The sequence below is a fragment of the Thermobia domestica genome, chromosome 17 (genome assembly GCF_964235325.1).
Source record: "Thermobia domestica chromosome 17, izTheDome1.hap1.1, whole genome shotgun sequence".
NCBI lineage: Eukaryota > Metazoa > Arthropoda > Insecta > Zygentoma > Lepismatidae > Thermobia > Thermobia domestica.
In genome coordinates this window covers 11544685-11688863 of record NC_137470.1, presented here as the reverse complement: position 1 = coordinate 11688863, position 144179 = coordinate 11544685, and the positions used below count along the sequence as shown (strand labels likewise).

The window sequence follows — 144179 nt, the reverse complement described above, 5'->3', positions numbered from 1 at the left end:
TCAAGGCCAAAACCTAAGATTGAAAATTAAAAAAAAGATCAATAGCCCTAAAACTTGCCAAAAGGGAGAATACTTAATAATAATAATAATAATAATAATAATAATAATAATAATAATAATAATAATAATAATAATAATAATAATAGGTCAATATGTAAGTTGAAAATGCAGTAGATTTACTGTAATATCAGTAAGATTGACAACACTGTCAGAGAACACTCCATCAGTCAATTGTTTCTAGTTTTGAGAACAAAAGAATTTAGAGGGAAATTTTATAATAAAATACAAAAGCTCGAGCCAAAATCCAACATCACACTCATAACAAAATACTTTTATTATACATGATTCAAATTATCAGTTTTACTACATAGAAATTTTTTTTTGTTTCTTTATTTAAAGCGGGTGGGAGAACATCAAACAATTTGAAAGCGGGTGCGGGAACAATATGTATTTTCAACCAAGATTAGCTAATCTTTGTATTGAACAAACTTCCAATTATATATTGAGATTTTATTTTACTGATTTTAATATGTACTCTATAGAACAGAAACATGGACATTACGCCAAACCAATGAAAAAATGTTGGAGGCTTTCGAAAAAAGAAGAAAATTAGCTGGGTTGAACGGAAAACGAATGAGAAAGTGTTAGAAATTGTAGCAGTAGAGGAGAAAAGAAGAATTTTAGATGTAATTAAGGGGAGGAAAAGGAACTCTTTGAGACATTGGCTGAGGAGGAACTGTATTATGAGGGTCATGTTAGAAGATATGGTGGAAGGAAAGAGAGGGAAGGAACAAAGGAGACTGTAGTTTTAGAAAGGTATTAAAACAGAAAATTGCTACGTCAAGACGAAGAGACTAGCTGAGGACCACCGTATATCGAAGCTTCTCAGTTGCAACAAGTGACCTGTCAATAATGGCAGAATAGCTATGATGATATGTTAGTAATATTGGCCAAAACAGAGAGAGAAAAATTAAAATAATAACGATTATAATCAAACCTCTTAATATTTTAGTATAATTTGAGTAAAAACTGAAAACGACTCAACTGTCCATGTCTTTTGTGTAAACTCAATTTTGAGAAATACTTTTGACCTATATTAGAAATACAAAAACACAGCATCAAACTTCAAGTTATTTGAAATAACTACAAAATCACTCTCACTTGTGAATATGGGTTATTTATTGTTGTATAATGTTATATCGCTCAATCCTCGTGGGTCACATACCTAGGGTTGCCATATGCCCGTATTTTGTACGGAATGTTTGTATTTTTGGACCCGTGTCCGTGTCCGTATCGTACAAAGCAAGAAATAGGAAAATGTCTGTATTTGACAGCTTTTGGAGCTGCCCAAAATTTTTCGAGTTGGAAATCATTAAAATCTCAGGTGAAATGAATTGTGTTTGCATCATATAACTTAAAATGTAGTTACTATTAATAAAGTAGATTATATTTTTAAAAAGTGTCTCCTTTTTCCATTCCAGGGTTCTTTTGGTTAGATTTGATATACGTAATCTAATGGCATGATTTATTTTATTCGCGTTAATGAAAAAAATATAAAACAGTTTCCAATAGTGTTTTAAGAATTACAGTAACAGTTGTCTGATAACCTAAAAGCAGGGTTGGCTGGTTTAAACCAAGGTGGTTTAAGCCATGGTTTAAACCAAAAAAAAAAAAAAAAAAAAAAACGAAAAATGTTGGTAAAAGTGTTTGTAAAATGTGTTTGTAAAAGTGTTTGTAAAATCTTGATGAACACACATTTGTGGGTTATCACGTTTCACTCCCGTATGTTATTCATATTATATTCAGACCTAAATTCCCCATTCATTACTCAAAAACATTATACTACAAAAGCAACTTGTTTTAATGTAAATTTATAAGTGTTTGTTTTGTGATTTTTTTGTAGTTATTATTATTATGCAATTGCAAAGAAAAATTCTAAATATTGTTTCGTTTTCATGTTTACTATTGATAAAATACATCGAAATGCCGTACATTTTGTGTGTGGGGGGGAGGGTCATACAGACCCCACGAGAGGCATTTAGTAAAATGAGAAGTATCTTTGGTATCTATTTATGTATAAATGAGTCTGAGCCAAAGTGGACCCAAATAATTCGTATCTTTATTCACTTTTCTTACTAATATGCAAATTAAGTCGTTGTATTTCTTTAATTTGGACCTATGAAAGTCGCTGTTAACTAACTTGAACTAAATTAGTTCTTCTGTACTCCGTAGTACTTTGAAATTGTTCATATGTAATTCTGCATAATGGTTTCACTTGTGCAACTGTTTATCTTTTTGTCCTTCTGAAATGACTCGTGACAGTTATATTAAGAAGCATGTAAAGATCAGTACAACGTATTTTTATCAGGATTCCTTCGTGAGGGAGTCGGCAGACGTATCGCATTTGTGGCCAATTAGTCCTGGTTCCGAGTTCAAATGGAGGACAATTTCTCTCGGATGTAACTCGAGAAACGGTTTTTATTCCGATTTAAGCTTATGTGACCCCTTCCAGCATAACCCGGTTGTTGCATAATAACATCAAGGCGAAACAAACTTATTTCTGTCCATATATGATATGAATATATAGAGCATATTATTTAAACCAAAAAAAACTGGTTTAAACAAAAAAAAACTGTTTTTTTGTTTTTTTTTCAATAAAAACCATGGTTTTAGCCAATCCTGCCTAAAAGGGTGATTTTTAGGTAAGAAATTTCAAAATACAGTATTTATTCTTTGTTTGGGTACCTTATCTTTGATGGGTCGTCATTTTTAGACTTGTCCGTATTTTGGATCAAAAGATCATGGTAATCCTACATATACCTGAGGAGGCTAAAGTTATTTTGATAACCAATTATTCAACGTATAAGCACCCGCCCATGAAATCAAACTTACGGTCACATACACTAAGTTTTTGTCAATGTCATAGAAATGTTAATTCGATATTAATTTTTGAGCACACATTAAAAATTTCAAACGGTTACTTGGTCCTTGGAGCCAAGGTCACACTCATGTAGTCGGCATCTATGGTGTACGGAATTACAGATGTTCAATACTACATTTCCCTTTAGTTTTAGAAGAAGAACACCACTAATATGTTTTGAAATGATATAATATCTAGTTTAACGTGCCACGATTATACACCGAGGCTAAGGGAGAAGGTGATGATGAGAAATGAATGAAATGGTGGAATGAAGAAAGTAGGAGGAACGGGAAAACCCCGAGAAAACACACGGTCTCTATCCACCAAAAAGCTCATATGGTGCAAGCTGGGATCCAACCAGGGACCCCAGCTCAAGAGGTGAACGCTCTATCACTGAGCCGGTACTTGTGCAAGACTCTTGCGCAAGAGTCTTGGTCTTGGTCTTCGTCTTGCATCGGGATTCCTGGTCTTGGTCTTGTTCTTGCATGCAAGACTCTTGCAAAAACTGCAGGACCAAGACTCTTGCGCTCATCACTAATGGGTCGCCCTGGTTAATTCGCAGAAGATTCATATACTTTCTCATTATTATTCATTTTACTCAGATAACTTGACTCTTGACAATGTTCTTGTCATATTTATCTTAGGTGATATGCATCGTTTTTAAACCCTTCATTATGTCTTTGCAATAAGCTTTCAATTAGCCATCTCCTTACTATAGTTTTTGAGATGACGACTCCATTTTTTTTCAATGATTTTCCATTGACTTTAATGTCCATGTTTAGTTATGTTTTTACTATGTTCCATTCATTTTAGGATAATTTGCTTCTGGAATATATCATTTACATAATCTATTTTATATTTAAGCTGAACTTCAGCCATCTTCCTCTTTTGATTTCTGAGAAGTGGAGGAATCATTTGTTTTTCATTGATTTTCCACTGATATAAATGTTAATGTTCCGTACTTTTTGATTATGTTTCATCTATTTTAGTACAATGTGATTTCGAATATAAAATCTCCATAGTCCTTTCTATATTTAAGCTGGATTTCAGCCATCTCCCTTTTTTGGTTTCTGAGATAAATGGAGGAATCACTTGATTCTCATTTTTTCCCCATTGATATTAATGTTAATGTTTTGTGATTTTTGACTATGTTCCATCCATTTGCGGACAATTTGCTTTTGGAATCAGTTTATTCATGTCACTGCAACCAGATATGTTCTTTGGTTTAGTAGTTGAGAATTACTAAATAATAATAATAATAATAATAATAATAATAAATAATAATAATAATAATAATAATAATAATAATAATAATAATAATAACATATAAATAAAGTAGTCGAGGCAAACTGAAAGTAAGATTTATACGTTGTCAGAAAAATTACTAGTTATTTCAACTAATCAGCGACACAAAACTCAACCGATCTTATGCAGAGTCGTTTTAACGTATGATTAGCGACATATTAAGGGTTTGCCTAACGCATGGTTATCGGAAGTGTATACTGATTAGCATGTAGTAGTTGACAAAGTTAATCACATGTTTATTTGACTAATTATTTTAGAGCAGAGGGCACCCTGGTTTAGCCAAAATAAATTTGCATTATGAGTATACCAAGGCAATTAATTACGTGTCTATTTCCTTTCACCTCATCGGGTGAGTTAACAATGAAGCTGCTATTTAGCTGAGTCCTCTACAATAGCACAACTGTTTCTTAAAGTGAACAGTGAGAGATAAGCAGAAAATTTCCAGTTTTCTCAGGGACACATACAACTGATCGATAAATTATCTTCCCTTATAATTATAACATAATCCTTCTATTGTCCCTAATATTAATTGACTTCTATTCCTCCTGAAAATACATCCAACAGAAATGAATAAGTTAATTATAATTCCATTTCACAACTATTTATAAGTTGTCGTGATGTCAAACCATAAAGAAAATATTTCGAATTTCGTATTTCATATATTTTCATTTTTAACAGACTACTCATGTGCACGTCTATTTATCCGTAGTTGCCACATTTAATTTTCTCACCCGATGTATTGGGGTTATATTAGTTAATCATACCCAAATCAGCTTATTATCTGAACTCCATGCAGACCCTGAATACCACAAATACATCCTTCTTAGTACAGAGCTGATAGGACACTAACTAATCGCGTGACTAATGATTGATTAACGAATTCTCTCCGAATATCGCCCAACATGTCATATTTTGCACATTAGCCGTGCAAATGTCATGCAAATTATTCGTGATTGAGTTGGGATAGTTTGCAGTTCGTAAAAATATTGACGACGTATAGATCTATATGTCTTCTGGCATTTGCATGGTGCAATGTTTCAACGTCTTTTGTTGATTAATTTAAAAGCTACAAGGGCGTTCGAATATGACTGGTCCAACCTGTTTATTGCTAGCTAGCTAGACAGAGTGGATCAATTATCTTCTTTAGTCTTGGTGCACAATCGTGTACTTAAAACTAGAAATTTCATTTAATTTCAGTTAGAGGATGCTATCAAAGCAAAAAGATCGAGTGTACTCTCGAAAGGTATCTTGTTGCTTTAGGACAATGCGTTGGCACACCGAGGAGTAGAAATACTCTCTTGTGCGAGAATGTGGAGAATTCCTACCCTTCATATTTACTAGATCTGCCTCCGTCTGATTACTTCCTCTTCCCAAACATGAAACAACAATTATGGAAAACTTTTGCGAAATAGACTCCAGAAATTGTGAGGGCTTTTTGTTCTCCGATGGATTTAATTTCAGTAAAGTATGTTGTACCCAAATTTCTCAAAGAAGGAAAAAAGCGTATGAAAATTTTCCTTACTATACTGCAATATCATTCACGATTCAAATAGTTCCTGCAATGGCCGTTAGCACTTTTGTTTGGAAGTTGTATGAACGCATGCTTATGCTGCCATCTGTCGCAGTTTTTCAATATTACTGTTACAGTAAACTCAGTCATATCTTGTCTAACTTACATGTCGAAAGTGTTAATCACACAGTCTGCGGGACCGTTCACATATTACATAACGTTATTTTTGACAAAAATTTACCCCCTGCCTCCCGCTTGTCACATTTCGTAATGCAAGGCCGAACCTTCCCTCACGTAACGCTTATTTTTTTTTGTTTTTATACCAATTTTGCTTATTTTGTGAGTTACAATAAAATATTAATTTTAATGGGAGAACTTTCTGATACAACATGTTTATATTTTGAATAAATTTATAGTTTTTTCGTCAAAAAACCAAAGTTTAGAAACGATAGTACCGTAATAATATTTTAGCTCCACTCGGTTTTTCTGTGTTATTTCTTCAAAATTGTATGCTGTCGTCTTCCCAAGGAGATCGTACCCATTCTTTAGGATTGGCAAGAAGGAAGTACTACCGGAACTGAAATATAATCTAAAGAACTGATATCAACCTCTCTTTCCGGGACCCAGGATTCTTTCTGCATTAGAATTTTGCCAGTGTCGATGCTGCTAACAAGTTCTCCTCCTCTTCCACCACAGATTCGACGTGGCTGCCCACGTAGAGGAGCGGGGCATCTCGTTTTGGGAACATCTTTGGACTTCAATTTACCTCTTTTCAAATTATTCTTGTCCTAAATTAGTGTCAGAAGGCGAAGAAACTGGATTTCTGAAGAAAAATTCAAATTGAAAGAGCAAAAAATTCAGTACGACATGAACTTCCGACGAATTTGGTTTTTAATACCTTGTTTAATTCTGCAAATCGTGCATCGTTCTGTCGCGAAGAATATTATTTCACGAAAAAGAGTTTCTTCTGTTTCACATGCGAAACTCCTTAGGTGAATAGAGTGGGTAATGATTCAAATCAAAAGTTTTGAATTATATTCTCAGAAATGGCGATATGAGTGGGAACGCGAAGGCATCTTTAAGCAGTGGTTACGATCTCTAACTACTAACTCCAGAAAAGCTTCGTGTTTCGTAAATGCAATGCATTGATAGCCACAAAACGGAGTTTTATTGTATTGTAATACGCACAGGGTTACTCCTTCTGAATGATTCATTTTATATAAGTTATATGTTCACAATTTCCCAAAGCAATAGAAATATTTATCTATTTATAAAAAAGAAAAGGACTGAATAAAATTATTTGTTTAAAAAATGTATATAAACCTGAAAATAAAAATTAAAAAAATGACAAAATTATGTAACGAAGACGTAAACCCCCTCCTCTCCCTTGTAACACTTCGTACGCAATATGTGGACAACCCTTAATACTCCACTTGAAAAAGTTCTTCCTTAGTCCCACATTAAGCCTGCTAGTTAAGAGTGGTCTTTCCTTGTTGAATGCCTCTTTGGCTATGGGAATTATTGACGTGGTCTTTATGGTGCAGAGCGAGTCTCTCGTAAAATACTTCCCAGACATTTGAAATGATAGGCCTCGTCAATTCTCTTTGTTCTACTCTGATCCGTAAGGGCGCCTTTCCACGAGACATTCTCATGACTTTCGAGATTTTCGATGTTAATTTCCATTCCATATGTATATTGTCATATATCCAAAGCTAAATGTTTCTGTCCTCCATAGAAATCCACAACGTTGGCTTGATATAAGCCTACTTATAGGTATATATATTTCTAACATTAAAAAGTGTAAGTAACCTAAGAGAAGAGACCTTAGGCCATTAAACAGTCTTAGAAATATAAATAGGCTGTTAATGAAATATACCGACAAACCGTGAGAGGTGATTCCTTACATCAAAATAAAAGAAAAATTCATATGGACCTGTGCGGAAAAGTGCATAGTTTCAGAGCTAGGACTGCCCAAAATCGCGAAAAAACCAAATTTCAAGAGGACCTATTTCGAATTCGAGAGACAAGAGAGGGCACCATATCTTGGCGGCCATTTTGAAAAACGGTGACTGGTATGAAAAATATTTTGCTACAGTGCTCTTTAATTTTTAAAGATATATCGAATTAGATATCACTCGCCCCAAGTTTCCATTCAAACTGTAACGGTGACGGTAACGGTGGAGGGTATTAATGGGTAAAATATGAAATAAATTTTTAATAACCTCCCGTTATCCGGAATCTTGGTAGCAGGAGCGCATGCTCCGAAAACAGTGTATTAAGAAATAGTGAATTTAAATAAGAATATTAATATTAATATTACAACACTTTTGGGTTGTAATTGCCAACTTATTTTTTGAGCCTTTAATATAAATTTTTATAATGTTGTGATTTATGAAGTTGTTAGACGTAGCGTGGACGTAGAGAGATGATATAATTTAGACTTAGAATTTTTAGAATATAGTTGCATAAATTTGCTATTAAAACAATATGTGTTTATTTACTATATTTGTTTTTATAATACCATATTTTATTATAAAATAGTATTTATATATATAACAAATAATGCTTGCCACAAATAAACAATATTTTGACGTAAATAGTTGCTTTAATAATGACTTGGTAACGTCACTTACTTTAATTATTAATACCGTTTAACATAAAACTGAGATTGACAAGTAATTAAAAGAAGCATAATATTTAAAACAATGAAACACACAAAATACTATATACAACAAAAATAATAATAATACATGCAATAAAGTTTTTTAATTATATTTTTAAGTTTTTTTCAGAATAAATGAAAGTCCAGACGACAGTAACAAATTATGTTATTTTATAAGTTTAGAAAGAATTGTTTTAGAAAAGCTTGATCTTTCATTTATTTTTATATTTATTATTTATTTATTATTTTTAATTATTTTTTTATGAATGCACTAAACTATTATATTAAACTTGCTACTTTAGTATAATTGTTTCTATCTTCAGTTTTGTCTTTGCTCAAACAAATAATTCACTAATGTAATATTAATTTAAATGCAAAGAAACTAACTAACTAACACTTAATAGTCGCAACTGCGAACTTTTATTTAAATTAAATTTAACTTATTATTGATATTTTAAACATTTTTTTACAAAAAAATATGTTAGTTAGCACAGTTTTTAAAAATAATGCAGTTATGTAACAATGTTATAATACTACTATGATTGCTGAATATTTTTATAGCTATAAATTAAAGTAATATTTCGCTATTATATAGGTCTATATCAAATATAAATTAATTTTGTTTTAAGCGCTTTTTATGTATATATGTTTTAAACTTAAGCTTACAACTAAAAAAATTTAATACAAAAAAATGCGTTCATATTGTGCGCTCATTATATGCACAACGTTTTATATTTACTAATTTTTTAAAATGTTTACAAATTATTAACTTTTATTAATATTAACTGGCGCAAAAAATTTTATATTTACTTTTTGTAGGACTAATATGCAGTATTTAATAAAATAAATTAAGTTATGAGTAAGGTATTTAAAATAAATAATATTATATTGACTTACATAAATAATGTATTAATATTGTAAATTTACCTTTTATATACGCATATGTTTTTACGGTAATATTAAAAAAATTATAAGGTTACAAGTGCAAAGCATACTTTAATGTGTTGTATACTGTATATACATATCACTTGTTTTAATTTTTTTGTTGTTATTAGTACGTAACATGCGACGTTTACTTGCAGTGGCTAGCTTCTTTACATATATGGCTTACTTGTTAGTTTCTTACCTTAACTAATAGGTTAACACAAAATAAGTTCTTAAACAATTTTTGTTTTATTAATTCATTTACAAATAATTCTTCATAGTTGCATTTTTATTTTTTTTTATGCTTTTTCACTTGTTTTTATTACATTGCTTTTTTTTGTTTACTTGCAATTTGCTCCTCCTGCTGTCGATTCACCCTACTGTTCTTTAATTATATGTTGTCACTGTTGCCAGTCAAGTTTAAACAGCTAAGGTAAAGTTTAAAAGGTTACTGAACAAAGCGCTTAGTTACACCGCTCAAAGTGAGCGAAACGCAAAATTCAGAAAAATAATGAATGCACAAATGCTAATGGGGCAGCATGTCCTGTTACAAAACTTTTGAAGTTGGGCCTTGATCCCCATATAGGGCGGCCCTGAGGGACACAGCGACAATACCATTGGACTTGCCCCGTGACATTTCCTATTTGAGTTAATTTTTGGTGCGTTTATCTTCAACCGTTTTCGAGATACTTCTGTGGAAAAATTAAAATGGGCCACCCTGTATATATATATATATATATATCGAAGTTTGATAGATGAAGATGTTTGGTTCCTTAAGTTATAAAATTAATTTTCATGAAAGTTTGAGAAGATATCTTCCGGTCTGACAAGTAACACTTTTCTCTTTTGAGTCCTGAATGGCGGAATGTTACACATATCCTAAAAGAACCAGTCCTAATTACGACTCATGGGGATTCCCAGCGGTAGTCAGTGGATTCGGGAGTTAAGGGGCTGTGGACATATGAATCCATAGGAAATACATCTAGGAATTTTCTTGACGTCTCTTTCTGCTAGAACCTGTCTATTCCACCTGTGCCCTCGGAAACTATGCGAAATATACTTCGGCCCCACCGCCGCCACCCTCTGACGGAGGAACCCCTCCCTTTGCGTAGGGGAAAGAAGTGAATGACGTCAGCTGTGTTGCCAATTTGTCATTCAGTCTTTTGGTCTTGACGAGTGAAGATCGTAGGCTACTTACAATAGCTAACAAGACAGAGCACAGCGAAGTCCGTGAAATAATTCATTGTGGCAACCAAGGATGTTATAAAATACAGGATCTGCCCATACAACAAAATCTTGAAGCCATACGTCACAGCTTTGCCACACCTACTCTGCCCACTCCACGCCACTAAGATCGCAATGTTTCGAGCCAACAATCATGGCGGAAACGAAAGTAGCCAATCAGACGTGCCGACTCAGACGATGCTCAGTTGTTTTTTTGGCTTCATTGAGTTCATATGATGAAGATAAGTATGGGCAGATCCTCTATTTTATAACATCCTTGGTGGCAACGCTTCCGCATCCAACAATTGAAAGATCTCGGCCGCAGCAATTTGTTCCTCCTTTTTCGAGAAAGGTACGGGGAAACATACATCGATAATAGCGCCAAGAGGGGCACACTTGAAATAGAAATGCTCTAACCATATTTAATATATTACATTGAAATCATACTATCTATAAATCACGAGAGGCAAGTGGAAGGTAGCATTCAAGCAGACAAGACTGAATTGGGTTTAAATCGAAGGATTGTTATCGAAGGCACCTTGGAAGCATTTACAGGGAACAATCAATCTACAGATCGAGAAACAGCATAAGAAACATAAAGTTTGTTCACAGTGTGCACACGTGACAAACGCTAACTCATTTTGGAGCACGTGTTACTGTCGATTAAGTCAAAACTCGACCATGTAGTTAAATCCACATTCCCGGTTCTTCGTCCAAGTAACTGGTACTGATGAGCGCAAGAGTCTTGGTCTTTCAGTTTTTGCAAGAGTCTTGCATGCAAGACCAAGACCAAGAGGTGCAAGACCAAGACCAAGACCAAAAGTCTTGCACAAGTACCGGTACTACTTATTTTTTATAGAATGTAAAAAGGGAGGGGAAAGTCATTACATCTTTCACTTGAATTTCTTGGTTTCAGTAAAAATGTCGCTAAAGTGAATGTGTTCCCAGTAGCTATGCTATCCACATGAGTCGATCTGCTTCTGTAGCATATAGCTACAGTATATCGTTTTCTGAATCGGTTGTTCTCGTTTCCTGTACTTATTACTCGTTTTGAAGCCGCTCAGTGGTAGAGCGTTCACCTCCGGTGCTTGGGGTCCCTGGTTCGATCCCAGCTTGCGCCGTGTGGACTTTGTGGTGGACAAACACCGTGCTCTTTGGTTTTCTCGGGGTTCTCCCGTTTCCTCCCAGTTTCTTCATTCCACCATTTCACTCATCTCTCATCATCACCGTCTCCTTTAGCCTAACCGACATAACCGTAAGACATAAAACTTAAATATTTCATTTCATTTTTTTCGTTTTGAAGCCACACAGGTGTCATTCAAATCAAAGCTGTACACAAAGAAATGTGTCATTGGTGCTGAATTACGATGCATTCCTGCGTTTAGAAAACGACCGAGCGCAAAATATGAATTGTTACAAGGTATAAGAACTTCAATTCTGATTTACTTTGGTCATCATTTGATTAATTTACGGCAGCCCATGATTGGATTTTGGGAAATCATACGAAGAATAGTTGTGTCCACAACAAGCGGATAAGCGAAAAGTAAATTAAAAAATGTTATGGCCACGGCGGGGTTGCACGTCCACCTTTGGAGCACGGAGTCCCGGGTTCGATTCCCGGTGGGAGAGCATTTGACATTTTAACTGTCTTGGATATGTAGTGTTCGTGCTCCTGTCGAATTTAGTAAATAGGTTAAAGAAACCGTGTATACGAGGAAACTCGGGTGCTCAGAAAACTGAGGTATGATCGGATGATTTTTTTAAAGATCTGCGGTAGAGCGTTTATCTCTGGTGCACGGGGTCCCTGGCTCGATCCCAGATTGTGCCATGTGAGTTTTTTTGGTGGATAAACACCGTGCGCGTTGGTTTTCTCGGCTTTTTTTCCCGTTTCATCCTATTTTCTTCATTCCACCATTTCATTCATTTCTCATCATCACCGTCTCACTTAGCCTCGTTACATAATCGTGGGACTTTAAGCTAGATATTTTGTTTAATTTCAAAACTATTAGTGGTGTTCTTCTTCCAAAACTATAGAGAAATGTAATACTGAACATGGGTAATTCCGTACACCATAGGTGCCGACTACATGGGTAGGGCTTTGGTTCCGAGGCTTAAGCATCCGTTGGAAATTTGTAATGTGTGCTCGTATCGAATTGTGCTTAATATCGAAATAACATTTTCATGACATTGGCAAAAACTTAGTGCATGTGCCGCAAGTTTGATTTCATGGACGGATGCTTATACGTTGAATAATTGTTTATCCGTATAACTTTTAGCCTGTTTAGGTGTACGGCACATACAGGATTGAGCGATATAACATTATACAACACTAAATAATTTATATTCCCAAGTAAGAGTGATTTTGTACAATTATTTCAAAAAACTTGGAGTTTGATGCCTTTATTTTGTATTTCTAATAGGGTCTATAGGTCAAAAGTAATTATATAAATTGAGTTTACACAAAAGACATAGGCAGCTGAGTCCGTTTTTAGGTTTCACTCAAATTTTTTTAATAATCACCGTGTTCGTGGGTTTTCTCGGGGTTCTCCCGTTTTTTCCCACTTTCTCCATTCCACCATTTCATTCATTATTCATCATCATCGTCTCCTTTAGCCTAACCAGCATAATCGTGGGACGTAAAACTCAAAGATTTCATTTCGTTTCATTTCAAATTATTTTAAAATATTAAGAGGTTTGATTACAATCATTATTACTTTAATTTTTTTCTCTATTTTTGGCCAATATTGCTAAAAATAATATCATTATCATAGCTATTCTGTCAGTGGCGTCGCACACTTTTGCGGGGCGCCCCGCAAAGTATAGAGAAGGGGCCCTAGTTGTAAAGCCGATATAAGTAAGATTGAAGTTCTACTTCTTTAAATCTTTATTCATAGCAAGACTTTGGGGCCCCCTATACCTCTCCCCCCCGCACTGCGGGGGTTGCGGAGGCAGCTGCTATGCCACTGTATTCTGTTATTATTGGCAGATCACTTGCTGCAACTGAGAAGCTTCAATGTACTGTGGTCCTAAGCTAATCTCTTCGTCTTACGTAGCAATTTTCTGTTTTAATACTGTATAGTGCATACATATACCTATTTTACATATCAACTTTTTGCCCTATTTGCATATGGGATATTTAAATTTTCGTGTTATATTTACATTTAATTTTTAAAATAAAGGATTAGGTGTGGAATCATTAATCAGATTTAAATTTGTTTATATATATTATTATGTTATTTATCGTGAGGTGAAGCATATAATTATGTATATTCAGTGTTCATTTAAATATTAATCGTATGTATCATGTATTTTGAAGAGAATCCAAGCTTCAGTATCTCGTTCTGGAAGAACGTAGAGTAAAAAAAAATAGTTTCAAAGCAGAGTCTTTGTGTGGACGCAGAAGCTAGGTGGTCTGGAAGAGAACAGTGAAGAATAGTATCCATCTAACTTTTTTTTGTTTATAGACGTTCCTAGGCACATGGAGTATATGTCAAGATATGGATTCTTATATTTAGTCTTTTATACGTGAGGAAGTAACATTTCCGCTCGGTGCCGGAGTGCCCGAAAAATCTATTGTTACATGAAGGAGCTGGAACCTAGCATGTACATGTCGAAATGGCGAATACAAAGACGTGTGACTTTTGCAAACCACGCCTACAAGTCACACATATTAGTATGCAGGCGTCGGTATACCAACGGACGTCTCTTGCTGGCGCAGTGATCCTCCAATTTCAAAATATACTTGAGAAACTATGATTCGGTGCTATTCCTGTTAACAGCCTTCACCCCCTTTGTGTAGAGATGTTCCACACATAATTCTTTATTAATATGTTTAAAGTTCTCTTGATGTATTCGATACTAGCAGCGTTCACCCCGCTTCGCTGCGGTCACCCCGCTTCGCTGCGGTCACCCCGGAACGCAATAAACTTTGTTACTTAGATAATTTTTACTTTTTCGCTTTCAAGTGATATGATAAAAACCATAGAAGATTGCAGTAAATCTTAACATTATATCGCCTGTCATTTATGTTAACCCGCCCCGCTTCGCTGCGGTCATCCCGGTGCTGGCGTATTGTAAAAGTGTCTGTAAAAATAAGCAAATCAATTAAAAAATTTTAAACAGAAGATTCAAGCTATTTTCCGCTGTATATCGCCTGTCATTTATGTTAACCCGCCGAGTGACACGGTCATGCGGGTTGCATATAAATACGTTTATTTTTACCTATGATGAACTAACAAAGGATTTGTGGACACCTGAATGGTCAATTATCTCAAGACACTGGTAATTGAAAATTAAAGTGATATGATAAAAACCATCTAGGGTCCAAATCCTAATAACCCCCCAAAAATGAAAGAAATTGGTTCAGCCGTATTAGCGTGATGAGCGGACAAAGGATTTTGTACGTTCTCTTTTATATATATAGATGATTTTTGTTTACTAATCTAGGTCGTAGCTAGGTTTAGCATTAGTAGCAATGAAATCAAGGCTTATATCGAAAAGGGTGGCAACTCTCACAGTACTTGAATGGGAAATTGGATACAAGGAAGAGCCATGCCGCCATTTTTATAGCAGAAGCTTTCCTTCTGGGGACCAGGATGATTGATAGGGGGAATTTTCATATATAATATATTAAATATCACATGACAGCACAAGGTGTTTAAAACATAGGTATATTGTAACATATAGATGTATGTAGTATTGGATTTTAAGAAGTATTATGCTGCAAAACTTCTTCAACAAGAAAAAAAAACATAGCTAGGAGAACCTCCCTCACCCCTCTCATACAGGTGGAAACTTTTCGAATTCACTCACCAGGTGTCTCCCTGGGATGGACGCAAGACAGGGTGAGAGAGGCAATTTTTTTAAAATGTTTAATGTTTACACAATGTTTTTATATTAAAATCTCACAGCAAATACAAAGTGTAACATATCATTGGAAAGCCGCATTTTCATACTGTTTAGTGATAGCAGCAGGGCATTAATCAGACATTGCAGTGAACTATAACTAAAGTAAAAAGGAGCAAAAATGTAATTTTGCTATAGTAAATAGGGGTAGGTAACACACCGGACCGATCCCCTCACACTGCACTCTTCCCCGCCATAAGAAAACATGCTATATGTAGCGCGAGCCTATAATTTGGGCTAGAAATGGCAAAGAATAAAAACAATTCCAAGGGGGAGTGAGAGAGAGTTGACATTGGGACGCGAAGCAAGAAGGTAGTGCTCTTGCTCGGATCAGTTTGTTTTACTGTGCTAACTTCAAGTGTTGGTTACTTTGATAATCATGAAGTGCCTTACTTGTGACAGTTAAGATTCAAGGCAACGTTATGACTCTCACATAGTTTTTTTTTTTTAATTCAAACATTCAAAATTATTAGGCTCTGTTTGCGAGTACTTGCCTACGAGAAAAAAAAAATTAAATTTTTGAAATCTTAGATGTGTCTGAGAAGTAGTATTTTCTGCGTTCGATCAGACAACCGAATTGTCTTCGTTAGATCGACCATGGGCACAGTCTTTCGCTCCATCGTGTAAATACTTATATATATTCATATCTACGTTTAATTTGAAGTGTTATATCTTTTTAGTGATTTGTAATATGTGTGTGAGACGCAGTGCATAAACCTTTCGTCCAACCAAGCGCAACAGCGGACTCATCAACGCACAAAATCATGGTGCAACTATAGTATTAGTGTTGTAAAGCAATGCAAGAGCCGGTCAACAGCCAGGCCGTTTATGACTGTAACCTAGAGACATCCAGACTCGGCAACAACGAAGGCATCTAAATCTTCGAGACTCGCAGACACCATCCCAAACACGAAGCTGCAGGTCCAGTGAGGGATTGGAGTATCAATTAGAGGACTTCTTCAATCAACCCGGCATACCATAAGGGAAGAGGTATGTCTACGTGGGATGCTACTCTTCAGGAACGCCCAAGGATGATGATGGCGGACTGCACGGAACTCTAGAAATATGTGCACAAACTTGAACAATCTCTTATAAAAAACGTAAAAGGCCTAAAGAAAGTTAAATTCAAAAAGGTTCAAAATTGATATATCTTATCGTCATCATATCATTAGTGTCAGTGCATCAATTGTACAGTGTCTATTTTCGTGTGCTGCTGAAATTAAATGATTTCACCAAGGAACCCTGTCGTCTTTCTTGGACTTCTTCATCAGGAGAACGTAAGGTATGTGCAAAAGATTGTTAAATGTATCATGTTTCTCTTTCAGCTGCTGGGAGTACGCGAAGCCCATAAGACATGAAAACCAGTAACTTTCATGTTGTGTGGGTAATCCGTTTGGAAATTCACCTGGAGTTAAAACTGCAGGAAGCCCTGAAAGCTAGAGTCTCCTGTTCACCAAAATTTAACTTATATTTTTTTGTTTGGCTAATCACTTTATCCTTTTTGTTTACTTTTAATTTTTTTTTGCTCTACCGAATCATTTGAATGTGAGAAGTATATAAATTTGGGCCTTCAGTCATCTCATTAATATTAATTAGTCATTATTATCTCCACCCTTACTCCTCATATTCATTCTCACCTACCCGCACTCTACAATACCTTTCTTCAACTAGTCTCCTTCGCTCTCTCCCTTTCTTTCATTTCACCATACCTTCTAGTACGTCCCTCATAATACAGTTCCTCCTCAACCAATGTCCCAAGCAGCTCCTCTTTCTCCTCTTAATTACATCTAAAATTCTTCTTTTCTTCCTTACTGCTACTATTTCTAACACCTTCTCGTTCGTTTTCCATTCAACCCAGCTAATTCTCTCCTTTTTTTTCTCCATGCTTACGTTTCGAAAGGCTCCATTTTTCATCACTTTTGCGTAATATACGTACATGTTTCTGCCCCATAGAGTACATATTGGAATCAGTAAAACAAAGTTTGTTTAATACAAAGATCATTAATCGTGGTTGAAAAGAAAAAATCTGACGCCTTTAGAATGTAAAAATAATTTTGCAATTCATTGTATTTCCGTAATCTGTTCCGTCTCGATTTTCTTTCATGCGTCTGAGGGGTAGCCTCCCCAGTTTGGGAACCAGTGGAGTTTTGGATCTGTTAAAAATATAAACAGATTACTAAACGTTGTGATTTATCTTATAAATAGTGAAGCGTGAGCATCTATTGAAGAAAAATAAGGGTCGTCGCCTATGTTGTACACTATCATCATACTTACACGAAGGTAAACTATGTTACATATAGAAACATACATTGTATTTCCGTTACTATTAGCGCATTATAGAATTTATTATCCCTTATATTATAACGACTCACCAAGGGTAGTCGTCAACCTGGTTCGATCGTTGATATATGAATTTCGAGTGGTAGCAATTGTTTGCATGTAAAAATACCTTTAATAATTATACATATTATTATTCTCACCTTTTCTATAAGAATTATAAAGTCGATGAACGGTACTAAATGGTTTATTAGTTGATACACTTTATAATATATTTTCGTTCAAACTGTCATGCACACAGACATGATGATTAGGTATCCATAAACAATTACATAGCAACTAATTACATAACACTATCTATATCTCTTACAGATATTAAAAACATTCTTCTTTTGTTAATATTAAATTAACATCCTATTAAGTATAGTGCACATGTATGAGCACTTTCTGCCCAAGGTACAGGTAATTATTAAACTATCAAAAGTATTTCGTTATATAAAATGTCGCCCGACAATTGGACTGAATATAAAAGTCATAAGCGAGCTTGGCTTTTATCTTCAAGAACCACTGGTCCGTTTACAATAATGGTCTTACATTACTTATGCCTTTCACATTTTGATCGCCCCTCGTATGTATCTTCATTTCATATATATATACATTTATAACAAATCTTTCATTTCATTAATACTTATTTTTAACAAAAAAGTTTCAACACAAATTAATATAATGAAAACAATTTTTGTGTTTAATCAATCATGAATTAAATTATAATCCTTCACGTTAATAAGAGAGAATTAAAATCATTGGAAACTTATCGTTGGTTAATGAAAATCAAAGAAAATAAAATTGACTAAAAACCAAAAATTAAACATAACCTACGTTCGAATGACCAAAAGGAAGAAAATAAATCTATTTTTACATAAACAGCAGACACCCTTTTGTTATTACTTTTTTTTCAGTCTTCTTCATTCCTATTTATTTGAGCAAGAATGTCAGGCGCAACTAACTCTTTCACTAGATGCATCCATTTTTCTTTTGTATACTGAGTAGGTTTCCAAACCTTTAACTCATCTATATTACGAAGTCCAATTGACGTACCCGTTTTAGCGTTCAACAATTCAAAAACTTTAGGATTTATTTCCTTAAAACATAAATAAGGACCTGAGAAAATGTCACAAAATTTATAAATCTTCTTTAACAACATATTACTTTGTGGATGTTGTTTAACAAAAACTAAGTCATTGACCTTGATCCGATATTTTCCTTCTTGCAAAGATTCTACTTGAGAATTACGTTTCAAAAATTTGTTATGTCTTCGGATTTTTACCATATTCACTAAACTGGAAGAATCTATAATTGTTGAATCTTCTAACTTGACATCAAAATGTTGTTCCACAGGAAAAATCAAATCAGAACCATTATGTACATTAGCAGGAGACACGCCTAAAGTATCTGATATAGAATGATTCAAAAGGTACGTGATTTGATTGACATGCTTGATCCATTCGGCATGTTTGTCTTTACAAAAGTGTCGAAACAACATACCAAAATTGCGATGTACATTTTCTACAACAGAGCTACTAGGATGGTACGGAGTTACAAAATGAATTTTAATGTTAGCCTTGTTCATGGCTTTGATGAACACATCACTTTTGAACTGTGAACCATTATCACATAATATGTGTTCGATAGGGCCACAATGTGGAATATATATATTCAAGATTTTATTTATGATAGCAGCGGAAGTTGCTCTACGCAGAGGATAAGCTACTACATAACGTGAAAAGATATCCATGGTTGTTAGTAAATAAGTTTCTCCAGTAGCTGCTCTTGGTAAAGGTCCATATAAATCGATTGACAGAAACGAATGTGGTCTTTCAGGCGTTATTGAGAGCATTGGTTTTTGTACAGCCTGGTAATTATGTTTAATTCGCATGCACTCAATACAGTCCTTGATATAATTTTTGATTTGAGTTCTCATTCCCTTCCAATAAAAGGATTTATTAATCAAGGCACATACTTTTAAATAACCAAAATGACCGAAATCGTCATGATAGGCCTTTAATATGCGTGTTGTTAGCGTAGGTGGAATACAAATTTTGTTTCTAGATTTGAATTTAAAATCTTTAATAAGTAGAATTCCGTTGGTCAATTTAAATCTGGAATTCCAATGTTTGTGACAATTACATTCCTCACTGCATGAAGATAAATGTTCCATAATTTGTTTATATTCATGATAATTCATTTGATGTTCTCGTAGATCTTCTATTGAAATGGTTGCTATTTCATCCTGTAAGATCTTAAATTCGTTGATGGACAAGATATGTTGTTCTTCTCCAGGAAACAGACGTGATAAGGTATCTACGGGTCCATTATCTACCCCTTTAATGTGTCGTACTTCGAAATCATAAGCTTGAAGATCTAACGACCAGCGAAGTAGTCTGTTATTATATCCCTGTACGCTGTTAAGGTATCGCAATGAATTATGATCGGTAAGTACTATGAAATGACATCCGCTAAGATATGGAGCAAATTTTTGTATCGCAAAACGTACAGCCAAAAGTTCGATTTCTGTCGTGGTGTATCCTTTTTCAGCTTTCTTTAAAGTACGGCTAGCGCAGTGAATAACAGCTGGTTCTTGAATAGTTGGATTAGGTTGCCAGAGTACTGCAGAGAATCCAAGTTGGGAACCGTCACACTGAACATAGAAAGGAACGTCATATCTGGGGTGATTCAAATGGATGTTTCGTTTTACGCACTCCTTCAACTTATTAAAACTGTGTTCTTGAATCGGACCCCATTGCCATTGTACTCCTTTCTTTATAATCATAAATAAAGGCTGGGCTATCTCAGCGAATCGTGGGATGGCTTTGCGAAACCAATTGAAGAGCCCTAATATTTGCCGTGTCTGTTTCACATTTAATGGGGCAGGCAGATCTTCTATGGCTTGTACTTTAGATTGACTGAATTGTAAACCAGAGGTATCAATTTGGTATCCAAGAAATTCTATGGAATTCTGCAGAAATTTCGATTTCTGTATATTGATAGTAAGGCCCGAACTTTCCAATCTGTCTAAAACTATATCTAAGTATTTCAAATATTCATGTGGATTTTTTCCCATTATTAAGATGTCATCAGCGTAAGTTATCACGTTGCTACGTAAGTCTTGACCCAAGACTTTATTCAAGCAGGATGCTAACGCCGCACTACCATTGATAAGCCCAAAGACTACACGGTTGTATTCGTATAAGTGACCTTCAAAACTAAATGCTGTGTACGGTTTCGAATCTTCATGTAGTTCGACCTGGTTATATGCCATTACTAGATCTAAATTTCCGAAGACTGCATTTCCTTGTAAAGAGGCTAGTATTTCTTCCACTGGAGGATACCTCACTTGTTCCAGATCAATGTGACAATTCGTGCGTCTCAAATCTAATACCACACGTAGAGAACCATTTTTCTTTGGAACAACATGTAATGGATTAAGATGCACGCTTCGTGAAGGCCTAATGATCCCATCTCTTAACATATCTGTAATTTGCTGACGTACATTTTCCCTGTATCTATATGGAATTATATAAGGCTTGGTTACTATGGGTTTGTCTGTTTTAACTTTAAAAGAATAAACAAAATCCTTGCAACGCCCAGGACGTTCTGAAAATACATTTTTATGTTTATATAGGATATTCTTAAAGTTAGCTTTTACTGTATTATCTGTAAAATCAAGATTGCTTTCGAGTGATTTAACACGTTCAGAAAACAATACATCGTCTTTTAAATCCGCCAAATTTTGTGTGTCTCTCGTTCGTTGATCATTTAATTTACCACTTTCTGAACTAACAGAAACCTTATTCACTGCATGAGGAATATTATTATATTGACAAGCAATATTATCTAATTTTGGAAGCAGTTTCTGAACGATTTCCTGAGGTATACCAGGTATAGTCAACGTTTGGTTTTTAAAATCAAGCATGACACGTAATTGAGATAATAAATCTAAACCCATAATTAATTTCTCGTTCAGTTCCTTTATTACCAGAATAGGGATTGATATTTCAAAATCTTGAATAGTTATGGTCACACGAGTAATTCCAGCTACTCTCTTTTTATGTTTACCGGTAAAATCAACTATAATAAGGTTCTCAGCCTTTTGTAGCTTAGGATTCGAATAATTACTAGTAATTGCTTTCCACAATGAATACGATAATAGAGAGGCATTTGCTCCTGTATCAAGTAAAGCTTCAGTACTTAACCCATTGACTTTAATAGGTATTTTAGCTGTACTATATGATTTTAAAAATACAAAATTTTCTTCAATATTAAAACCATCATTGACAGTATCATCTTCGAACCAACAACGATTTACAACAGGTATAAATTGGTACTGACATCTATTAATTGCTATTTCCGAATAATTATTTACAGAGACGTCATGTGAAAGATCATTTTCATCATTAACATGAACATATAAATTGGAAGATAAATGTTCATAAGAATTATCGCTTAAATTTGTAGATAAATGTTCATGAGAATTTACAGCTGATATGGGTTTAACCCCTACCACATCAGCCGCAATTAGTTTAAATTCATACTCGTGTATGGTTCCAATAAAGTACACTGTATAGCACAATCATGATTATGTCCCGTATTACTGTTCTGTACAGGAATTACTTCGATACCTGGATCTTGATGTGAAGTGCCATCTCTTGTTCTCCAATTACGTCTATCCACTTAGTTTGTTGTATTCCTGGAATTTCGCCATACATTCCGTCTATTTTTAAACCTGTTTTGATTATATGATCTAACATAAGGATTGCTACGATTAATTAGGTTAGGCGTATTCCCTACGTAACTTTGCCTATTTTGCTTGTTTTGATTGCTAGAATTTACTCGGCTTAGGTTGTGTTCCGTATCGTTCACACTTCTGATATTTAGATTCCGAACAGGTACAAAATGATCTGAATTATTCTTATTTTTACCTACTCCTGCTTGTTGACTCATAGCATGGTATTGAGTTTCATAGCATTGGACAAGCATTAATAAATGGTTGAAACTCATACACTGTGTAGAAAACAAGATCTGTTGTAACTTAAATGGGAGCAAATTTCGAATCGATGCTATTATTCTAGATTCCGATTGCAAGGGATTAACGACTTTTAATTCGTTGTATGTATTTACAACAAATTCAACAACAGATTTGTGCAAACGAGGATTGAAATGTTGATTTCTAATGGTGGCATCTCGATTTGCAAGCAAAAAGTCATTTTCATAATTCGCAATTAGCGCTGCTTTGAATTCCTCATAAGTATTGATGTGATCACGTACGGCTTTAAACCATAAAGAACATGGTGGGAGTAATACATGAGGGATTAATTTCATATATTGTGATCTATCTATACACATTATATTGCATTCGTCCTGAAATTTTTCCAGGAAAGAAGTAGCGTTCTCATTACATTTACCACTGAATTTACTCATAGCCCGTATTTCACTCATCTTAACGCTTAACTTTACCTTCCTTTTATCATTCCATGTACTTATTGGGTGACAATTCCTATCCATGACGTGATGTGTCGTTGCACCATCCCTTTTCCGCCCATCTGTCCTCTTCGGATGAATTTCTTCCAAAATAATATCCTCATCAGACACGGGTGAAGGCGAAGTCATCTCTGGTGAGTGGGGAAAATCCAAGCGATCACTACCCATATTATTGTGGTATGTGTTGTCCTTAACCTGTAGCGTTCTAATTTCTTCCTGTAGAGTAGCTATCAATTGCGTATTTGCACGTATGTTGTTAGAATTATTGATGACCTGAATCTTTTGCTGTTGAACAGAAGATTCTATTACTTCTAAATCGTTTTTTACATCACTGATTTCTTGGATTTGGTGGTTGTGCTTATCCTGACAATCCTCAGATATCCTTTTTAACTTTTCCTCGAACTGCGAGGTGATGTGATTCATCGCCTGGACAATTGACTGTTTCGTTTCATCTGACTTCTGTTCCATTCGTCTACTTAATTCCTCGTATTGCTTGTTGGATTCTTCAGACTTTTGTTCTATCTTCTGTTCTATCGTCTGCTTCAATTCCTCGTATTGCTTATTGGATTCTTCTGACTTCTGTTCTATCTTCTGTTCTATCGTCTGCTTCAATTCCTCGTATTGCTTATTGGATTCTTCAGACTTATGTTCTATCGTCTGCTTTAATTCGACCAAATTTTGTTTCATGGCTTCAAAATCGTCCTTTCGACATTGTTCTTGCCGCTGTAAGGCTAGCAAGATTCGTTCTTCGAATGTCATTCCTGGTGCTACACTATGTTCACCGTTACCACCATCATTGGATTCATTTCCTATTGCCTCACCGTTCATTTTTCTTATAATTATTTTACCACTTCTCAGTCTTGTGAAATTTGTATTCATTAACTTTATTACAAAAGTAAATTCACCCTTACTTTGCTTCGGGATATGAATTTACAGCAATTCCCGGGTTCCGGCACCAAAATTTTTATAACGACTCACCAAGGGTAGTCGTCAACCTGGTTCGATCGTTGATATATGAATTTCGAGTGGTAGCAATTGTTTGCATGTAAAAATACCTTTAATAATTATACATATTATTATTCTCACCTTTTCTATAAGAATTATAAAGTCGATGAACGGTACTAAATGGTTTATTAGTTGATACACTTTATAATATATTTTCGTTCAAACTGTCATGCACACAGACATGATGATTAGGTATCCATAAACAATTACATAGCAACTAATTACATAACACTATCTATATCTCTTACAGATATTAAAAACATTCTTCTTTTGTTAATATTAAATTAACATCCTATTAAGTATAGTGCACATGTATGAGCACTTTCTGCCCAAGGTACAGGTAATTATTAAACTATCAAAAGTATTTCGTTATAATATTCAGAGTATAATTTGCCTGTGAAAAGCATAAGATTTGTTAAAAGCAAGGCTTGCAAGACTCTTGCAAGCAAGACAAGACCAAGACTGAGTGTGCAAGACCAAGACCAAGATCAAGACTGAATGTGCAAGACCAAGACCAATACCACCCAGGTCTTGGTCTTGTATTTGCTCATCACTAGTAACTGGCTTTGTAGAAAGCGTACCGAATCAAGTTCCTGAACATGGAAGCGCTGAACTGACAGACCGTGAACGACTGCAATGCAAGGAATCGGTCACTGTGCCATGTGTTCACATCACTCATAACTCCAGTGTGTCAGTTACTTAGCGGATGAATGACTTGTACTGCACCTCCATTGGTGGAATATTCCTTTACATCCTCCAGGAATCAGTCTCTTCTTGTAATAAACATCTACTGGTTTAAGATCCTTTTTATATCCTCTTTTTTTTCGTTTTGTAACTGCTATAGATATTCCAGTCAAACTTTTGGGATCACCCTGGGATATTCAAACTACTGTGACGCGTCTTCCACAGCGTCACACCATATTTAGGTTAGCAGAAAGAAGTGTCAAGGAAATGCCTAGACGTTGTATTCCTTATGGATTCCTATGTTAACTTTACAGATCCATAACTCCCGAACCCATTTCTGACTGTCACTGGGAATCCATATGAATCTTAATTAGGGCTGGCTCCTGCAGGATATGTGTCGCATTGCGCCGTTCGGGATTGGAAGGAGTGAAGTGTTACTTGTGAGAAATTTTATGCAGGGTAAGTTCCATCTATAAAAATAATTCAATCCCTGTGCTACAAAAGATAGAGCGACAAGTCATCAGCATATAGTAAGGATGCTGCTAGAAGCCAATTGGCATCGAGTAATAGATAATATGTTGCACAAAAACAACGTAAATTTCGTAAGTTTGATTGGAGTTTGTCACCAAGCCCTTTACAGTATAATCACTATCGTATTTGGAACTATGGATCATCGGTTCAACATAGAATATATTCGCAGAGATCGAGTTCAGAACTATGCGCTAGATACAGCTACTCGAATATTCATGTTTATTCTAAGTGGTGTATAAATCAAACAATCATATTTTCTAAAGGTAAATTTTATTTACAAGTTTAAAGTATACAAATTTTAAATGAAAGTACCAAGGGAACATACAGACTTGTTTTAACATTGGAAATACATTGATACAACACTGAATATGCGCAGATATAGATATTTTAAAATTGAGGTGAACTTATACTAAATCTAATTCGTAAAGTCCTAATCGTTTATGGAAAAGGATTTCATTGTAAATAACATCAATGCTACACAATCAAATTTACCAAAACATTTTTTGCTTCCTTCCTTCTTCCTGTGAACTGAAGAACTGCTAATACAAATAATCAGTTACTAATGTGTTATTTCCACCGTAAACTTGTTAGAACAGGTTTGCCTCAGCACCTGCTTTGAATCATGTTTGCGTTAGCACACAAACTGGATTTTATACGTTTGATAACAGTGATAACAATTGATAACGATGGTAGCGATTGATTTGAAGAAAGGGTGGGGGAAATTAGTGTATATTTCGATTCGATCTTTTAGTAGAGTTGGAAATAGTAAAGAAAGACAGTGATTCAATACGAAGAAGATTTGGAAAGTTGGAAACAAACAACAGGAGCTTGTAATAAAAAGATTCCAGATAAGCTGAAAAGAAGAATGCACAAGACTGTAGCGAAACGAGCAATGTTGTGTCATAAGTCAGTACACCACAATGGGACATTTTTTTTAATAGAATGGGGGCCAAATAAATGAGAATGCTATAATGTGCTAAAGCACCAAGACGGATAGAATCAGCAATAAGCAAACACAAAGAACTATCATAAAACCATCAGACTTAAAGGACAAGATACAGAAGAGGCAACTGAGATAGTTTAGTTATGCTTATGGGAAAGTACCAGAAAAATAATGATTGAAATCACTGGGAGGCAAAGGCAATAAAGACCTAGGGAAAGATGGAGAAAGGTGGTCGACAGAAGAACATGGATGTAGTAGAATCTTCTGGAAGACTAACTGATCTGGAGGAAGTAGTTGAAAGCAGCGACTCGATATGAAGTATAAAGAATGCTAACAAAGGAAGGATGAATTGCGTAGAAGAAAACAACATGAGACAAAACGATAATTAGGCAACTTGCACCTTCATAACTAACTTTGTCTGTATTCTCAATGTGGATAAAACGAGATGATGATATAAGTTAATGGGATGACAAAACAAATCAATGCTAATCAACTTACTACACAGTACACATGTTTTCCAACTCAATTATTCATAATTCTAAGGTAAGTTGGAACGTCAAATTCTATTTACTAACTAAATTATGCAGCACCAAATAGAGCTTTCTTGAGGAGTCTTAATCTTCACAAATTAAGTTCACACCTCCAATTGTAATTTTAAAAAAGATGGAATTTACTGTCCTAAGGGAAGTAAACAAAATTGGAGTCCAAAGTATTAACTCAATAGCAGGGTAAATAATTGTATATTTCTGTATTCATTATATACAAACTATTTTTCCATGATTAACTTAAGAACTTTTGTATGTGTATATACTTAGTCCAATCATTCATAAAATGTAATAGAAAAAAGCCCAGCGTTTCCTCACACAGATAGTCACTGCAACATATGATAAAGGTATTTTTAGTCGTAGTAGACTTGTCTAAAACTAGTAACACATGGCACTAGAAACAAGTAAGAAAACTAGAAAATAATCTGCAATGGAAATAACACACATCTCTCAAATGTAGATAGATCCAGAAAAACAAAATTAGGCATGGTAGAAGAGTTGCCTTTAGAAAACCACCAAGATTTTGATCTTATCTTATACAGTATTAATACATATTAGGAAAATAACAAAATTGCAATGTAACTGACTTCGTCCTACATTAATCCTTTGAAAACAATATATTGGTTACTCAAGTTTGCTCAATGAATGAATTTTGTACGTAAAAGCATAGGTTTGCTATAAGTTTATACAATATGACTGAATTGTTAATCATATCTTATTCAAATCTGGTTTAAACTAGAAAAAAAAACATCTGTGGTTCAAATTTGTTGTGACTTAAAGTCCCCAAATTTTCCCATGAAGTCCTAGAACTTTTATGGTACGGGAACAGTGTTTTGTACAGATCATTTTTGAATATACTGATAACCGTATAATCAGTTTTTAATTTTGCAATATTTTGTTCTTCAGGATAAGATGACCACATTCTACAACTTTCATCCTTTCCCTATCTGTTGTAATATTCACCGTTCTTTTCATGATTTTTTCCCTCATTAACGCTATTATCTGCTGAATATTTGCGATAGATGTACTTCCATTTTTAAGATCTCACGTTCTAAAGGAATGTTATTCTTGTGGAACATTCCAGTTTTCTATAATTCATGGACCGAATTTGGTTCATGGAAACTTCTTATCATACCTGGAGAGTTGGGGAGCCTCTACATTGATAACAACTATTAAGTCTCTAAATAGACAACAGTTGGCAAGGCTCTTCGTTGATAACATATAACAAGTCTCTAAATACACAACAGTTGGCAAGCCTCTAACATTGATAACAGGTAGCAAGTCTCTAAATAGACAACAGTTGGCAAGCCTCTAAACATATAATAGTTGGCAAGGCTCTTCGTTGATAACAGTAAGCAAGCCTTTAAACAGATAACAGTTGGCAAGCCTCTAACATTGATAACAGATAGCAAGTCTCTAAATAGACAAAAGTTGGCAAGCCTCTAAACAGATAACAGTTTGCAAGCTTGTACACAGATTACACGACTTTACAAATTGGATTTAATACATATCAGCTGAAGAAGCGTTGTATTAATGTTTGATCACCTACTGATCAAATGTTTCAAATCTAATGTTGAACATTCATTATTGAACGACTGGAAAAAGTTTTAAGACAAACATATGCTTTACAGAGGTACTTTCTTTTTACAAAAATTTACAATATAAATCATTTTACAGAACATTAATTACAATGGAAGACATTTGATCACAGTCTCTCTCTTACTTACACACAAAAGAATTATATTTACAAAAGAGTGATATACCCATTAAAAATCTCACATTCATTTGGATAATATCTATTCCAACATATTAATTTCAGACACATAACTTTCCACATCAATTAAATTTTAATACTGTATCCATGTTAAATAGCAACAAATGAACACAGTTTATTAGCATCAAAATATATGGTACACCTATAAATTGTTCGAAGTTTTACTTACATATAACCTTGTAGAGAACTGGCTTTTCCCTACTTGCAATAAGATTAAATACTATAATCGATTAAAACATTAATGACTTAGTTTCACAGGATCGGCAATGTCTGTATCACGTAACATAAATGTAATAATGCTTTGTTTGTGGTTTAATTAGTTTTATTTTAATTTATACAGTAATATCATTTAATTCATATAATGTGCTTATAGATTTTGAGCGGCAAACATTTAAGCGTGGGACACTCAATGAATTCGGACTGAATGTTCAGTACATTAAGTTTTTTCCAGCGTTTGTCGCCAGGTATAAGGTAAGGAACTGTCGATGTATGGTCCAGTAGAGCTTTCCAATTTCAAGTGTGCCTCTGCTGGCGCTGCTGTCCATGTGTGTTTTCCTGTACCTCCCCCGAAAGAGGACAGACAATTTTCTGTGACCGAGATCCTCCAATACCTGGATGCGGACAGGGTTGTCACATTGAATTATTTCACGGGCTTTGCTGTGTACTGTCTTGTTAGCCAATCCTCCCTAAGAGGACAATCGGATGGGGTCAAAGTGTGTTTCAGATATTTTCCGAGGGCACACTTGAAGCAGAAAGGCTCTAATATGCTGAAATCTTGCATCTTTTGTATATGACTACATATCTGAGAGAAATTTTCTTTCTAGTCATGGACAACCATATATCCTGTTACCTTTGACATTATGATTTCAGTTGTTTACGACCTCTAGTTTAGTGCCCGATCCCACTACACGTCACGTTGATTGGCTATGAGAAGAAACAGACCAATAGTTCTCCGTATGTCAAAATTCTCAGACAGTAAAAGTTTATAACATATAATGTGACCAACGTCTATAATCTTGCAATCTTATGTACTTTGTAAAGAGTATCAAATATTACCAATGATTTGTAGTGTTGATAATATTACTGAGTGTCATAAACTCCAATATCAACACCGCTGTTTGGTTGGCCTTGAACCATAGAGAACTGTTTTTTTGTACACAGCTCATAACCAAGAAACTTCTTTAAGATTTCATATTTTACTGGTTTCTTCTACTTCAAAAAGAAAGAAAAAACACTGACGAACAGTCCCTGATCACAGTTGTCGGCAGTGGCGTGGATAAGAAAGTGCAGAACAGCGCATGGTGTTCAGAAAATGCCTAATCCACGTATATTAAGAATCAAATCTCGAGACTATTACATTCTTCATCTGTGGGAAATAAGTTTGGATTCGACCTCATTTCGGTACTGGAAAACTAATACGAAAATGCAATAACTGGTCCGCGGTGTATAATGCACTTGATAATTATTTATTTGTTTTAATTTTAAGATATATACAGGGTGTAACAATAAACACTCCCACATTTTAAAAGCTAAAAAAACAAAAGTATTGCAAGTAGAAAGTTATTCATTGAAGAGTAAAAAAATGGTATTGAAAACGGTTTGTAATTGCTGCAGGTCTTCTTTGATTTTTTTTGGTACTCTCTCTAGGAAGCCCAACAACTGCAGCATGCCTTCTTGCAGAACCTTTCAAGAACCGCAAAACGGATTGCTTCAAATTCTCAATATTTTCGGGTGTACGAGAACTTTCAAGTTGGCCAGATGATTTTTGTTCAATGCTGAACTTGTTGTTCCAAAATTCTCGACCCACTGCAAGATAGTGTTTGGATCAAGAACATTTTTCTCACGTGGAACTGCAAACTTTAAGCAAAAAGCTGTTTGCACAATAATTACAGAACTGCTTCTTTTGAAAAACATTATAATTGCGTACGAGCGACGAGCTCCTGACCAAATCATATTGACTACTGAGAACGGTAGGGGAGTGGTAAGTGAAAACGACGACCCCCAGTCACCTCGTTCCTCCGCTGACAGAACTAGAACCGATTGGGCACTATTGAAGATACTTGTTCTCTCAATTTTTATGTCAATACCCAGCAGAGTAGAGTAATTCAAATCAAGAACAAAATAATTACGAACTGTTTCCAAAACCATTTTTTAAAATTTTTAAATAAACAACTTTCTACCTGCGATACTTTTTGTTTTATTATTAGAGACTGAATGTTAGGCAAAATACCTATTCTTTAATGTTAAAGATATTAAAAATAACGTTTTAAAGTTTATATGGGGGTTTATAGTTTCAATTTAAGCCAATTTTATTTTGCCTATTTCGTCCATTCCTGCCTAAATAATTGCTTTAGCGACTAATTTTGCCTGTTCTATGCATTTTCTTCAAAATAAGACTTTGTTGGTGATAGTTCAAGAAAGGATTCTGCCTCTCCCGAGAAATGTAAGTGTTGTTTGTAGCAATAAGATTACTAATAAAACTCCAACTGACCAAAGCAGTATAGATATTTTAAGATTATATACTGTTTTGGTCAGTTGGAGTTTTATTAATAATCTTGAATTTTGCAAAGCTACAATGAATAATTTACAAGCAATAAGATGTTGTAAAACATTGGACTGCCTGTACTGACAAAGTGCTGTTAAATTTTGGACTGTTGTGTACTGATAAATGTATAAAATTTGGACTGTTGTGTGTAGTGATAAAGCGCTGTAGCAAATGTATTTACCAATTATACACGGAATACATGTCAAGCTTAGTTTTATATATATAGTAAAAGACGATATTAACAAACAAAGAAGCTTAAGAATATTAGAAGATATTAGATGTTTCTATATTCTTTGAACATTATCTATGACTTGAATTTATTTTTTAATTGTATTGAGTAGTTATTTTAATTATTTCGAGTTGCTTGTTAGTGCCTTCTTTACTGCCTATTTTTTAAATTTTAAGTGCCTATTTGCCTGCCTATTTTCCCGGTTTTTAATGCCTAAACATCCGGTCTCTATTTATCATCCATTAAAATGTTAGAGTTTTAATTAGATCACCCTGTATAAGGTAGGGAACTAGACTTGATTTGAACGTTCATGATTTAAGTTAGCTACCCGCGTTTAGCAGTGAACAAATTGTCACTTTCGTATTTCTTTTGATTAAAAAATAGTTTTCTTATAATATGTAATGTAATGTAAATACACTTTAAAACGAACAAAACATAATTAAAGACAGAATTACAATATCCACAAACAAGACAATTTACAAATTCACTTGGCACAAGTTCTAAAATTGTTTTAATACTTATATTTCAAATCACTGTTTTGTGTACCAAAAATATTTGAGACAGAATTTATTTTCATTTTTAAACATAAATTAGAAATCTGTAATTTTTAAAATCTCACATAGACTTAAACAACTATGTAATACTATCAGAATTTTCAATACTTTTTCAATTACGGAATGTTCTAAAATCTTTTAAACAAGCATGTTTACTGAACATTATACTTGCTATAATGTATTCTGTGGTCATACATACTAGAGTGTGGATATAATATTCATGAATATAAATTAATAGGATGTACGTAGTTGAAAAGTTACATTTGGGAAACTTCACTTTATATACTATTTTAGACATCTTATTATCATAGAATCTTACTAAAGACCGTATGTGAAAAATTTAGTTATTTTTCTTCATTACTAACATTCAACCTTTATATGTGTCTCGTCATGACTTTTCGAATACAACAAGCACTGACCCTCACTTCCAAACTGACCACCCTTGTTCATCCCTTTTGTCCTACAACCAGAGGTATGAGTGTCAACCGCACCACTGTTTTGAGGTCGACAGTCTATGATAAGGACACCTAGTTGGTGCTCAGTCAATAACCATGCATATCCAATCCATACGTATGTAGTGATATAGTCATACCCCATGAAGTAAATTAGATCTCCATCGGAAATACTATCCCTTTATCAAAAACCATAGTCATAGACTTTTTCATGAACTTTCCCTGATGAAATTATCTTTAAAAAGTTTTTTCTTACTAAATATTACTTGTATCTTGTAATATTTTGCAAAGTTGTAATATTTTTCTTTGATTACTTATGGATTATAGAACAATATAGTTACTAATGTCAGGGATGTAGCTTTTGAATGAACAATACAAAGGGATTTGTAGTAATAATAAACATCAGTGCTAGCGTAAATTCAGGAAAGAGACCACGTGAGGAGAGATACCGCATTCTTTGAAACTGCTAGTAAAAGTGGAGGTAAGTGAGATCCCACAGTAAGAACACACAGTGTTAGTCTGCTATTATTTTTGTGAGAAATATCTCACGGTTTCACAAGATTTATGTTTGTTTTAATAAAATAAATTTTGTAACTTACTTGCGTTCGTATCTTCTCTAGTTCTGAATGACTTGTTGGAAATCGGAGAAAAATTTTTTGGCTCTTTATACCTGGCTTATGGCTCCTCTCGATGAGTGTTTCTTACAGGCATTTTCCGGCAGTTTTTAGCCCCTTTCTGGAGTTGACCAACTACATCTTTGGAAATAAAATAAGTCGCAATTGCATGTCACTTTTGTGGAGGATACGTCATTTAGCAAATAATGTCTCAGTTTTGCCCCCTCACGTTTTAATTGCTCCCCCACACAAACTTTTCTGAAAGAATGCCAGCTTTCCAGGTCTCATTCACTGTTACACGATTAAAGTGTTTCGGTAATTTAGCGTTACAAATGGGTATCTTTACACTCATGTGATGTCTGGCCTTGTAAATTGTATCATCTCTCACTGTTAGGGATAGCCACCAAAGCAAGGATTTATTTATAAGGGTTTCAGAATTATGCACAATACATCTACTTTCTGCTTTTACTAAGTAATTCCTAACATCACTAGTTTTCTAATACTGGACATTTGTATTTAGAAACACGTTCAGTCTTCCAAAACAAATCGACTTCTATCCAAAAATTATTGCATCTCCCACATTCACTCAATGCAGAAAATGAAAGAATTAGTCCTCATAGTTAGGACCTTGAGGATAATAATCCTTAGTAATACAGCTATGGCACAAATACGATTAAAGTTCTGAAAAAGTTCTTTGCTATCTCTACACAGAAAAATAATTATGAAACTTTAATGGAATTTACAGAACTCGATTTTACTTTTCGTTTTCTACGGAATTCGAGAATTTCAATTGTGTAGTACCCTGTCATACCACATATAAGGAAACTTAATACTACCCACAGCTTTGCATTTAAGCATAGAGCATAGCTGTAGGCATATGCTATAATAAAACCAATAGATTCCCACAGTCTGTAGTTACTGAAGGCCGCTTCTTCATTTCCGGAGAACATGACTCCATAAAATGCTAGAAAAAAGGAAATACATTATTAGAATTATTCTTACAGTATAATGAAATTTTTGTGTATAAAACACGAGACACGTCATAAAAGTAAATGTACACTTATTTAAAAATAAGATCATTTCAGCAAAGTACTGATTTTTCCGCATGTGAAGAATACATTGAAACTATCAAACTATGCAATTTTATTGAGATAGATTGCATAGTTTGATAGATTTGATCTTTGAAGATTGCAAAGTAATAAAACAGACCCGTTCTGTCCTCTTTAAGTTTCCTCATCTCTACTATAAAACCCTTTCAAGGAGCTCGTTCGAACATCATCTTGGTTAGTGCCCACGGAGCTCAATTTGAAGCCCTGTCATCGGAAAGAAGTGTGTCAAACTAATGTGAAATGGTGCGTTCATTTGGCATTCCTGGCTAAAATGCACTGTCAGGGCCGGCCGTAGGCAATTCGCCGCCTCGTGCAATGGTATCATTTGCCGCCCCTCCCTTTCTCCAGAAAGTACAAATCTTAAAAGCCTCGATTTTAAGAATGCTAGCCGCATCATGAACAACGAAGAAGGAACAATCCAATGAATTTTCAATGTCAAAATCTGAAAAGAAACGGCACGGATGAAGCACGGTATGGGAACGGCACACTATGTGTGAACTAACCTTAAGGGTCAAACGTAACAGCCTAAACTGGCAACTTTGCTTTTTCATTTAAACATAGCGTGTTTTACCAATGTGGAACCCAAATTGCTTTTGAGTTTGAAACAAAATCCACCATTTTAGATTGAAGATCATGTAATTCACACTACTTTTCTCTTTCCATTTTTTCGTATCTTTTCTGATCACAGATTAGGGCTGTAGCTCAGAACTTTTCATACATCATCTGTTTTATTTAACTCTCTGTACTCCACTACAATTATTTCCAAAAAACCGCTGTACGATGTAGAGTCCCGCTTCTTTCATTAAAAGAGACGATAAGGATAGATAGCTAGAGCAGAAGAAGGTAGGGACAAGAGAGGAATGGAATAAAACAGTATTGCCCACCCAACACAAGTACATACTGATCATGTGTAAAGAATGTTCCTCGAGGTACATTGGAATGTACATGATAGGTACGTGAATAGAGCAATCATGTGAAATACACATGTAAGGAATAAGGTTACTTCCGCCCAAAAGTACGTGCATGACACATACCGAGGAATGTATCTATTATGTGTATATCACGTACCGTGTATGTACTTGACACATTTACTTGGCATTGGCATGTGCCAGGAATGTACTAGGCATGTCAGTAATGTTCCTTAGGGCAGTGCTATGCAACTGGGGGTGCGAGTACTTAAATACTAAAACCTTAACGCTTCATTTTTACGTTCGAATTTAGAAGCTTGTACTTTTAAAAAAACCCAAGCAACTAACTCTGAAAATATATGCCCTCCTCCGGCATCTGTGTGGCAATGTAACTATCTATTAAAATACTACAGTAACATTTACGAGCGACCGAGCTCTAACCTATAATCTTAGCATTCAAACCTTTGATTTACGGTTATTTGTGATTTCACGTGTATAACAAAGACAAATATTTTTAAAAGAGTGTAGTTTAAATAAATTACTGAAATAAATATTTTTCACAAAGTTTATCCTTTTAAATTATTGTTCAAAGGCCTTTGCCTTTAGTAAGCCTTCTCCGAAATACATGCAAATGAATTGTGCTGCCATCTTTGGAGCTCTTTTAAAATACACATATATGTTTCTCGACAATGAGATCTCAGAAACTACAGGCTCTAGAAAGATGACGTTTTCACTGATCGATTGCAAATTTCATGTAGATTGTCCAGTTCTAATTGAATATTTAAAAAACATGGGCACTATTTCTTTAGTACATTTTTACGGGTACATTGGAAGTGTTGAACTTTCAAAAAAATAAAATAAAACATCACATCCTAATCATTACACATTCCAACACCACACTGTTGTATATAGCGGTTGTATATGTCTCCGGCATTTGTTTCATAGCCAAATAATAATGGAAAAGGAAGGATAACCATTTCTCCAGTCTAAGATGAACTTTTTTGGGGAGTGTTTTTCCCAATAAGCACCATATATAACTGACAATATATTAATTTTGTATGTATATTACAATGTGGCTAAACTCAGAAAGTGGCTATAGAAGTGAAAAGCATATGGCTAAAAAGCCACTATTGGCTCTTTGGAAATTATGTGACTAACGACGTTCTCAAAATGGCCAGATCTCGTCACAAAGTGGCTAAATTGGCAACCCTAGTCGCAATACGAAGCAACTTACGCACAACCATGCCATGGTACATGGGGTATGTGCCATTCACATTCCTCACATTCCAGTGAAGCATGTAAAAGTACCTTGCAAGTGTCAGAAATTCCTCGAAAGGCACGTACCTAGCGACACGTGCTATGCATATGAAATGTACATGTTTCAAGTACCAGGTACGTAAACGGTACATATGGAACTTAAATGGCACGTTCCTAGAATGTACCTGGTTGGGTGGGTGGCAGTAGTCATGGATACACGAGTAGCGTACCTACAATACTATCGACCACGCCATCAATGTTACTTGCCTATCAAAAGTACATCTTCCGCCTTCTTCCTCTCTCCGCATGGTTTACTAAGAATAGGAGCATCATACTGCGACGTCACAGAGCATGTATTTGGTAATGACTGCTTTACTATCTTACAGATATTCTACCAAACACACTAATGTATGACCTTTTATGACTGACTAGTATCTATTACCCGCTTCGCTGGGTTAAAATTAGAAAAAATAGTGATATGTTCCGTTAGTCAACTAACATCGGTCATTTTAGTTCATTTATATATATCACTCCCCTAAGTTGCATCATTAAGTGAAATGACCAAAAACATCCCCGGCCTTAACCTCATCTATGTTGAAAATTTTGATCGAGATTTTTCAAAGGTAATTAAGTCACAAACATAGTCACTTTCATTTTTATTTACATAGATAGATTTAATCATTCAACCCACTAACAGATTTTAAATACTTACAATTTATTTGTGTCTGCCAAACGGCATCTGCAACTCCCCACAGTCCTGCGATAACAAAGAAAATCACTGGTTCCGTTGGAGTAGGACGCCAACAAAACATGGTGATGATCATTGCCAAATTGATGCAGGCGCTGAATGTAAAAACTGGTACGCGTCCGACGTATTTCACCACTGGACTCAAAGACACGGAGAAAATGGCGTTCGTCACACCGAAACATATCATTACGTATCCCACGTTGCGTACACCATAACCACAGGTTACAAAAGCCTGAAACAGAAAACAAATGTTAGACACAGGAAGTAACAGCTGATGAGAGGATTTCAAAGTTCGAATGTGTAAGACTGCAAAGGAAACGCTAAAATATTGTGAAAAGAGGAAGACATAGCCATGGATTGCAGAATAAATGGTGGAAAAAAGTGTATTTTTTACATTTTGAAACACATTAAAACCGGAAGTATATATATATATATATATATCACTTCTCTCTTGAATAGACAGATAAAGTCGAACCTGAAACATGTTCTTGGGACACTGAATCCATTTCCCCTTTCTCTTACCATTCTTACTCAATGGGAATCAATAATAAAACCAGAAGTCGGAGATCTATCACCCTTGGTTTCAGTAGAGAGATAAGGTTGGAAATGAAATTTGTTCTCGGGACACTGAATCAATATCACAATCAATGTATTCCTATCTCTTAACATTCTTGCTCAAGGTAATCAATAATAAAACCAGAAGTAGGAGGTATATCACTGTTTCAGTACGGAGATAAGGTGAGAAATGAAACTTGATTTCGGGACGCTGAATTTATATCACAAACCATTTTCCCTATCTCTTACTATTCTTGCTCAATGGCAATCAATAGTCAAAAACAGAAGTAGATATATCACTGTTTCAGTACGGAGATAAGGTGAGAAATGAAACTTGTTTTCGGGACGCTGAACCCATATCACAAACCATTTCCCCTTTCTCTTACCATTCTTGCTCAATGGGAATCAATAATAAAACCAGAAGTCGGAGATCTATCACCCTTGGTTTCAGTAGAGAGATAAGGTTGGAAATGAAATTTGTTCTCGGGACACTGAATCAATATCACAAACAATGTATTCCTATCTCTTAACATTCTTGCTCAAGGTAATCAATAATAAAACCAGAAGTAGGAGGTATATCACTGTTTCAGTACGGAGATAAGGTGAGAAATGAAACTTGATTTCGGGACGCTGAATCTATTCCCTATCTCTTACTATTCTTGCTCAATATCAATCAATAGTCAAAAACAGAAGTAGATATATCACTGTTCGAGCACGGAGATAAGGTGAGAAATGAAACTTGTTTTCGGGACGCTGAATCCATATCACAAACCATTTCTCCTTATCTCTTACCGTTCTTTCTCAGGCAATCAGTAATGAAGGCAACATTAGGTACACCTTGTCTCAAAAAGGTTGAGCGCATTCTTTATTGGTGTTTTGAGGCAAAAAATTTCTAAGTCCAGCTTCGGGTATCTTCGGGAAAAAGTAAGCCAGGTTCGAACCTCCAAGCCAGCCTTTGCAATCGGGAAAAAGTTTGCAGATGTGTTTTTCTTCTTTTAAATATAATAGGACTTGTTACCAAGTGTTTAAAAAAGCAACATTGATTGAAATACTTAATGATACAATATTTCGAAACTTTTTTTTTTTAATGTCAGCACATGCTTGTTTGTCATTTAGCTCTCCATACGTAATGGAACATTTAAATACGTTAAAGAATCTTTCCATATGTAAAAGAATGCTCAAAGTTAAGAAATAGAATATAATTATCGCCTGAGTACTAAAATAAAAGTCAAAGTAGAATAGAAACAGCGTTTGTAATGGATATGAATGTCATAATTATCTTGAGATCCGTTATACATCGCTAGAAGCATAGTTCTAGAAGTCCTTGTGCTAGCTCATTGGTAAGCTGTCGGATTTTAAATCATAAGGTTGTGAGTTCAAATCTCGTCTAGGTTAATCCTTCTTTCAAAATTATATTTTCCGCAATGCATGAAAAATTATATAAAATAATTACATTAGAATACATAAGTTGTGTATATATAACATAATCATTGCAGAACATAGTAATTATTATGTTTAAAATATAACATCTGAGATAATTTTCACAGTAGGTCGGTATTATATATGAGGATGTAAATACAAGTTAGGAAAATCATTTAATAGCAATAAATAAGTTATGTAGTGTATTTATTTGCATCTATTTGTCATACAGATGTAACTCCTCAATATTCTCATTTCAGCATGTCATTTACATTCGTGAAATACAATATATTCCTACGGATATAGAAAGTGTATAAACAGAGTATCCAAAGTCGTATCCTGCTTCAAGACACATAACTTTTCCCGATCCCCTTAACGTCACGGGAAGAAACACGAATTCTCTTTAGAACGGAATGTCGTTACTTAGAGTCTCATTCCAATACGTTGAATATGCTTTTGTATATTCATCTCTCTCTCTCTCTCTCTCTCTCTCTCTCTCTCTTTCGCTTTGTTTATGTGTGTGTGTGTGTGTGTGTGTTGCGAAATATCCCAAGTTGAATACAACATTTGCCAAGTATATGAGCATCATTGTCATCGAATACCAGAAATTGAAAGTCGTGTTTCTTCAGGTTGGGTTTGCGTGTTCATGTTAGCTCACTGGTAGAGTACTGACTTGCCAATAAAGAGGTCTTGAGTTCAAAGCCTACACCTAATTATCATTCTTTTGTTAGTAGGATTGCACAGAAATCGGATACAAGGAGTGGTTTACTTCTAGAAATATTTTCAGAAGCGTTTAGGTAGCCCTGAAAAGGGCTGTTTTCGGGAGTTAAGGCGGGGACATTAATATTGTGTCCAAGACCCTTCTGAATTTATTACACGCTCCATTCTTCTGGGCATGGAATCTATTACATGGGTGACAAATCTATCTCCTTCCCCTACCTCCAGCCATGCTTCGGAAACAAGATGCCACAGGTCATCCTGAGTTCTTGGTGGATCTGCCTCAGGCCAACTTTCCCTTAGAGTACGCTTCACTTCTGCCCACATATTTTCCATGAGATTGAGGTCTGCTCCACGAGAGGCCAGTCGATTAAATCAATCTCAGGGTGCCCTGCGAACCATTCCTGAATCACACGGGAAGTATGTATTGGCGACTGGTATTGCCGGAACTGAATTACACCATCAGGCTGAAATACCCGTACAGATAGCACCATGATATTACTGATAATGTCTAAGTACTGAGCATTGTCCAGATGTCCTTCAATTCTATGAAGCTGTCCTGCTCCGCGACTGGAAATCCAACCCCAACATAAAATAGATACATGGCCACTGCGATTGCAAGCAGCCACATATCCATGGTCATATCGGGTGCCTCTCGGACGATACACAAAACGGCGTCCCTCCTTTGATGTTGTGAATATGGATTCATCTGAGAAAACTACGTTTTCCCAATTGAGACCCACATTCGCCTGTGCAAACGCGAGACGGTAAATTTTGTGGTCGTCTGAGAGTTTTTCCTTCACGGCAGCAACACGGCCACGTAACCCAGCATGACGAAGTCTTCGCAGAGCTGTATGCTTACTACCAGGAAAGAGAGAAACTTCCCTTAGCTGTCTAGACGTCCTTAGTGGTTCTAACCGGGCTTCGTTTACTAATCTCGCATCTTGGGCTTCGGTTGACACATGCGGACGACCAGGAGATCGTAAATTATCAGTCTGACCTGTAGCGCCATATTTCCGAATCCATCGTCTTCCTGTAGAGGCCGGGACACCTACTCGCCTGCTAGCTGCAGTTGCAGAATAACCTTCCAACTCCCATAAAGTAATTACTGCTGTACGTCTATCCATAGTTACCAATGTTCTGAGCTGTGAGAAGGAAGCAATAGGTAAAAGCTAGTACCTGACGTGTGATTGGTTACTTGCACGACACGCCTATTGTGGGGAACAGCGTTGCCAGATCTAGCATAATGATGCTAGATCTAGCATAATTTGCATGTCTCTAGCATCTAGCATCTTGCTTTTAGCATCCTGCCCAAATCTAGCACAATTTCAGCAAGTTTATCAAAAAGCCGTAAAACCTGGAGATGAGAAAGAAGTTGGTCGTGGTAAGAAAAAGAACGGCAGAAATGTATCCTCTTCCATTGATTCATACAGTCGGTAAACCATACAGGCAGTCTTATTTTCCGAAGTAAGTTCGAAACGTCTTTGGGCTATTTTGTGGCTCCACCCAGGGTTTTCTAATCCTTTAACTCCGAGGCATGGGCGGAGCTATGGGGGCCATTCTCCCCCCAACTTTTTGACAACTTCACCATCTTTATTTCTGACTTCATGATCATATTTATTCCTGAAATGACAGCTCCGAGACCGACCAAAAATCTGCCCCCCCCCCCAGCAGACGATTCCCAACTCCGCTTATGCTGCGAAGTAATTTTCTTTCAAAATATGCAAACAAAAACTTTGCATTCATTTATACGATATATACGCCATTGAGTCTGGCAACGACTGCATTAATTTAGTTGAGTTAAAATTTTGGTGCGTGAAGTATTGAGTTCTATCCATGCATTCTTGCTCTCTGTGTATTTTAAGTTACGTTATCGTATCTCAACTTCGTTTTTTTTAAACTCCTGAATTAGTAATTATGAGGATCTAGCATAATTTGACCGAATCTAGCATAAGTTCGATCAGGTTTTGGAATAATTCCGAGCTGTGAGTCTGGCAACGCTAGTGGGGAACGACTTGGTCAACGACTCGCGAAAGAAATCTGAAAATGGTGCGCCGTAATAATGATATCAAAAACAGTTTTTATAAAGGAATATTAATACATACGAAAAGCTGTTTAAAGAATGAATTGTTATACTGACTTTACACGTATAAAAACATATACCATATACCAAACAGATTGAGCGATATGATGATAGCTGTTTTGATACAAACTCTTTCGAAGTCCAACTTCGGGTATCTTCGGAAAACAGTAAACTAAAGCTGCTGGTTCGAACCTCCAAAGCCAACCTTAGTAATCGGGAAACGATGTACAGATATGTTTTTCCTTCTGTTAAATATAATAAGACATGTTGAAATGGTATTAAGTGTAGAAAAAAGTAACATTGAAATACTTAATGATACAATATTTCGAGACTGTATTCCCACTCTCGTTTCGTCATTGTGATTTCCATACGGAAAAGAGCATTTACGTATGAGCTCAGTTATATTTCAGAAGCAACTTCCGAAAAGCGGTCATGTTAGCTCAGTGGTACACCACCGAGCGTTTAAATCGTGAGTTCGATACCCGTTCAGGTGAAATTCTTTTATGATATTCTACTTTCCTCAATGCATGAAAATTATGTAAAATAGTTACATTACAATTCATCAGTTGTATATATCAGTTGAATATATATATTCATATCATCAGTTTTATATATCAGTTGAATATATATATTCATATCATTTCACGACATAAGTAATTCTTATCTTTAAAATACAACATATGAGGTATTGACAGAACGTCGGTGTGTTATGTGTGAATATTAAATACAAATTTAAAAAATCGTGTAATAGCAATAAATAAGTTATGTAATGTATTTATTTGCAGCTACTTTCATCGCAGATAACTTCTCAATATTCGCATTACAGCATTTAGGTAGAGCATATCGAAAATCGGATCGTGGTCCAAGACAAAAAAAAAACTAGCTAGCCCCAAACTGTCACGTAAGAAATTCGCGAATCGCAAAAGTAAAGTGAAGAGATTGAGAGCGGTAATTCCTTAATCGCTCTCTCTCAACTCTCTCTTATCTGCATTTATACACATAAAAGTGTATGTATGTATGTTCCAACATAACTCATGTATGCCTAGAGCAGGGTTTCTCAACCTGGAAGTCGCGGCCCCTAGGGGATCGCGAAGATAGGCGGAAGAGATAAATATAGTTAGAATCTAATACCAGAAATTATTTTTAAATATTAGTTTTAATTTTGTTCTGATATACTGAACATTATCAAAGGGTGTAGAATTCGTGTTACTATTCGGTTCAAAGTATCTTGTCGTCGCGAATTCTGTCGAGAAATTTGAAGCTTAAAATATACAAAACGATAATCATGCCTGTTGTTCTGTATGGTTGCGAAACATGGTCGCTTAATCTGAGGGAAGAACATAGACTGAAAGTATTTGAGAACAAGATCCTTAGACGAATATTCGGACCCAAGAGGAACGGGAATGGGGAACGGAAACTTCATAACGAGGAACTACATAATTTATACGGTTTACTCAACATTGTTAGGGTCGTCAAGTCTAGAAGGCTTAGGTGGGCAGGTCATGTAGCTAGAATGGAAGCAAGTAGAAATGCTTTCAAAATCTTGACTGGAAGATCAATCGGAAAACGACCATTAGGAAGACCTAGGCGCAGATGGGAGGACAATATTAAGATGGATCTCGCTGAGATAAGAATACAAAGTAGAAACTGGATCCAATTGGCTAAGGATAGAAGTCAGTGTAGAGCTTTTGTGAACGCGGCATTAAACCTCCGGGTTCCATAGGCCATAGAGTTAGTTAGTTAGTAGAGTTGTTTAAAAATGAATTTAAATCAAAGAGGTATAATATAAAACTAATAAGAACTGTATATAGAAATACTAGAAAAATACACATGCAACAAAACCTGCACATTGAAATACAATTAAAATTAAAACCTAATGAGATACCTACGCATGGTGTAATTTCACTAGTGCAGCAATGTCCGGTTCAATCTTCATGACGAACATTATCAAGCCATTTTCAACTGATAAACGATTTCTTATCTTTGTTTTAATGTTTACCCTAAAAAAAAACACTTTCGCACAAGTACGATATAGCAAATGGAATTATTACTTTTAAAGCAGCAATGCCCAGACCAGGATATTCTTCTCTCCTCATCAGGCAGAACTTGTCCAAGTCTTCGTTACAAAAAACCAGTTGCAAAGACTTGTCGCATGATCATTCTATTATTTGGTCAAGAAGTTGTGGGCTTAGATCGGATACGTTAATGGCCTCTTCAATGAAGGAGTTTAACATCCATCTTGAACCAGCACCTTCGTCGTTGGGAATATAGATATTACAGTTACTGTATCCACTGTCAGTGCCGGGCGCCGAAAAAAGGGGCCACAAATTTCGGAGGAAGTGTGTTACTCATGTTAGGAAAGTGCATGTGCACATGTATAAAATAGAAGGAAAAACGTAATAAAATGTGCTCAAAATTAAGGAAAGGTAGGGTTTATTTTGAAAATGTTATTGAGCTTCATGCCAACCATGGTGGCGCTTCGTAGCTAGTCTGTCGACGTCACTCATATATACGGTGACATCGTACTATACTCTCGCCCCGGGCGCTGATTTTCCATGGCACTGTTCACTATAAACAAAAAAATGGATTCTACTATTATAGAAATAGGTATGTTAAAAATCCCACACAAGCTTATTATAAAACAAATTATAAAAGGGTCGTTGGCAAGAGCGTGTGATAAAAGGGGATCGTGATAGGAATTAGATTGAGAACCACTGGCCTAGAGTAATTTTAACCACATTTCTTATGGTTTCAAAAAGAGTGCTGTCGGGTTACCTATGGTGAATGGGAGGGGGATACATATAAAAGATTGCTAGAAAATGATCGATATTAGATTCATAGTTTTCGGGGTCGCTTAGATAAATAGTGAGACTTTCAATTTCGCTTAACTCCGATTAAGCTCTCATTAGTAGGGATGGGCACGAACGATTTTTCTTTGAAACTAGACTCGACTCGAAACAGACATCTTTGAGGTCTACTCTTGGACTCGGCGCGAAAAATATCTTCCAACTCGACTCGGATTAGAGTCAAGTCGAACCAAAACGAGCCAAATCCTGTGTGTAGTCCTACCTAGACAATACATAGACAAATTATTCTATCATCAATTATACTACTATTACTACAAATAATAATAATAATAATAATAATAATAATAATAATAATAATAATTATTATTATTATTATTATTATTATTATTATTATTATTATTATTATTATTATTATTATTATTATTATTATTATTATTATTATTATTATTATGACAACATCGTGTACAAACATGAACAATAGATGGTTAGTAAAGGGATACTAAAAGCTAGTTGACTGCCGACGTCGGTAGTCATGAACTCTACAAGGCAAAGACATCGTTCATTACTCTAAGCTGTAAGCGTCGGTGGACTACAGATGATCAACTATTGACCTCTCGCCAGAAATTGGTGGCCCCGCAGCGACGATCCGTGGTGGCCCAAGTTCCATTTTGAAAACTTTACTACCAGCGCCAGAGACGCAATGAAACGCCAACGAACCACAAAATTACTCTCCCAAAATATGTCAAAATGCCTATATGTGTGATTTGTTTATATTTAGGTGAATCAAAAAAAAAAAAAAAAAAAAAAAAAATACCCGGGGTGGACGCAAACTATATTACGATTACTAGGCACGTGTTCTTCTGACTTCCCCACGGAAACGATCATAAAAAGCTTGGTTGTTGAAGGATAAATCATTGACGTCTTAATTTAGCCAATCAGACAAACCCCTACATCTCGAATTCTAGGAGGTCATACCGTGAACCGTTTCAGATTTATTGCTTTCTGGTGGAGTACTATCCATGCGCAAAACTTGAGCATAATAGCCGACATGCATCTTCGGTGCCTCTTATCTTTAGTACAATTTTAACCAGAGATGGTGTGGGTCAATGAAAATTTGATCCACGACCCATCATGACCCACTATCACCCACCACCCAAATGCCCCATTGGCCCACTCTGATCCATCAACCATCGTGATCCACTCTGACCCACCACCAACTATGAACCACTCTGAACCATTGTGACCAACTCCGACCCACCAAAATCCATCGACATCAACTCTGACCGATGGCCCACGTCCTCCTCTCCATCAGGGGCGGATTCAGGGGGGGCGATCGGGGCAATCGCCCCTACCCAGAAGAGGAAACTTTCTTATTTTACATATATAAATAAAACCCATCCCAAAGTTTGAAGCCCTTAAAAGTAGCAGTATGACAACCCACCGCCCCTCCCAGAAGTCGGTCCTGGATCCGCCCCTGCTCTCCATTGACTAAAGAGGTTACACTTGTAATGAAACAAGACTGTGAAATTATCACTTATCGGAGTTTGAATTTCTACCGTTAATGGCTCAAGCACCTCTCTGTTACAATACTGGTGGGTCTGACCTTTACGATATTGTATAATGGCAAAGTGTTTCTCATCTTCCAAATTAAAATGAATTTAAATTTATCATATATAATTATTTTTTGTTGCCTTACAGACACATTTCAGTAGAAAATAGGGTGAAGTTTGAAAGTTTCAAATCAAGGAAAAGTAGACCAACGAAAAAAAAAAAGAGAGAGAGAAACTAATTTTCTATATAATTAAGCACGCCGTACTAATTGAAAATGCCCATGTAATTAAGTTTAGACTACAAATTTTATGGCCATTTTTCTCTAACTTTATGGCTTGATTGCCTTATGCTCGGAACGCTCCATATATTAAACACCAGCTTCAGCAATTATAAATAGAAAGCAGTGGGTATAAAATTCAAAAAGAACTTTAGTTTGCATTACTCAATCTGTTTCTCAACTAATATCAATCGTTTTCGATTATTTTTACAAATCAACCCACTACCAATTTCCAATATATAGAAAATGCACCCCCGTCCCCCCGCTCATAAAAGATAATTTTAAAAAATGCCAGGACATATTCTCTTTATTTTTAATAAAGAGTTATATGCTGAATTTCAGCTCTCAGTTGAACGGCTTGTGAGATACTAAATTTTTCGCAAAAAGTCGGACTTCTACTTCCCCTAAGGATATGTATTATAATGAAAGTGACACGCGTATGATAACTTCCCAGTTGGGATTGGAGCCTGATTATATACCAAACGTCAATTCATTTGACTTTGCAATTTGACCGTGATGATTACGCAGACATAGTTACTTTCAATTTTTTATGATGCATATCCTTATTTCATATGTTACAGATGATTCAAAAATATTTTTTCAAGCAGTTAGCTCCTCTAGAATCTCACAGGCTGCATCCCAAAATCCAACTCCTACTATCCTATGACAATCCAAAAGTGACTGAACTTTTTTATTAAGAACAAATGACAAAAGAAAAATGGAGATCTTGAAAGTAAAATGTAGAAAAGCTCGGTGCCCCCAATAACTACATATTTCTCCGCCCCTTCATCCCGAACTTAAAAATAAAACTTAATTCGAATATGGTTAATTAGTGAATTTATTACAGTTAAATTCCACTCACTACATGCTACAGCTGCAACTATGTAACAAAAAATAACAACTGTGAAACATGTTCTGAATTACTATTAGATTTCTTACGCTATTATTAAACATATTAGAATAGTAAAAGAGGATTGTTCGTGAAATAGTATATTTGCTCTTGATTTATAACTTTTTCATACGGAAAAAAATTAAATATTATTCAAGTTTTAAACTTTGCTCTCTGCAAATATGTTGCCCTCTAGGCAATGGGACCAATGTGAAATGTGGATTAATGTGGACTAATGGGAAATGCTGCACTGTTAGCGGCGCTGAAAACTTACGATTCGATTCTAATATCGAATGATTTCGATATCTTTATGTCGCTACGTAACCACCCTGGGTACTAATGGGAGCTTAATTGGACTTGAATTGAAAGTAGAACTATTCACCTAAGCGACCACGAAACTATGGATTCGATACTAATATCGACCCGTTTCTAGCATTTTTGATATGTATCCCGACAGTACTCTTTTTCCAGACTGTAAGAAATATAGTTAAAATTGCTCTAGATATATCAGAATTATGTTGAAATGCACACATAAATCCACTTTTATATTCTGTATAAATAGAGAGTGAGCGAGAGAGGGCGACTCAAGGCACTTCCACATTGCAAAAGCATATATCAGGAATTGAATTGAAAATCTATGTAAAGACTTTCTGCTGTGGCATGCTTCATAAGGACAATTCCAGTCTGCTCACGTGACCTTTGGGGTTCATGAATTTTTTTTTTGCGAGCGTTCCGACTTTGGATTCTCTGTTTATACCTTCTGTTTATGGATCGAATACCTTTTCAAGAACATAAATGGCATTCTGTATTATGAATGTTGAGAATTACCCTCTATATGACAAATAGCTGCAAATAAATACACTACATGATTTATTTATTGCTATTGAACGAGTTTCTTAACTTGTATTTACATCCTCATATATAATACCGACCTACTGTGAAAATTATCTCAGATGTTATATTTTAAACATAATAATTACTATGTTCTGCAATGATTATGTTATATATACACAACTTATGTATTCTAATGTAATTATTTTATATAATTTTTCATGCATTGCGGAAAATATAATTTAAAAAAAAAGATTAACCTAGACGGGATTCGAACTCACAACCTTATGGTTTGAAATCCGACAGCTTACCAATGAGCTAGCACAAGGACTTCTAAAACTATGCTTCTAGCAACGTATAACGGATCTCAAGATAATTATGACATTCATATCCATTACAAACGCTGTTTCTATTCTACTTTGACTTTTATTTTAGTACTCAGGCGATAATTATGTTATATTTCTTAACTTTGAGCATTCTTTTACATATGGAAAGATTCTTTAACGTATTTAAATGTTCCATTACGTATGGAGAGCAAAATGACAAACAAGCATGTGCTGACATTAAAAAAAAAAAGTTTCGAAATATTGTATCATTAAGTATTTCAATCAATGTTGCTTTTTTAAACACTTGGTAACAAGTCTTATTATATTTAAAAGAAGAAAAACACATCTGCAAACTTTTTCCCGATTGCAAAGGCTGGCTTGGAGGTTCGAACCTGGCTTACTTTTTCCCGAAGATACCCGAAGCTGGACTTAGAAAATTATTGCCTGAAAACACCAGTAAAGAATGCGCTCAACCTTTTTGAGACAAGGTGTACATAGAGCGTTGCAATAGAATGAAATGGAATGGTTTGTAGGTCATTAATTGTAGTAATCTATTTCCTGTACCAGATGTGAACAGTATAAGATTCCAGAAGAGAAAGAAAGATGCCACGACCCAAAGGAACTAAAGAGTTGACTGATTTAGAACGTGGTCGGATAGTGGGACGACTCGATCTCGGTGCAAGCTAAGACAAAATTCCCGAAACCTTTAGATTCTATTGTCCACCATCAATTGGATATTACACAGTTTAAAAGAGACCAGAAGGAAAGTGCGAGTCCAAGTTCTGACCGACCAGGCTCAACGTAATGATACTTGAGGGCTATTGAAAGGTGTGTGAAGTCAAATGCAAGGTTGAAAACGTAGCAGAAGACCTGCAAGTTAGTCAGATTACAGCTGTAAAATATCTGCCTCAATTAAATTCTTATGGGAGAGTTCAAAACGTAAATAGTTTCTTGCCACAGCCAATATTGCTAAGCGTATAGAGTGGGCGACAAAAATGGTGCAGCTAGATGTTAAGTTTTGGTGCAAGGTAATTTTTTTTCTGATGAGTCCATATTTTCCCAATTTTCATTTAGTAGATGTGCATAGATCTGGAGACAATCCCTTCAAGAATTCCATTTGGAATGCTCGTAATCAATGGTCAAACTAAAAGGGTTTCACTTACGGTGTAAGAAACCATTTAGAACTATGGACATTTCGAGTTGCCGGAATCTGTTGGCACGCTGAACTCACTGGATACATTGGAATTTTGCACTGTTTGCTGCAGATGTTCTTCATTTTGTTGCTTCCAAAATCAATTCTGTTTATGGAAGATGAAGCCCTTTGCCATGTTGTCATAAACAGTCAAATATGGCAGACACAAAATGGCATCCAAAAACTGCGATGGGTCAGTAAGTATCCGGATATGAAGCCAGTTTAACTTATCTGGGTTGCTACAGATCATGCCATCGGACAGTGTAGCCAAAACCCCGTGGAAAGCTGTGGAAAGCTACTGCAATTTTAGTGTGAAGAATGAGCAAAAATCCCCATACAAAAATCTGATTAATTCGTGCACCAATGGGTTAAGACTTTGCTTCAAGCTAGATATAAATTAACAGGATATTAATCTGTATCGTTTGGTTACCATTTAGTATCACTTGGTCTGAAGTAGGTACAGTTCAATAAAGGAAAATGTTTTTAAATATAGGTGTCTACTTATGCCTTTCTATACGGGAAATGTAAGTTGTTAAGTATCATATTGTATATACACCTTATTTTTATTGTAATATTCTACACGTGGTCAATATTTGTAAACCCCAACATGTGCTTTTTATTTGTAAACGAAAGCACGTACCCTCTTACTACAACTACTACAAGTGAGCAGACGACAGGCATCCTCATCATAATCAGGTCTTGTGACAATAGAAACACTGGTGCCATCGCTGTCCTGAAGAGGCTATAGAACACCATGTAAGGTCTTCATCGTGATCACTTTCGGTTGGTCATCCCTGCTCTCTTAGCTTACCTGGGGCTCTAAGAGAGCTAACTTAACCCAAGCTTCTTAGTTTACCTAGTTTGCCTTCTTAGTTTGCCTCGAAATCTTTGGGAACTTAACCACGAATTTAGTTCGCCTGGAGTTCAGAGATTCTAACCAGGACCACTTAACTTGCCTGGAGCTCTGTAGTTTTCCTGCCCGCTTAGCATGCCTGAAGTTCTGCGGGACAGCAACCTCTCCTTCCTTACCTGGATCATTGAGAATTCCTAAACCACTTCCATTTAGCCTGCCTGGAATTCTGCGGAATCCTTCCCTTGGCTGCCTGGGCCTTCGGACACATATTTTACCCAAACTACATAAAGAACTTTGTATTGGTCTTAGGATCACACTTATAGTGACTTTCTGTTATATTAAAAAGGTAGTGGGAGAAAACCGAATCGCGTAATAAATTGCTCTACCTACCTCCAACTACTACCTTATCAATGTAATTTTACTATATATACGTATGTTTCAAAACAACATTGACAACGTTCGCGAGGTGATTCCTGACACCAAGATGAGATAAACAGTATAAACCAATCTGGGTGCACAAATGCTTCCCTTCGGAGCTATAGGCTCGGAGCCGAAAACATGAAAAAATGAACTTTAAAGACCCATATCTCCAAAACTGTGGGACATCCCGTAGTCGGGTCAAGACTTCGCTTAGGTACTAATATGTTTGCTATCCAAAAATACACTGGTCTATAATTTTGTCTTATCTTGGTGTCAGGAATCACCTCCCAAACGTTGTCGGTGTTGTTTTGAAACACCCTGTATATATAGATGTCTTCGAACAGTGACACATACTCTTAACAGTGCTACATAGAAAAATATAGTCCTAACAGTAACACACATAGTCGTAAATGTATAGTATTTGTGCCCACATGGTATTTATTTATAAGTTTTGTTAAAAAGTTTTAGTAATAGCATTCCGATAATTTTTAGTTCACACTACAATATCAAAATTTAATTCAAGCTTACCTGAGTGAAATCTGCACTAAGATATCCCTGCTCTATTCCGCTCCATATTGTGAGAGGTACAATCAGAATTTGATACGGATTTTTCAAATGTAATGCTGTAGCGTAGAGTAACCGGAATCCTGTAAGCTCATTGCTACTACCTTGTCGGTCTTTCTCACCATACCTGTTGGATAGATGTTCATGGTTATTCGTTAACTTATTTTATATCACAATAATTGTGGTGATAAAAGGAAAATAAGCTGTTGTACGCTTAAAAAGCAGAATTTTCGCTGTACGGTATTTACTACTAGATTTCCATCATAACAAATAAACCCTCTGCTACTGTGTCATCTAAAATTAGCATCTGCTATAGAGTTTGCAATGTTTTTGGTCGGCTTTCTGGACACTGGGCGTCATTCCGTACCAGTCTTCGCAAGCATTGCGGAACACAGCCGCACGCATCTATTCTGACAGGGAATGTACACGAATCTGTCATCCGGACATACGTCGATAAACATAACAAAGATATGTATGGCAGAATAGGTGTAAGGGGAAACTATGTATTTGTATACAAGCTTTTACCTCATATCTATTCCGTCTGTCAATACAAAAATTGGTATAGACATTTCTTACCCCCTATAGTATTTTTCGAGATACATTTGGATTGTGTGCTTTTACCTGAGGCCATTCCAGAGGGGTTCAAAGTTGAAGGGAGGGATTTCTGGAGGGAATTTTCCGAACATTCCCCCAATTTTCCCTGTTTAAGTACGTTATACATAGCACCTCTGGAAAACTTGTTTCATGCTGAAGAGAATGAACTATAAATTATGACTTTCTGCTGAACTTTGTTGATGCAATGGCTATTTCGCTGCGAGTCTACAATTTTCTTTGTAGTAACAGGGTTAATGGGCTCCAGGGACTTACTTCGTTGTCCATGGCACCTAAATTTTTGTGTTTATAGAATGGACTAGGTTTGATTCGGATGTCCGGATGACAGGTTCATGTCCGTTCCTTATGAGAAGCTAAAGGGAGTAGCATCAATGGGGTAACCTGCAAATATGTCTGGCGCAGTCAGCCAATTTAGAAATCGTGGGGACACTGGTCGATGCCCAACGATTTCGAATTCGTGCGCCAGTGCTCGGTATGTGACTGTCCGTTTCGACATAGCCATACTAAAAGAATTGTACTTTCTCGGTTTGTGGTGAGTCACGTATATACATCACTGTGGCCGTGAATGTTCCGCCAAGTACTAGCAACAATGTTACGGAAGAATAATCCACACTCACGATATGCAAGTTATTTTTTTTCGCCTTCAAAACAGAAATAATCTGGTATCTTGGCCGCATTCGACGACAACGTATTGTTCTACCAACCAGACACACACAAACACAAATTAATTGGCTCTTGCTTGCCTCCGATTTCTGTATTCAGAGGGGGGGGGTGTGTTTGGAAGTGTAATGTGTTCACTGAGTTCCGCTGTCCTACCATAATCTAATCTACACATTATGCAAATGTGAGGTGTATCTGATGTTGCATTTTTTTTTATTGTCCCTCAGTGTGAAATCTAAATACTTCTCTCAAGATGATCTTGGATAGAAGTTTAAATTATTTGTACAGTACACGTGGGGGTACCCAAGAGAAACCCAACTAATGTTTTGGTGGGCAGAGCTTTTGTAGTACCGAATTTTGCCGCTAGGAGAAAATATATTGAACATTCCTGAGTCAGTAAGCCGAGTGCCGTTGCTGAAGAAGGTTAGGACTAATTTCCGTAGAGTTTATAGTGACATCTGTTTTGTGTGATTATCGTTTTTGCAATGGCTGATTTTCGTGAATAGCGTGCGGCGGTGAAATTCTGCTCTTTACTCGAAAAAAGTGGAAAGAAACCCTTGAAATGTTAAAAACGGATTAGAAGGACGAGTACTATGGGAAAACTCAAGTGTTTGATTTTCCCGCTTCGAAAATGGTGAAATGTCAATTGATGGCAAACCTCGTTCTGATCGTCCTTCCACGGCCCAAGCGCATGAAAATGTTTAAAAAAAATCGAGCAATCATCGACGAAGATCGATGATAGATCATTGAAAAAATTGCGGAGCTGTCAGGAGTGTCTTGGAGTTTAGTGCAGCGAATTTTGATAGAAGATTTGGAGATGAAAAGCATGGCTGCCAAATTCTTGCCACGACTGCGACTGTTGAACAAAAGCACAGAAACAAGGTGGCCTGGAAATATTCTGTGCTTTGAAAGATTATTCACGAAATTATCCAAACCTTTTTTATATTTTTCGTTTCCTAGAATGAAAAGGAACACGACAGGAAAGCGTTTTGCTGATGCTGCTGAGGTGAAGGAAAAACGACAGAGGCGCTGTCAAGCATCACAAAAGATGAATTTAAACAATGGTTTTGAAAATGAAATAAAAGATTCGACAGTTGTATTAATGCAAGTGGAGAGTACTGTGAAGGGAATTGAAGGTTTGTGCTTAAAATGTGAATAAATAAGTTTAAAAAAATAAGTTCGGTTTCTTTTGGGTACCCGCTCGTAACTTCTGCTACTGCGCTATCTAAAATTAGCATTGATTTAACATAATGCCTTAATTATCTGCCATAGAGTCTACAACGTCTTTGATCGGCTTTCTGGACACTGGGCGTCATTCCGTACCAGCCTTCGCAAACAGAGGTAAATACGTTGTAGAACAAGATTTGATGCTTCCGAAAAGATAACTCTGATATTGAAAAAAAGTAGTCAATATATTTTGCCTTACTATAACAAAAGCAATGTAGGGAACATATAGAGGGATGTGAGATGCATAGTTTATTATTTAAGTTTGAAATACGTTCTGCACATGCTAGTCAAACTTAATAGTCGATCAGGGAATTTCAATTACATCAACGGAGTGCGAATCTGTAAGATTATTTTTACAAGTGAAATCTTTAGTTGTAACTGATCTTAAGAGAGCAGAGGATTGTGCAGACATTATTAGTAATGGTCTCAACCAGCAGAGATAACTTGCAAACCACTTGCTATAAGTTTGCATTGAAAGTCGACCAAGCTTGCATCTGGCTTGATTGGAAAGTATGCAAGCATGCCGCAAGTTGTGTCCTAGTAACGAAGTTACATGGGGCAACCTTGCATTCAGTGTTCCATTCAAACTTGATGCAAGCGTTTTACGCTGGTGGCAAGTCAATAGCCAATAAACAGCCAATGACGCTCTGCGAAGAGTTTAAAGCATTCTTTGCAAGTACAGAAAAAGTCATATTGTATGAAAGCACGCGTCGAAAGTGCAAGCGTAGAAGGGCGGATTTTCATACAAGCGTCCCTTCGTTCGTTGCTTGTGAATTCTATGTGTAGCCAATGGAAACTTATGTTACTATTGTATTTAAACAATTTTCTCAATTGGCGATTCAGCCACATCGCAAGCAAAGAACGTAACGGACGCTTGCAGGAAAATCCACCTGAAAGCCAAAAGCCAAGCACGCGCCATCTGGCCGAAAGTTTTTTTGCTACTTGAGGCGAATCAAGAGGCGTATGAGATAATGTGATGAATTTAGTAGGCCTACTTTTATTATTTTTTTCCGTATAAGTGGATATCACATACTGAAGAATACCCGGTATAAATCAGGAAAAAAATATCTAAAACACATTTTACCTGAGTAAAGAATCCACAAGGGAACCAACAAGAATAGAGGCAGCTATAGCACAAGCGAGATATATCCCTGCCAAAGTATATATTTTATCTCTTGACGGCGGGGCTGCAGCAGAACTATTTCCCGCGTCAAATGTCGATGGACAGAAGTTGGCTCCACATTGCTCCAAATAAGTAGCATTGTTGTCAACATTTTTCTGATCTCCACTAGAAAAAACTGAACAATGCATTGATTAATTAATTACCTCAATTTAAATATATAATAATGGTATTATCAATGACCAGTTATATCAGATTGTTCAGGAAAAAGTAACCGGAATGCATAATATATATTATACACAGGGTGGCTCAAAAGTAGGTATACAGTCCGACAAAGTATGACGTTTTAGTTTATTAACATAATTAGTTTACTTGCTTCTGTTTGTTCCAAGCTTAAGGTATGAGTGAAAAGAGATTAAAAACAAATAATAAAGAAACTATAAGTCACTGCTTGTATGGATAACAATAAGTAAATTATATAAAATGCCATGAACCGTTCAGGACGGGACTGTATACCTACTTTTGAACCACCCTGTATATATTTCAACCACCTCTCAATCCAAATATACTGAAAAATACTCTCCAGACATCTATGACCATGAAATGACGTCACTTATAAGGGATAACGTGCCTTGGCGAACACACTACTTGGGGAATTTTGAAAGAAAGGAATGAGGAAGCTGCCTGGGACCATTATATTAGGTCCCAGCTTCGAATTTGCCTGGTGCGAATGAGAAAAACCCAAGAAAAAATCCACTCAGGATAGCTGATCCGAAAAAGCTTTTTTAAATCTTTCCGACCGAGTGTCCCATTCCAAGAATAAAATAAGAAATGAATTTTAGGAATGATCCAAAAACAGATCAAAAGATTGCGATCTTGGTCAATAATTAGTTTTTTTTTTTGATTAGGGGCCACACAATTTTTGAACGGCCCCTAAACTAGTTTTCGTAATTTTTTTAACGGAATAAGCACAGATAGTTTGAGTTTGGCTACACTATATGTAGTTCTCTAGATATAAGGCTTAGAGAAATTTTTTTGATTGAAATATATTGGAGTTTTTTGATCAGGGGCCATAACATTTTGGAACAGCCCTTAAATCAAGTTTTCGTTTTCGTTTTTTTTTTTTTTTTTTTTTTTACAGAATGAGCACATTATACTGAGTTAAGTGATAGTTTGGGCTTGGCTACACTATATGTAGTTCTCTAGATACAAGGCCTAAATGAAAATTTTTGCGTGAAATATATTGGATCGTTTGATCCAGTGGAAAGGACTAATGCCTTCATTCACTTCTATAGACGGATACCTTTTCACAAAGATTTTTGTAAACAGTGAATCTTAAAATAATAAACTGCATAGCTGTGTATTTGATTGTCAGCATAACAAAAACATAAATTGCTCATGATATATTCAATTTCAAACTTCACTCCCAGGAGATTTTAATCTTGGAGTTACATAATTTTGTATGTACACTCATGTCCAAAATTATTGTCGCATGTCTATAAGTATCTTGTTGTAGGAATGTAATTTGATAACGATTGATTAATTGATTGATTTTTGAGTTTTACGTCCCGTTCAGCAGCGAGGCTATATGAGACGTGGACCTACTGATTAACGTGGAATCCGAACCACATGAGCTCCCGCCGGGAATCGAACCCGGGTCTCCCGCGCCAAAGGTAATTTGATAACGAATTCGCCCGGTATTTCTTACAATGTTAGTATGTGTATAATCGGCAAAGACGTGTATGTGGCAAATTTCATGTCAAAAGAGCAATAAATAAGAACAATAAAACGAAAATAAAATTTTCTTGTCCATTTAGCAACATTTTATTTTACTCATCATAAATTTTCGTATTTATAATTTTTTTCTATGAAATTTAGCACAAATATACATTTCCTGATTATACATATAGTATCAGTATTAAAAGTACCTTGCAAAATCATTATCAAATTATATTCTATTCTTACAAGAAGACAGTTATAGATACGCGACAATCATTTTGGACATGAGTGTACATCCAAGCGATCCATGGAGATATTTAAAAAAAATCATTATTTTCTTCATATGGTTGATCAAAGTCAGAGTTGAGTTTGTCTTTTCCATATAGGTATTTTAAAACTGTATTTTAAAACTGTTTCCATGCACACGCCTAAATAAGGGTAAAAAAATTGCAAGCCATTACATGTATTCCAAGATTTTTGAAAGGTTTTTATAATTACAGTACGACTATTTATATCCATTTGCGAAACCATAATCTAAATTTTACAATATTGACTAAAGGAAACATTTAATTAATAATTTTTGTATTCTCTACAATATGTCATTGACTTCATTAGATATATTGCGCCTCATTCTGTATGTCTTCGGAAAATTTGTAAATCACAACACAAATATATGTATTACTAGCAGAATACCCGTTCCTCGCACAGTGAGAATACGTTTCAATTTGGACATAAATTGGTGAATTTGGATTTGAACGGCATGGGAAGTGCCATTGTTCATCTCAGTGACCCAGAAAACTATGGATTAGACTTTAATATCGGTCAGTTCGATCATTTTTAAATCTCTCCCCAAGCCCTAGTTGCACCGTCAAAGTGATATGACAGAAACCACCCCAGGCTCAAACCTCATCTATGTTGAAAATTTGATCGAGATCGGTCGGGTGGTTCAAGATATATACGAAGTCACAAACATAGTCAGTTTTGTTTATATACATGTGGTAATATATGCAAACTTTAAGGCAAATTTTGCGTTGAATTAATACGAAACAATACGGAATGAATTCCATTATCTCCCTACTAAAAGATATGATGTATTGCCAAAAGTTTAACGCAAATTTTAATAATAGGTATTTGCTTTGGTCAAATTTTATTCTTTCATTTAAATTATCCGTAGGCAATGAGTAGTATTCACTTATGTGGACAATATAAATAATGTATGCGTACCTGATGAAGATATAAGGTTTCCCCATACTTGAGAACTCTGAAAGAAAAGGAAAAATATTCCAAAGAATCTGGTCACAATAGTCTCCCCTTGCTCATTTACCATTTCAGCATACACTTTTCCAACTTGAGTGAGGTACGTGCACTTGGCTGACCACATAGGGGCAGCACCAAGTCCAAGAATAATTGCTCCCGGGATTAAAGTATAAATCTGTGGGTAAAATTGTGCTGCTATATATGTGGAATAACAAAGCATAGCAAAACACAGTGTCCATTTTGCAGTGAAGCGGTTAATCAAAAAAGTTGGTAGCAGGAAACACGACACTACGAGAGCTGCGTATAAAGTGGCGAGGGAAGAGGTTCCAAGTCCAGCGTCCGGATTGATAGAACTTTGTAAATTCGCCATGCTTTGAAATGCTGTGAACAGTAATGTAAAAGCAAAACTAATTGCAATGATGTTTTTCATTATTTTACGAGTTTCTCCTTTCGGAAGATCTTGTGCTAGTTTCTTGTACAAAGCTGCATTATTCTCTTCTTTTGTGGTTTTTGTATTAATTTTTCCGCCAGGGTCTGTTTCATCAACTTTAAAAGCAACATTGGTGATACCACCTGCATCTTTCTCCTTATCACTTTGGGGAACGTCCATTGTTAAAAACCTGTAATGAAGGAATCATAACATTACAACCAGTAACTTGCATACATATGCAATCCAAATATATTATTTTTTTTTAAACAGGCTAACTTAATCGTACATTTTGGCATATTCCATGATAGAACAAGGTTAACAGAGTAACCAACTAAACATAAAATTTTTATTTTTCAAACGACATTGCGTCAGATTATTAGACACTTCAAATCTACATGTTAAATGTAAACTTACAATGTTACATTTATTATTGAATATTGCAAACAAGGATGCTATATTACCACAAATGTCCAAATTTTGGTGGCCTCTACAGCAGTAGTGACAAAAGTGAGACAGACGAGGTAATGGACATCCAAAGTATACTTCCGTATGTAATACTATGATCGTGGTATGACAGATTTTTGAATGAATACCAACGAAGTTACGAGAGATTTAAAAATTGAATTTTTCAAAAACCTTATTCCGATAAACTGTTGAAACAAGCACCTCATAATTGCACATATGATTTTCAATAAATATGAAGATCACAATATCGTTTACAGCAATTTGATATATTTAACCATTTTGTAGATATAGTAAAATTGATACACAGCTAAAATTATGTAATTCCAAAAATGTGTTGTAATTACACCTACTAAAAAGTATTGTTGTGTCGTTATAGAAGCAAAATAAATTTAAAATGTTTTAAAAAGATTTCACAAATGCTCTATTCTAAGCAATATATTAAATTTTATATTATTTTTCATATCTCCCAAATGGTTTCAGATATGAAATTGCTGTAAACGTCATTTTGATCTTTATGTTTATTAAAAAACATCTACGTATTTGTATGTAATATTTATCTAAACACTTTTTCGAAATAAAGTCTCTTGAAAAAGTCGAATTTTCAATTTCTTTTAACTTGCTCGAAATACGTCATATGATGATCGTAGGATTCGACGCTAAGGTACTTTGGCGTGGGAGACCCGGGTTCGATTCCCGGCGGGAGCTCATGTGGTTCGGATTCCACGTTAATCAGTAGGTCCACGTCTCATATAGCCTCGCTGCTGAAAGGGACGCTAAACTAAAATCACCTCACCTCACCTAAGGTACTTTGGATCTACATTACTTCGTCCTTGTCACTTGCGTAGTTACTGTTGTAGAATTCTCAAACATGTGATTGTTTTTCTGTTTGTGATACTGTAGTGTCCTTAGTTTGCAACACTGGATGACAAGTGTGCTGTTGTAAACGTAAGTCTTCATTTTACATGTAAATTTGAAATATGTAATATTTTGACGTAATGGTGTTTGAAAAACAAACTTAATGCTGGGTTGCCAACACTGTTAACATTATGATATCGTACGATATGCCAAACAAAGTCCCTCTGCCGAAATTTGCATGATACGACACTTCAGCGTTTTCTGTTCATTAATTTAAAAGTAATACCGAAACATATAAAGACAAATGCTCCTACAAAGCATCTCGGAGAAACATAAAGGTACATCACATTTTTTAACTTTCGAAATCTTTCAGATTAACGTCCCACGTTTATGCCCCTTAGGCTAAGGAAGACAGATGAGCGAATGAGCGAATGATGATGGATAAATTGGTGGAATGATGATGTGGGAGGAAATGGTAATACCTCGAGGAAACACACGGGCACAATGTTCACCACCGCAAACTTACTTATCCGGGGATCGAACCAGGGACACCACGCACCAGAGGTAAGCGCTCTACCATTGACCCACTGCGCTCCTTTCTAATTTTCGAGTAAACTGGGAAAGAATGTTCAGCATTCCCATGCAATTCAATGCAATGACGTACCCTGGCATCTGCAGATATATGTCAGAAATTGAATTAAAATGAAATGAAGTCTTTCAGTTTAACATCCCATGATTACTCACGTTAGGATAAGGGAGACGATGAATAAAGCAAGTGAATGATAATGGAACAATTGGTGGTATGAAAAAGTGGGAGGAGACCGGAATACCTCGAGCAAACCCACGGACACGATGTTATCCAGCGCAAACTTACTTGGTGGAATCGAACCAGGGACCTCATACACCAGAGGTAAGCACTTTACTACTGAGTCACTATGCTCCCCGTTTCCGAAATTAAACTACCTGCATGCTATTCTGTGGTTCAGTCCCAACCCAGTTCATGTAATAATTCAATTTTGCCGGAAGCAGAGCTTGCCATTATGAAAATGAAATGAAATTTTTGAGTTTTACCTCCCACAGTTATGCCGGCTAGGCTAAAGGAGACGGTGAATATGAGAAATGAATGAAATTGTGGAATGATGAAAGTGGGAGGAAACGAGAGAACCCCAAGGAAACTCACGCACACGATGTTTGTCCACCACAAAGTTCACTTGGCGGGAGCAGGGTTTGACCCCATGTACCAGAGGTGAACGCTCTACTACTGAGCCACCGCGGCCCCTAGCTTACGATTATGTTCCTCCCGAGTCGCTCATATATAGAAATATCACCGTGGCGCTGCTACTATTTCCGCGTTCTTCCGTTCATTCCTGTAGTTCTCTAACACCACCACGGTGTTGTTTTCACACTGTTCAACACCGTCTGAGTGTCAAAACTGGTAGCACCAGGCCTTTTTTTATTTTTATTTATTTATTTATTTATTTTTTACAGCAATGCACGACCAGTGTTGAAGCAAGTGGTGGCCATCCTGGAACCACTGACCTCTGTTAAACTGAGCTATTTTAACACCACAATTCTTTTAGTTGTGCACAATTATGAAGGGTAGTATTTAGTTTAACAATGTGGTGTGGATAAAAGTTAAGCTTGCTCAGTATTTTATTTAGATGAGTTTAATGATAGTCTCAAACTACAGAAGTAAATCCAGGAATAATTAATTGTAAAATGAGGGTTTTCTCGAATGCAGATTTTTTTACTAGATATATTTTCGATTTGACAAATAGGTTTCCAAATTCAAAGTTTTTGAAAATAATCAAATTATTATTATTATTATTATTTATTTTCCTAAATTTTTGTAATGAACGAATATATTTTAACCACATTGGTAGATAAATCTCGCATAATGCGGTTTTTGCATGTAGAGCAGAACCAGCTAACCACGTTATGGTAGGTAGTCCAGTATATAAAATGAACAAGGCAACAATATTTAGTTGTAATTCATGAGACCTGCTCAGTAGGGTGCATCGAATTTCCACTTTTTTAAAATTCAGCTTACCCTTAGTGATATTTTTTTTTTGCGAAATGGGCTCCATATAACGTGTAAAAAATTGCAAGTCGATTGGTCAATATCTTTAGGTACCAAATTTCACAAAATTAAATCCCCACGTTAAGCGGGTTTGCATATCCAGGCTCCTAACTATGAAAACATTTACGCTCAGTCCAACCTCAATCATTTCACGAATTCAACCTGTTTTACGTATGTTATTAGGACATAATATCGATTGTGATTTATTCTAAAAACACTTTTATACATTGCAAGAGCTGTAACGTCCAAATATTTACTGAGAACTCATAGTCGTATCGGAATAAACAAAAGCGAATATGGAACAGTAAACTGCTTTCACAAAAGGAAAAAGAATATGTGCAGAAGGCCTGCAAAACGGTCGAGTGGTTTGGATCGATACACTATCAATCACATGTTTGTGAGTTCAAACCCTGTAGCAAGTTGTTTCTTTTTTAAGTGTCTTCCTATTTTCATCCGGGGGCTGAAAATATTTCTTTGAGTAACTCATTGAAAACTTCTTTTGTTTCAAATTCGATTAGAACGGAACGTTATATGAATTGCGAATCTTAAATCCATAGCTAAAAAAATGAAGTACACTCACTACTCCATTATCCTCTGATTTGTAACGAAAAACTTTATAAACAGTGGTGACTTCAGAAAATTATCCTCGGGGGAAATTTCAATATGCGGATGGAGGGCAAACATTGGTAGTCCACATTGATCACGATCGAATATATGGTCCTGAAGGCGGAAATTTCTTAGCTCGAGAGGGGTCTCAAATTCTCCCTCAGATTACGTCCTGAAAGCATCATTGCTTAAAAGCTTTTCGTAACAAATATAATATTACACTTGTTTCTCGTTCTACATTTAGAATTGGTAAAATCATAACTTATAGAGGATTATAATAAAAGCATAAAAATTACAATACCGATCATGTATAAATTATCCTGTAAGTTACCAACTTTGGGTCAGATTAAAACTCAAATATTTGTTTTCGGATTGCACTTAGAAGTAAGTCCTCTCTATATAATCCTGATTGGAAAGCCATGTTTAACACTAATTAATTAATCAATATTTATACGAATATTTTTTTTTATTTTACTATTTTTACTATTCAACAGTGTTGGGTAAGTTACTTGTAAAAATGTAACGCGTTACAAGTTACTTTACTTTCTCTTAAAATGTAACGCGTTAGTAACGCGTTACTTTTAGGTCCGAAACTTTAAAACTGGGAACAAATTATGACTTCAATTTTCCGTACTACTATTAGTACCGCTATTATTATTATTATTATTATTATTATTATTATTATTATTATTATTATTATTATTATTATTATTATTGCACGTTCTGAATCGCTTTATGTAAATGCAAGGACAAATTTTTCCTTGATATATGAACATTTTCATATAATGTAACATTGATAAAATGCCATACTGCGTTACTAGTAGGGATGGACACGACCGAGTTCGAGCGAGTTTTCTTTGACACTCGAATCGACTAGAAACAGACATCTTTGAGCTCGACTCGAGAACTCGACTCGAAAAATTTCCTCCAAATCGACTCGAATTGGGGTTGAGTTTCGAGTCGACTCGAGCCAAATCCGCTGTGTAGTTTCCAGTACATTCTTCAAGTATATTACATAGACAGTATAATTATTATCAATGACCCTACTACAACTTTTATTATTATTATTATTATTATTATTATTATTATTATTATTATTATTATTATAACACTGTACATGAAAAGAAAGAAAGGCGGTTTCTATTTGAATACTAAAGAAACTAGTTGATTGCCAACCTCGGTAGCCATGAAGTCTAGGAGTCAAGGACATTGTTCAAGAGCTTCTGAATTTGGGTTGAGGGTCTAGGGTGAGTATTCGGGCTCGAGCCAAACACTGTTAAAAGTTAGAGGGCTCCGGCCAAATACATTCAAAACTGCTTGGCCCGGGTTTAGAATTGTCAACGACTCGAGCAGCTCGGCTCTCAGCTCATTCACTACCGACCCGAACCGAGAAGTGAGCCGAGCCAACAGCTCACCCAACCGACTCGGCTAGAGCCCTCAGGGCAGTTGAGCCGAACCGAGCAAATGGCTTAGCCCTACCACCCAGCTCGAGCCGATGGTTCACCCCAAGTGAGCCAGCTCGAGCCATCTTCTCAGTTAAGCCAAGCCGAGTGAGCTTGTTATAAAAAAATCTCTTGTGGTCTCGCTATCGAGACGAGACGAGATGCGAGCCGTGTCCCCTCTCGTGACCAACACTAAAAGTATTCCATATTACTGTTTAGCTTACATTTCTCATGGCTTTCGTTTTCCAGTGTAATCAGGCCATGATTTCAAGACGACTTAAAACGAACGAGCCATTTATCAAACTCGACTTGACTCGAAACTTGACGCGAAAAACGAATCGGATCGGAACTAGACTCGAGGATTTTACCCTTGACTTGACTCAAAACTCGACTTGAATTCGAGTCGAGTTGAGTTTTAGCTTGACTCGTGCTCATCCCTATGCGTTAGAAAAAATGGTTGCTTATTATTATTCTGTTAAACTAATTATATAATAATAACAATGTTGTTATGTAATTCTTTCAAATGTTCGAACACTAAAATATTTTCGTTCTCCATCTTTATAAAAACAACACCAATCAAAGTAAAATAGACTACCGGTACCATTGTACTCTAATTCACTCACTGAATGTATTGATTTGGAGCTGTCAAAATCTACGACAAAATATTCCAGGTGCTTCCAATCAGTACACGTGATTTCTCTAAGCCTGTCCTCATCTTCCAAAAACAGCAAGTGGCACTATGAACTTATCTGTTTCTCTGTGTGTCTGTGACTGTCGGTCACTGACATACGTAGTTCATGCTCGATTGTTTTGTTCTGAGAAATTCACTTACAGGAAAGAAACATTTGTTTCCGAAAAAATATATACACATATTGTATTTACTCATCCGAAATGTAACGCGAAAAAAATAACGCAAACTAGGTACGTTACTTAAAAATTTGTAACGCGTTACCGTTACAGTTACTTTGGAAAAATGTAACGCGCTACTAGGAAACGTTACTTAAAAAGTAACGCGTTACAAGTAACGCGTTACTTGCGTTACGTTACTTCCCAACACTGCTATTCAATATTATATACACTTCATTTCCAAAATCAAAATCTCGAAAATGTATATAGTACGAGTGCAGACTCGCAAATAAATGATTATTTATCATATATATTGGTCTCTATTCGAATTCTATTTAATCGAATCCGACAAGAACACAGACAGAAATATCGAGAACAGGTGACAAAAAAAAGAGAGAAAAACGTTGTACTCGGCGGGGACTCGAAGTAAGTTCGAATGGTGCTTTATAAGCGAACGCCTTAGACCACTTGGCTATGGTAACAACTAGTGATTGTAGCAAAGGCTTCGAGTAGTAGTTCTTATTACAGAATAACATTTTCTATTGCCTAAAATTTAAACCTAATTTACTTTGATATAATAAATCTATTAATTTGTTTCATGAACGTTTTCGTTACTTAGATGAATGATGTATGTTGTTGATATAGATTCTATTACACATTCTTTCGTAAATATTATAGAAAGTATCAGGGTTATTTATGATCTTTTATGGAAATTGACTGGCGCATGCGCAGTACACAGACAGTTCAATTGGAAGGCGAGGAATGAAACGCTTACACACTGTTACAATGTTTCCATCGCAAGCAGTAGTTCCCAACCGAGGGACGGCGGGACGCACTTCCTCCTCCTGGGGTGGCGTGAAGGATTTACGAAGTCCCTTCGTTGTCTTATATTTCTTGAATGATTATACACAATATCCAGTCACATCTTCTACACATTTGGAAGTGATAAATCGTAGTATAAATAAACCGTCCTCCACATACAGTGATTGTTGCTTTTCCAAGATTATAAACTGAAACACTTTTTATTTCAATAGAATATAAAAGTTTCAATGGGAGGGGTTACAACCCCCTCAACCCCCTGGGTCTTCGATATGTCACCGCCTAAACTGTAACTTTCAAGTTAGAATCGAAAAATGGAGACATGTGACCTACTCAGGCCCGTGCTGGCCCACCGGGACACCGGGACGTGTCCCGGTGCGCCCTCCGAAATATCACAGTATAAATAAAGGTACAAGTTTTTAGTAATAAATTCTTACAGTTTTATTGGTAAAGAACCCGTGAAAGGTGCAGTGCGCCCTTTACATTAGGCGCCCTTCCGAGACCACATCAAAGATGAACCATTTTATTTACTCTTCTGTATAGCACAGTTCTGTACAATAAATACATACAGTTACTATTGGTAAAGAACCCGTGAAAGGTACAGTGCGCCCTTCGAAACATCACATTATAGGTAAGTGGTTTTAGTTATCCTGTATACCAGCTTTGTATAATAAATTCAAATACTGACTGGTAGTACAGAACCTGTGAAGAATACAAGGCGCCCTTTACATAAGATGCCCTGCGAAATATCACATAATTTTTTTTATTTTATTCTTCTGTATTTCAGTTTTGTATTATGAATTCATAGAGTTGATATTGTCAGAGAACAGGTAAAGAGTACAAAAATATTATAAACTTATATATATATAAAACGAAACAATGTGATACATCAAGAATAGTTCGGATAGTCAAACGTACGATGCATTTATGTAATACTACAGTAACACTAGTCTCTAATTTACGATTTTTACGGCATCGAAGCTTTCACAGTCTTAATATGCATCCATATATCCGAGCATATTGATTATTCCTATGTGTTTTGCAGCAGTGTTCGGATAATCAGTACCTGTTGTATTTCTGAAATATAGCTGTATTTATTTCCATAAAATGTAGTCTTCCTGTCACCACGGCATGGCGCGTCCTCAGGTTGTGGATCGAGGAGAAGGTCTCTAGATACAGAGGTTAGCTGCGAATATACTGAGTAAGCAGTCGCGGACAGACAAGGGGTGATAATCCAGCTTGAGAATTTGGTGTGAGGCTAACAACCTTATCCTGTAAAAAAGGGATTGTTCAAATAAGTTCGGAGAATCCTCGGATCAGAATTGATAACATGGCACGAACTTAGCAAAGTAAAATCGACGTGAGATTTGGAATAAGAATATTAGAAGTCTCTATAGGAAAGGCGAGTTAAGATTGTAACGAATGTATTTAGAAATAGAGGATGGACCTAGTGGGATATCAGGAATTTAGATGAGAAGGAAATGAAGGAATCAAGTCGGGAAATTTTACGTTCTTTTACGGGGAACAAATTAAAAATTACCAACTAGAAACAGGGCTTTCCGTTCACAAACGAATACGTAATTATCAGCAATTATATAGGTTGAATTTGTTAATGATAGATTTTCTTTTAGTTCTCTTAAAGGTCGGTGGTGTAATATTATTGTTTTAAATGCACATGCCCCAACAGAAAATAAAGGTGGCGATAAACAGTTTTTACGAAAGAATAGAACGGGTATTTGATCATCTCCTGCAATACCATATGAAAATTCTATTAGGCGGTTTAAATTCGAAGGTAGGACGAGAGGGTATTTTCAAATCGATTATAGGGAATAAATGTTTACATAAGAAAGGTTGTGACAACGGCGTTAGACTCGTGAAGTGTGCAATATCCATAAACCTTATCGTGAAGATTACAAAATTCCAACATCGCGAAATTCATAAATATACCTGGACTTCTTCAGATGGGAAAACACATATTCAAACTGATCATGTTTTAGTAGACAGAAAAGAACAGCCTAGCACAACTGATGTTCGGTCGTTCAGAGGAGTTGATTGTGATAGTAAGAGACAGACTATCGTTGAATAAAGGAAATATTCAATATCTGAAAACGGAGCGGTTTAAAAAATAGAGGAGAATCAGGTGAGAGGGAAGCCAGTTTGAAGTGTCGAATAGATTCTCGGTTTTAGAAGATTCGGAGTGCAATAGTGTTCAAGATACTTGGTTGAAATTAAAGATAACATTAAAATTTCAGCAAAAGAAATATTGGGTCACGCAGAAATACGTAGGAACAAACCATAGTTCAACCAGGAATGTACTAAAGTAGCAGACAAGAGACAACAGAAGAAACAGCGTTGGCTACAAAATCCGAACGAAATAACTACATAAACTATCGTTGTCATCTGGCAGAAAACTTCAAAAACTTTTAGAACAAAGAAACTCGACTTTTGAAAGTTAAAATTAATTAACTTGAAGATAATTGTGAAAACAAGAACATTTGGGACATGTATAAATGCATCAACGAACTTAAGAAAGGCTATCAACTTCGTGCTTATATATTAAAGAAACCTAAAGGAGCAGTTCTCACTGATACAGATAGCATCTTAAATAGATTGACAGATTTCTTTGACGATTTGTTTATCACATAGCCAAAAACTAATGCGCGTGGAGAAAGTGAAATGCATGCAGCATAACCATATATTCCAGAACCTAACCAGACAGAAATAGAAATCGCTATTTTAAAAAATTAAACACACATCTCCGGGTGTAGACGAAATTCTGATTGACTTAATTTTAGCCGGGGGGGGGGGGAGACTGTAGTGCAAGATACACAAACTGATTTTCTTATCTGGAACAAGGAGGAATTACCACAAGAGTGAAGAGAACCAATCATTGTTCCAGTTCAGAAGAAAAGCAACAAAACAGATTTAATAACTATCGAGGCATTTCTCTTCTGTCAACATCCAATAAATCCTCTTAAACATTGTATTAGCAAGATTGACTCCATACGCAGATGAAATTATTGGAGATCATCAGCCCGGATTTAGGTAAAATCAATCAACTATCGACCAGATATTTACCATTCGACTAATACTTGAAAAGAAATGAGAGAATACAACATCCTGGCACATCAATTATTGACTTTAGACTCTGGTAGGGGGAAATATTGTATAACATGCTTGCATAATTTGCAATACCAAAAAAGGTAGATTAATTAAGATATGTTTAAATGAATCCCAAAGTAAGGTTCGAGTAGAGAAATTCTTGTTCACGAGCTTTCACGTTGAGAATCACCTGAAACAAGGAGATGCGTTGTCGTCATAATTATGTAACTTTGTTCTGGAGAACACTATAAGGAAAATCAAAGACAACAATCAGGTACTAGAGCTGAATTGTATTTGCCAGGTTATGGCGTATGCTGATGATGTAAATTTAATAGGCAATGATAGAATAATAGAAAGGAATGCAGAAATCTTAATTAACAATTGCAAGGATATAACCTTAAAAGTAAATGCAGAGAAAACTAAATAAATGGAAGTTTGTCGGAATCGTAATACTGCATTTTATAGATGCGTTAAAATACCAACTTATATTTTCTTTCAACAAAGTGCATACTTTCAAATATCTAGAATCATTATTAACTGACCAAAGCCATTATCATTTAAAAAAAAAATGATGTCAACTGAAAGCAGGGATTTCATGCTATTATTCAGTTAAAAATCTTTTGTTGTCCATAATTCTGTTGAGGCATTTGTAGCTCAAAATGTAAAATGATAAACATGCCTGTTGTGCTGTATGGTTGTGAAACATGGTCAGTGACTATGAGGAAAAATCGCAAACTGAAAGTATTTGAAAACAAGATTCTTAAACCAATATTCGAACTCCAAAAGGAACGAGAATGGGGAAAGGCGGAAACTTCATGAGGAACTGGATAATTTTATACCGTTTACCAAACATTGTTATGGTTATCAAGTCTAGGAGGCTCAAATGGTCAGGTTATGTAGCCAGAATGGGAGAAATTAGAAACACTTTCGAAGTTATAACTGGAAATCCAAATAGGAAAATGACCATTAGGAAGACCGAGGCGCAGATGGGAAGACAATATTAAAATGGTTCTCGCAGAGATTGAAATATAAAGTAGAAACTCGGTTGATTTTTCTAAGGACAGAAATCAATGGAGAGCGTTTGTAAACGCGACAATGAGCCTCCTGCGCCCATAGGCATGCTGTATTAAGTTCTTGATACATTTAGCTTCTTTTTATTTGACAGAAATGTTATTACAAGAAATTAAAGTTTTTCGCTAGTAAAGAGAATTTTGATTTGAGGTTAGCTATTTACGTTAATACTAAAACAAGTTTGGTGGTGATTTTGATATAAAATGGCACCCATACTTTCTTTCAAAATCTCTCTCTCTCTCTCTCTCTCTCTCTCTCTATATATATATATATATATATATATATATATATATATATATATATATATATATATATATAATATTCCTGTTTGTATGGGCGCCCTTTTAGTAGACTTGTCCACCGCCCTCATTAGTATCCCAGCACGGCCCTGGACCTACTAAATATATTTTTAGTTAATTATACATTTTCATAAATAAAATATCCACAATTACAATGACAGTAAATGCTAAGTAATTATTGTAAATCTTTGTACTTTCATTTTCCCTCTTTCTTCTCAACTGAGCTTGAAAAATGTAAAAATGGGAGGTTAAGAACTTCAAATATTACGTATATTTTAGCATATTACGAAATTTATTTAATAGAATCCGCTAGGATCACAAACAGAAACGTCAAGAAGAGGTAAAATCAAATTGTACTGGGGTAGGATTCGAACTACTCTTCAATGGTGCCTCAGAATCTCTAACCGAATGCCTTAGTCCACTCGGCTAATGAGACAAGTTGAAAATATAGTAAGCGTGTTTCATGTTCAATCTTTTGTTACCGTATGAAATTTATTTTGTATTCTCTGAAGTTTAAGCCTATTCTATTAATAGTCTGTTGAAATTGTTTTATGTTTACGGTATTCTTTACTTTGACGAATGATGTTAATATAGGTTCTATTACGTATTCGTTCATAAATATTACAGCAATTGTCAGGATTATTTATGATCTTTCATGAAAATTGACTGGTGCATGCGCAGTAGAAACAGAAAGATGCATTTTATCGACATTTGTCATACACGCCAGAACACAAATTTCTAACAGGTTCTCAAAATGCCTCGCTCTAAAGGCTGTGGAGAACTGTCTGTTGCTCTGAGAAGAGAAATCATAGGCCGAGCAAAAATGGGACAAACTGTGCCTCAGATTGCTAGAGATCTGGGATGTGACAAGAAAACGGTCAAGAAATGGGTTCAGCGACATGAAGAAGGTGGTGAATGGTTCAGGTCTCGGTCGCATATTTTCAAAATACACTGAACTCTAGCCAGAAGGCATTGTGAACGGGGTTACGCTTGGCAACAATGTAGGAAAAATGAATGACGTTTATATCGCGATCACGAGTCATGACCTACATATACCACGAAGTAAAGGCCAGCCCTGGTAGCCGAGTAATACGAAGTGGTCGAGCGGTTGAGTTCACCGGTAGACGTGAAGGAGTGCGGACGTTTGCTCCTGCTCGTTGTGACTACCGAATAGCCAGTTAAGTGCGGCTAGCTAAGTGTTATTTCAAGTGACTGTGATTAGTGCTATCTTGCTATAGTGAACAGCTTTGATACTTTACGAGTATATAGTTATTGTTTGAAAAGTATTTGTTGTTTTTTGTTTGAATTGGTGATCATCATGTTTCGTGGTTTACGTCAGAACACAGTGAAACTTGCATTCGATAAAAGTACACGACATATACGCCCAACTGCTTTGGATATCCATATTTGGCTGGATGAACAGGTACATGTGAATTTGGATCAGATTGATGGTATTCAATTAAACAGTGAGGAATATTGCGTGTTCTTGAAATTTAGTTCTCCGGAAAAATTTGAACAATTTCTCGTCAATACACCTAGTGAACTTCCCTTTCTGCATCAAGATGGCTCGCGGAGCCTTGTTTCAGTGCAAAATGCTTCAGATACACTTACACGTGTACGTATCACAGATCTCCCCCTTGAACTAGATGTTAGTTTTCTCAATTCTGCCCTCAGTAATTACGGAAGTGTGAAAAAGATAGAAAATGAGCAGTGGTCCCAGAAGTACCGCTTTCCTGTGTTTAATGGCGTACGTATAGCGTATATGGAACTCAAGAAGCATATTCCTTCGAAATTACTCATCCAAGGTTATCGAACAAGCGTTATATACTCTGGGCAACCCCCAACTTGCTTCGCGTGCCACCAGGTCGATCACACGTTTAGTTCTTGTCCCCGACGCCTACAGCGCGCCAAACATTTGAGTACAGCTCCTCTGACGCTCAATATGTCCCAGTTATCTGGAAAAACTCTTCCTCAAACTCCTCGTTACTCAACCGATCAGAGCTTTCAACCTGGTAACAGTACGTTAACAACGGCCTTATCTGACTCATTACCCAGTGCCCACAGTGCTCCATCGCTACAGGACCTCAATGAGTTTCCAGTGCTGACTGTGCCTACTTCCCTGGATCGACCCACGGATACCGGGATACAGGATTCAATAACTAGTGCGCCCCCCGAAGATATAGGAGATCCGCCCATGGTGCCTGATGTCAATGACCAGTGTTCGTTAATAAGTGTGTCGGCAATGGACGAGGCTTCCAACACCAGTGCTTCGCAGATACCGCCTACTAAGATACTTCACGACCTTCCGCCTCCTTTATCTGACTCAGTTGATGCGGAAAGCAGCAAAACTGTGAGAACGGTTTATATAAGTGAAAAAGCAGGTAAGATTGCCTTGTCAACACACAAGAAAATCAAAACAAACACAGGGAAAGGGAAGGCTGTCGTGACACGTGACTCACGTGAGCCTGTTGTTGGTGCTTCGATTACATCATCGCAACCTAGCTTCTCGACTGTCCTTGACGATTCACTACAAACAGACAGTGTAAAGAATCAACCTGAATAGTGTTGTTTTTTTCTTTTTCCTGTTTGTCAGGTCTCAGCATGCAGTTTGTTTATTTTGCAGCTCTAATAATTTTATTTACTTTCTATCCGCTGTGTATGTCTTACCCTATTGTCACTGTTCGTAAAGTGGGTACTTTAAATTTAAATGGTATAACTAGTCCTACGAAACAACGCTTGTTACATAACTTTATACGATTACATGACTTTGATATACTCAATTTGCAAGAACTCAAAATTGCCGATTTAAGTTTCATAGATCGGTATAATTGTTTTGTTAATCTTGGATATAGTGGTAGAGGTACTGCAATATTAGTGAAGAAAGGAATCCATGTGCAACACGTTACTCGTTTACCGTCTGGCTATGGGCTCAGCCTTGTATGCGATAACATTCTATATGTAAATGTGTATTGCATGTCAGGTTTTCTACACAAAACTGACCGTGAAAATTTTTTTAATGCTGATATCGTGCCTCTGTTTTCTATTCCGCATACGAGTATTATCCTTGCTGGAGATTTCAATTCCATTTTGTTTTGCGACGATTCTACTGGCTATTTTAATAAATGCTTAGCATTAGAAAGACTGGTCCACGGATTCCGATTAGTTGATACCTGGCGGTCCAAACGAACTGATATCATTTATACGCATGTCACTCCATCAGTGAAGTCACGCATAGACAGAATCTATACCTCCTTCGATCTCGTACCTCGTGTGTGTGACATTAATGTTCTTATGGCTCCGTTTAGTGATCATAGTGCTGTGTGTATGTTACTCAAATTTCCTCCCCCTCTCCTTGGTTTGAGCCCAACGTTCGGTCCCTCTAACTGGAAACTTAATCCACAGCTTCTGAAATCTGATGATATTAAAGAACTGTTTCGAGAGAAATGGGCTTACTGGTGTCGACAACAGAGATATTTTGGCAGTTTAAATTTGTGGTGGGTTCATTATGCTAAGCATAAAATTAAATCTTTTTTCCAATGGATGCATTCTGAATACCGTCAGAACAGCAAAAATACCATTGACTACCTTTACAAAGTGTTACATGAGTTGTGGCAACAGCCTCCCTCTGCGCACACGTATATGCATATTAATAAAATCAGAGCAAAATTAATTCGATTAGAAAACGACTCTTTACAGACTATCACTAAATCATTCGATTCCAAATTATTGTTGTCTAGTGAACGAGTTACATTTTTCCACATCATGCGGCAACATAATAGAAGGAGAACTAATTTTAGGGAACATCTTGTATTAGAAAATGGCCAAGTTGTTACTGCATTACCTGATATTATGTCCAGTTTAACACAGCATTATGAACAACTATTTGAATCGCATCCAGTTGCTACTCAGATATGGCCCACTTTCTTTTCCAATATATCTTGTAAATTAACAGCGGCTGACAATGCACAATTGTTAGCCCCGATTACTAAACAAGAGATTTATGATGTGCTAAATACTACAAAGCATTGTAGCAGTCCTGGCAAGGATGGACTCATTTTTCTCTTCTATAAACAGTTTTGGGATGTGGTAGGAGATACTTTCACTGCTGTACTTAATGATATGTTTCAATCTGGAAATGTTATGCAAAATGATGGTATCATTATTTTAGTTCCGAAAAAAGGAGCCCAAGCTCATATTTCTAATTTTAGACCCATTACGCTGTTAAATACTGATGTCAAATTATTGTCTAAGGTATATAAAGTACGCATGGAAAAAGTTATCGAGAAACTTTTAAGTGGTAAGCAGGCAGCGCTATCAAAAGAACGTAATATTTACTATGCCCTGTGTAGCCTACGAGACATCATGGGATATTTTCAAGTGCAACAGCTCCCTGCCTGTGTCACTTCTATAGATTTCAAACATGCTTTTGATTTTGTCGAGCATAACTATCTTTATGCTGTACTACAAGCATTTGGTTTTGATTCACGTTTTATTGCTAATATTAAAAATTTATATCACAATGCAAAATCCCAGCTTCACATCAATGGTTACTTTAGCTCACCCATATCTATCAAGCGAGGTATCCGCCAAGGATGTCCATTGTCAATGTTGTTATTTGGCTTAGTTCTTGAACCTTTATTGCAAAATTTGTCCTGTTTTCCAGTCTCACATTTACATGATTTTCAAAATATTGTTTGTTTTGCTTTCGCTGATGATGTCTCAATCAGTTGTACCACTGTTGCTCAGGTAAAGTATGTGCACCAGTGCTTAAATAGTTATTGTAATGCTAGTGGAGCAAGTATTAATGTCAATAAAACGAAGAGTTTAACCTTTAATAATTGGGCAACGGTCAATAAAGGGTTAACTATCTGTCATTCAGAAATTGTGACGAAATTAAAAATTTTAGGTGTTAATTTTACGAGTAATCTTGATCCAGACTCTGAGATAGTCTGGACGCCAATAATCAATAAAATCAGGACTGTTGTTCTCCAAAATCGTCATCGACAGCTGAATTTAATACAGAGAGTCTGGTATGTGAATACTTATATATGTTCTCAATTATGGTATACAGCACAGGTATGGCAACTTCCGGACATCTGTGCCAAAAAAGTGCAATCGATCATTGGCTGGTTTATTTGGTGCGGCTTTTTCTTCCGAGTTCCACAGGTAGTAATGGTGTTACCAGTAGACAATGGTGGCCTTGCTTTAATCAATGTACGACTCAAGTGTAAAATATTATTTTTATTACGTAGCTATAAATTGTATCATTTGGACCATAGTCATACACAACAATGGCTACAATGTTGGACGCCCACCTTACCTGCTCCAAATCCACCCAATGTTCCTTTCCTTCAACACGCACCCTTATATGTATATAAATTCGTCCTAGCCTGGAGTTATCTGTCTAAACATGATGAGATAAGAGAAATCTGTTCTCGTGATTTTTATCTGTATTTTTTAAAAATGACCTTTACTCCAACTATGATACGAGTACAGCAGAACAATAATAGTTGTAACTGGAATCGCATATGGTTTAATATTAATAGAAAGTTTCTTCCGACTTGTGTACGTAGTTTATGGTATAGTGTTGTGCATGATATTCATGCTACTAATCAACGTTTGTTCGACATTCATCGCCTACCACATAATGCGTGTTCCCATTGTGGACACCCCGACACCATTATCCACAGATACACCTCTTGCCAGCTAGTAATGTCTGTGTGGTTAAAACTATGTGCTCTCCTTGCTATCGTATGTCGGACATCTCCCCACCATTTTACACCTGATATTATTACCTTACCCGATTACCATTGGTACCCTCCAACCCGCAATAATGCTGTTACTTGGCTAATAGGACACACCTTATACTATATTGATTCCAGTCGCAGTCACATAAGTGTCACGGATTATCATGAATTCTTAAAACGCACCAGATGGAAAACTTTTGGTATGGTACCTTTCCACAAGAATTTCGCAAACTTTTTGACTGCCTCATTTTAACATGATACGACTAGTGTAATATCTGTAAGATCATATTTGTAGTACCTCTAAATTTCTTATAATACTGTCAATATTTTACAAGTTCTTGTCTACGTTGATAAGCACAAAAAAAAAAAAAATGTAATATGATGATGTGATTTGTATTGTTCTTATAGCACTGTATATATTCCAACTTTCTACTTGTATTTACCGTCTATGTCTTATGTCTAAACGACCAGTTTCTTTCAGGTATGTAAGTGACCTTGGGAAATAAAGATGTTAAAAAAAAAAAAAAAAAAAAAAGTGGGTTAGCGCAACATACTAGTAAGAAAAATCGTTGTTGGCGTGGGTTCAAGTCCTGCGTTAGGGAAGTTTTTCTTACTACTTTAAAAGTTTTTTTTATAATACTTCTTTCGTTAAAATAAGATTAAAATAATATTGAAAAAAGTGATTTAACGATTATTTTTTAAAATTTTCATTAAACTTCTTTCATTAAAATAAGTTTGCCCTTGTACTTATACAGATCCATAGTAAAAGTAATAATAATAATAATAAGAAGAAGAAGAAGAAGAAGAAGAATAGTAGTAGGAACTGGTTAGAATGCAATTGAGCATTCGTTTCCGTGCGATGTTGCCAAACCTAATGCCTTCTGGCTAGGGCTGAGTGTATTTCGAAAATATGCGTCTCGGTCAAGAAGTGGAAGGCCAAAAGTGACAACTTCAGCTCAAGATCAAGCTTTAGTTACAGAAGTAATCAACAGACCTCTATGCCACACGTCCATCCTCTTGGACAAAGCCAGAGAATATAATTGTTCTCACGAAACAATAAGAAGAAGATTATTGGGGGCTGGTCTACACTGTTCAAGACCCGCTCGGAAGACTCTCCTGACTGAAACTCACAAGGCCAGACGAATGGAATGGGCACAGAATAACATAATCCAACCTCAGTCATATTGGGACTTAGTCATCTGAACCGACGAGAAGGTTTTCAAGTCTAACCAACAATTCAGAGTTATATTGTATAGACCGCGCGGAACCAGGTATGCTGAACAAAATATTATCAGAACTTCTTGTTCAGGACGAATATCAGCACACTTTTGGGGATACATCACGGCTGCTGGTCCTGGAGATTTAGTTGCGGTGCCTGAGAGAATGAACAGCAGTGTTTACATTAATATCCTCGAAAATACGTTGTTACCGTCCTTAGAAAGAAACTTCCCCGAACAGGAAGAATATATATTTATGCATGACAACAGTGCTGTTCACACTTCCCGGCAAGCACGAGAGTGGCTAAATGAACATCCAGCGTTAATTTGTATTGAGTGGCCCCCTCTATCCCCAGATTTGAACCCAAATGAACATCTGTGGGCCTACATGGTGCAAGAATGGGAAGAGAGACGTGAAGACAGAGACCAAACGTTTCTTCAAAATCATGTTATGGAACTGTGGCAACATTTTCGTGACACACCGTCGTATTGCTCGAGACTTGTATCTAGTATCCCCTCCAGACTTCAAGAAGTTACTGACTCTGGAGGTGACTACACGAAGTTACTGACTCTGGAGGTGACTACACGAAGTATTAGTGTGTTATTTTTTGTGTAAACATTTATTTAAGTTTCACTTATTTATTATATTTTTTTCAAGAGCAATACTTTCGTTCTTCATTCTTTTCCTTTGCTTGTTTACTTATTAGTTCGTTAAAACGTAAAGGAAGAGTAGTATATCTTCAAAAAGTATTTGTGAATTTACTTTGAACGTTTCTAAGAATACATTTACTCTTTTCCTTACTCTATATGATACCCAATATTACTTTCATTTCAGTTAATTAATAACTTTATTTCACATCTCGGATAAAAGTATTATTGTCTTTTTAACGATATTTTTCCTTTTGATTGTGTAATTTCTAGTTTCGTTGAATTATCTCAATTCTAATGAATAAATCACATTTTGTTTATTGTCCCTTCCTTAGCTAAGTTCGAATTCGAGAACAATTTGGTGTAATATACGTTCTTTATTCTTCATATTGTGCAGTAATGACAATATTAATTATTTTTCATGAGTCCAGTTGATTAGTGAGAACTTGGACAAACATTAACTTGGTAATTCTTTACGCAATGACAAGCGTAAAATACATTTTAGCTATTCTATATACTTCATAGCGATGAAACATTCTAACAGTCTGTTAGCGTTTTCTTCCTCGCCTTCCAATTGAACTGTCTGTGTACTGCGCATGCGCCAGTCAATTTCCATGAGAGATCATAAATAACCCTGATACTTTCTATAATATTTACGAAAGAATGTGTAATAGAATCTATATCAACAACATACATCATTCATCAAAGTAACGAGAACGTGTTCATGTAACAAATTAATAGATATATTATATCAAAGTAAATTAGGTTTAAATTTTAGGCAATAGAAAAAATGTTATTCTGTAATAAGAACTACTACTCGAAGCCTTTGCTACAATCACTAGTTGTTACCATAGCCGAGTGGTCTAAGGCGTTCGGCTTGTAAAGCACCATTCGAACTTACTTCGAGTCCCCGTGGGGTACAACGTCTTTTTCTCTCTCTTTTCTCACCTGTTCTCGATGTTTCTGTCTGTGTTCTTGTCGGATTCGATTAAATAGAATTTCTAATAGAGACCAATATATATGATAAATAATCATTTATTTGCGAGTCTGCACTCGTACAATATACATTTTCGAGATTTTGATTTTGGAAATGAAATGTATATAATATTGAATAGTAAAAATATTAAAATAAAAAAATATTCGTATAAATATTGATTGATTAATTAGTGTTAAATATGGCTTTCCAATCAGGATTATATAGAGAGGACTTACTTCTAAGTGCAATCCGAAAACAAATATTTGAGTTTTAATCTGACCCAAAGTTGGTAACTTACAGGATAATTTATACATGATCGGTATTGTAATTTTTATGCTTTTATTATAATTCTCTATAAGTTATGATTTTACCAATTCTAAATGTAGAACCAGAAACAAGTGTAATATTATATTTGTTACGAAAAACTTTTAAGCAATGATGCTTTCAGGACGTGATCTGAGGGAGAATTTGAGACCCCTCTCGAGCTAAGAAATTTCCGCCTTCAGGACCATATATTCGACCGCGCTCAATGTGGACTACCAATGATTGCCCTCCACCCGCATATTGAAATTCCCCCCGAGAATAATTTTCTGAAGTCACCACTGTTTATAAATAGTTTTTCGTTACAAATCAGAGGATAATGGAGTAGTGAGTATACTTCATTTTTTTTTTAGCTATGGATTTAAGATTCGCAATTCATATAACGTTCCGTTCTAATCGAATTTGAAACAAAAGAAGTTTTCAATGAGTTACTCAAAGAAATATTTTCAGCCCCCGGATGAAAATAGGAAGACACTTAAAAAAGAAACAACTTGCTACAGGGTTTGAACTCACAAACATGTGATTGATAGTGTATCGATCCAAACCACTCGACCGTTTTGCAGGCCTTCTGCACATATTCTTTTTCCTTTTGTGAAAGCAGTTTACTGTTCCATATTCGCTTTTGTTTATTCCGATACGACTATGAGTTCTCAGTAAATATTTGGACGTTACAGCTCTTGCAATGTATAAAAGTGTTTTTAGAATAAATCACAATCGTTATTATGTCCTAATAACATACGTAAAACAGGTTGAATTCGTGAAATGATTGAGGTTGGACTGAGCGTAAATGTTTTCATAGTTAGGAGCCTGGATATGCAAACCCGCTTAACGTGGGGATTTAATTTTGTGAAATTTGGTACCACCAACGGCCAACATTTTTAAAATTTTGTTAAAAAATAAATATTGTTTTTAAAATATGTAATTTTATAAAATATGGTTATCCTATGTGGTTTTGTTTCTCTAAAAGGTCAATATTTTACGTGAAAAAAAAAATTCAGCTCGATGAGTCAAGTCATTCAGGTGCCACCAGTGGCTTAAAATATGGACAAATGTGTCCTTACTTTTTCATTTCTTAAAATTAAGTTGCATTTTTTGTGATTCATTTGGATCGTTAATTAGATAAGAAAGATTTTGTTTTACATCTACAGCTATTTGCTTATTTCCAAACATTAATGATGGGAATAACCCAGAACTCACCACGAGGAGGTGGCTGCAGTTCCAGTGCCACCCACCCGTATATACTAATGTTGCATATGGTAGTGCAAGTCATATTGTTACTCTTTTACCTCAAACTATTTTTCTTTTGTTTTTTCTATTAAATTCTGGTATGTTTTTTCTTGATTGTAGTGTTGCTAGGACAAATCTATGTTGTGCTTCTTGCCCACATACCGCTGATGTCGCTTATGTCCCCAACTTCACCATTCTTTCTACAGCGCGAGTGTGACAGGGTAAGGATGTAATAGATTCATTAGCCATTGGAGCCGTCTTTACATTTTCTCTTAGCTTCTGCAGGCTCAAGTGTTTTGTCAGTGGTGGCTCCGTCAGCGTCATGTTGACCAATTAATCATATCACCAATTAATCATCATACACACGAATGAGCTCCCATTTCGACATTTGATTCAATTTATAGACGGCAAGTCTACTGGGCCAAATACATTTAGAGCACCAATAGGATCAGCACTTCCAATCTGCGAAGAGTTGTCACTCCTGATTTTTCAGCCCGTTCCAGTAGACTGGGACCTCAACTTCATTGAGGATTCATTAAACACGGATCAAAAATATTTGCTGAATATCTACCAAGCGGTTTCTTCAGGAGAACCCCATTGGGTTAGCTCACATGAAGCCTGGTAAAATTCATCAAGCCAGATGGCTAACTACAGCAAATAGAGTCTTACGTTTGTGCGTAGGAGCAAAAGAACCCACGAATGAACTTAAAACCATCGTCCAGTACATCATGATGGTCTACGCGCCACTCTGGTTTGCTGTGATCCGTAATCCACCGTGTGCAGAAGGAGCTCGTCATTTGTGGCAACTCATCACGACTTCTCTCCACATGGAAGCGAAATACAGCAAAATAATTGATCCAGTGTCCGTAGAACTGCGTGGTAAGGTCATCCTGAGAACCTACTTCTATCAATGTTGACTGACCAAGTTGCTAAAGTACGAGAGCTCGGCTGGAGGCGAGTCCTAAAAGCAAGACAAACGACCCAATCTGGTGATCGCGTACCGGTAGGAGAATTTGTCGTCCCTGAAATCAACTTAGAAGCGACAAACTATGTTAATATGATTAATTGGTCAACATGACGCTGGCGGAGCCACCACTGACAAAATACTTGAGTCTGCAGAAGCTAAGAGAAAATGTAAAGACGGCTCCAATGGCTAATGAATCTATTACATCTTTACCCTGTCACACTCGCGCTGTAGAAAGAATGGTGAAGTTGGGGACATAAGCGGCATCAGCCGTATGTGGGCAAGAAGCACAACATAGATTTGTCCTAGCAACACTACAATCAAGAAAAAACATACCAGAATTTAATACAAAAAACAAAAGAAAAATAGTTTGAGGTAAAAGAAAAAATGAAATGAAATCTTTGAGTTTTACGTCCCACGGTTATGCCGGTTAGGCTAAAGGAGACGGTGATAATGAGAGATGAGTGAAATGGTGGAATGAAGAAAGTGGGAGGAAACGGGAGTACCCCGAGAAAACCCACGAGCACGGTGTTTGTCCACCACAAAGTTCACTTGGCGGGGGCTGGGATCGAACCCGGGACCCCAAGCACCAGAGGTGAACGCTCTACCACTTTTATTATTATTATTATTTATTTAACACAAATATAGTATACAGGTAACAGGAAATTATACATTTCAAAACAGGCCTCATAGAATAAGATTAAAAAAAAAACTATGGACCAGTACATCATGGTGTTAATTGTTCATTTAAAACAACAAGAAAATTGCCAAAGTTCTTTTGCCGTACACTGGGAGAAAATTTCCATTTTTCTTTGAAAACATGATATTTGTAACTGTCCACTGTATATTCCTGATTTGTCAAAAGATATTGTATCGTAATTCCACAAAGCCAAATTACTGCATTGTGTTTATGTGATGGAAAGTATTTAAAATCTGGAAATAACATAAAGTCTGGCGAAAACGTATCAATACTGCAACGACATATAATTCGTAAAATAGTTCCGAGAAGGAGCCAGATGGGACTAATTAGACTGCAAGTTCTTAGTCTATGTTGAAGGTTATCAAGTTGAGAGCAAGACACACAATTTGGGGATTGAGTGAGATTAATCTTGTGTAGTCTGCTTTTTGTTGGTACCAAATCATGCACTACTTTATACCAAAGAGATCGTTGTTTGGCGTTAAGAATTGTATTATTTATATTTTCCCAAATCTGATTCCAATTGTGATGTGGATGAAACTTGAGACTTCTGTACATCACTGTCTGTGTGAGTTGTAAGGATTGATACATATTTTTGACACTAAATCTTACTGGTACACTTGGATCGAGAACATTATAACCACTTTCAAAAATATTGTCCTGAATATATCTAACACAGGAGGGAATCACCGTGAGGTTAAGAGGTGCTACAGCCCCTGTTTTCTCGATCCAGTATAAACTCCATACTTTCACAAATAACGATTTGTCTGAATGAAGAATGTAGAACCATTTAAGGAAATACAAAACTTTACACTTAATGTGAACATCAACTAAATTCAATCCTCCATTAGATTTGGGTTGAGTTACTACATACATAGGAGTTTTAAAGATGGACCCTTTCCACACAAACCAATAAAGTGCAGTCTGAATTTGCCTACTACAACGTAATGGCAAGGGCAAGAGTTGGCCAACGAACCAAATTTTCGCAGCTATATATGTATTAGAAATCCAAACTCTTTCCTCTAAACAGAAATTACGATCTTTCCAGTTGTGGCACGTAACTTTGATGTTTTGAATAATCACATTCCAGTTGTAAGTAATCATTTCATGTACAGACCTACAAACCCAGATTCCTAAGATCTTGAGATTGTCAACTTGAGAGATCGATATATTATGTTCATTATTCCAGTTTCCAAATTTAAGTAATTTTGTTTTCTCCATATTAAGTTGTGCACCACTATATTTTGCAAAGGCATGAATAGTAGCAATAACACTATCCAACTCAATTGTATCTTTAACAAAGACAGTTAAATCGTCTGCATAGGAAAAAAGTTTAAATTGTAAATCAGCGAATTGTATACCAGATATGTTTACTTCAAGTGTATAAAGCAAAGGCATCATATATATATTAAAAAGGATCATGGATAATGGACATCCTTGTCTCACTGATCGTTTAACAGCAAAGGATGGAGTAAAATATCCATTAACCTGCACTTTGGATCTCGCCATAGTATACAATGCTTTGACTTGTTGTATGACTTCCATTCGAAACCCAATATTACTCATCACGTGATATAAATAACCACGATTTACTAAATCAAAAGCACCTTGAAAATCTACTGATAATATTCCATGTGGTTTTCTGCTGTAATCCAAATATGACACTGTGTCTCTTAAATCCATCAGCAATTCAATCATGTTCCGATCATTAAATCCAGCTTGCATTGGATGTAATATAGAGGGTATAACCTTCATTAGCCTATTGGCTAAGCATTTAGCAATGATTTTGTAATCCACACAAAGCATAGATAATGGACGATAATCTTTAATTTTACGTGAATATCTAGTTTTTGGAATTAGAATAATGACACCTTGGGAGAAATTCGGATGACTAACGTTACCGATAAGAATTTCATTCACCATATGAGTGAATTCTGCTCCAATGGTGCCAAAAAATTTCTGGTAAAATTCTGCTATTAAACCATCTAACCCTGGCGTCTTGTTTCTTTTAAGATTTTTAATAACTTCCCATATTTCTTTCTCTGTATACAATTCCATTAACATATCATTAGCTGCAGGTGTAACTTGCGTCGCGTCAGAAATGTCTACAAGATGAGTTAGATCTGTTGTAAATTCTTTGTCAAATAAATTTTTGAAATGTTCATATATGCATAAGGAAATTGCAGACTGTGACGATAGTACATTGCCGGAATCAGTTTCCAGTTTTGTAATCAATTGTTTCTGTCTTCTTGCACGGTGTTTAATCAACTGGTATAATGTTAACTTTTCGTCAGGTAAAATATCAGTATTTCGACATGAAGTTCGAAGTTTTTCAATTTTCTTACATTGTAGCTGTAATATTTTACGTTTGAAATATTTCCCATCCCTGTAGGAAATCTCAGTATTACCGTGAGAAAGTTTGGTTGTTTCAGCTAAACATTTCATATAATAATCCATAGTATATTTATCTGTATTTTGTATTTCCCGAGCATATTGTATACAAAACCATTTTATATTTTTCTTAACATACGTTTGCCACCACTGGGTTGTTGTGGAATATCGCTGCTTGTATTGAACCCATAATTTCCATTCTTCAGAAAACAACTCATTGAATTCTTGGCGTTGTAAGAGCTGGGCATTCATTTTCCAATAACATTTCCCATAAGAGACAAAAGGTTTTCCAATGGCAAGCTCTAGTTTAATTGCAGAATGATCTGTGAAGCGTACAGCGTAGACATTATAATCAACTAATTGTGAAATGATAGTACGATTAACATAGCACCTATCTATTCTAGAACCAGCATTATTCCTGAGATATGTAAATAGCTGATCTCGTTTACACTGAATAGCACAATCAACTAAATGGAATTGATCGATGAGGAGTTGTAATGCTGCACTATACGAAGGCACACCCTGACAGTCTTGTGGTCGAAGGTGACAATTAGTATCACCTATTAAAATCATGTTATTGAAAGTGCCTGTAAACAGATATAAAATGTCGGCAATATAAAACATTTCTCGAGCTTCCCTGTTTTGATGCCCACTCGGAGCATATATATTTACAATAACAGTTTGATCCCAATATAAAGCAATACCACGACCATGAACTAACAATTTAATATCGGAAATATGAATGCCATTTTTAACTAAGATCGCAGTACCAAAGTTCTTCTCCCCAAGATTTACATAACTAGTATAGCCAAAAATATATGAAAAATCATCAGTCGTAACCTCCTGAAGACACAGGAAGTCGACATTATGTTCATAAACAAACTGTTTGAATAGGGACTTTTTTACTTCAGATTGTAGTTTGTTAATATTTAGTGAAATGCACCTAGTAACATATGGCATTCAAGTGAACATAAATAACTATTAAACTGCACAAATTGCTGAAAATGTATGTTATGACGTCAAAACCTATGTCTGTACACTTTGCTTGTCTGTTCTTTCAATTTGACTAATTTTTCGTCTTTTCTTCTTGTTTCTACTCTCATTCAAAATCTCAGGTGATGTGTTCTCCGTGTTTAAGTCATCGTTTATTCCTTCTGTCTCTGGTAAGCTCATTCCTTCGTCTGGGTCCGCAATATCATGGTTCTTGTCAGCTAAAACAGTACCATCTTCGTCTGCTGTCACAACAGAAGGTATAGTATCGTCTGATGGTTTGTCAACAGATACAGTCATACATACTTGCATTTGATTGTCATTTGTAAAAACTGGGCCAAGACTAACGTCAGCAGGCTGTAAAGCACCTATGGGTTCCGCAATTTGAAGGGTAGCAGCAATCTTTTTAGTCACAGCTTGAACTAATGGAGGGAAACTGTGCTAGGAGAGAGTGAAGTCATCATTCTTGTTAATATGGGGATCGAGAGTGTTGTACCGCGCTGCTGATCTGGCAGTTGAAATATGTTCTCTTTCCTCTATTCGTTCAGCTATCTTTTGTTTTGTAGTTGGTGATTGAGTTTGTCCATCATCCTGTAATAATTCTGTTGGAAGGAAGTTTACTACCTGCCGTTGCAAGACACCTGAAGATGTAGATGGCAAATTTTGTTGCTGTGTCACTGTAGTTCTTCTTCTGTTTAAAGAACACCTATTAGCTACGTGTTCAACCGATCCACAAATAAAACACGTGGGGGGTTGTCCATAATAGATAATCGAGGCACGATAGCCACTTATGACAAGACGAGATGGGATATGTTGTTTTATTTCCATTTGTACTATACGATTGCCATTATTAACTTTATATTCAAATTTGTCTGACCACTGTTCATTTGATACTGTTTTGATTACACCATACTTGCCTAAGATCGCGACAATTTTTTGATTTTCCATCTCCAATGGAAGATTGACTACCTTCACTTTCGTTATTTGTTCAGTAGCATTTGACACTAGAACTTCACTGATCAGACCATCTTCATGTTGAAAATTGACAGACTGAGGCAGTGAGGACATAATCTGTTCAAAAGAACACTTAGAAATTAACTTTAAATATACACAATATTCTTCGCTATTTAATTGTATACCTTGCACCTGATCAGCATTGAGTTTGATCGTATCAGACAGCCATTTATGTATTGCATAAGGGCTAGGCCTATTTCGACTCGTCGACTTATCAAATTCAAATTTGATTGTATTTTCTCTTAAATTCTTTTCCATTTTCACAAAAATTCAGAAGCAAAAAAAAAAAAAAAAAAAAAGTTCGTCAAGTATCGTATATAATATATATATATATATCTATATAAATGTGTAGCAGTCTCAGGAAGAACATGCAAAATAACAGGCCGCACTTTACCTACCACTCCGCAGTTCCATTTGATAGGCACTACACAAGTAAACACGTTAACTTCGCAGAGCACGCAGACACGTCCACACACTTCCACGGTCAACGAGAAAATCCCACCACTGAGCCACCGCGGGCCCTCTTTGAGGTAAAAGAGTAACAATATGACTTGCACTACCATATGCAACATTAGTATATACGGGTGGGTGGCACTGGAACTGCAGCCACCTCCTCGTGGTGAGTTCTGGGTTATTCCCATCATTAATGTTTGGAAATAAGCAAATAGCTGTAGAAGTAAAACAAAATCTTTCTTATCTAATTAACGATCCAAATGAATCACAAAAAATGCAACTTAATTTTAAGAAATGAAAAAAGTAAGGACACATTTGTCCATATTTTAAGCCACTGGTGGCACCTGAATGACTTGACTCATCAAGCTGAATTTTTTTTTTCACGTAAAATATTGACCTTTTAGAGAAACAAAACCACATAGGATAACCATATTTCATAAAACTACATATTTTACATTTTTTAAAAACAATATTTATTTTTTAACAAAATTTTAAAAATGTTGGCCGTTGGTGGTACCTAAAGATATTGATCAATCGACTTGCAATTTTTTACACGTTATATGGAGCCCATTTCGCAAAAAAATATCACTAAGGGTAAGCTGAATTTTAAAAAAGTGGAAATTCGATGCACCCTACTGCTCAGTGGCAATGTTAGAGGAAACAAGGAGGCGCCCTCTCTCTGGTGGTATGGTCCGCCCTGCGACTGTCTCCTCAGACATGGTGTAGTTGAGTTGATTTTGAGCTTAACGTCCGGACCTACTGATTAACGTGAAATCCGAACCACACGAGCTCCCGTCATAAATCGAACCCGAGTCTCCCATGCCAAAGGGGCGTACGCTAATGCAGACATGGTGTATTATGATATAGATCAAGTAATAAAAAAACTTATTTTCGTTATACAAAAAAGTAGCTGACCCTCCAAAACGTCTCTGCCCCTCTGCTTGCCCCCTCCCCTCACAAATTAAAGCTGGCGTCGTCACTGTTTCTCGGCCAGGTAGAATTTTGTTTTCAAGTCATGATCCAGTTCTATTTCAACTCAATATAATTTGCAACAAATGTCTAAAGAGCACAAATTAAGCTATCACATTAGTGTGTTGCATAGAATTGGTTATGTAAAACGCTTGTGAGCCTCAGGGTAAGGTAGTATAAATTTCACAGTCGTGTAAAGATGATCTTCTTGTATTGAAAGTGTTAGGAATTCGTATTTGATAATTAGAAATATACATTTGAAATCTACGTGTTAAAGAGATTAGAGTTGGTATTTGTAAAGCACTCTCTACATACAAGTGCTATTTTTCGTCGTTTCTACTCGTACTTAGAGATATCAGGTTTCCGAAAATATTGAACCAATAAAAACCAGTTTCACAGTTTTTTTTTCTTTGGGGTTTCTTTCCGTTAACACTGGAAAATTTCTCCGCTTCGAGTTGTATTTAGTAGCTATTTTGCCAGCAGCAAGGCACTATACAGGAAGACCTACATTTTAAAGTGGATTTTGAATCACTGTAATATGTTCCATGTTATATTACAGCGATTTAAACTCGGAACGTCGTGCTCCAAAGGAGGAAGGTTAAACCAATATTTGTGTTTGTATCCCCATCTGTGGTCGATCCCTCGACCACACACAGCAAATATTCGGCCACGGCTGTGCACTATTGAGCGTAACAACTTGAACGAGCACCTTGCGATTGTATGGTTGACGTACGCGTCTTGGACGCGAGAGATTTGGGTTCGATTCCCAGCGAGAGCCCATGTGGTTGGGATTGCACATGAAACTGGAGATTCACGTCTCATATCGCTGTGCTGCTGAACAGGGCTGTATACTCCAACCCAACAATCGAACCAAGAACTTGAAATGCTTTTAAAACCCTTCACTGCATTAAAAAAAATAGCAGCCTCATGGAAAACACATTAAAATATTAAACAGTAACAGGCAAAAATGACAGACTAAGCGTTTAGTGTAAGTGCACATATTTAATTAATTAATTTCAGAAGTGAGATATTCCATTTCTTCATTATTCTTCTTTACGCTGTTCTTTCTTGAGTGTTAAAAAAAATCCACATTGCAGCTGTCTTTGTATAGCTTTCTCGTGGTCTGTCCACTAAAAAGGTGTTTTGTTCGCCACTCACCCACTCTAACGCAATTCTCTGTTTGTCTTTGCTCTTTACCCTTCAATTTACAATGTTAAATATGGCCAAACCATAAGAGAATGAAATAAAATCTTTCAGTTTAACGTCCCACGATTATGTCCTCTTTGGTTAAGGGAGATGGATGATCAAGGCAGGTGAATGTGAAAAATCGTAACGAACGAACAGAAGAAAAAAGATCTTGGAAAAGGTGAATATGGTAGTGTTCTGTTTTAAGAAAATTCTTTTAAGTACAAATATATCAGCCATAAGAAACAGGAAACTGAAACTGAAATCATTTATGCTGGCCAGGCTAAAGGAGACGGGAATAATGAGAAATGAATGAAAATGGTGGAATGAAGAAAGTGGGAGGAAACGAGACAACCCCGAGAAAACCCACGCACATGATGTTTGTCCACCGCAAGGCTCACTTGGCGCAGGCTGGGATCGAACCAAGTACCCCATACACCAGAAGTGAACGCTCTACCACTGAACCAGCGTGGTCTTCCATAAGAAATAGGTTTTCTTCTAAATCTAAAAATGCTAAAGGTGCTAGTAGAGAGTGCAATTATTATGATAAATACAATCGCGAACAGTGATACAGAGAGAAAACTTTCATGGGAATATATGTAATAATATAGTGACGAAATGGTGATGACGTCAAAGTAAACAATAATCATCTTGTGAACGTGTAGTGTTGGTGTGTCAAGATGGATATACTAGACAGATGCGAAGTCAAATAAAGTGATAAATTATAAAACATTATTGGTGCCATCAAACCAGAAACAAACAGGAGCTCCTTCGTGGCTAAGCGGTTAGCGTACGTGCCTTTGTCTTGAGAGACCTGGGTTCGATTCCCGGCGGGAGCTCATGTGGTTCGGATTGCACGTTAATCAGTAGGCCCACGTCTCATTTAGCCTCGCTGCTGAACGGGACGTTAAACTCAAAATCAACTCAACTCAGAATCAAACAGAAAGTTCGACGGGACCCAGTGGTAAGATCGTGTAGCAGATACAATTAAGTGCCCACTAGATAGCTAAAAACTTAATTGCTTTTCTTTAAAAAAAAAAAAAACAATGAATTTCATTTCAGTATTTTTAATAATAAAGAAATTGACAACATACTGTCAATTATTTGCAAATTTAAAGTAAAGTCACTAAAATTCCTTTAATTACTTAATTATTAACCAGAAACATCATACACTATATTTATCTCATGTTCTATTTTTTCTATAAACTGGCTGACATATACTTTCTTAATTTTTATATTCTATATTTTGCACAGTCACATAGATCATAAAATTGGTATTACTTCCTGACTTTGGTTAATTATTCGTGATTAGTATATTATGTAATACAAATATTAACGCCAGTTTCTATAAACGTCCTTGCTTTTACATCTAGTTACGTAATTCTTAAAAGTATAATCGCAATGCAAACTTATAGTTCTATTGCAGTTTAAGTAAGAAAGTGGATTTTGAGACATTATTATTAGTAATAATAATAATAATAATAATAATAATAATAATAATAATAATAATAATAATAATAATAATAATAATAATACAAGGATCTTATAAAATAGAGGATCTGCCCTTGCAACAAAATCTTGAAGCCATACGTCACAGTTTCGCCACCCCTACTCTGCCCACTCCGCCCAATAAGATCGCAATGTTTTGAGCCAACAATTATGGCGGAAAAGAAAGTAGCCAATCAGATGATGGCAGATACGAGAGTAGCCAATCAGACGTGCCGATGCTCGGTTGTTTGTTTGGCTTCGTCGATTTAATAGGATGAAGATACATATGGGCAGATCCTCTATTTATAACATCCTTGTAGTAATAGTAGTAGTAATAGTAGTAGCAGCAGCAGCAGCAGCACCATTAACCCTTAAACGCCAAAGGATGCAACTGCTGCGTCAAGACTTTAAACCTTAATAATTCAGCCCCTAATTAAGCTAGAAAGATAATTTGATTATGAATGTGTTTCTGAGGGATGAACTTTGCCGCCGATATGCATTTTATGTATATCTGGGGTACCACGGCGGAGGGAAAAATTTGTGTTTTTGATTTTTACATCAGTTTTTTGGGGGGCATTTCCCCCCTTAGGGGTACAGTCACAAAATTTGGTATATGAAGTAGTCCACTACATACTAATACCCTGAAAAAGTATTTGTTGCTTATATGGAGGAAGTAGGGGAGGGAAAAATGACCAATGTTTTGAGTCTCAGTTTTTTTTTTTTACGTAAATTACATTTATTTTCTGAACTCTTCCAGATATCTTTTCACTCAATTGGTTTAGGATTATAATTCTTATTTCTGTATGTTCTACGGACAATAATGGAAAAAAGAGTGTGCATATAATGTGGTACAATGGTGAGGTCGGAGAGAATGTCAAATTCATACTCATATTGTTTTCAGAATGTTTCCAACATAAAAGGAATTCGTTACGATTTTCCTTTCAGTAAAACAGAAAAATTCTATTTTCTGCCACAAGTGTATTGTCTACACATTATCTTCATTTTGTCAGCGTAGGATTACTGTAAGGGTTGTTAGGGCCCTTCAAATCCTATTTTTTCATATTTTTTAAAAAGGAATTTTTGTTTCTTCTACGAATAGGACGGGAATTCCACAAGTGATACCTCGTTCGAATGAGTGTTCTATAAGCTTTTGAATGAGGTGTTAATCATTACCCTGTAATAGTTAGGAGGGTCACCAGGGCCCCGAAAGTCAAAGACTACGATTTCGTTTCAACACTGTAAAAAATCGTTGTGTTATTTCAACGACATGCTTATGTGTTAACACGATTGTGTTAAACTATAACACAAACAAGTTGTTAGAACAAGTCACTCTCCATTTGGAGTTGTGTGTCAAATGCCGGTAGTTGAAATGACACACAACCTGTGTGTTAAATTAACACAAGTGTAGAATCTTCGGTGTTGCTTTTTGCGTGATTGCCAAATATGTTGGGCATCTAATTATAAAGACTTATGAATTGAAGCTACAGACAACACAGTAGAAAGAAATACTTAAACAAATCCAGGTAAACGCAAAATTTCATCCCCCACATTTGATTTATTGCTTCTTTTTCTAAGCGATTGTGTACTAGAAGCAACAAACTCATCAACTTTATTAGATGGCAACTGTCGCCGATAATTTGAAAGTGAATTTGGAATAAATATAAAATAAAGTAAATACACACTCGTCATTTTGTTATAAAATTACACGGCGAGCAGATTTTATCTTATCCCGTACGGTTTTCGTCGAATATACGCGACTTAAAGGAGCACTCTGATTAGCCAAATTCAAAAGACGTCAACAATTTATCCCTTTAGAAGCGACGTTTTCTTCATCGCCTCTGTGGCCAAGTCGGAAGAGCACGCGGCTAGTAATCGAAAGATTGGTGGTTCGTGCCCTTCCTACGGCACTGGAGTATTTTTTTACTTGTTTAAAGTGTTTTTTAGACTCAGCATAATGTAAAACACATTACGCATATAGACGATTTAACATATTTTGAGGGAGTAATTTTGTGGTTCATTAACTATTACGGCACGGCTCAACACTGGTTGTGTGTCAAAGACGTAACACACCCCCTGTGTTAAACGCCAACACCACGGGGTCTGTGTTGAACTAACACCTCATAGTGGTAGTCACGCTGGAACCACTGCCTTGTGTTAAAATTGAATTGAATTAACACAACCATTTTTTACTGTGAATCCCTGCCGGTATATAAAGTTTAATATTATTTTCTAGCGACGATAGGCGAGAACAAATTATTGTGATTCAGAAAAATGTCGAATTCGATATACCAACGAATTTACACATTTCATGGACCCTACATGCCAAAAACGTGATTGTTGGATGTCTGCCTGTCCATTCACCCGGACGTATGTATGCATAGTCTCCTAGAGCCCATACCGTCCAACGTATCCGGCACAATTTGAAAGTTTGTCTTAGATTTTGCAGGGGGCGTTTCCGAACTTACTTTCTTACCCCCAAAATAAGGGTAGCTTATTGGATGGGAACATAATAAAACGTAATTTTCTTAAAAAAAAAAAAAAAAACAGATCTAATAATTTTATTAACTGACTAACTCTATGACCAGGGAAACCCGTAGGTTCTATGCCGCATTCACAAAAGCTCTCCATTTACTTCTATCCTTAGCCAACTGGATACAATTTCTACTTTGTATTCCTATTTCTGCGAGATCTATCTTAATATTGTGTTCCCATCTGCGACTAGGTCCCCCTATGGGTCGTTTTCCGATTGGACTTCCAGTTAAAAATTGAAAGCGTTCCTACTTTCTTCCATTCTGGCTACATGACCTGCCTACCCGAGCCTCCTAGGACTTAGTGACCCTAACAATGTTTGGAAAAAGGAAAAAATCATGCACTTTCTCGTTATGAAGTTTCCGCCATTCCCCATTCCCGTTCCTCTTGGGTCCGAATATTCGTCTCAAGATCTTGTTCTCAAATACTTTCAGTCTACGTTCTTCCCTCAGAGTAAGCGACCATGTTTTGCAACCATACAGCACAACCGACATGATCATCGTTTTATATATTTTAAGCTTCAAATTCCTCGACAGAATTCGCGATGACAGATGATTTTGAACTGAATAATAACTCGAATTCTCTGCTTGCAGTCGACATTTAATTTCTTCGTTGATGTGGTTTTGCTTATTTGGGGCATGAGATGGTACATAAATCTTAAAGTAGTGTTATTGTTTAATATCAATTTAACCTCAAATATAAGATCATTTAGTTAAAACTCAATCATATGTTACGAAGCAATTGAGAATTCATTAATTCTCCACAACGATTATCACTGGTCCCTTCAACTACTAGCATAGGATAATTCATAAATGAATTACTTTACTCTCTTTACCAGAGTTAATTAATTATTTCTTTCGTTGTTCTGCTTTTTATTTCTCTTTTTGATGTCACTTGCCAATTAAAGCTGTTAAGTGACTTAGTCTGTTAATTGTATCAAAGCAACAATAAATAAATAAATAAATAAATAAATAAATAAATAAATAAATAAATAAATAAATTAATAAAATATATAAACATTTTGTTTGACTGAGAAAATCAAAAGAATTTCAAATACTTACCTTTGATAGCGTGTGTTTTCGAAGACAGAACCTAATGAAATGTAGATACTAATAATTCTAATATGAATTCCAAAATGGTACAACAATTTACTCTCAACAGTTTAATTGCGATGCGATCAAGTTATCTGAAGATAAGTGAAGATCATCCGATTAGGAATAGAGGAGAATGCTTAAGTAATTAGATTGGAATGCTTTGACATCCCGGTTATCTAAAAGTTCCATTAACACGAATTAACTGAAAGTTAATCTCCCTTTCGTCGAGAAAGCGCTTTTTTTTCCTTTATTGGCTTGAGGTGTAGATTGTACTTAGAGAAGGGATTTCTGTTATCTTGTCCTCTGATGTGCTCAATTATTCTTCATGACAAACAAATAAATACACGGAAACTATTACGTTCTAATAAAGATTTTTGAGCAAATACATGATATTGTGAGGGTAATGGAAGAATTCTCTGCAAGTGGGCTGGGGGCGCGGTGGCTCAGTGGTAGAGCGTTCACCTCCGGTGCTTGGGGTCCCTGGTTCGATTCCAGCTCGCGCCATGTGGACTTTGTGGTGGACAAACACCGTGCTCGTGCGTTTTCTCGCGGTTCTCCCGTTTCCTCCCACTTTCTTCATTCCACCATTTCACTCATTTCTCATTATCACCGTCTCCTTTAGCCTCACCGGCATAACCGTGGGACGTTAAACTTAAAGATTTCATATCATTTCATTTTCTCTGCAAGTGGAAATTTTAACCAACGAAGCAATATGTACTATTGCGAGGAGTGATCAGAAAGTGAGGTTACAAAGTCTGCAGTGAAACGTGTATATATTTACTTCATACAACCAATACAGCCAGTAAATAGAACGTATATTAAGTTATTTTTTGATATAGTCTCCATATTGATTCAGGCACTTGTCGCATCCTAAGATGAGTTTGAACATTCCCTTCTGGTAAAAATCAGATGCTTGCGTTTTCAGCCACGTTGTCACGAAGTGTTTAACCTCCTCATCTGAAGCGGAGTGGCGGCCTCCTAGGTGGTCCGTCAAGTGTGGGAACAAGAGAAAGTCAATTGGAGTGAAGTCGTGGCTGTAGGGAAGGTGATCGATATACCAGCGAAACTGCTTCAACAGCATGGTGGTTTTCTGTGCTGTATGCGGGCGCGCGTTGTCGTGAAGTAAGGTGACGCTTTGAGAGAGAAGCCCTGGCCGTTTCCTCCTGATTGCTTCGCACAATCGTTCAAGCTCTTATAGTAGCGGTCAGTGGTTACTGTGCGCCTTGTTACCAAAAACTCCACGAGTATGTCACCGGCGGTGTCTCAAAACACTGTGGCCTTCACCTTCCCGGCAGATGTCGTCACCTTAAACTTCTTTGTCTTTGGAGGGAAAGGGTGTTTCCACTCCTTTGATGACCGCTTACTGCTAGGAGTGTAATGCAGGATCCATGTTTCCTTATCCGTGACAATACGTTGAACAAAACAGTTTTCTTCCGTGAAGAACTATTCTAAAAGTTGCAGACTTGTACCCGTGTGCTTCTCATTTTGTTGGTTGATAGATTGCGTCGAACCCATCGGGAGAAACTTTCCGATATTGCAGAATATCTTGCACAATGTAACGAACGCTTACGAACGATATTACCAATTCTACCATCAGATGCCGTAACGTTATCCTCCTTTTGCCCGAAATCTGCTCTTCCAGGCGAGCTGTGTTCAAATCTGTTGATGCCGTGCTGGGTTGGCCACTGCACTCCGCGTCGGTGAGGTTTCCTTTACTGGCTTCAAACTTTCGACACTATTCTGCGATATGCTGACATTACAGTCTCTTCGTAAACTTCTACCAGCTGTCCGTGAATTTCAGCCGTGATTTCATGTTTCGCCCACAGAAATCGAATAATTGCGCGGACTTCTTCCAAACAAGTCGTCATTTGTGTTTATGTTCAACTAGCGCCGCAGGGCTAGCGCTGTCGCTGAAACTGCACAATTGCCAACTACATGTATAAAAATTACCACACACTCCTCGTTTCTCTATAACAGACGAAACTCCAAAAATATTGGCCTTATAACCTTAGTTTCTGAATCTTTTTCATGTTATTATTCTTTTATGAAAGAACATCTATTATGGGAAGGTGGAAGGCGTGAAGAATGCATGGTTTACTAAAGTGGACCCAAGGTAAAGAAGGTCGAGAACCATTGTTTTATAGCCATGCACTGAATGGGTACTCCGACTTAACACAAATAAGAAACCACTATTGAGTTTATTCCCTCTAAATGTTTTCTCGTGAAATATAAATGCATTAAGATTTCAATGAGAGGATTCAGTGTATTCACACTCAATCAACTCACTCATACTACTTGCTCTCACTCTCAACTCACTCACACTACTCGCACTTACACTCAATCAACTCACTCATACTTACTCGCACTCACACTCACACTACTTACACGCAATCAACTCACTCATACTTACTCGCACTCACACTCACACTACTTACACGCAATCAACTCACTCACACACATACTTACTCGCCCTCACAGTCAATCCACACACTCACATTACTCGCACTCACACTCAATGAACTCAGTCACATTACTCGCACTCACACTATTTTCACGCACACTCAATCAACTCACTCATACTTACTCGCACTCAGTCAATCAACTCACTCGCACTCACTTTCTCGCCCTCACACTCAATCAACTCACACTCACACTACTCGCACTCACAATCAATCAATTCACACTATTCGCACTCACACTGAGTCAACACACTCACACTCATACTTACTTGCCCTCACAGTAAATCAACTCACTCACACTCACTTTCTCGCCCTCACACTCAATTCACTCGCCTTCACACTCACCCGCCCTCACACTCACTCACCTTAACCCTCAATGGACTCCCGCACACTCACTCACTCTCATACTCAAATATGTTGATGCTTCCCTCACTAACTTTCAATCAATTCTCTCACATTCACACGCCCTCACCCTCATTCACACTCAAACAAACAGGCTGAGGTTCCGTAAACGCACTTTTAAGGAACTGAAATTTAAAAATTGAAAGTTAAAATGTTAAAAACATCAAAAAAATCAGGAACTGTATACAAGTAAGAAGCCAAAAACAGGATATATAAACTAAAGAAATGGTAAACAAGGGGAGGTTTTGGTTAGTTATTGGATTAGTTAGAAGGAGCGTTGTGAGTTAACCTTTGGATTTTTGTTAGTAATGGACTTCACCCTGTACAATCCAACCTTCCTGTAAGTACTTTGTTAATTATGCTAAGAAGCAATACATAAGAAGTTCGTGCATGGAGGTTTTCCTCCATGACAGGCGTAATATTATAAAAAGTTATAATTCCTATAATTATTATTTGTAACCTTTTCTTTATGTAACTTGTTAAATAAAAATAAAAATGCATCTAAAATAGTATTGTTCTTCTACAGAGGATAACAATAAACAATATCCTATAATCATCATTTAATTAATAACTAAAATCTTCCTATCTAAAAGTTACGAAACATGGCTCCCAAATATTAGGTGAATTGCACAAAAAATTAACTTCTTGTGTTTTGTTTTATTTGCGTAATTTATAGCTACATTTGGTTAACAATGTTAGCACTCTGTATATTTCAGTTATTTAATTCCTCTTATCATAGTATGTATAATGTTCACGAGCTTTCTCTCAAGTATTTGCTATGTTTGTTTGTATAATGCCACGGGCTACAAATACCGCAATGGCAAATCAACCTATAACTGTTTCGTCTGTTCCTACAACATTAGAAATTTTCTCAGGCCTCCCAGGAGAATCTGCTGAAAAATTAATACAGTCTTTTGAGCGTTTGAGTGTATTATCAAATTGGTCAGATCAAAAAAAAAAGTGCCGATTTTTTCCCCTTTGTTTGTCCAACATACCGCTCCAGTGGCGGCTAATGTTAGTGTTGCAGCGTTGCGCAACGACCAAAGTATTTCAAGAAAAAAAATATTATTATCAATAGTAGTAAAGAACAGAAAAAATACTTTTTAATACTTGCATATATACACTTTAAATAACATATTTTTTACTTCTGTAACTGTCCGTTCCGTTAATCCATTTTAAAAAGCGAAAAATAATCTGTCACAGAGTCTCTAATTTACATTGTGTTGCAGCGAGCATGCAACGACCAGATTCCTTCAGCGCGGGAATTGGAGCAAATGTTAAGTCTCCTTTCCCCTATCTCAGAAGTTAAAGGAAATGGTCGTTGCAGTGCTTCTGCAACACAGCACGATTTCCAGTGAACGAGAAGGTTTCTCGCGCTAAATAAGATTTCTGAATTTTCTTTCACTAGCAATTAACAAATGGAATTTGTTTTTATGCATTCATATTTTTAAATTACGGGACCATACTGAAGAAAATCAATATAATGACAATTAAAAAAAAAAAGTGATAGCAAAATTACAAAATAAGAAAGAAAATATCTAGTAGAGGAGAAAACAAATGAAAGTAGATCCACATTTACAAGTTAATTCTTAGCTTATATTGATAATGAAGGCTTCTTCTACAGTAATTTGTGAATCAAATATTAATAAGTCAGTATGTAGAATCGCCCCCCCCTCTGTGGATAGTATTTTAGTATAAACATACTTCTTTTATAAAATAAGTATATTTTATACTCTTGGTAATTTCCACATAAAACTGTATGATGGGGAACGCCACATTGAATTTGGGACTAATTAGCAATGCTCAGGGGCGTAGCCACGAGGGTGTCCACCGGGTCCGGACCTCTCAAAAATTTCATAACTTGACTAACATTTGTAGACTTTCTTAATAAACTATACTTTTCTAACACAGAAATGATTGCTGTAGGCTAAATATTTTATTTTACGCCTCATCATGTACTCTTCTTTTCTTATAAAAATAATCGTTCTATCATTTTTTTCTAAAAATATAGGTGACAGTAAGTAAGAATTACTTATCGTCTTTTCGGGCGCAGTATAAGACAGGTTCCATATTATGTAGACGTATTGCACCTCCCTCAAATACTTTGGACCCCTCCCAGTTAACATTTCTGGGTGTAGAACTGGCAGTGCTGTTTGTTTTGATGTTCTTTGATTTTTTTGGCTTCTGTTACATGCTGATCCTTCATCTGGCGGGTTTCGAGGTTTCCTTTCCAGAACATATCACATTGGTAGGCATTGTTTCGCCTCATGTGGAAGTATATTGTGTTCATCGTGCATTGCGTAACAAGCAAGACCGATGATTTGGAATGTAGTTTTTTCTTTTACGCACATGTGTGTGTGTTGATGTATGAATATGTGACATTCGGAATTCATATACCAGTACCTATTTTGTATCAGCTGTTTTGGTTTTTAATTATTAGGTTTAATTTTATTGTGTGTGCTTTAATTCTGTAAATAACCTACAAATTCTGAATGAATTGTATACCATGACTTCTGTAAATAACTTACAAAAAACATTGACCAGTTTTCAACTGAGGAAAAATTTGCAATTAAGTCTTAGACAAAACAAGCAAAGGGCTATTCAGGAGAGTGTTCGAAAAAAAAAATCCAGTTTAAATCTACAGGATTTCTTATGCAGTAGTGTTGTTTGCACCAGATACATTTCCTCAATTTATTTTAAATTTTCTTGGATAAACTGTGAATAAAGTGTGTTCAATGTATTGCTACGAACTCTCTTCAGTCAACGCTGAAGAGGAATGAGGATCACTGTCAAGGACTGTGTTTGCTAGAATGAATCGTTCGCAATAATCTAGAAAAAATATTTAGTAAATCTACAAAGCTTTGAAATTAACATTAACAGTACCTATGGCGTCAGCAAAAGACGAAAAGTTTTTTTCCACATGAGAAAGAATTGCCACTTTCAAGGAATTGAATGTCCCAAGAAAGGTTATCACCATTGGTTATGCTTTCCATCGAAAAAGACCTGACAATAAGAATACCAGAGTTCAACGAGCATGTATTAGGCAGATTTGCACCAATCAAAGAGAGGAGAATTAACTTACTAATTAAATAAGGTGATTAATCGGATAAAATGTTCTGCATTTTTTTATTTTTTAAAAACAGAATTTTATTTAATTTAACATGTCACATAGCATTTGCATCTAAAGTTATGCTGATTAGTCAATGAGTCAACTTTATATCTTCTGTCTCTTATCCCTCGTACTGCAACACCCGAAACCACAATCTACCGGCCGCCACTGCGCTGTACTGGTTTAAGTCAGAGGATGCACACTTAACCTTAAATTGGACAGATCCCAACAAAGCCTTTTCCGAGCAGTTTTCGAGTTCAGATCCTCAACTCACAGTGATAGATAAATATAGGTCAAGGGTTCAATTACCGAGCGAGTCTCTCTTGTCATATATATATATATATATATATATATATATATATATATATATATATATATATATATATATATATATATATATATATATATATATGCAAAGCAATATTTAAGTGAGCAACTTCCTCGCGAGTTAACCTTTACGGAGCTATTTTCTGATGTTGTTAGTGGGTTGTTACCAAAGTATATTGTGGATTTCGCTCAGCGTTCCATTGCATCATTTGATGCCTTAGTGACGCGGGCAGAAACTTTACAAAGGGCTGAACTCTTGGCCCAAAAGCGGTTAAAATTCCCTGTGTTACAAACACCTGTTAAATCTCCTGTTAGCTCAGTAGCACCTTCGGAAGACGCTTTACAGTCAATAATTTCAAAGTAGATTCACTCACGCTTTTACACAACACAATCCAAAAATTTTAAATTAGAACCCCCACAGTGGCGTTTGCCACCAGTGAACCCTCCCCTTTTACAAGGTCTAGAAGCAAGTCACGCAACCGTGGCAAGTCTTCCACGCCGCATAGATCTCCTTCTGTATCCAGTAATCGGCACAGATCACCGTCGGCGAATCGTCAGTGCAATCATAAATGTTCTACACGTGAATTCCAGGATCGAACCCAGACCACGATACAAACAGTAACCAGTGCTTCTACAAGCCAAAATAAACCGCCAAATTCACAACAATCGCCTGACAAGCAACCTCGGCATCGTGGTTCACGTGGTAAAAATAAAAGAAACAAACAGGCTGAGGTTCCGTAAACGCACTTTTAAGGAACTGAAATTTAAAAATTGAAAGTGAAAATGTCAAAAACACAAAAACAAAATAAGGAACTGCATAAGGTGAGAAGCCAAAAACAGGATATATAAACTAAAGAAATGGCAAACAAGGGGAGCTTTTGGTCAGTCATTGGATCAGTCAGAAGGAGCGTCGTGAGTCGACCTTTGGATCCTTGTCAGTTAATCTCAGCCTGTACAACCCAATCTTCCTGTAAGTACTTTGTTAATTATGCTAAGAAGCAATACATAAGAAGTTCTTGCATGGAGGTCTTCTTCCATGACAGGCGTAATATTGTAAAAATTTATAATTCCTATAATTATTATTTGTAACCTTTTCTCTATGTAACTTGTTAAATAAAAATAAAAATGCATCTAAAATAGTATTGCTCTTCTACAGGGGATAACAATAAACAATATCCTATAATCATTATTTAATTAATAACTAAAATCTTCCTATCTAAAGTTGCGAAACACGTATTCACATTCAAATAACACACTCACACTACTCACCCTCACGCTCAACTCACTCACTCATACTCACTCGCACTCACACTCACTCGCACTCATACTCGAATATTGTTGATGCTTCACCCACACTACCACTCTCCCTCAATTTTCTCACACTCACCCGCCCTCACCCTCAAATATTATTCACGCCCTCACTCGCCTTCACATTCAATCAACTCATTCAGACTCAAATAATAATGATGCCCTCACCCTCAGTCATACTCACCATCAATCAACTTACACTCACTCGCCGTCACACTCAAACATTATTGATACCCCCATACTCACCCTTAATCAACTGACTTACATTCATACTCGATCTCACACTCAAATATTGTTGATGCCCTCACCCTCGTCTACCAAAATGAGGATGAGGGCAGTCCTGTAGCGGCCGAAAATAAGTGAGGGTGCCCATCTCTGGTCTGAAGTGTTAGACTGGTGATAGCGAGGGAAACCCATCCGGGCGGGATTCGAGTCCACTAAAGAACATGAGTGTTTTTAACTTCCCTCGATGTTTTCGTGCTTGTATCTCTGTTGGACTGTAGATCAAGATGAATTAAAGACAAAGAAGTGGCAAAAGTTCTGGTTAAGGTGGACTTAAAAGAATCTCGCCATACATATCCAGTTAAAACAAAAATTCGTCGTACGGAACTTAGGGATAAAAATTAGGGTACACAGAACTTTACCGTCTTAAACCACACTGGACAATATGTAGTCACAGAAAAAATTTACCGTCCAAGATTACAAAGTTCAATGGCTAGTAAACACAAAAGTAACTTCGAAAAGCACAAGCCCCACTGTTAATTAAAAAGTTCGTTGTCCGTAATTACACAGGTCAATATCTAGTCAAGACAAATATTCGTTGTCCAAAACGACGTGGAACAAAATCTGGGAAAGACAAAACTCCGCCATTATTAGTGGCGGATGTAGTCCGAGGTCGAGGGTCCTAGGCCCCTCAGTTTTTTGAGACAAAGTAATTGGAGTTATTGTTTATATAACTTTGAAAGTTATAGTAAACTCGTGGTACACCTATCATACTCGGCGTTCTGGCTGGCACCCCAGTTTTTACCTTCCAGATCCGCTACTGGCCATCATCTAAAGAATACCTACTCAAAGCAAACAATCGCCGTCTGAAATCTCACGTGAAGACTATGTTGAATATATCCCCCACGAACACAATCTCATACAAACAAAATTTTACTATTGCGCGGAAATCCGGGTTCAATTTCCGATGTAAGCTCACGCAGTTCGGATTCCATGTTAAGCAGTAGGTCCACATCTCATATAGCCTTTGTGTTGAAAGGAACACTAAATTCTAATCCAACCTACAAAACAAACTTTGCAAGGGTACTGAAGTTAATTGCCTGAGTTTTTTAAATTTCTTTTGTTCTTCATTTTTTCTTTTCTTTTTTTTTTTGGATTTTTTGTAATTATTGTAATCATTATCGAAGGACAGTTACTCCTCTCTTTTGTGATTATCAGTTTCTTTTAATTTACAAAAGCAATAATAAAATCCTAATGATATTAAAATTGGCATGTGTTTTTTGATACTCCTCAATTATCCTACTAGCAAGAATGCTTGGTTTTTGGCTTTCTACGCTTGCACTTGAAACGCATGCTTTCATACAATTTGCCTTTTTTTGTACTTGAAAGCGATGCTTTAGATTCTTCGCTGAGCGTCCGTCATAGCATCACTGGTCCTTCATTGGCTATTGACTTGAATTGTAAAACGCTTGTATCAACCTTGAACGGAACACTGAATGCAAGGTTGTCCCATGTAACTTCGTTACTGGAATCCAGCTTGAGGCATGATGGCATGTTTTCCAATCAAGTTTGATGCAAGCTTGGCCGACTTGCAATTCAAGCTTACAGCAAGCGGTTAGCAAGTTGTCACTGCTAGTAGGGTAGGGTTATTGCTTGAGATTGAAAACGGCTAAGAATAACAGTAAATTCTTTCAATCTTTATTATAAAACAAAGGCGTATCAGTCTGTTAGTCACGTTAATTCACAACAGTCCACACTGAGGCTAATATTTATCAGAAACTGCGTTACCTGACGCGAAGAGATGTTAACAACTTCCAAACTAACCCAAGGCTTAGGGGAACAACTAGTCTTATATTCGTGGCATGCACGACAACGAAATTTAATCTATAAATTTCGAAAAAGGTATTCAATTTTAATTAGAGATGACAGATGTTTTCTTTGATGTCCCTGAAGAAACAGTTTCGCTAATTTCTACTGTGCACAAAACCATTAGTTATCAATTTATAGTTGTTTGATTTGTATTTGACTTTGTTTTAGACGGCAATGTCATTTCCTTTACTATTGTCAAAGTAGATTTATAGGCAATACATCCTACAAGCCATTCAATAATTGCTCTTAATCTTTGTTATTAAAGGCTTACGTTGCGGTTGTATCATTTCCATTTTTAAATTATATCATGACAAATAACACGTATCCTTGAATTCTCTCATGTCCAAGGTCACTAAATGCATTTACAATGGAACCGAACGTTCACCCAAGGCTTTATCTAGAATTCAGCAGCACGTTAAGTCTCACGACGTATGTATCGTGTAAACAATCGTAATAAGAACAACACTGCTATTGCACTTTTTCCAACTAACAAGGTGGGCAAAACCACTTGTTTAAAAATAAAAACCGGGAACCGAAAAAAACCGACATTTCAGTTTTCTTCAGAACCGGTTTTGTTTTTCACCGAAACCGTTTCTGTTTCCTTAAAAGTGAGAGTAGATTTTCCACCAAAACTGTTTTCCCTGAAAGAGATTTTTGTTTCTACTGAAATCAGTTTAATTTTTGGCGAAGTCGATGTCAGCTCGTGTTATTGTAGTCTTACACACTTACAAAGAAGTTGACGAGGAAGCAAATCCACGAATAGGTTTTAAAATCAAAACTGTTTTTTGGTAGAAACCCAAACCAGTTTTTGATAGACACCCGAACCGGTTTTAAAACCAAAACTGGTTTTTGCTAGAAACCCAAACCAGATTTTCATACATGCCCAAACCGGTTTTAAAACCAAAACTTTTTTTCTAGAAATGCAAACCAGTTTTTGATGGACACTAGAACTGGTTTTAAAACCGAGAAAAGGTTTTGATGGGGAAAAAAACTAACTGGTTTTGGGGAACTGTTTTTTGAAGTGTCTCAAAACCAATTTTTCTAAGAAATGAAAGCCGAAAAACTGATATTTGTGCTCATCACTACTGACAACCGTTGAAATATTCAGTTCACTGATAGTCGAAAATAGTACCATTCACCCGCTGTCAAGTGGTCCCGCAGTTGATTCCTGTCAAGGGTGCTTGCCTCGGATAACAGAAACCAAAGTAGTAGTTAGTAAAACCCCACCTCCAGCATTAGTTTTGAGCTCATACATCTTCAGTATTGAAAAAAAAAAAAAAAAAAAAAACAGACGTTGAATTTCAGCCAATCAATCACCCAAGTATGGATATAAAATATTATATCGATCGTGAGGTTGTGAATTACCAATTGACATTTTCGTCTTCTTTTGGGGAAATTGCGTTCGAATCCCGGCGATAGGGAACACATGTTTCAGTTTCCACGTTTAGTTTTAAAGTATTCGTTCCGACCAGATTGCCAATTTTTCTATCCCAGGCTCAGGCCAACCAACAGGCCTCGCTTTCACTAACTTCAGTGAGGATCACACTAGCACAGGTTCGCACTCACTCGGATTAGTGTTGTCCACAAGACATTTCCCGTCTCATCTCGATTCTTGTTTCGAAATTTAGACCTAAAGTACATTTTAAAATTTGAGACAGACGTGGCAATTCTCGTCTCATTTCCGAGACTACAATCCGGACCACACGAGCAATTTCAAGAATCACGTTAGCAACAATAGTTCCCAAAGTATGAAACTTTAACCCTTCTACGCCCGCCGCGGATTTGAACGAAATCGTATACTCTCACGTTGGGGACCCTGGTGACCCCTAATTATCACAGAGTCATGATTGGTACATCATTGAGAAGCTTGGTAATACGTAAATTTTAATGAGAAAACATTTGTTCAACTCCCATCCTATTCGTAGAAGAATAAGAAGAAACAAAAGACCTAAAAATACGAAAAAAATAGAATGTGTGGACCCTGGCAGCTCTTCAAGTCACCCTAAGCTGATAAAATGATGCTAATGTATATGCAACACACTTATGTCAATAATATAAAAATGGTAGCCATTGATATAATACAAAGCGATTTAAAAATTCAGAACGAAATTCTTATAGAAAGTGACCTGTATATCATTTTCGAAGGGCTGTTGCAAACTTTCGCGTTGGTGGCCCTGATTATTATAGTCATGGTTGATACATTGCTGGAAAGGATATGGAACATAGATTTATACGAGGTAACATTTGTCCAATTCCCATCCTATTCGTACAAGGAGAAGAAACAAAAATATAATTTACGTAAAAGAACTGAGACAAAAAATTGGCCAACTTTGTCCCCCCTCCGCTCCCATACAAGCAACAAGTACACATACAGGGTATTACCATGTAGTGGACTACTTCGTTACTTCACGTGCCAAATTTTAGAGTGGACCCAAAGGGAAGAATGGCCCCCGAAAAAATCTGTTGCAAAAAAACACTAACTTTACCCTCCACCATGGTACCCCCACACACTCAAAACATACGGCGAAAAGCTTCGTTTCTCAGAAATACATTGGTACCAAAATTGTCTTTCTAGGTTAATTAGGGGCTGAGCTATTGAGGTTTAAAGCCTCGACGTAGCAGCTGTGTCAATGGGCGTTTAAGGTTAGTGTAAAGTGACAAGTTTTGCCGATAGATGTCACTACAATGTTTGCATCTCTTCCATGTATTTTTTACCTTTCACGAAAATTTACAATTTCTCTTACAAATTTTAACCTAGAGACTTCATATTTTTAGAAAAGGCTCTTCATAACGTATTAAAGGGAACAATTCGTGCCGATTTTTTATTTAGAATTTTCTTCATTGTTAAAACAGTTCCGTTGTTAAACGTTTGGGTAACCATTTCAACAATCAAGAAAATTCTAAATAAAAAAATCGGCACAGATTATTGCTTTCAATAGATTATGAAGATCTTTTACAAAAATTTGAAGTCTGTAGGTTGAAATTTGTAAGATAAATCGTGAATTTTCGTGAAAGGTAAAAAAATACGTGGGAGAGATACGAAGACTGTAGTGCCATCTATCAGCAAAACTTGTCCCTTTAAACCAACCTTAAAACACTGTTTTACGGTTATATAATTCATAGTATAAAACTAAATTGATAAAGTGATTGGACGAACATAATACAAGCATTTGTCACCATTCAAAGATACGCAACGCATTACATAAGATACTGCAGTAATAAATGTGTTTTAAATATTCTTATACTACACACACTTCATTCACCTTTAGTGGCACGAAAAGATTCTGGTAACTTGTAGATGACGTTGAGAAAAAGAACAGAACATGAATTTGCGAAACGAGACGAGACGAAACAGAATTGAGATAAGACAAAACTCATGAAACCACACGATGATTTCTCGTCTCATGTCGTGGGCAGCACTATACTTGAACTTAGGCTCGTTATTCTTAATGAGACTTGTCCTAGCTCGATTTCGCTCTTATCAACCTCATTGGGTTAAATAAGAGCTCAGGATAACTCGATTCAATTAGGCTCGCATTCGCTCATGGTCGCTCAGGTTCATACTCGTGTTTTGACTTGCTTGTGCACTTACAAAACTCATTTTCACACGGCCTCATGCTCACTTTTTGAGGCCAATTGAGCACGATTGCAAAAAAGGGTTGAAAATACACAACTAATTACTTCTCTAAGAGGAATCTAAAAGTTGGGGAGAGGTCACTTGTGACATCCACATAAATAACCAGTTGAGAATGCTCCAAAAGCATTGCCAGAAAGAACTTAAAAGGAATGGAGAGATGGAACGGGAAGGATAACTGTGATTTTTCCTTCATGTAAATCTTCCTATCCACACCTTGTTCTGTTTCTGGCAAAAATCGCAAAAAGTCATATCTCTATGACTTACAGTTCCGTAGATATGGCTCCTTAAATCTCATGAAAGTCGAACATTTTTGGCAAATATCTGGGGAAACGGTGGCCGGTTAGCCAGTAGCCAGTTGATCAGTAGCCACCGGTTACTATTTGGTACCAAAATATTTACCATCCTCTTAAGTATTGATTAACACCAATAGTATCTCTCTATAACTTATGGTTCCCGAAATATGGCTCCTTAAATCTCCGAAAATTGGCAATTTTTTGGACAATATCTCGGAAACCGTAAGAGTGACAAGAAAAATTTAATTACTTTTTTTCTAATGCTCTATTGAATGCAGGATTCACAATGGAAAAAATCAAAAATAACAGACAGACGGACACACAGACATAGAGAATTCAGTAATGAACCTTTTTAAGTTCGCTGAAGATGACTGTTTGAGAGTTAATAACTCAAACTACCTGACCGATCTCGATCAAAATTTTCAATATAGATGAGGTTCGGCCCTGGGATGGCTTTTATTATTTCACTTTGACTGTGCAGCTTAGGAGAGGAAGAGGGGTGATATATATATATATATAAATGATCGAAAATGACTGATATTAGTGTCGAATCCATAATTTTTTGGGTCGCTAAGAGGAATAGTGACACTTCTGATGCATCTAAATTCAAATTCATTCCACAATAATAACATTTAATCTTTAAGTCAAAATACATCGTCTATTAGAGAGTGTTTCCGTAATACTAAAATGTGACTGACTAACGAAACGTATTACTATTTTTTTCCTATTTCAACCCAGCAAAGCGGATAATTGATTCTGGGTTTCCTATAAATTCTGAACTTCGGTGATGATTGTTTATTTATTGAAGTTTAGTGTATCTTTCCACCAGAACCACGGCCATATGCAACATAAACCTAACTTTAAGGAGGAAATAGAACCACCGTAATACATTCAATGCTTCCCAACTAGGAATTGAACCCGGAACCCCAATTCAGTGTTAATGAAATGTTGCCAATACTTACCACGCTAAAAGAGCTGCTGAGTTCATAAGGTTAATTACGTTATGTAATTACACAAACAAGTATTTCCACACTAGATTCAAACTGATGTAATCCTTCCCTGGAATCTAATTTTAAACAAACATATTGACTTCTCACGTTCTACTGATGTTCTGTAGGTTTTCCGGGATGAACATTAGGTATTCGTAAGTGCTATGTCAATGTTACTCTATTACCACGCTGTAACAAATGCACTCGACTAGAAAATTCAGGGTCAAAAATTATATTTCGACAAATATCTTGTTTCTCATAGCCGCAAATATGTTTCCCACGATCTGACCTTGTTCATTTATATTTCACCTTCCTCAATGGAGTTTTATGTTTCCGTCACGAACACAGGAAACATAAGAAAACAAACAACAAGATTTCCTGTGTTATTTCACGAATAATTTTTCCTTTCCCTTTTCCTCTTAATCAAAAATTAGTAAATAACGGGTAACCGGTATATTTTCTATTCTGTGGTAGGTGAACTAGTGTTCTGTAAATTGAAATCTTGAAGTTTTACAGCCGGCGTTCAGGTAAAAGGAGGCAGATGTTTAATGAAAGTGAGAGATCATGAAATGAATTGATGGAATATGAATTTGTTTATTTCGACACAACGGGCATAATATCCAATAACAGTGTTGCACATGAACTATCATTATTTTATTGGAATCCAATACAAGTGTAATTTTAGTTGGGTTGATTTTGAGTTTAACGTCCCTTTGAGCAGCGCGGCTACATGAGACGGGACCTACTGATTAACGTGGCATCCGAACCACATGAGCTTCCGCCGGGAATTGAACCCAGGTCTCCCATGCCAAAGACGCGTACGCTAGCCGCTTAGCCACGAAGGAGCTCAAATGTAATTTTAGGTTTAAGTGTTTTTGTTTACCGGTCTCCATTCAACATATTAAAGGTCTACACAATTCTTCGAAAAACATTTTCATTCATTCCGAATATATCGATCACCGATTCCATATTATAACAGAGGGGACGATGGCTCAGTAGGCCTACTAGAGCGTTTACCTGTGGTGTGTGAAGTCGCTGGTTCAGTCCCCAGCAAAGTATGTCTGTGGTAGATAACATCGGTCCTTTGGTTTTCTGGGATACTCCTGTTTCCTCCCGCTTTCTCATTCTACCAATTGGGACCGCAGTGGCTCACTATTAGAGTGTTCACCTCTAGTCGTGGAATCCCTGGTTCGATCCCAACTCGCGTCAAGTGAACTTTGTGGTAGGCAAACACCGTGTGCGTGGTTTTACCCGATGTTCTCCCGTTTGCTCCCACTTTCTTCATTCCACCATTTCATTAATTTCTCATCATCGCCGTCTCCTTTAACCTAGCCGACATAAGCGTGGGACGTAAACCTTAAAGATTTCATTTCATTTCCATATCATCGCAAGAAGTACTTATTTGTCATATAGGGTATTTATATAGCACATCAGTCCGTGCTTTATGCAGTAAAACGTACTTATATTGCTAGTTCTAATTTTGTTTGTCGGAATATGCAATACTACATCAGAGTTTAACTCAATAGAACCGATATTATTATTCAAAATTTTATGAGGAAACACTAAGTCATGGAGATTTCTTCTTTGTTTCTGTCTTTCCTTTCAGGTTAACGTCCTACGGTTACGCTGTTTAGACTAAGGGAGACAATGATTAAAGCAAGTGAATGATGATGGAAAAGTTGGTAAAATGAGAATGTGGAAGAAAGCAGAAATACCCGGGAAACCCACATACACGATGTGGTCCGTCACAAACTTGCATGGCCGGGAATCGAACTAGAGACCAGAGATAAGCCTTTTACCACTGAGCTACCCTGACTCCAAGATATGGAGCTGTTTTCGTAATTTACACTGAACACTTTCTATCATTTTACAATATTTTTAAACGTTCATATTCCAAACAAGAGTAGCATATTGTATCTTAGATCTAACATAGAAATTATAATAACTTCCAACGTGTCAATTGATTTTGAAAATCCTTACTGAAACGTGAAATAAAGCCAATATTTTTATACATACTATTCTTGATCTTTTTCTATATTACCACGAATATGGGAAGAAACGGGACAACCTCCGGAAAACCAACAGACACGGTGCAGTCCACCACAACAAACAATCACATGATTTATATTATGGTTTGCGGTGTTTGGTTCCTCACAACAAGAGATGAGATTGGAATTTCGTGCCGAGTTAGGAGACCAGATGAAGCTCTTTCAATAGAAAAAGGCATACTTTTCTGGACCAGATTACACTTTCAGGACACCTTTTCCATACGAGGAAGATCCGAATCTCGTCTCCTACGCAACATTACACCCATTTGCGGATCATTAAAATTTATGTTTCAACTTAGTCAAATTTTTGTCAAAAATTTCTATAATTGTAGGAGTTTGATGCAATAAAGGGCGTAAGTCTGAAACATGCAGTTGGAGAAAAACGATGTTGAAAATTTAAGTAGTGTATTTTTCTTACATATAACAATGTAACATGCAGCATTTTATTCCGATATTGAATTGCAATGTTACCAGGAGGCTAAACAAGCATGACTAAAGCCACAAATGCATTAGATGCAAAAAGCTCGTAAACTCGCTTATGGCCTTATTACATCACACTCCTCAATTTAAAAATCATATAGCAAAATTCATATTTAGTTAAAATCAATTTTGAGACCGATTGTAGTAGCTAACGCCGGCTGCGGCAGTAATAGCGCTTAGTACTGCTTTATAGCAAGGGCGCCGATCCTGGGGGGTTCGGCCCCCCAAAAACTCATGTGGGGCCCCTCTATTGTATTTATGAATATACAATATTTGGCATAATTTGAGTGCAATTTGTCTTAAAATTATCTTATATATATATCTTCTGCATCTGAATGCCCCCCCCCAAATTTACAGAGAAATCGGCGTCCTTGCTTTATAGTATACACTATTACTAACTAGGTGTGCATTAATTGTAGTGTTGCCACGAGACGAGACGAGACGAGACTTTAGGCTGTCTCGTGCAAAGCTTGTCTCGTCTCGTGTCTCGTCTCGAAAAAATGTGCTCGTCCCGTCTCGTGTCTCGTCTCGAGAGGTTATGTCCCGTCTCGTCTCATCTCGTCTCGTTTGTCTCGTTTTGTCTCGTCTTGTCTCGTAAAAAATATAGCAGCATACCATGGGAACGAAAGTAAAATGTAGCAGACAGCACCATGCTAATCAAGATACAACTAAGTTACACGTATTACCCAGAACACACAAGACAAGAAATGTCACGGTAGCTACACCGTGAAGCCTTCACCTCTCGTGTATGTGGTCGTCGGTTCGATCTCGGTTAGTGCCATGTGAGCTTTGTGGTGGACAAACGTCGAATGCGTGTGGGGGCCGCGGTAGGTCAGTGGTAGAGCGTTCACCTCTGGTGCTTGGGGTCTCGGGTTCGATCCCAGCCCCCGCCAAGTGAACTTTGTGGTGGACAAACACCGTGTGCGTGGGTTTTCTCGGGGTTCTCTCGTTTCTTCCCACTTTCTTCATTCCACCATTTCATTCATTACTCATCATCACCGTCTCCTTTAGCCTAACCGGCATAATTGTGGGACGTAAAACTCAAAGATTTCATTTCATTTTTTGTATGTGTGTGTTTTCTCGAAGTTGTCTAGTATCCTACCACTTTCTTCATTCCACTAATTTTCCCATCAACATCCATTCGGGGTGGGCCAAAGTTGCCTAAAGGTCTTAAAAATAAATTCAAATAAGCTCACGAGGCAAGGAAATATAGTTTACAAGATAATATATCTCTGCTGTTAGTTGTCTGAGGCTTCTCGACCCTGGCTTTTTTTTTACATTCTGAAACATTGTAATTTGTTTCACCAGTTTCAATACACGAACATACAGTAAATTGCTCATAGGTACGTCGAAGATGAAGACACTAATGTCAAATAACACTGGTATACAAAATTTTGCTTATTATTATTTCTTGATGAATTTTTATGTATTTTGACCCCCTGAACACGAATCTGGCACTTATTTTTATGTAGTGTCAATATTTTCAATGATATAAGCATGTTTTATTTTTCTCCTATACTGATTTGTGCAGAGTAATTTGCGTCCTTTTACTTCGATACTCGCTAGGTGGTATCGCATTTGTTATTAAAGATAATTGTTCGGAGTACGAAACAGAGAATATAGATTCTAAAGATACATAGCAGAATTGTAAATTGATTAAATAGAGTTAGTTATTCAAGTGTGAAGCTGATTTTGGAGAAAACAAAATATAAGGAACATCAATGGGACGTGTGTGGGGATTTCAATATTATTGGTTTTCTTCTTGGGTTGCAAAGTGGTTATACTAAATATTCCTGCTTTCTATGTCTGTGGGACACTCGGACAACTAACCAGCATTATGATCAAACCGTGTGGCCTGAAAGAACGGAGCTTATTCCAGGAACACATAATGTGATAAATGCAGCATTAGTGCCCAGGGGGAAGATTCTCATGCCAACATTACATATTAAGCTGGGATTGGCAAAACAATTTGTGAAAGCTCTGGGTCGCAATTCACCTACCCTACAATGTATCAAACAAATGTTTCCAGCTTTATCAGAGGCAAAAGTTCTGGCTGGCATTTTCACAGAGCCTCAGATTTGTGTCATGCTTAATAATGCTCCACTTAAACAAAAAATGACGGAGTTGGAAAGAAACGCTTGGGAGGCCTTTCATAAATTGGTGACGGGATTTCTTGTGCATAACCGAAGTGAAGCGTTTGAACACCAAGTTAAGACACTCATTGATCAATATCGAGCATTGGGATGTAGAATGTCTTTAAAATTACATATGCTACATTCATACTTGGATTTCTTTAGGGAGAATTAAGGAGATGTTAGCGAAGAGCAGGGAAACGTTTCCATAAGGACATTGAGGTAATGGAAAGCAGATACCAAGAAAGGTGGGTCTGTGCAATGATGGGTGATTATATTTGGGGGTTAGTCCATGACTAAGTGAGCGTTTCCCACAAAAGAAAAAGAACCAATAACTTTCACTTTTGACTACGGAATTTCAGTACTTGATGAACACTTCCCTCCAATCTCAAGTACTTTTGTATATAATTTTTATAAGAAATGTAATATTCATATATTTTAGTATTTATGTATTGTTATGTAGATTTTTGTTACCCAGAAAGTTGATGTCCAAAATGTGTTATGTTTGTAATTCAATGTTCCTATAAGACACAATTGTATAATATATTACTGTTTGAGTAAAATCTAATATGCTTATAGCATTACAAATTTTGACATTACGGGAAAGTAACTGTCATACTCGTGTTCAGCGGGTGCAAATCATTAAGAAACCAATGAAAAATCAACAGAAACACGACTACAATGTTTGTGTTATGCTTGTAGTTCAATGTTCTCATAAGATACAATTGTATAATATGTTACTGTTTTAATAAAATCTGATATGCTTATATCATCACGACATTACGGGAAAGTAACTGTCATACTCGTCTTTAGCGGGTGCAAATCATTAAGAAACCAATGAAAAATCAACAGAAGCACGACTACAATGTTTGTGTTATGCTTGTAGTTCAATGTTCTCGTAAGATACAATTGTATAATATATTACTGTTTTAATAAAATCAGATATGCTTATATTATCACAAATTTTTACATTACGGGAAAATAACTGTCATACTCGTGTTCAGCGGGTGCAAATCATTAAGAAACCGACGAAAAACCAACATAAGCACGACCTTGATCAAAATTTGTATACTAGTGTAATGTTTACATGACAAGCAAAGTTCGATGTAAAGGTGTCACCATCCCCGACACTATCAGCCCATTTGCTTTATAGTGTCTGTATATATATATATATATATATATATATATATATATATATATATATAGAGAGAGAGAGAGAGAGAGAGAGAAAGAGAGAGAGAGGAGAGAGAGATGGAAAGATATATAGATAAATAGAGAGATAGATATGTGTGTACACTTTGATTTCATATATTCCAGCCTTTAGGTTTCCATACCAATCCAAAAACTACTTTCCATTTTAGCATATTTAGATTTGTTGCAATTCTTCTTTTTTTTTAAAAAAAAAAAGCTCGGAACCAAATAATTTTATTGAGTAATGGAAAATATTTGATTGAAATGTTATATGTTACTGCACAGTAAGCTCTACTTAAAGTGCCATAGTAATGGGAGCTGAAAGACACATCGGACCAAAGAATGCTTGGGGCCAGTCTTCACCTCCATGGTACAAATCTGTTCCCATAACCGCGGGGTGTGTGCCACTATATGGTGGTTGCCCCGTTTGTGTAACAAACTTATGACAGTACACCCAGATTAGCTAGTAGTCTAAAAAAGTAGTTGATTTTTGGGTGGCCAACACCCAGATTAGCTAGTAGTTTAAAAAAAGTAGTTGATTTTTGGGTGGCCATTTTGAATTAAAGTTTCTTATATTGTCGTGATCTATTCGCAATCATACAACGTACATCTTCATACCAAGCCGAGCGGTCTGCGGCGATAGACCATCGGCTTGAAGGCCCCGGGTTGAGTCCCGGAAGGGTCATGTGTATGGATTTTAACAGCATTTGTTTTTTCGTATTGTGTCAGGGGGCGAAATAGTACGGGACAACAGGATTTCAGTCTGAAAAAATTGGAGAGAATATCCTCCCCAGGATACTTTCATGGGAGTTAGAAATTAGTAAAAATATAGGATATACATTTTATAGCAGGTTTAAAATTATGGGTATCCTATTTCTTTTCTGTTAATTATGTTCTTCAATGTTCGCATTTTGATCATTCTCATGATATTTTCTGCTTTCAACGGAGTTCCATGAATATTATACCAAAATGTTCTTTACACTCTGTAAGAAACCATTTCTGAAGATAATTTAGGCCCTAATGAATATTATTCACTAGGAAAGGGAAATATTCCTCTCCTCTCAACATGGAAGCAGAGGGCAATTTCGCACTCTGGTCAGATCAAACATTTCCGCGTAACAAAACGAAGGTCCCCTTGTAAAACCTCTTCACTTCTAAATGTTATTGTTAGTATCATAAATTTGCTGAAAGCAAACAATTTGAAGGGTTCGACGATAATATCTTTGCTTTTTTGTCCTTCGACCGCCTTCCAAACAAAGAGGTGAATTTTACAACATGACTGCTGTATAATAAGCGAGCGATTGGTAAAACGGTAAAAGTGTGTTTTTATGTGTATTTGTGTGTGTGTGTGTGAGAGAGAGAGAGAGAGAGAGAGAGAGAGAGAGAGAGAGAGAGAAGACAAAATTTTAGTTGCAAGATGACATACTTCAATTGCCGTTTTTGGTTCATATAGCAAAACGAATACCGCCACCAGAGAATAAAGACAAGTGTAGTGTGTTCTGTTCTCTTCCGCCATAGCAGCCAGAACTTTTAACTACAGCCTGTAATGAGTGTAGACCTTATCCAGTTTTCAAATTGAATAGATGGTCGTGGTAGTTCGGTTTCTTGACCTTGTAAAAATCTTCCCTGTCTTTGATTTTGTTTGTCATTATTCCAGCCAGAAATGAAAACAAAAAATGAGAATTCCTCAGTTTACAGCAAGGGGAATTGGGGACAAGACATTAAGGATGATATTCCTGGAAGCTCATGTATCACGATTGTTTCATTCAATAGACAGAGGACACTTTTCTATGAAGGCTTTCAACATGTTTTCACACAAACATGTCTTCTCCTTTTGCAATCTATATGACTACTGGCAATTTCAATCTTGGCCATTTCCGCCGGCGCTTTCATTTTCGAGACACGAGACGAGACGAGACATTTCAAGAGACGTCCCGTCTCGTCTCGTGTCTCGTCTAAAAGGTTCTGTCTCGTCTCGTGGCAACACTAATTAATTGAAAATTTGGAGCTAAGCGATCAACGTTTATTGATTATTCATAGAATTTCTTTAGTGCATTAATTGTTTTCGTGAACGAACATGACATGCAAATAGTTGAATTTGGCATATCACCGAAAAGCATAATTGCTTTGAAAAATGGTGTTCGGAGAACAAGACTAAAAAAGCTTCGCCCTATTTCTAATGTCGAAAATTCTATTTTCCGTTGTTTGCGACAAGGATTGGTGCACCAATTTCTATGTCTGTTGAATAATCGCAGTTTTCGGTGATTATTCCTCAGTGGTATGTCCGATCTGGATATTCAACCGTTACGATAGTCAACGTGCGGTGTCAAATCACCCTTATTACATCAAACTCCTCAATTGATAATTAGAACAAATAGAATTTTAATTAAAGGCTAATTAAAGTCATAATTAAATAGGATTAGGACTAGGAATTACATTTTTTAGCTTCTAGCATCTATGATCATGTTAACCCGTCGCGTATGAGGAATGGTGTTCCTCAGCGATCACACTACGCGCGGAAAGGGAAGGAAGGAAGCGGCCTGGGACCTGTATGTTAGGTATTATCTCGGCATTTACCTGGTGTGACCGAGGAAAACAAAAAAACTTTACTCATAATAGCTAGCCTGAGAAAGCTTTTACACTTTTCCGACCAACTGTTCCCACCGGGGATTCGAACCCGAGACCGCTCACACCAAAGACGAGAGCTATCAGCGACTATGTTGCGTGGGGCCAAAACATAAAGTAAATGATGACACAATTGATTGGTTATGTTGCAAATGTAAGTGAATAATAATAATAATAATAATAATAATAATAATAATAATAATAATAATAATAATAATAATAATTTTTCCTTAATAGGCAATATTCCTCGACTTGTTTTGAATGAGATTGAAGTCTCGTTTGGTCCTCTGTGACGTGGTAATGGTAGTAATGATATAAGCAATTGTTTAAAAGGTTTAACGTCCCACGATTATGCCCTTTAGGCTAAGGGAGACAATGATTGACGCAAGTAAATGATGAGGGAGGAATTGGTGGAATGAGAAAGTGGGAGGAAACGGGAGTGCTCCGAGAAAACCCACGGACACGGTGTGGTTCACCAGAAACTTTGTTGGGTGGGGATCGAACCAAAGACCCTCTATGGTACCAGGAGTAAAAACTCTATCATGAGCCTCCGTGCTCACCACCCTATCCCCGAACAATTATTTGAGTATGTATGGTAAATAATTTTGGAAAACGAGTGTGAAGTTACCATCCAACAAATAGGGATTTAAGAGTCGGCGGGACTCAAGTGACCTTGACAAATCGAAGATATCAGCCTTCCTCATTTTCTCCTTGCACTACAAAGTGTTTCCTTATTTTGGCAACAGATGGGGTTATTGCTGAAATGCCGTCAAAGCAAATGACACCCCTCCTTTTCCTTCTTTTCCTCTGCATGTGGTCAAAGTTGGACAGCGCAGGAGGGGGATGGTTACGGCTGCAAATGGGACAGAAGAGCCTTGTTTTGGCTAAAAGAGAAACAGAACTGAAGAAAAAATAAAGAGGGACCAACATGATATCAGCCCTCAGCCCCGTGTCTAGAGAGCCACTCAAATATCTACGCTCTATTTCGCTCTAAAATCAAAAGGAAGGAAATGATTATAGTCTTCTGATGATCAGAAATAAGATACGAAACCATTTTTTTTAATTCTTGCAGCAGAATCGAAGATAGTGACTTGCAAAATACCCCGCCCACAAACATTCATAATGATAACACTAATCCGTATTTCGAATTCTACATAGAGAAACCTAGTGTAAAGGTTGAGGTGAGAATAAATAGGTCAACAAGGAAAATATATGGTGGGACTTCCCCGCGAATTCATATTCTTACACCTTTCTTATTCTTACTATTCGCAACAGTGAAAGTTTATTTTTGCACGTGTCAAGAGATTGTAGGATTTCTGTTCAAGAGAGGATCAAAACTTTTCTTGCTCTTAAATTAGGCCAATGCCATCCAAACGTGCAACGACGCTCTAGGCATGAAATGAGGAAAAGACGTCTTGTTGATAATAATAATACCTTCTTGTCTATGGCTTAAGGAATTCAAAGGTTCATCGCTTCAGAAAGAAAAACAACTCTGAATTAAACCCTACAATGTGCAGAAAACACTTCAATCTCCACTTTCTTCCTTAAGATTGTGCTTTGTATTATCCTTCCACTTTCTTGTTGGACTATTCAAAAGTCTTTTTCCCCAAAAGCTTTCGACTTGCACTTTTTATGTTCCAACAAAGTTTTCTGGGTGTCTAATATTTCATTTTGGTGCAAAAATCTAAAAACTTACCAAACTCAGTAGAACTTTTGGCCATAAACACTGGTTGTTTGGTAGGTATAATTTAATGTTTGAAAATGACTATTTGACTATGTTAATCCTAACTATATATAAAACTACATGAACTGATATAAATTAAAGGAGTACTTCCGGTTGACATGGAAAGTTGAAATTTGGCATAACTGTAGCTTTCCCGGACTAACCCACAGGAAAATTCCCAAAAGTGAATATTTTACATTTTTAGGAGGTGTAAAGGGAGGATGAATTTCTCCATGTTATTTAAATAAGTCTTCTTTTAGATATATAATTACATGTTTTAGGTACTTGGAATCAGAAAAGAAAACTGAAATTCGGTATGCTTGGACATTTTTATTAGCATTACTTAAATAAATCAGTAAAAATAAAAATTTCAAACTTATGGGGAACTGAGTCGTTTTATGGGGAACTGAAAAATCTTTCCAAAGTTATTTGTATGGGACAACATCTACACCCCCAAAATGTTTAGGCAGTTCCGGCAGCATTAGGATGATGAAATTTGACATGATTGTAGCCTTCGGGGACTAACCAATAGGAAAATTGCCAAAAGTGAATATTTTTAATTTTTAGGAGGATGAAAAAACTCCCATGTTATTTAACACACTAGTCACGTGTTAGTCGTTAGGCTGGACATAGTTCAGAATGTTGCTAACAGATGACATTGGAGCGGCTCAGGCCCACAAAGGGCTGTCACGCCAGTCGTTAATTAATCATAGTAACGTCACAGCTAAAATAACGGTTCACGGATTCAATTTTACGAACTAATCTCGTATTCTGTCCTATCTGAAGCTCGCCGTAAAGTACGGAGAATGTGATGTAAGCGTAATTTTTTTGCTAAATCAAAAATTGTTTGTTTCATTGCTACTTTGTTTCATACCAGTTTGAATTTAGACCACCATGAAAACGCACATAACAATATGTGTAACTTTAAGACACTAATACGGTGGTTACACAACCAAAACGACAAGCATTATTCATAGATGCGACAGTTCTATTAGCGACAGGAACTGTTATCTGTACTATGAGCGACCGATTCATTTGCATTGAGATGATGGAAGATGATATGATTTCCTTTCGTAAAATATGTTTGCCTCTGGCGTTATTAGCATCCGAACAACCTTGCAATGAAAAATATACGTGCCAGTGACACTGTTCGTCAAATATTTTCCCTCTACTGTGAGTGCAAATAAAACTTATTTTAATTTTAAGTTAGATCTCAAATAACTTAACGAGACGTAAGGATACTTCCATGAAAAGCATATTCCTATGTAATTAATTATTCAAAATCCAATTGTAATATCCCCTTTTTCCAAAAGCTCTGTTTTTTGTATTTAATGTAATTCAAACCTAATTACTCACTAAGCAAAGCAATACATTTTATTTTGAAAAACTTAAACGTACAACAGCAGTTCCTGTCTATCTACTTTTTAGATTTCCTAAGACTCTATAAATAAAATGAGAACACCATTTCAACAATAAAAGACAGCTTTTGAGATCTACTACATCTGATTGGCTATTCCCAACCAAGCCCATAAATTACAATGCAGTTCACTCTAAACAATCTAAAACGTAAACAAAGTATTTAAATTACCTTCCACCTGTTCTAGGCTAGAAGAAAGGTTAACAAATTGTTTATGTCCAGATGTTGCTTATTTATAAAGGTATTTAAGTAATGGGGGATTGAGGCTTTTTTCCTACAGGTATCTTATTAAGGTTTAATTTTTTAATTATCAGACCTAATCGTAGGACGTTAAACTCAAATATTTCATTTCTTTTTCTTTTTGTTAACGGTGTATGTTCCTTTTAATTATGAAACGAATTTGTCCTGAAAGAAATGAGACTTCTAGGAACGTAAATTTTTCATAGTACATTTTGTTAGATTCTAAATCACACTAACGTGAAACAAGTTAAAGAAGAAGGAACCATACCTTGTTCCATTATCTTAGTATGAACGAATCGGTGACTCATAGGACAGTTAACAAATCGACTCGGTCGCTCATAGGACAGTTAACAGTTCCTGTCGCATATAAGACTGTTGCAAGTAGGACGACACCAAAGGACACCGGTGATAGGTTTCTTTATAAATAGCCAGATTTTTTTTTGTGCATTTTTAATTTCCTTGCAAAATATCATATAATCACTCAAGGTATATGTGCCAAATGGGAAATTACTTTCTTTTTATATGGCTACAAATTATTACATTAACACCTAAGGTATATGTGCCAAATGGGAAATTATGTTTCGTTTTATTTCCCTACAAAGTAATACAAGGTCAACGAAGGTGTTTGTGCCAAATGGGAAATAAGTTTTCTTTTTTTCCCTACAAAGTAATACAAAGTCACCGAAGGTGTTTGTGCCAAATGGGAAAAGTTTTTCATTTCCCTACAAAATATTATGATATACTATCACCGAAGGTATATGTGGCAAATGGGAAATAAGCTTTATTTCCCTACAAAGTATTACAATGTCTCTGAAGGTGTACATGCCAAATGGGAAATTAGTTTACTTATACAGAGTTAGCATAAATGATTTATTCGTTTTGAAAAGGCTATATTTCCAAAGTGTTACACGTATACACATGAGAGATATGTGAAAAGAACTCAAATTCACCAAGTTTGTACTGTGTGACAGCCCGAGTCCATATCTTTCCGATCGGGTGTGGCAGTGTGCCAGTGTAGCAGTAAGAGGTTAGTATCTGTCGAAAATGGAGGGAACGCAAGAAAAAAGTTTTTGGTGCTTGAATATGCCAGATGTTCGTCTGCTATAGCTGTTTAACGCTCTTTCAGAAGAGAGCACGGAAAAGAACCGCCATAAACAAAGCATTTTGCGGTGATATTGGCAATTCAAGAACACTGGTTGCTTGTGTAAAGAGAAAAGCAATTGGCCTCCCAGATCTCCTGATTTAACGTCCTGCGACTTCTACCTGTGAGGGTACGTTAAGGACCTTGTTTATGTACCCTCACTACCGCAATCCTTAGTCGAGCTCAAAGAACGCATCAGTGCTGCAGTGCAGACAATTGACAGGATCATGCTACAAATTGTATGGAGTGCGCTCAAGTATCGTCTGGACATGTGTCACCAAAGGGGCACATATTGAACATGTGTACAGAGTGTATAAACTTGGTGAGTTTGTGGTTCTTTTCATATATCTTTCATGTGTGTACGTGTAGCACCTTTGAAAATGTAGTCTTTTCAAAATTAATGCATCATTTATGCCCTTTCCGTACAAAATTTTACATCCTCACCGAAGGTATATGTGACAGATAGGATATAAGTTTTATTTCATTTCCCTGCAAAATATTATAACGTTACCGAAGATATTTTGCCAAATAAGAAGTAAGTTTTCATTGATCCGTCTACTAAGTATTGTAAATTAGCCGAAGGTGTAAGTATCAAAGAGGAAATAAGTTTCTATTAATTACAATACAAAGTACTGTAAGATCAGCCACAGTGTGTATGTCAAAATGGAGAAATGCTTGTTGGGTATTCTCGGACTAATCCCATTTCCTTCCACCTTCTCATTTTACCAACTCCTCCATCATCATTCATTTGCCTTAATTCATCCGTCTTCCTTAGTCTAAAGGGCATAATTATGGTACAAACTGAAAGATTTCATTCCATTTGTTTCCTTCTCCATTGTTTTCGCGTAGTGTGGAGTAGGGATGCGCTCGAGTCGAGTCGAGTCGAGATTTAAGCCTGTCTCGACTCGTCTCGAGAAAATGTCGTCTCGACTCGTGTCTCGACTCGAAAATATGGTGCTGTCTCGACTCGACAGTCTCTGTCTCGACTCGACTCGAATTCGAGTCGAGACGTCTCGAAATTCGAGTCGAGACAAAATATACGAGTTAAAATATACACACACATCAGCCAGACCGTTATGACTACCTACCTAATTGTTAGTATGTCCAACTTTTGGCACGAATAACAACGGCAACGCGTCTTGGCATGGTCGCAATGTTCCTCGGTGGGTCGCTGGAGAGAGTTGGCACCACATATGCACACACAGGTCATCTAATTTCTGTAAATTCCGGGGAGGGGGTGATGCACCCTCACGTTACGTTCAATCACATCCCAGATGTGATCGATTGGGTTGATCCGGAGAGTTTGGGGGCCAGCACATCACTTGGAACTCGCTCCTGTGTTCCTCGAACCACTCCATCACACTCCTGGCCTTCTGACATGGTGCATTATTTTGTCGAAAAATTCCACTACCAATGGAAAACATGGCCGTCATGAAGGGGGTTTACGTAGTCTGCAAGCAGCGTGCGACACCTCGGCCGTCATGGTGCTTTGCTCGAGCTCCACTGGACACATGGATGCTCACCTGAATGTTCCCTAGATAATAATTAAGCCGCAGCCAGTTTGTCTCCGTCCCGCAGTACAGATGTCAAGGAGCTGTTCCCTTTGAACACGACGGATTCACACCCTCACATCGTCATGATGAAGAAGATATCGGGATTCATCAGACAATGCAACGCTCTGCCGTTGTGCCAAGGTCTAGTGGTGATGGTCACGTGTTCATTTCAGTTATAATTGCCGATGTCGTGGTGTTAACATTTGCCATCGTTAGGAGTGTTCGGTGCACTGTGTGTTCAGACTAGTGTTGTGAAGGCCTGTGATAAAAACGGAAATTTTGGGTAAAAAAACTGTTTTTTTACTGTTTTCCCGAGCTGGGAAAAAAGGAAAATTTGGGTATTATCAGAATCATCATTTTTGTTAATCACAGAATCATTTTAGTTAATATGTTAAATCAAACATATATTTCATAGAGACATCTTCATTGTTCTATGTAAAATTCCGGAAATTTTGAAACCATTAGAAAATATCATTTGTTCGGAAATATTGGCAAAAACAGGAAAATGAAGTTTAAAAACTATTTGTTGGCCTGATGCTAGTAATCTTACTTGCTGTAACATGTCTGCAACATATACAGTGGGAAGTCGAAAATCCTAATTAATTGGGACCACAGGTATTCGGATTTTCAAATTGTTCGGATTTTCGAAAATGACCAAGAAAATGTCTTTTAGGCTTACATATACTGTACGGTATGTTCTATCGATACAGTGGTTATTCAGTACATACAGTAATTACAATACCGTACGTAAGGCTACTTACATTTAATGTTTCTGAAGAACTTGCTTGTACTCTAAGTCACACTTAAAACTTATAGGCCTAAGAAAAAATAAAAATAAAATACATGACAAACAATTACATATAAATGAACTTTTGTAAAAACACTGACTTCACATAACGTCGATGGACACGCTATTGTTTGTTTATCGCTAGCGTTAAGACAAAATGTAAAAAGCTTCTAGGGACCGCGTTGGATTTTTGACGTTAGGATTATCGACGTCCTAGTGTATATACAATGTATTTCGCTAACGGAAAAATACTTAGAGCAACAGGTTTTAATTCTACTTTACACACATATACCGCACAAGTGAGTAAATTTGAGCAGCGAGAAATATATTAAGTGAAACTTCCGTTAGTTATTACAGACTAGCAGAATATCCGTTCTTCGCACGGGGAGAATACGTTTCATTTTGGACACAAAGGATACCAAAACTGTCACCAATGAACTTGTGGAGCCCCAAAACTATGAATTTGACATTAATATCGATAATTTTCAATTATCTTTACATGTCACCATCCTCCTTAGAGTACTAATGGGGCTGAATTTGTGAATTTAAACGGCATCTTCTGTTCATCTCAGCGAATATGGATTCGAGGCCATATATATACAGAGGCGGATCCAAGAGGGCTATAGCCTCCCCCTTCACACTCAAGTATACACTGCATAAAATGGGCTTCAATCCTGTTTTACACTGGATAAAACTGCAAACTATGGTTTAGCCCCTCCCTTGATCATATCCTGGATCCGCCAGTATATAAAAGAGAACGTACAAATTCCTTTGTCCGCTCATCACGCTAATACGGCTGAACCAATTTCTTTTATTTTTGGGGGGTTATTAGGATTTGGACCCTAGATGGTTTTTATCATATCACTTTAATTTTCAATTACCAGTGTCTTGAGATAATTGACCATTCAGGTGTCCACAAATCCTTTGTTAGTTCATCATAGGTAAAAATAAACGTATTTATATGCAACCCGCATGACCGTGTCACTCGGCGGGTTAACATAAATGACAGGCGCTATAATGTTAACATTTACTGCAATTTGAAAGCGAAAAAGTAAAAATTATCTAAGTAACAAAGTTTATTGCGTTCCGGGGTGACCGCAGCGAAGCGGGGTGAACGCTGCTAGTATATATATATATATATATATATATATATATATATATATATATATATATATATATATATATATATATATACTGTATATATACTGTATATAATGCTCAAAAAAATTAGGGGTTCAGCTGAAATATCACACAAGACCTTAAGATAGTGTATGAATAAGCTTGTGTTTGACTCATAATATCATACAAGAAGGAATGCTTTAAGATACACTAGAAAAATGGGGCACATACTGGTGTTGGGGCACGAGAAACCTTGTTCACATGGCTCATGACACAAGAGGGTTATGTGTGCACCTCTCGAACTGCTCACAAACAGGCAAGGCAACAACACTGATTGTTCCTTAATATGTCATATGATCACTTCGAATAGCCAACAGGGCCTCGCACCTGCGTGGCATGGATTCAATCAGATTATCGATGAGTTCTTGGGGGATATTGTGCCACTCATCCAGAAGAGCGACTTTCAGCTCTGGAATGGTTGTTGGATTTACTGGCCTAGCAGCAATTCGTCTGCCAAGCATTATCCAGACATGCTCAATTGGAACGAGATCCGGAGAGCATGCTGGCCACTTCATCCGAGCGATACCCTCAGTATCCAGCATCTCATCCACTAACCGAGCTATGTGAGGACGAGTATTGTCATCCATAAAAAGGAACGAATCACCAATGGCACCAGCATGAGGAAGAACAAGAGTTTTCGTGATCTCATCCCTATATCTGAGAGCCGTCAAAGAGCCATTTCGGATGATGTGGAGCTCAGTACGCCCACCAATGCTGATTCCTGCCTACACCATCAGTACACCACCATGATACTGGGATGTTTCTCGCACAAACATGGGATTGTGTCGTATTCCACACTATCTCCAGATGAGAACACGTCGATTATCAGGCTCTACACTGAATCGAGACTCGTCAGAGAACAAAACATTGCCCCATTCATTGCGTCCCCACCCACGATGTTCCTCCGCCTACGCTCTTCGATCAACACGGTGTCATGCAGTTAATGGGACACACACCATAGGCCTACGTGCGTAGAGACCACCTTCTCGAAGGCGATTGCGGACCGTTTGAGTAGATATTGTGCGTCCTGTTGTTCGGAAGGCTCGCGGGAGCGGAGTTGTATTCTGACGCCGGTTTCGACGGGCTGTTAACAAGAGATAACGATCGTCTCTGGCTTTGGTTGCTAGTGGACGGCCCTGTCCTTGTCTTCTTTGAACACTTCCAGCTGTTTGAAATCGATTCCACAATCGGGAAATCACACTCTTTGCCACTCCTATGGCATGTGCCACCTCCCGCCATGACTGACCAGCTTCCAACCTCATTGAGGGCCGTGGTGGCTCAGTGGTAGAGCGTTCACCTCTGGTGCTTGGGGTCCCGGGTTCGATCCCAGCCCCTGCCAAGTGAACTTTGTGGTGTACAAACACCGTGTGCGTGGGTTTTCTCGGGGTTCTGCCGTTTCCTCCCACTTTCTTCATTCCACCCTTTCACTCATCTCTCGTCATCACCGTCTCCTTTAGCCTAACCGGCATAACCGTGGGACGCAAAACTTAAAGAATTTTTCCTGGCCCGCATACAATTATAGCTTAATTTGCAAATCATCGCAAATGGAAGTGTCTCCATCGATATTAGTTACAGCGAAAACTATGCATTTGACACTAATATCGGTCATTTTGGATTACTTTTACATGTCTCGGTATGCGACCCCCCACCCTCCGGTGACCACCGGCCCGAATAGGGTGAATTTGTAAGTTAATGTGATCAGAGTTTCACCATTGATTTCAGCGACCGCGAAAACTGAATTCGACAGTAATATGGGCCATTTTCTACCACTTTTATATGTCCCTGTAAGCGCACCCTGAAACCCCCTGGTTCGAATATTGAAAAAAAAAAAGATTCGTCTTGATCTGGGGCCTGGGCCAGGGTACCCCTGACTAAAATTTGGTAACTCTCGGTCCACTCGTCTGGTCCCCAGGCTGCATACAGACAGACAAACACAAACAAACTATTTATTTTATTTATATTAGACTAGATAGATTCTTGCAAATTATACCAGATTTTCATATTATCTTTCCGAACTAATTTTAAAGACCCGCTCCTACTTATCTTTATATATATACACAGTATATCTATATTTATATCTATCTATATCTATATATGTATATAACAAACGCAGGAATTACACCCTAAATAACGCTCCTGGAGGACCCCTTTCTCAAAAAAATTGCTGGGGAAACACTTGTAGAAACTTCATTTTTCGTGCCAGACGATTACCGAGACCTGGTGAAAAAAAACTCCTTTAGCGATCGAATTAAAAAAAAAGTTCTTCTCAGGTTAGTATTCACTGAGAATATTGTTATAAAATTTAAATTTTATGGGTAAATCAGTAGACTTTGAATACATCCACATCGTATCCACTGAGTTGCGAAATTGTGTACCTCCAGATATGGGCGGTCGAAGAAAATTTTCTAGGGGGCATCTTCAATGTTTGCTATATTAGTCTTGCATTTAATGTGCATGGTTTGTTATATTACGTATACGTGAGCCAGGGAGGTTCATTCTTATCAAACACGGAGATTACGAAGGAGCAGATCTACTGTATAAAAACATCTCTTTCGGATTTCTATCATCCCGCAGTCCAACCCCGAGACGGAAACATAAGAGATAGGCTTTTTGTTTTTAAACAAGATAACGTGCGTAGCGAATGCTTTACATTGTGAAGATTATATTAGTGAAAATTAAACGAATATAATTTTACAACTTAATATACATATCACTAAATGTTGAGCTCCCCGTTGCTATGTGGTTAGCGTATGCGCCTTTCTCGAACGAGGTTTGATTCATGGTAGGAGCTCATGTGTTTCAAATCCGACGTTAAACTGTACGTTCACGTCTTGTAGAGCTTTGCTCCTCAAAACGACACTACACTATAATCTAATTTAATATTACTAAATATTAAAAAATAATGACTTACCAAGGTGACGTCAATTTGGCAGTCATCAAATCCATTTTATACTTTCACTTAATCCAGTGGATACTAATATAACAATTACAAGACACACGCGCATATAAATACTCAGAAACAAGTACATACACACGTACACATACACAAATATGAACCCTTCAAATCTATTTACATGTGGTGGACTGCGCTGCATCAAGCACTGTTATCTTCATCATCATCTTCTCATGTATCTGCATTATTTGATTCATCCACAGATTTGTTATTTGCACGCATCATTCATTTTTGCATTTTCGGGAGGGTTCAGGGTTCTTTCTTCATTTAAAGAGTCGGTTCTCTGTATTGGAAAGAGAATCAGGGGAGGAAGGGGGAATTTATTCTTTAAGAATGGATAACATTTTAAGAAATATATACAAAACATGCCGCTTCCGACGCAGCACTGAAGCATTTCTTTTAGCGGTCATACCCCCTCCCCTCTTAAGTTGTAAAGTGAGAAGGGACTGAAACATCCCAGACACTCAGAGTTCAGTTGACAACAATAAAACTATGGGTAAGTAAACATCTTGTACAGAGTCACGTTTTGCTTATTTTTGAACATTTCTGTGAATTCAGCAATACAACAGCGGAAATACTAACTGGTTTTATTACTCCAACCATCGCTTTAACTAAGGGATAAGTCCCAACGGTCAGTGAGCCATCTAAATTTTCGTTCTTTTTCTGTTCTCCAGAGGAAAGAATGAGATTTTGCCAAGATGCTAAAGTCAAGATGTTATATGCTAAATGGGAGTGAATTATGCTAGATCTAGCACCAAGATGCTAGATATGGCTTCACTGGCAGGCTTCGATATCTACAGAACTTTCTGCCAAAGCATAAAAAAAAACAGCACAATAGTTTCGATAACATATGTGTGGTCCTTCGGTAGGCTACACATCTGGTAAGAAGCTCATCCCAAAGAGTAGTTTGGACAAAAGACTCGTAGCCGGCTTGTATAGATAATTGAATTCAAATATTCAAGTATCCATTTACTGAATGCCCATATCGTGTATGCATGCATTTGCATGCATTATTTAATAAGTAAATAAAGTACACACACAATTAATTATGTCAGTGATAAACGGTGTTTATTGAAAAAAAAATCCTCTCCAAACAATGAAGATTAATCTTAGACTGGAGAAATGGTTATCCTTCGTTTTCATTATCATTTGGCCATGAAACAAACGTCTGACAGATATACAGCCCCTATATACAACTATGTGATGTTGGAATATATAACTCGTAGGGTATGATGCTTTACTTTTTCAGAAATTTCGGTACTTCTAGTGAAATGAAATCTTTAGTTTTACGTCCCACGGTTATGGCGGCTAGGCTAAAGGAGACGGTGATGATGAGAAATGAATGAAATGGTGGAATGAAGAAAGTGGAAGGAAACGGGAGAACTCCGAGAAAACCCACGAGCATGGTGTTTTTCCACCACAAAGTCCACACGGCGCGTTCTGGGATCGAACCAGGGACCCCATGCACCGGAAGTGAACGCCCTACCACTGAGTCACCGCGCCCCCACAGTACTTCTTGTGTACCCCTATAAATGTAATAAAGAACTAATGACCATGTTTTTTTAATATAAAAATATTCAATTAGAACTGGACAATTTACATAAAATTTGGAATCGACAAATGAAAACGGCACGTTTCTAGCACTTGTGGGTTCGAGATCTCATTGTTGAAAGGATTGGAGACAAACATATAAACTTTTCTCAGGAGAAACATATACGCGTAAATCTAGTATTTTAATATATAGATAATAATTGAAATAGTTTTATTTTCGAGTGCTATTTTTTAATATTCGCAATATTGAAATTTTTGAACTTAAATTTTTCGCGTGTTTGAAAAAAAAAAGAGATATCATTACTAGTAAAATTAATCTAATACAAACATATTTATTTTTTCAATTTTTCCGGAAAATCGAAAAAAACGTTTAAAAAAAACAGGTTCAAAATTTCCGGAAATTTGACAACACTAGTTCAGACATACTTGTACTTTGCCCAGCATTAAACTCTGATCTTAGTTCCGACGCAGTTCGCCGCCTGTTCTGTTTTACCAGTCTGCCCAGCCTACGACGTTCGACATCTGTAATGAGGTGGGGCACCCAACCCCTCGACATTTGGACGTCTTTTCCCCTTGGTTTCGCCACTTGCTGAAGACAATCACCATAGCACTCCTCGAACACCTGACAAGTCCTGCAGTTTCCGAAATTCTTGTGCCGAGTGTTTCTGATCGAGCACTTTCTTCAAAATAATATTAAAAATTATAGAAAAATTTTCGAGACATTCGAGTCGAGTCGAGATTTTTACTAGCTGTCTCGACTCGACTCGAGTCTCGACTCGAAAATTCGAGTCGAGAAATGCGTTTGTCTCGACTCGTCTCGAATTTTACAAAGTGTGTCTCGACTCGAATCTCGACTCGAATTCGAGTCGAGTCGAGTCGAGATTCGAGACATGTTTCGACTCGAGCGCATCCCTAGTGTGGAGCGTCATCCCTCATACGTGACAGGTTAAGAGTCTTCATCCCGGCGAAATTAAAATACCGCTAATTTTACATTAATTATGTGATATCTTCAAATAGATAAAAGATAATCGAAATGTGGAAGAAGAGCGCCCTAGACAATATTATTTTACATGAGAAATCGTTATCACGAATCACTTATCTGCTTTCGATTTCGAGCCATTTTGAAAATCGGCGTTTATTTTCGCGTTTCTAAACAACTGAAAACGGAAAGCCACTAGGTGACTTATGATAACGGTACCTCACGCAAAATAATATTGTCTAGGGCGCTCTTGTTCCATATTTCAATTATCTTTTATCTATTTGAAGATATCACATAATTACTGTACAATTAGCGGTATTATAATTTCGCCAAGATGAAGACTCTTAAAATGGTCATAGATGCCGAAAGCCCAGAAATATTGATAATTTCTCCTGTATTGTATTCTTTTAGTTTTGTGTCCCACGATTCTTCTCTTTAGGCTAAAGGGGACGATGAGGTATGAGCGAATTGACAATTCACAACACTCATGCTATGAACGTGATTCGAATCCAAATTTCCCAACTATTCCAGTTAACTGTAAGTCTTTGTATTCAAAACTGATATCAGAATACAAGCAAGCACAATTTCAATACTTGTCTGAAACACATGACAGCTTTTCCTCCTGTTCATGAAATGAAACTAACTGAGCTATTTCAGTTTAACGTTCCACGATTATGCGCGTTAGGCTAAGGGAAACGTTTAGGGCAAGTGAATAATGATTTAATAGTTGGTGGGATGAGAATGTAGGAAGAACTGGAGGGCAAAAGTGCACTTTGAGCAGAACATTCATAGGAACCATACATAAACGAGCCCTGCGGGGCTTCAACCCCCTTCGCTCGCTCAGCTATGTTTTGTAACGTAAGTAACACTGGAGATTTTATACTTGCAAGATTGGGAGAGAAACTAAAAGATACCCAAAATCACTTGTTCTGCTCAAATGACACTCTTACCAAATGGAAGTACCCCGGGAAAACTCTCAGATACGATATCTACCACAAGCTTACTTGGCCGGAAATCGAACCAGGGACTTCACACACCAGAGGTAAGCATCCTATCACTAAGCCACCCTGCTCCCCAATTTTCTCCTGTTCAGTGGTTGACGTAAAGTATCGCATCTGTATCACAGTCTTTGATTGTATTTTTTTTTTTAAACTAGGGGAACTATATCACTTCAAATAAAATTTCTTTTGTCAAACTTACCGTTAGACTGAATATAATCACAAACTATTCTTCAACACATTGGCGCGATGGCTATCACACAAACACTAATCAAATTTCCTGGTGTTAAGGTTAATATTAAGATTAGTACCGTTACCTTTCTAAAACAATTTCTAAGAAAGTATATACATTTATCACAATTCATTCATGGGACTTCCTAAGGCATAGCGGGCCTAGGTTAATCCCCGCAGACGCCGTCAGTTTCTTCGCTGTTCTGCTGTCACTGTGACGTACAGCGAGATGTTGTGGGTCAGCCAACCAAGCTGTTGGCGAATCTCCCACGTGCCTGACCTTGTTTCAGTTTTCCCTTTTGCTACTCAATGGTTAGAGGTAGTGGTGCGTCATTGCCAGTCTGTGAATGGTAATAAATAAATACACGTGCCTTATACGTCATATATTATGCTGTATGTTTTCCGCCTGAGGCACCTCAGCTGTACAATGGGTCATTTCATGTTAATGATCTTCGCAAGCTTGTTTTGACTGACTATAATGCTATAAGGAAGTGATCTTGCACGTTTTAAATCATTCAGGTAAAAGTTCATATGTGATAAAAATTATCCCCTCTTGGGGTGGGTACTAGGGATGGCCACATTTTTTCGAAAAATACTTTTTCGAAAAATGGCTTTTTCGAAAACGAAAAACGAAAAACGAAAATTTTTTTCGGAAATCGAAAAACGATCAATTTTTCGAAAAACGAAAAACGAAACTATTTTTGAAAAACGATCAATTTTTCGAAAACGAAAAACGATTTTTTTTCGAAAAACGAAAAACGAAAATTTTTTTGAAAACCGAAAAACGATTTTTTTTTCGAAAAACAAAAAAATCGAAACAGAAGGACAAAGTTTGGAGATGGAACACGAAGGGACGAAACAAAACTGAAAAACGAAACTGAAGAGAAATTTGAAGTTGCGAAAGAGCAACATTTCCTCCCCTGCCTGGTTTGATTGAAGTTATGAACAAAGGAAAGAAACGCATCATTACATACAGATAAGCTTTACTCCTGGACTGATATTGAATAGTATCTTCGCTGATGCGGCGTGTTCTAATCGTAATACCTATTTGAGACTGCTTTTAGCTAGCTATCTCGTACTCGCCTTTGCTGATACGGTGCGTGGTTTCATATTCGCTGTGACTGAATATTTTGGTAACAATAAAAGATTGTTGTTTAGAGAAAGGACACGTGTCCTACGTTATCAACACTTCTGATATGTTTATTGGCCTAGTGGGAGAAGCATTAGCTCGTGAATGAGGAATACCCAACTAGTGATGAGCAAATACAAGACCAAGACCAAAATTTACGTATGAAAAGCATAAGATTTCTTAAATGCAAGACTTGCAAGACTCTTGCATGCAAGACCAAGACCAAGACCAAGACTGGGTGTGCACGACCAAGACCAAGACCAAGACCAAGGATTCCAGTCTTGGTCTTGGTCTTGCACTGGAACACTTGGTCTTGGTCTTGCACATCCAGTCTTGGTCTTGGTCTTGCACTGGAACACTTGGTCTTGGTCTTGGTCTTGGTCGTGCACACCCAGTCTTGGTCTTGGTCTTGGTCTTGCATGCAAGAGTCTTGCAAGTCTTGCATTTAAGAAATCTTATGCTTTTCGTACTGTACGTAAATTTTACTCTGGATATGAGGGTTAATAAACTGTACAATGCGCCAATAGTAATGGAAATACAATGTATGTTTCTAAATGCAATATTGTTTTTATAGGTGATGACATAGGTGATGACCTTTTTTTTTAATGGGTGCCCACGCTTCACTACTTATAAGATATGCCCAAATCACAACGTTTCGTAATCTTTCAATATTTTTTAACAGACCCAACAATCCACTTGTTCCCAAACTGGGGAGGCTATCCTTGAGACGCATGAAAGAAAAACAAGACGGCACAAATTATTGAAATACCATGAATTGCAAAAGTTTTTTTACACTCTAAAGGTGTCAGATCTTTCATTTCAACCAAGATTAGCTAATCGTTGTATTAAACAAACTTCCAATTAAATATTGAGATTTCGTTTTACTGATTCCAATATGTACTCTATGGAGCAGAAACATTGACATTACGCAAAAGGGATGAAAAGATTGCAGGCTTTCGAAACATGGGCATCTAGAAAAAAGGAGAGAATTAGCTGTGTTGAACGGAAAACGAATGAGAAGGTGTTAGAAATATTAGCAGTAGGGGAGAAAAGAAGACTTTTAGATGTAATTAAGAGGAGGAAAAGGAACTACTTAGGACATTGGCTGAGGAGGAAGAGGAACTTATTAGGATATTGGCTGAGGAGGAACTGTATTATGAGGGACGTGCTAGAGGATATTGTGAAAGGAAAGAGGAGGAGGGAACGAAGGAGACTAGCTGAAGGAAGGTATTAAAACAAAAATTGCTACGTCAAGATGAAGAGACTAGCTGAGGACCACTGAACGTCGAACCTTCTCAGTAGCAGCAAGTAACCTGTCAATAATGACAGAATACCTATTATGATGATCATATGTTTAGCAATATTGACCAAAAAAAGAGAGAGAAAATTAAAATAATAATGATTATAATAAAAACTCTTAATATTTTAGAATAATTTGAGTGAAAACTGAAAACGACTCAATTGTTTGTGTCTTTCGTGTAAACTCAATTTATATAAATGCTTTTGACCTGTATTAGAAATACAAAATAACAGCATCAAACTCTAAGTTATTTGAAGTCTTACTTGTGAATATGGATTACTAGCATCAATTACCCACTTCGTTGGATTAAACTAATAATAATAATAACAATAACAATAATAATAATAATAATAATAATAATAATAATAATAATATATTTCGTCAGTCACTTTTTACTATTAGTAAAGCGCTGTCTGGTATCGGTCATTTTCGATTATTTTTATATTTCTCTCCCGTCCTCCTACCCAAGTTGCGGGGCTGAATTTGGATTTAGTTAAACGGCATCAGAAGTTTCACTCTTCGTCTCAGAGACCCCGAAAACTATGGATTTATCACTAATATCGGTCATTTTCATTAAACTTATATATTTTCTCCTCCCCCATGTTGTGAGGCACGGCATTGGAAATGTCATTGTTCATCTCAATTACCTCGAAAACCATAAGTTCGACATTGATAATGGTCATTTCTGATCATTTTTATATATCTCGTTCCTTCCCCAAGTTGTGGTATTGAATTTACATTTAAACGGGATCGGAAGTATCACTGTTTACCTTAGCGACGCCGAAAACTATGGATTCGACACTAATGTTTGGTCATTTTTTTTAATCACTACCTAGGTATTATGTGTCATTTTCGATCATTTTTATATGTCTTCCCTACCCTCCGCCAAGCTCCGGGGCTGAATTTGGATTTAAACAGCATCAGAAGTGTCACGGTTTATCTCAGCGACCCCAAAACTATAGATTCCATTTTAATATCGGTCATTTTCGGATCATTTTTAAATACATTTCCCCTCCCCTAAACTGCACCGTCAAAGTGATATGACAAACCATCGCAGGTCCGATCCTCATCTATGTTGAAAATTTGATTGAGATCGAACAGCTGGTTCAAGAGTGATGAAGTCACAAAAACAGTCTTATATTTTTTTATTTATTTTTTTTACATATATGTTCTCCCCTTCCCTCCCCTACGTTGCACCGTCAAAGTAAAATGATAAAAATCGCTCCAGGCCTGAACTTCATCTATGTTGAAGATTTGATTACGATCGGTCGGGTGTTTCAAAAGTTATTAAGTTTTTTTTATTTTATATATACCTCCCTCTCCCCTCCTCCTCCCCTAGATTCTGCCGTCAAATTGAAACAAACTTTAAAACACTTTCCAGGACTGAACCTCATACATGTTAAAAATTTGATTGAGATCGGTTCAAGAGTTATTAAGTTATAAAACTTAGGCACTTTTATTTTTATTTATATTGATTTTTGTACATCTACCCCTCCTCCTTCGCCCTTACGTTGTTCCGTCAAAGTGAACTGAGCAATAACATTCCAGGCTTGAATCTTATCTATGTTAAAAATTTGATCGAGACTGGTCATTTGGTTCAAGAGTTATTAAGTTTTATTTATTATTTTATAACTCCCCCTTTCCCCTCCCCTAAGTTTTAGCGTCAAAGTGAAATGATAAAAACACTTTCAGACGCAAACCTCATCTATGTTGAAAATTTGATCGAGATCGGTCGGGTGGTTCAAAAGATTAGGAGTCACAAAAATAGTCACTTTCAATTTTATAATATAAATAGTATAATGTTATGTCCAGGCCCGTGGCCACAGAGGTTTGTGGGGGGGGCACCAATATGTTAGGGGGGCAAGTCATTAAAATTTTCCTTAAAAATATCTTAATTGTGATTTTTGTACTTATGTCTGGAGGGGTTACGAAAAGTTTAGGGGGGGCCAGGCCTCCTAGACCTCTCTAGCAAGGACGCCGATCATGGGGGACCAAGAGGGCACAGGCCCCCCAAAGCTGATGTGGGGCCCCTTATTTTATTTAAGAATATACAATATTTGGCATAATTTGAAAGCAATTTGTCTTAAAATCCTCATATATGCCTTCTGCATCTGAATGGGTCCCCCCAAATTTACATAGAAATCGGCGCCCTTGCCCTCTGGTTGCGGGTCTGGTTACATCGTTCAATACTCGATGTTCCGTATACCTAAGGAGGCTAAAATTATATTAACAAACAATTATTCAACCTATAAGCATCCTCCCATGAAATCAAACTTGCGGTCATATACACTAAGTTTTTGCCAATGTCTTGAAAATGTTATTTTGATATTAATTTTATGAGCACACATTAAAAATTTCCAACGGATGCTTGAGTCTCGGAGCCAAGACCATACCCATGTAGTCGACACCGATGGTGTACGGTATTACCGATGTTCATTACTACATTTAGTTTTGGAAGAAGAACACCACTAATATGCTTTGAAATGAAATGAAGTATCTAGTTTAACGTCCTATGATTATGAACCAAGGCTAAGGGAGACGGTAATGATGATAAATGACTGAAATGGTAGAATGAAGAAAGTGGGAGGAAACGGAAGAACTCCGAGAAAATCCACGTACACAGTGTTTGTCCACCAAAAAAGCTCACATGGCGCAAGATGACACCTGTGTGGCTTTAAAACGAGCAGTATCTACAGAAAATGCGAAAAACCAATTCAGAAAACGACATATTGTAGCTATATACTACAGGGGCATATCGACTCACACGGATTGCATAACCTACTGGGAACACATCCACTCCAGCAGCATTTTTACTGAAGCCAAGAAATTCATCTCCTTCTTCTTTGCATTCTATATAAAAATTCAAGTAGTGCCGGTACTTGTGCAAGACTCTTGCGCAAGAGTCTTGGTGTTGGTCTTGCAGGTATGGTCTTGATCTTGGTCTTGGTCTTGCATCCCTTGGTCTTGGTCTTGCATCGGTATTCCCGGTCTTGGTCTTGGTCTTGTATGCAAGACTCTTGCAAAAACTGCAAGACCAAGACTCTTGCGCTCATCACTATACCCAACCGACGTTCATTATATCAGTTACCAACGCAGAGCTTGTTTCGAACTATATAAGAGAACTGCAAGAAGAGATACATTTTCGGGAAATATTTACAATGGAAAGTCGATTATATGGGAACATTTCACTCCTGAAAAGGGTAGTGTTTCTTCAAAATACAATTACTGTCGAAGTACTATCCACAATCGAAATTCAACGACTGGTTTGTGGTACCATCTAAGATCACGACACGTTGGTGTTATACAGGAAACATCAAGACAGCAGTCACTGGAAGAGATTGTTGAGGCCGAGGGTAATCCAGAGATGGAGCCACAAAAGAAACAGAGGTAAGTGATTGTACATATCTATTGGTGTCATTTGAATCTTCTACCCCCCTCTCCGAGTGGGGTAGATAAGATCTATTTAGAGGACACTCGTGTTTAACACTCTTAGGGTAAAAATGAAAAATAACGTGACACTAACACACTTAGTGAACTATTTATCTTTACACTCTTAGAATAATATAAATAGAATGATATAAAAAACACTGAAATTTTGTTACAAACTAAGGATGCTACAGTATCACGAACATCCACAAAGATCCAAATATTTTAGGCTTCTATAATAGTAATAAATAATAACGTGGACGGGGCATGCACATCCACAGTACATTAGTGTTGCATACTATGATCATGATATGATTTATTTCAAATAAGTAGGTACAAAGTTGTCATCATAGGTATTCTGCCATCATTGGCAAGTCACTTGCCGCAACTGAGAAGCTTCCATGCTCCTTAGTCTTCACGTAAGGGATTGAAAATTTCACTTTTTTCCCGAAAGATTTTATTTCGATAACGGCTTGGATGAGTACGAGTATCATATCCAACAACATAGAAGGTTTTCAACGGACGTAAAGATCATAATGCAGTTTAACAGCAACTTGATATCTCAAACTGATCTGGAGATATGATACACATTGGTAAAGTTTGCAACACTGGTTAAAATTATGTAATTGCAAGAATTTATTGTAATTACAAGTACCAAAATCTGTTTCTGTAATGTTATAAAAGCAAAGAGGATCAAGATACGTTACAAACAATCCCCAAATACGTCATTTTTAGGAGTATCACTATCAGTGTTCACGTTTTTCATATCTCGTGAACGATTCGAAATATCAAATTGCTGTAACGGCTCCGAGAAGTTTACGTCTTTTGAGAATCACCTACGTGATTAGACGTTCTGTTTATGTAAGAAATTTTCGAAAAAAGTCTAATTTTCAATTTCTTGTATTCATTCGAAATAAGCCATGATCATAGTATTCGACACTAAGGTATTTCGGGTTTGCATTTCACTGTCCGTCTCACTTCTATCATGGACAGATCCAGGGTTGGAAAAGTTATTCGCTTCCATGAGTTTCACAATCAACAGTGCTGCAAAAGTCGGTGAGAGAGAAAACAGAATCTTTCACTGCCTTCTTTCCTCACCGTTGAGTTCGTCCTGAATCCGCCTCTGCTTTTATTAATACTATTATCAGGTTTCTGAAGTTTAGATGCTTGTCATATTGCAACACTGAATAACAAATTTGTGTTGTAAGTTTTCGTTTAATATTTAGATTTGAGATATGTAATAACATGGCATAGTGGCGTTAAAAATATAACTTTATATAATGTTGGGAACACTATTAATTTGTTGGTACTGCAGAGTTTATTAGACAGAGTTTCTTTGTCGTTATTTGCATCTTACAAAATTTCAGCCATTTTTATCAATTAGTTTTAAAATTACATGGGCGTATCAAGATAAATGGTCCATCTCAAATTTTTATACTATAAAGTGAAGAAGTTCCATATAATATAAGCCTAATTAATCATTTTTTTCTTTCTTTAAATGTAAAATCTCAAATGATTCTTGCGTTTTCTTCTTTTAAAGAGACTCAAAATATTTTTCAAGTGAAAACATATAAATAGAAGAATCGCAATCTAGTTTTTATTTTAAGCTTAACACCTTGCAAATGTGTTCCGATGATGATGAGGATATTGGTTTTAGTTTAGCGTCCTACTTAGCTATAGAGAAGTGAACTCAGCGCAATATGAGATACAAAGCACTTGAGCTCCAGCCTGGAATCGAACCCGGTCTCCCGAGCCGAAGACGCATACGCTAAAAATATAGTCACGAGGGACCTCGAATGGGCCTGAGTAACTAAGGGAGATGCTAATGAGCAAAATAATGAAATTAAGAAATTTAAAGGAAAGGGAAGAACCCGGGAAAGCCCACATGCACGGTGTTTATTATAGCAAATATCTATACAATTAGCGACGACGCCAAAGAGGGGAAGGGGGTGGTTCTTTGATGCAACACTACGCCCCGACTGTCGCCTACAGACCTATTGTAATGTAAGCTAAACAATATCAGGATTATTTGATAGTCCGAAATTCATCTGTGCCTGAGTGGTTGATGGAAGATAAGAGACCCCAAAACACAGTTTCAACATAAATAGAAATTGAAAGCTAATTATGGATATTTATTAACGTTTATTTGTGATTGAATAAACATTTAAAACATAACTCTGAACACTTCTGGTGTAAGTTAAAAGCACATTTTTAATTTTCTATATTTTTTCGGAAACAAAGGTAAGCAAATATTTTTTCCTAATTCTGTACCGAAGCGTCGCTTCTCCCTCAAAACCTCTGCCCCTCAGTTGTATAGAACTATCATTTTCGGTGTACAAAACATAGATCCCCCACCATCAAAATTTTGCTGTCTCTCTCTTTGTCTCTTGAAGAAATTAAAGCTGACGTCGTCACTGATCTTATACTTAACATTCATTATAATACACGAATTTTTTTTTTATAGTCAACTCAAAGGTTGGTTCAGAGATTGCCGTAGTTGCGAGCAGTAGTTTTGAATATTTGATAGTACGAAGTAATTATCGACTAGTACTACGGTTTTCAATGGTTTAGTTAGTGGCAACATGGCCACATTGAGTAGGGACCACTGGTTGGGCCATGTTTATGAGCAGTGATCCTCGCCCCCAGTCTTCCTGTAGCTTACCACTGATATATGACTCGTCAAATTTTCTTCTGATTTAGGCGCTAGCTGTAAAAATGAGGCGCCAACTCAGAAACTACTGGCAGGTAAAAATTGGGAATACTAATTTTTTAAAAAAAACTTGGCGCCCGGGACTTTTCGTGAAAGTACTATATATATACAGTGGTGGATCCAAGGGGGTTATAGCCCCCTTGACGCTCACAAGGGAATCTTCCGAAAATGATAGTTGCAGTGAAAGATGTGGCCTATGCCAATTGAAAGAGCTGTAACAGAGATGAGCATTCCCAAAAAATTAGCTGCCCATAGCAATAGGTTCAAGAAATATAAGGGGTGGAAGTTCGGGAAACAGCAAGGTTGGACAAGGAGGAAAAGTGCAAATTCCGCAAAAAAGGGGGTCACGGCAAAATACAATGCTGACAAGTGATGTATAGAAAGAGACTTGCCACAATAGGGAACAAATGAAGGCCACCAGTACATGAAGGGTTAACAGTGTTGCCAACTGCAATGAAAAGTACATGTTTTGCAAAGAGCACTATATGTAGTGAGTGCAATATTCAGTGTCATGTAGAACATAAGATATGACGTGTATAATCAGTGGTACAATCTAACAAAAGAGAATAGAAAAAACAGAAGTACGAAAAATACGGAAAAGACGAAGTTGGCCATAATGCGCCACATTTGATCACGAGCTGTGCATATTAGAATGAACAAAACAAGAAAGCACTGAACCGACCGCAGGAAACCGACGTACCTAGAGTCGAAAAGAAAAACGAGTTCCAAAGTTGGCAGCACTGGCCATGAAAATCCAGACAATTCTAATATAGTTAGGCCACTCGCTTCACAAAAAGAAAATTCCGGCAAGAGGCATTAGCCTTCGCATCATTTGTACATGCTCGTCCACATTGTACGTGCAATTGTTCGATGAGACAATGGTCCAAACAGAAGATACATTTGCAGTAAGCACAGCGGAATACTGCCAATCCGTCATACATGGTACAATGATCGCCTGTGAATGTCTCGAAACAGTACTCTAGAGGTGTCGGAACCTTTGGTGGTCTTTCTATCACATATCCACACCAGTAGAAAGCAAACATAATCAACATAATCAAAGGCTTGATCTGCTGTGTGTTGCTGTCTGCAGTACTATCACCGCCTATATGATGTATCCAGAGTGTCCCACCTAACTCTGCGACTGAAATAGTTTCAAAGCGAAAAAAAATGTGACACATCCAGTTGTGCAGGAATCTACCCATGTCAGCGGGCGACAAACTTCTGTGAGACGCAAGTGCCCCCAAGTCCCCCATCATAGGGTATCAGGGGCCAACTTCAAACTTTCAAATAGCACCATCGGTCGAGTTATATTTCTTTCGATAAATCATGGAATATGCAACAACGCATATCAGAAATATTTACTATATGGGATTTCAAAATGGCCGCCAAAAATATCTGCTCGGTGACAACAACAACGTGCATTTTTGACGGCCATTTTGAAACCCGTTCTTCATATGGCAAATGTTTCTTATAGGCGGTGTTGTATCTATCCAGAGAAATATCATCTGCCCTTTGTTCCCATTTGAAATGTTGCGGTTGACCCCTCGAGCCTTATGATGGGGACATTGGGGACTTGCTTCTTACAAAGTTTTCTTGGCCCTCGACATGAGTACATTCCTGTGCAATTGGATTTGCAACATCTATTTTCGCTTCGCAGCAATTTGAGATCACAATGTTCGATGCCATGTTAAGACACAACATATATTTGTGGCAGCCATTTTGAAAAACATGCTTCATATAGCAAATGTTTCCTATATGTGTTGTTGCACATTCCATGATCTGTCGAGAGAGGTACCACTCGGTCCCTGTTGCCATTTGAAAGTTTGAAGTTGGCTCCTGGGGCCCTATGATGGGGATCCTGGGGTCACTTGCTTCTCACAGACTTTTATCATCCCCTGACATTGGTACATTTCTGCACAACTGGATCCGTCACATTTTTGTTCATTTCTCAAATCTTTCAGGTCACAAAGTTTGGTGGGACACCCTGTATATTCCCACGTACGATCTAACCATGACATAATGTTTACTTATATTATAGGTTGTTGGCTCAACCCAACCATTTCATGTTCCCCGACTTGGCATTGCCTCAATCACTCTAGCATTGATGCATTCCGAGTGATGCCTGTTGCCGGAATTTTCTTTTTGTGAAGCGAGTGGCCTAACTATATTAGACTTGTCTGGATGTTCATGGCCAGTGATGCCAACTTTGGAACTCGTTTTTCTTTTCGACTCTAGGTACGTCGGTTTCCTGCATAGTCGGTGCTTCTTGTTTTGTTCATTCTAATATGCACAGCTCGTGATCAAATGTGGCGCATTATGGCCAACTTCGTCTTTTCCGTATTTTTCGTACTTCTGTTTTTTCTATTTTCTTTTGTTAGATTGTACCACTGATTATACACGTCATATCTTATGTTCTACATGGCACTGAATATTGCACTCAATTCATATAGTGCTCTTTGCAAATCATGTACTTTTTATTGCAGTTGGCAACACTGTTAACCCTACTGGTGGCCTTCATTTGTTCCCTATTGTGGTAAGTCTCTTTCATCACTTGCCGGCAGCATTTTTGCCGATCCCAAACGTTTCAGCATTCTTGCCAATTTGATGTCGAGAACAGAACCCAAACAACCCCTGCGGGGCTTCTAACCCGTTCCTACTACTACTACTACAACTACTACATTAGGTGTGGATCTATATAGTACAAGGGCAACGTACTACTACTACATTTCCTGTGGATCTATATAGTACAAGAGCAAACTTATTTTAATGAAAGAAGTTTAATGAACATGTTTTAAAAATGATCGTTAAATCACTTCTTGAATATTATTTTTAATCTTATTTTAACGAAAAAAGTGTTATAAAAATTTTTAAAAGTAGTAAAAAAAACTGTCCGTAAGCAGGATTTGAACCCATGCCGAAAACATTTTCTTTACTAGCATGTTGCGCTAGCCCACTCGGCTACCAGAGCCGACACCATTTGCCTTTTACTTTGTGCTATATGTACATCATGTCTTGTGATATCATATCTGTATCGACCAATCAGATCAGAGGATATCTGAAACGTTTGGGATCCGCAAATATGCTTGCCGGCATTGTATTTTGCCGTGCGCTTTTTTTTTTTTTTTTTTGCGGAATTTGCACTTTTCCTCCTTGTCCAACCTTGCTGTTTCCCGAACTTCCACCCCTTATATTTCTTGAACCTATTGCTATGGGCAGCTAATTTTTTGGGAATGCTCATCTCTGTTACAGATCTTTCAATTGGCATAGGCCATATCTTTCACTACAACTATCATTTTCGGAAGGTTCCCTTGTCAGGTATACACTGGATAAAATGAAATGAAATCTTTAAGTTTTACGTCCCACGGTTATGCCGGTTAGGCTAAAGGAGACGCTGATTATGAGAAATGAATGAAATGGCGGAATTAAGAAAGTGGGAGGAAACGGGAGAACCCCGAAAAAACCCACGAGCACGGTATTTGTCCACCACAAGGTCCACACGGCACGAGCTGGGATCGAACCAGGGACCCCAAGCACCGAAGGTGAACGCTCTACCACTTTTTTTATTTTATTTTTATTTTTTTTACAGCGGTACATAATTTAATTC

The 144179-nt window shown here is 36.8% G+C and overlaps 1 protein-coding gene across 1 annotated transcript; it reads right to left on the bottom strand.

The window, feature by feature from the left end:
* Positions 1–30929: 30929 nt before the first annotated feature.
* LOC145673761 (UNC93-like protein) lies at positions 30930–132234 on the bottom strand. The gene is made up of 6 exons (XM_081743510.1): positions 131982–132234; positions 58210–58862; positions 55231–55444; positions 51612–51774; positions 37128–37395; positions 30930–34105 (listed from the first exon to the last, which is right to left on the bottom strand). Exons 2-6 carry the CDS (start codon positions 58850–58852, stop codon positions 33861–33863), a joined length of 1533 nt encoding a protein of 510 aa, XP_081599636.1. The 5' UTR covers positions 58853–58862; positions 131982–132234; the 3' UTR covers positions 30930–33860.
* Positions 132235–144179: the final 11945 nt, after the last annotated feature.

Coding starts and splice junctions, on each gene's coding strand:
- LOC145673761 (XM_081743510.1), bottom strand. CDS start 58,852: ATGGACGTTCCCCAAAGTGATAAGGAGAAAGATGCAGGTGGTATCACC. Junction 37,396..51,611: donor TTAGTGCAGATTTCACTCAG/GTAAGCTTGAAT, acceptor TTTCTGTTTCAG/GCTTTTGTAACCTGTGGTTA. Junction 34,106..37,127: donor TTGGCAGACACAAATAAATT/GTAAGTATTTAA, acceptor CCTTTTTTCTAG/CATTTTATGGAGTCATGTTC.